This window comes from Papio anubis, chromosome 17 (assembly GCF_008728515.1).
Source record: "Papio anubis isolate 15944 chromosome 17, Panubis1.0, whole genome shotgun sequence".
Classification (NCBI taxonomy): domain Eukaryota; kingdom Metazoa; phylum Chordata; class Mammalia; order Primates; family Cercopithecidae; genus Papio; species Papio anubis.
Window position 1 is genome coordinate 56,970,545 of NC_044992.1, and position 128,189 is coordinate 57,098,733.

The 128,189-nt window shown below is 44.1% G+C and overlaps 2 protein-coding genes, 1 long non-coding RNA gene and 1 pseudogene across 5 annotated transcripts in view; 2 read left to right on the forward strand and 2 right to left on the reverse strand.

Annotated features, from left to right (window-relative positions):
- Nucleotides 1-1,010, reverse strand: part of LOC101008832 (archaemetzincin-2-like) — an 8,559-nt gene extending 7,549 nt beyond the window's left edge. Inside the window, 1 exon segment of the mRNA XM_009191036.4 lies at nucleotides 798-1,010. The gene's annotated coding sequence lies outside the window, so the exon portion shown is untranslated.
- Nucleotides 1,011-39,928: 38,918 nt separating this feature from the next.
- Nucleotides 39,929-87,509, reverse strand: GNA13 (G protein subunit alpha 13). Of its 2 annotated transcripts, none has more exons than XM_003913310.4 (4): nucleotides 86,527-87,509; nucleotides 83,743-83,969; nucleotides 47,739-47,789; nucleotides 39,929-44,030 (listed from the first exon to the last, which is right to left on the reverse strand). In XM_003913310.4, the coding sequence occupies exons 1-4, from the start codon at nucleotides 86,807-86,809 to the stop codon at nucleotides 43,458-43,460; spliced, it is 1,134 nt and encodes a 377-aa protein (XP_003913359.2). In that variant the 5' UTR covers nucleotides 86,810-87,509; the 3' UTR covers nucleotides 39,929-43,457. The 2 variants fall into 2 exon arrangements, with proteins under 2 accessions (XP_003913359.2, XP_017806371.1); XM_017950882.3 differs by lacking the exon at nucleotides 86,527-87,509 and adding an exon at nucleotides 85,810-86,386 and having other exon boundaries at nucleotides 43,347-44,030.
- On the forward strand, nucleotides 86,569-89,229 carry LOC103878919. The gene is made up of 3 exons (XR_002518176.2): nucleotides 86,569-86,677; nucleotides 87,652-87,786; nucleotides 87,878-89,229. It is a non-coding gene; the product is annotated as an uncharacterized LOC103878919 (long non-coding RNA).
- Nucleotides 89,230-97,215: 7,986 nt separating this feature from the next.
- LOC108582690 lies at nucleotides 97,216-103,629 on the forward strand (annotated as a pseudogene). Its single transcript, XR_001896461.3, has 2 exons — nucleotides 97,216-97,691; nucleotides 101,518-103,629. The product of XR_001896461.3 is annotated as a tropomyosin alpha-3 chain pseudogene (transcript).
- The last annotated feature ends 24,560 nt before the right edge of the window (nucleotides 103,630-128,189 follow it).

The following is a 128,189-nucleotide window of genomic DNA, read 5'->3' on the forward strand; positions in this document are numbered from 1 at the left end:
GGCAAAATCCCATATCTACAAAAAAATTAGCCGGGCATGGTGGTGTGCACTTGTAGTCCCAACTGCTTGGAAGGCTAAGGTTGGAGGATCATCTGCGCCCAGGAGGTCGAGGCTGCAGTGGGCCGTGATCGTGCCACTGCACTCCAGCCTGGGCAACAGAGACTTTGTCTCAAAAAATAATATTATGAATTGACTCATTAGTGCCACATGAAAAATACTCATCGTTTCTAATGTGACTCAAAGATCTTCAACATCAAATAAAAACAAAACTAATGTAAGCCCTATCATTTCTGCAATTTAACTGCAGGCTGAGAAGCTACAGCTTAGCCACTGAAGTTTACGGCCTCAAAGTCATGTCACATTAGGGAAGACATCAGATGACTAATCAAAAGCCAGACTCACAATGACAGGTTTCTTCCATTCACATTGTGTTCCTATGTAGAGCTTTCATCCTTCCTCTTGAATGGGTCAGATGTTCCGCCACGAGGCTTTTTGAATTAGACAAGGAAAAAATTGAACATCTCTGTCTGGATCATCTCTGTCATATTTCCTAATTATCTAGATTTTGCCAGTTTAATGATAGACAGCTGATGGGAAAACTTAAGCTAATGTCTGTTCTGATTGAACCTCTGAATTCTGGGGTTGAAGAGGCTGGTTGAAATTCCAGATCAAATGTCTCTGTACTCAAAGCTCTGATATGAGCATAGGCTCATCCTCACTCCCACACAACTGGGCTGAAATCTGACTTCTACAGGACAACATATAAAACAAGATGTACCTTCCTGTAGTCTACCTACCTTGATTAGGAAGGAAGGCTCCCACGGAAGCTTTTATCTTACAAGGACGGACACGTCTGGGCCTGGCCGGAAGTAAGTTGTGGAGTGTGCCTTCATCTTAATATTAAAAAGGTAGCCGGGCGCGGTGGCTCAAGCCTGTAATCCCAGCACTTTGGGAGGCCGAGGCGGGTGGATCACGAGGTCAGGAGATCGAGACCATCCTGGCTAACATGGTGAAACCCCGTCTCTACTAAAAAATACAAAAAACTAGCCGGGCGAGGTGGCGGGCGCCTGTAGTCCCAGCTACTCGGAGGCTGAGGCGGGAGAATGGCGTGAACCCGGGAGGCGGAGCTTGCAGTGAGCCGAATTGCGCCACCGCACTCCAGCCTGGGCGACACAGCGAGACTCCGTCTCAAAAAAAAAAAAAAAAAAAAAAATATTAAAAAGGCAGTGTGAAAGGTCAGGAGGCCTCCTCTTGCCTCCCAAGCCTAATCTAGGGAAGCTGCGGGAGAAGATAGGCAGGGGGCGCATAATATGGTCACTGCAGTGGGCTGGAGGCCTGGGATGCTTTGGTCCCAAAACCAGAACATCCCGGGCAAACCGGGAGGAGTTGGCCACCCTGGCTGGTGGGGCCTATAGCAACTCGCACTGTGGGCTCTGGTCTGTGCAGGCACAACCCAGTCTCCGGCTGGGGGTGGAGTGGGGGTTCCCCGGGTACTCTCGCTTCGCCTCTTCTTCCCCCAGGAGCCTCTGGAAAGGCCTCCCTGGCTCCCCAGAGGCACTCCGCCCCCGCAGTCCCCGCGGCTTCCGCCACGTCCGCCCCTCCTACATCCTCATCCCTCTCCACCGACCGCGACTGGCCCCCGCCTCTACGACCCGGCTGCCCCGCCTAGGGTTCCCCGCCCAGCTCTGACAGCACCCGCGAACCGCCCTGACTCAACAGTCCTCAACACCACCCACCCGCGACTGCTCTCACGCGCGTGCGCACCACGTCTCTTCGCACTACGCCGCGTCACGCCCACTGGCGCCACGCCCCTTCGCGCCACCCGCCGCTCCGCTCCGTCGCTCCCGCCCTGTGAGCCCCGCCCCACTCGCGACCCGCTCGCGCCACGCCCCTGAGCGCTAGGCCGCCTGGGCAGGCGCAGAGCTGGAGTTCGGCGGCTGCGGCCGGCCTCTTCCAGAGTCGCAAGGGGGCTATAACCCCCAGCCGTCCGCCCCGTCAGTCGCCAGTTCCCTGCCTGCCCTCGCGGGGGCTCCGCGGCCTGGTTTTCGAGAGCCACAGACGCGCTCGCGTCTTCGGGGTTGCCCGTGTGGGACTGCTTGGCAGGCCGCGGGTTTGAGAGGCGTCCAGGCGTGACGAATGCAACCAGCGTGGCCCCAAATGAGTCGGCGGCCGCCACAGGTTGATGTAGAGCCGCGGCGCTCCCCGGGACCGTCACCCGCAGGACTTTCCCTTCTTTATTTGTTGGGGGCGGTGGAGGCTGGAACCCAGACGCTCAAGTGTGGGGCGCGTCCTCGTGGCGTCCCTGGCGAAAACCCGGATGCCAGGAGGGGCAGTGAGGTCGGAAAGGCACCGCGGGGCCTGCATTAGGGCTGTGCTAGCTCTGTGGCATCGGGTGAGACGTTCAGTCTCTCTGGGCCTCGCCATTCTCTTTTTCTTTTTTTTTTCTTTTTTGTTTTGTTTTTGAGACGGAGGCTCTCTCTGTTGCCCAGGCTGGAGTGCAGTGGTGCGATCTCAGCTCACTGCAACCTTTGCCTCCTGGGTTCAAGCGATTCTCCTGCCTCAGCCTCTCCAGTAGGTGGGACTAGAGGTGCCCACTATCACCTCCGGCTAATTTTTGTATTTTTAGTAGAGATGGGGTTTCACCATGTTGGCCAGGCTGGTCTCGAACTCCTGACCTCAGGTGATCCGCCAGCCTTGCCCTCCCAAAGTGCTGGGATTACAGGCGTGGGCCACCACGCCCAGCCTAGGGCCTCGCCATTGTCATCAGTAAGATGAGAGGACCCCCTTCGGTCTTGGGAATGTGGGAGCTCAAAGCACGTGGTCCCAGGACACTCCCCTATACAGCCCCTGATGCATCCCAGCGCCCATCAGGCCTTAGGACACGGCGGATTGCCAGACTTGGTAATGCCACTGAGTGATCCCAGTTACAAATCGCCACCTCACCAGCGTCCCCTCTCCCTTTGAAGTTGGCCTTTAAACAGGCCTCTACTCCCACACCCGCCTTCCTATCCGACTCAGTTCCTTCTTTACCAGTTTATGCCATGATCCGTTGGTCCTAGCAGCTTCCTAAAAGCAGCCCTGGGGAAGCCCAATTCCATTACAAACCTGTTTCCCCAAACCTCCCACTGGTTCACTTCCAAGACCTCACCTTAAGGGACACCCAGCTTCCTTCCCTGGACACTTACTTCCCTCCCACACTTCCCTCAAAAATACTAAGCCCTTGTTTTTATTTTCCAGCTATTGTCCTATCGCTACAAAAGTAACCTCTTATTTATTTAGAGACGGAGTTTCACTCTTGTTGCCCATGCTGGAGTGCAATGGCCCGATCGCAATCTCGGCTGGCCGCAACCTCTGCCCCCTGGGTTTAAGCGATTCTCCTGCCTCAGCCTCCCTAGTAGCAGGGACTACAGGCGCCCACCACCACGCCTGGCTAATTTTTTGTATTTTTAGTAGAGACGGGGTTCCACCATGTTAGCCAGGATGGTCTCGATCTCCTGACCTCGTGATCCACCTGCCTCGGCCTCCCAAAGTGTTGGGATTACAGGCGTGAGCCACCGTGCCCAGCCTTTTTTTTTTTTTTTTTTTAAATAAAGACAGGTTTTCACCCTGTTGCCCAGGCTAGTCTGGGACTCCTGAGCTCCGGTGATACACCTGCCTCGGTCTCCCACAGTGCTGGAATTGCAGGTGGGAGCCACCACGCCCGGTCTCAGTTCTTTTCAAGTCAAGCCATTTTACCATCTTCTGGATTTTCCTCATCCTCATTCTCCTTCCCAGTCTCCGGGAAAGACAAGCACATTTTCTTGATGACTTCAGCACTTCTAACCCCTTGTTGGCTCTCCTTAGAGGACATTAACTCTGTGTGTTTGAACCTTTCAACTTCGAGGATCTCCTCAGCCCTTCCTTATTTGTTCACCCTTCTGGATCATGAAATCTCCAAATTTGTCTTTTGAACCCAGTGCCCATATCCACCCTCACCTGAACCCATTCTTTAATAAAATGGATTCTCACCATGACTGTTCTCAAAGTTTGAAACCGAGAATACTGATGCGCCACTCCTGCTTCAATGCTTGAGAAGTCGTGGGCTTTCTTCCAAGGGCCTTTTGACTGGGCGTCTATCTCCCGACAGCCTGAGGTGGTGTAGTGCTTGAATCCTAAAACCCTCACTTACTAGCGTGGGACCTGTGCCAGTTACTTGACCTCTTTTTCATCTCTTCACTAGTTTGTAAAACGGAGACAATTACAGCACATCTTTTTTCATTATTATTATTATTGACACGAAGTCTCACTCTGTCACCCACGCTAGAGTGCAGTGGCGAGATCTTGGCTCACTACAACCTCTGCTTCCTGGGTTCAAGCGATTCTCGTGCCTCAGTCTTCCGAGTAGCTGGGATTACAGGCATGCACCACCACGCCCGGCTAATTTTTGTATTTTTAGTGGAGATGGGGTTTCACCATGCTGGCCAGCCTGGTCTTGAACTCCTGACCTCAGGTGATCCACCTACCTTGGCCTCCCAAAGTGCAGGGGTTACAGGTGTGAGCCATCGTGCCCCACCTACAGCATATCTTAGCAGAATTTTAGGGATAAAATGAGTCCCTTTGGATATTGTGCCTGTTTTTGACTGAACGGCTGGCTGCCTTCTGACATCCTGAGTGGCTTCTTTAGCTTAGTTGTCACCTCTTCTATAGCCTCATCCCGCCTCATGACAAGACTTCTCTTCTGCCTGTTCATTGCCTTGTGTGTACATAATAATACTGCAGTCGTCCTTGTCACAGTGATTGTAACCTATTTCTTACATGTCACCCTTACTCAACTGCGAGATGCTGGAGGGTAAAGACTCTCATACGAGGTGTCTGAAGCAGAAAAGGTATTCACTAGATTTTCATTCAGTGTTTTTTTTTTAGATGGAGTCTCACTCTGTCACCCAGGCTGGAGAGCAGTGGCGTATCTCAGCTCACTGCAAGCTCCGCCTCCTGGGTTCATGCCATTTTGCTGCCTCAGCCTCCCGAGTATCTGGGACTACAGGCATCCGCCACAACGCCTGGCTAATTTTTTGTGTGTGTTTTTAGTAGAGGCGGGGTTTCACCATGTTAGCCAGGATGATCTCTATCTCCTGACAGTTTTTTGGTATTCATTAAAAAGAACTTCATTTTGCATTTAAACTGTTTAAATTTCTGAATCATGAACTTTGTACTTGCTCAAAAATTTTAGGATAGCATATTTCTGCATAGTCTAATATTTATTTTTTTAAAAAAACTGACCAGGCATAGTGGCTCATGCCTATGATCCCAGCACTTTGGGAGGCTAAGACAGGAGGATCACTTGAGCCTAGGAGTTCCAGACCAGCCTGGTCAACATAGGGAGACCCCATCTCTAAAAAAAAAAAAACCCCAAAAAAACCTGGTGTAGTGACACATGCCTGTAGTCTCAGCTACTTGGGAGGCTGAGGTGAGAGGATGGATTGAGCCTGGGAGGTCAAGGCTGCAGTGAGCCGTGATTCACAGCACTTCAGCCTGGGCAACAGAGTGAGACCCTGTTCAAAAAAATAAACAAATAAACACCTTAGCGCTTGGGGGAGTTAGGTTTTGTTGTGTATTTTTTCATTAGAAGAGAAAGACAGTCTCCCTTACTAAGATATTTTTGCCTGTTAACTAATATGCAGTTGCAGAATGCACCATAGACTGGCTACATTTCGAAGAGCACTACAAGTTCTGATATTTAGAAATGAGTGAATATGCCAGTGGTCCAAAGGTGGAAAAGAAAGTTGGTAACAACATTAGAAGGTGGCAGAAAGCAGGAAAGAAATGTAACATATATGGCAGATGAAGGGTTTTAAAATAACTTTTATGTATCAACACGGAAAAGATAAACACCATGACATAAAAATGAGCAAAAAATATGAACCATATAATCCGAATAGTCCATTAACATTCATGTGTTCAGTAAAGTTGAATGAACTCAAATGAAAACCACCCTTATAATTTTATCTTACCTGCTAATTTGGCCAAACTGTTTATTTTGAAATAATTTCAAGCTAACAGAAAAGTGGCAAAAATAGTATAAAGAATCCTTACCTTCAGGGCCGGGCGCGGTGGCTCATGGCTCACGCCTATAATCCCAGCACTATGGGAGGCCGAGGTGGGTGGATCATGAGGTCAGGAGATCCAGACCATCTTCGCTAACACAGCGAAACCCCATCTCTACTAAAAATATAAAAAATTAGCCGGGCGTGGTGGCAGGCGCCTGTAGTCCCAGCTACTCGGGAGGCTGAGGCAGGAGAATGGCGGGAACCCAGGAGGCGGAGCTTGCAATGAGCCGAGATCTCGCCACCGCCTGGGCGACAGAGTGAGACTCCATCTCCAAAAAAAAAAAAAAAAAAAAAAAAAATCCGCAGTACTTAACATTTTACCTCATTTCTTTATCATTCTCATTCTTTCTGTGTCTTTATCTCTGTCTCTCTCTATATGCAAATGTACATTGTTTCCCTGAACTATTTGACAGTAAATTGCAGGCCAGGCCCGGTGGCTCACGCCTGTAATCCCAGCACTCTGGGAGGCTGTGGTGGGTTGATCACTTGAGGTCAGGAGTTTGAGACCAGCCTGGTCAACATGCTGAAACCTGTCTCTACTAAAATTTAGTGGGATGTGGCGTTGCATGCCTGTAATCCCAGCTACTTGGGAGGCTGAGGCAGGAGAATCGCTTGAACCCAGGAGGTGGAGATTGCAGTGAGCTGAGATCATGTCACTGCACTCCAGCCTGGGCAGCAGAGCAAGACTGTGTCTCCAAAAAAAAGTAAATTACAGACATGATGCCCTGCACTCCTAAATACCTCAGAGTATATTCCCAAAAATCAAGCACATTTTCTTAAGTAGTCACAGTACAACTAAAACATGAGTCCATACTGACATTTCCAATTCCAGTCCAGCCTGACTCCACAGAGTTCATTCATTCTAGCCTTCCATTTTTTCCATATGTATGATGTCCTTCGTCAGTAGAGAGAAACCTGACTCCTGTTATTCACAATTTATTTATTTATTTGCTCTGTACTAGAATATGTACTAAAAATAATTTCAGAATTCCTAATCCATAGCACTGCAGGAAAACAATTTTACCAATTAGTATGTGTTTAAAGTTCTTTACAGCCAGAGGATATATATTAAAATACTGTGTTCAAGTTACCTACATGAGTTAGTTCTTCCCCCTCCCAATTCTGCCCTTCAGTGTAGTATCGTTATTAACATGAAATATAGTTCGGTTCATTTATTTTTGTTTGCATTCCATTTTACAAATTTGCCCCCAACTTTGATCTTTTTTTGATTGTGTGATACATTAACATGGTTACTAAAAAGTTGTATTTGATGATAATGTTCAATGATGGTAGACTGTCCTGGTGGAACTGTGTATAAACAGGTCGAATCTTTCTGGTGAACAACCTGACGTGGAATATTAATAGCTTTTAAAATGTTCATACCTATTGACCCAATAAGAGATCTCACAGACTTAAGGTTAAGGACAGTCACCAAAATATTATTTATAATTATAAAAATTAGAAACAATCAAAATATCCAGCTATTGGAGACTGGAAAAGCACAAATTATTAATCAAAGACCATAAATTACATGTACATTCATATGTTATAATACTAAGCATCTATTTAAAATCATTTCTCAGCTGGGCACAGTGGCTCATGCTTGTAATCCCAGCACTTTGGGAGGCTGAGGCAGGCTGATCACCTGAGGTCAGGAGTTTGAGACCAGCCTGGCCAACATGGCGAAACCCAGTCTCTACTAAAAATACAACAATTAGCCAGGCATGGTGGCGCATGCTTGTAGTTCCAGCTACTCAGGAGGCTGAGGCAGGAGAATCACTTAAACCCAGAAGACGGAGGTTGCAGTGAGCCGTGGTCACACCACTGTACTCCAGCCTGGGTGACAGAGCGAGACTGTCTCAAAAAAAAAAAAAAAAAATTGTTTCTCAAAGACAATAGTGACCTAGAGAAATGCTAAGGGAAAATAAAGTGTGACACAGAAATGTTTACACGTTGTAATTTTTTTTTTTGGAGACAGGACCTCACTCTGTCACTCAGGCTGGAGTACAGTAGTGTGATTACGGCTCACTGCAGCCTGGACCTCTCAGGATCAGGTAATTCTCCCACCTCCGCCTCCCAAGTAGCTGGGATTACAGGTATGCACCATCACACCTGGCTAATGTTTTGTATTTTTTGTAGAGAGGGATTTCACCATGTTGCCCAGGCTTGTTTTGGTGTTGAACTTCTGGGTTCAAGCCATCTGCATGCCTCCATCTTCCAAAGTGCTGGAATTACAGGCATGAGCCACCTTGCCTGGCCTATACATTGTAAACCTTATTTTTGTTTTAAAAAGATGTGCTTGGCCGGGCGTGGTGGCTCATGACTGTAACCCCAGAACTTTGGGAAGCTGAGGCGGGCAGATCATCTGAGGTCAGGGGTTCGAGACCTGCCTGGCCAACAAGGCAAAACCCCATCTCTACTGAAAAATACAAAAATTAGCTGGGCATGGTAGCACATGCCTGTAATCCTAGCTACTCAGGAGGCTGAGCCATGAGAATCACTTGAACCTGGGAGGCGGAGGTTGCAGTGAGCCAAGATTGCGCCACTGCACTCACTTTGTGTCCAAAAAAAAAAAAAAAAAAGTGCTGATAAGTAATAATCTGTGAATAATGAGATATTTGGTGGTTTTGATTTCTCTTTCTCTCTCCCACTTTACTTATTAATTTGCCTTTTCCAAACTTTCTATAATAAGTATTATTAATTTTAGTCAGAAAACAATTTAACAAGTTAGTAGTGTATTAATATTTAGGCATTCCTAAATATACAAATGACCCTTGGGCATAACAGCTTCTACATGCTTTCTAGGTGGTTCCCTGCCTCTGTCTTTCTGCCTAGGCTTTCAACTGCTCCTCAATCTATTTTTTCTGTGGTCTCTGAATTTTACTTACACCAACACACCACTAACTAGAGATTCATTTAGATTAACAACCAAGCCATCCTTTGTCTTCCTAATTTGTTGACTTTATTTTAAAATTACTATATGGACCGGGTGCCGTGGCTCATGCCTATAATCTCAGCACTTTGGGAAGCCAAGGCAGGCGTTCGAGATCACTTAGGTCAGGAGTTTGAGACCAGCCTGGCATATGTGGCGAACCCCCGTCTCTGCTAAAAAAACAAAATGAAACAAACAAAAAAAACAGAAAATTAGCCAAGTGTGCCAAGTGTGGTGGCACACACCTGTAGTCCCACACTTGGGAGGCTGAGGCAGGAGAATCACTCGAACCTGGGAGGCAGAGGTTGCAGTGACCCAAGATCACACCACTGCACTTTCATGAAGCCTGGATTATAGAGCAACACTCAGTCTCAAAAAATAAACAAATAATAAAATTACTATATGTATGAAAATATTCCAAGTACACATTTTTAAAAGCTAAGAAGTGCTAAAAGCATTGTAATGAAAAGTAATAGTCCCCGCCCCATAGGCCAACTTCCTAGAGGCTACTGTTCTCAACTCCTTGGCTGTTTTTTCTGGTATTTATCTCAGTGTTTCTCAACAATGTGTGTATAGTGAGATTTCTTGATCTTTTAATTTTAGGTAGCATCTGTTAATTTATTGCCATGAGAGATGAGGACTTAACTTTCATACATCATACTTTCCACCTCTCATTCCTCTTGTGATTATATCACACATTTTGGTTGAATCTGGTGGTCAGTGTGTACATTATGATGATTATGCAAACATTGTGCACTACAGAGCCAAGTAGTGTACTATGACCATGCTTTCTTTCTTGTAGAACCTCTTTATTTTTGCCTGGAGTTAATCATCACTTGATTTCTATTATTTATTTTCTTTAAAAAAACTATATAATATGCATGTGCCTCATTTTTTATGTTCTCTGATTCTTTACTTTGTTTTTTAATGCTTCTCTACATGGCCCATGCACACTGGTTACATTTTTTTTCTGGGTACTTTCACCTCCCCATTCCTATCTGTACTGGTCGTCCATGGGCCTACTGCATAGTTGTTCCTAGGGCTGCAACTACACTTTGCTCTGTTGGATCCCCTGTTTCTTAAATTATTAAATTCTGTGTCTTCCTCTTTCCTGGCTTATTTCTTTGGTTTCAGTAGCACATCCCCAGAACCTTCTGGAATAAAGGTACATAAATACTTTGAGATCTTTGACATCTGAAAATGTTTTTATTCTGCCCTCATACTTGACTGAGAATTTATTGAGTTGGTGTGGAATTCTAGACTGCAAATCATTTCCCCTCAGAATTACAAATAGTTTGCTCCAGTTTCTTCTGACTTCCAGTGTTGCTACTGAGATGTTCAATGCCATTTTGATTCCTAGTCCTTTGTATGTTATCTGTTATTTTTAGGAAGATTTTAGGATCTCTTTTTTATCCTTAGAGTTCTGAAGGGTTATAAAGATGTGCCTTAGCCTGAGCCTTTTTTCCCATTCATTTTGTGGCTCACTTAGCAGGCCCTTCGATACTGAGACTCTTATGCTTTCATTCTGAGAAATTTCCTGGTATTTTAAAAATAATTTCCTACCCTCCATTCTTGCTGGATGTTGGACTTTCAGAATAGATCCTCAAATGTTCTTATCTCTCACATTTTTCCATCTTTTTGTACTATGTTCTGAAGTTATTATCAAGTATTTTCTTTTTCTTTTTCTTTTTTTTTTTTTTTTTTGAGACAGAGTTTTGCTCTGTCGCCCAGACTGGAGTGCAGTGATGTGATATCAGCTCACTGCAACCTCCACCTCCTGGGTTCAACCAATTCTCTGCCTCAGCCTCCCTAGTAGCTGGGATTACAGACCTCCACCACCACGCCTGGCTAATTTGAGACGGGGTTTCACCATCTTGGCCAGGCTGATCTTGAACTCCTGACCTCGTGATCCACCCGTCTCGGCCTCCCAAAGTGCTGGGATTACAGGTGTGAGCCATGGCACCCAGACTTTATCAATTATTTTCTATCTTTTCTTTTGAATACTTACTTTAAACTATTCTGCTTTTTCATAGCCAAAATCCCTTTCTTATTATGATTATTTTATTTTGCACCCTGCTATGGTTTGAAAGTCTGTGTCTCCCCAAAATTTATATATTGAGACCTAACCCCCAAAGTGATAGTATTTGTAGATGGGAACCTTTGGGAGGTAATCAGGTCATGAGAATGGAACCCTTATGAATAGTATTAGTGCCTTTATAAAAGAGACCTGGGCCGGGCGCAGTGGCTCAAGCCTGTAATCCTAGCACTTTGGGAGGCTGAGACGGGCGGATCACGAGGTCAGGAGATTGAGATCATCCTGGCTAACACGGTGAAACTCTGTCTCTACTAAAAAATACAAAACTAGCAGGCTGAGGTGCGGGTGCCTGTAGTCCCAGCTACTGGGGAGGCTGAGGCAGGAGAATGGCATGAACCCGGGGTGAGCTTGCAGTGAGCAGTGCACCACTGCACTCCAGCCTGGGCGACAGAAGCCGAGACTCTGTCTTAAAAAAGGGAGACCCTAGGGAGAGACCCTAGGGAGCCAGTTCACCCTTCTGCCACGTGAGGCCACTGCAAGAAGACACTATCTCTGAACCAGAAAGCAGGCCCTCTCCAGACACCAAATCAGTGCCTTGATCTTTGATTCCAGTCCCTAGAACCGTTAGAAATAAATTTCTGTTGTTTATAAACCACCCAGTGTATCGTATTTTGTTATAGCATCCCAAACAGTCTAAAATACATCCTCTCATGGATAAAATGTCTCATGGATAAAATGTCTTTTCTTATTTCTCTATAGATAGTAACTATGCCACTTTTAAAGATTTGTTCTGTTGTTTCCTCTCTTTTGGTCTCTTTGTTTCATGTTAGGACTTTCCATAAACATCTGGTAATCTTTGGCTATCTGTTAAGATTTCATTATGAGGCACAGAGAACTGGTGGAGGGTTCTGTGTGCATGAAGGTGGCTTATTCTCAGAGGCGATCTGGCACAGAACCAGCTTATTCACTGAGGGGAGTCTCCCCAGTGTCTGAACCTGAAAGTTTCTTCTCTGTGACCATCCCGGTTTTTTCCAGAGTAGGATCGTTTCCTGACTGACTGCCAGTGTTCTGGAAGCAGGTGCAGTAAAGAGGCTAAGAGTCCCACTAATGTGTGTGTAAAAATGAATCCTTAGTCAGCTTGTTCATCCCTGACCCATACTGCCCGACAAGGACTCTCAAGTCCCACAACTAATTCTTTTTAACACGAGAAGGTATTAAGGGGGTTAAGAGGTTCTCCATGATTCACCTACTAGTGTGAATTCATATCTGTTCCTTTTGCTTTCCCCCCTGGCCCTTAGCTGATATCAACTGCCCTGAGGAAATGGAAGTCTGATTGGTCAGGAAGCAGGAATAAATGGGTAATGTGGGGTCCCAGACCCCCCTCAGCAGGCAAGCAGCCCAGAGGTGGGTAAAGTACATTAGGAGAGGGTGCTGCAATCCCGGGACTAGGGCCCTGGACCTGGACACCAAAAGGGAGTTGAGAACGTAGAAAAGAAAACTTATGCTTAAATTGTGCTCAGAGCCGGGGCCGTATGCAAAGAAGCAGCAGGTGACCTGATTTCTCCCTCCTGCACTGCAGAGAACCTGCCCTCAAAGACCCAGAGCTCAGCTTCAGTAGAAGTTGAACAGCACTGTGCAAGCGACCCTGAGAACCCAGTCACCCTGAGAAAAATGGTTTCTAGGGGAAAACACATTCTTTGGTCCACACAACCAACTTACAAATGATCTTTTGGACCACGTCCTGCCTGCAAACTGAGGCTCGATTCACCTTTAATGGGCCAGCTCTGGCGGTGCCAAGGGAGAGAGGCCATTAGCAGAAATGAAAAAAGCAAGAAATCTTTTAGTCCATTAGACTAAAAGAAGATTTTTCATGCTTTATTATTTATGATTTGCGACTTCAGTTACTGTTTCCTGGAACAAATGTTATGATTCAGCTTCTATTTACTGAAGCAAATAGATGCTTATCAGTTGTCATGCTACAAATCACAAAGCAGTCAGTAAGGCCTTTGGGGCTGTGGCCTCTTTTGCAATTCTTTGATGTCTTGTCAGGCAACTTATTTTCTGTGCCTCAGAGAGTTTCCAAAAGCTACCACAATCTGATGTGTGTGTGTGTGTGTACATATGTGCATGTATATCTATATGTACTTTTTTTTTTCTCTCTCTCTCTCTCTATATGGCATATAAATACAGTAAATTCAAAGAATCGAGCAAAAGCAGATTTTGGTTTTTACTTTAAGAATATCATTTCACTTCCTGAAAAATTAGGAATTAGGAGTTCCAAGGATACCACGTAGCATTTAGACTTGAGTGGGAGCTAAGAAAGTTCAAATGAGGGGAGGAAGAAAGCTCCTGGTCAGGCCCGGTATAGTGACTCAAGCCTGTAATTCCAGCACTTTAGGAGGCTGAGGTGGGAGGATTGTTTGAGCTCAGGAGTTTGAGATCAGCCTGGGCAACCTAGCAAGATTCTGATCTCTATTTAAAATAAAATAAAATAAAATAAAATAAAGAAAAGAAAACCTGGGTCAGTGGCGTCAGTGAACCCTGGAGGATGCTGTGATCCTCTTGGTGGTGTCCCCAGCCTCTGCTTCAGGATGACAGCATGGTCTCCTGCGCTGTAGCTCAGTCTGAAATTTTCAGTTTTTCTTTCAAGTTCCCCTTTTTCAGTCTTCAAGGGGGATGGAGGAGGTGGCCTGAATAAGATGTAAATGAAAGAGGAAGTGTCTCAGCACCAACCAAACATAAAACAGCGACCCGCTTCACTTGTGACCTCTACGGAAATACTGAAGACGTCCTCTGTGTCCTTTTCTACTTTCTGGGGGAGGGGATAGCTGCTGCCCAGAAATAAGCAGCTTCCTTTTGGCCAGGTCAGTGCAGGGAACCAACAAAGACAGGGACCTGTGGCCAGAAGCATCACAGCCACAGCGGGTATCTCACTGGACTGAGCTGGGAAAGGCCTTCTTGCCCTTAAGGACCCCTCGAGGCTTCTTTCCCACAAGCTGGAAACAGCTTGGCTCACTGCTGTGCTAAATGCAGGTGCCAGCTGAGGGGGTTACCCTAGGACCATGAGTCATTAACAGATTGTCTCAAATTCACTTCTCCAAGGCAGTCAGCAGCTCCCCCCTGAACACCTGTGGGTTCCTGCTGGTGCTAACTTAGGCACAGGGCTAGCAGGTCCCTCCCCTGTAGCAGGTGATGAGAGCAAGTGTGGTGCAGGAGGAACTGGAAAGAGAGTGTCGTCAGAGGCGACACTTGCGTGGATTACAACCATATATTCTTGTGCAATGTAAAAATGCTAACTTGCATCAGCATAACGAAGGACGCACTTAGAATAGAAAAGCTGAGGAGGACAGAAGAATAGGAAGAAAAACAAAATCATGTCCGGTCCTTTTGCCCAGAAATGACCCAAATGAAACTTGGCTGAACTTTTAGACTTTTTCGGGGTGCACATTTTTCAACGTAATTTGACAACGTGGGACCTCTGGAATTGTACATTCTAATTTTCCAGTCCATTTATTTCTTATTCCAGAAAGATTCCATATATAAAGATGGCTCATCACAGTGTTGTTTTTAATTCTGAAAAGCTGGAAAACGGATTCTCGCCACTAGTGTTTATAAATAAATTCAATAAATTTATGCTCTCACAATAAAATATTATGTGGTCATTAAAAAGAACAATCTCATGCTATGCGTATTATCATGGGAGGATGTCCACAAGATCTTGCTGAAATTTTTTTAAAAGTCCCAAAACTGTGTATATGTAATTTGAGACTATTGATGTAAAAATATGGGTGTGTATGTGTGTAAAAAAGAATGTTTGGGCCAGGCATGGTGGCTCACGCCTGTAATCCCAGCACTTTGGGGGGCCGAGGCGGGCAGATCACTTGAGGTCAGGAGTTCAAGACTAGCCTGGCCAAGATGGTGAAACCCCGTCTCTACTAAAATATATATATATATATATATATATAAATAGCTGGATGTGTTCGTGTGCGCCTGTAATCCCAGCTATTCCAGAGGCTGAGGCAGGAGAATTGCTTGAGCCAAGGAGGCGGAGGTTGCAGTGGGTGACAGAGCGAGTCTCCATCTCAAAAAAAAAAGGATGTTTGCCAAAATGTTAATAATGGTTGTCTTCAGAAGGAGGGATTTTTGTGCTGTTTACTTTCTTCTTGATTTTTTTTTTTTTTTTTTGAGATGGAGTCTCGCTCTGTCGCCCAGGCTGGAGTGCAGTGGCCGGATCTCAGCTCACTGCAAGCTCCGCCTCCCGGGTTCACGCCATTCTCCTACCTCAGCCTCCCAAGTAGCTGGGACTACAGGTGCCCACCACCTCGCCCGGCTAGGTTTTTGTATTTTTTAGTAGAGATGGGGTTTCACCGTGTTAGCCAGGATGGTCTCGATCTTCTGACCTCGTGAGCCACCCGTCTCGGCCTCCCAAAGTGCTGGGATTACAGGCTTGAGCCACCGCACCCAGCCTCTTCTTGATATTTTTTAACAATTTTTTTTTTTTTTTGCAATGAGCATTTACTAGTTTTATATTTTTTAAACTATTTACCTGGAAAAAATTATGCAAAGCTAACTTACCATATAAAATACATTTATTTTGTAGTGAGTGAAAATAAGGGTTACAAAATATGTACATAGTATAATATGTTCATATTTTATAGTTTTATACATAAATTTACATATTTTAGTTTAAGTGTATACAAATACAAAAATACATTCACACATTTGAACATATATATAATATGCATATAAATTTTACGTGTATATATAAAAAGTTTTAAAATTTATATATTTTTATTTTTTAAGATTACTCTTTTTTTCTTTTCTTTTCTTTTTTTTTTTTTTTTGAGACAATCTCACACTATTGCCAGGCTGGAGTGCAGTGGCACGATCTCAGCTCACTGAAACCTCCGCCTCCCAGCTTCAAGCGATTCTCCTGCCTCAGCCTCCCAAGTAGCTGGGATTACAGGTGCCCGCCACCGTGCCCAGCTAATTTTTTGTATATTTAGTAGAGACGGGGTTTCACTATGTTGGCCAACCTGGTCTCAAACTCCTGACCTCGTGATCTGTCCACCTCGACCTCCCAAAGTACTGGGATTACAGGTGTGAGCCACCGCGCCCGGCCAAGATTATTCTTATATTTTGAATAATAATTGTATTTCCATTCTGGGGAAAAGAGTGATATTTTGGAAACCAGGCGCAGTGGCTCATGCCTATAATCCCAGCACTTTAGGAGGCCGAGGCAGATGGATCACCTGATGTCAGGAGTTCAAGACCACCCTGGCCAACATAGCAAAACCCTGTCTCTACTAAAAATATAAAAATCAGCCGCGCATGGTGGCGGGCGCACCTAGAATCCCAGCTACTCGGGAGCCTGAGGTAGGAGAATCGCTTGAGCCTGGGAGGTGGAGGTTGCAGTGAGCCAAGATTGTGCCACTACACTCCAGCCCGGTGGACTGAGAGAGACCCTATCTCCAAAAAAAAAAAAAAAAAAGTAAGATTTTGGGCTAAGTCTTGGAGGGGTAGGGACGGCCAGTCCAGGGCAGCCCAGGGTGAGGGCATAGCACATATCAAAGACACAAAGCCACAGCAGAGGAGGGCTGCATGTGGCACACGCTGCTCCTGGCACCTGATAGCACCAGTGTTCTGTCCTCCTGGAAACTCTCCTCTTGCTTTCCTGGGTCACTGTTCTCTCCGGGCTGCCCAGTCAGCCAAGCAGGCACCTAGAGGGGCCCTGAGGGATTGCGGCTGTCTCGGGTAGGGGCTCCGTGAGGGGGAAGCCGACCTACTTTCCAGTGTTCCTGAGGCTCAGGCCCATGTACCACAGTGAGAGTGTGTGAACTCCACGGTCCGTGGCCTTGGGTTCAACTGAGGCACCACCAGCTCCTGGGTGGCTCCGGCCAAGGCACTTTACCTCCCTGGGACTCAGTGTGTTTATCCGGGGGTATGGACAGTAAGAACCTCTGGCCCCCAGGGTTAATGAGAGAATTAAAGCAGACATGGGAACAGCTCCTTTCAACCAACTGGTTATGACCAGAAGGTGCCCAATAACCAGGCATGGCAAAAGCCCAAAGGCAAAAACACAAAGCCCTGACATTTAACAGGTTCTTTTTGTGCTAAGAAACTAGCGCTGGAGACAAGTACTTGTGATATATCCTCGTGGTTGGACATGTTGGTCACAAGTTCTAATTATGGAAATGCCCGCTGACAAAAGGGCCTGTTGATGTGAGTCACTATGGGTGGTTTAACTCTCTAGGCCTGGGCTGCTCCTAGGAATGATTTGCAGATACCTCTATCTATCTACCTAGCTATCTTTTTTTCTTTTTTTAAGATTGGAGTTTTGCTCTGTTGCCCAGGCTGGAGTGCAATGGCACAATCTCGGCTCACCGCAACCTCCTTCTCCCAGGTCCAAGTGATTCTCCTGCCTCAGCCTCTGGAGTAGCTGGGATTACAGGCACCCGCCACCACGCCCGGCTAATTTTTGTATTTTTCTAGAGACAGGGTTTCACCATGTTGTTGGCCAGGCTGCTCTGCTAGCTATCTTTTTTTTTTTTTTTAAGACCGGGTCTCACTCTGTCACCCAGGGTGAAGTACAGTGGCACAATGAGGGCTCACTTTAGCCTTGACCTCCTGGGCTCAAGCAATCCTTCTGCCTCAGCCCTCCGAGTAGCTAAGACTATAGGTGTGTGCCACCATGCCCAGCTAATTTTTTTATTGTTGTTTTGAATTGTAATATCGATGTCTCACTGTATTACCCAGGCTGGTCTTGAATTCCTGAGCTCAAGCAATCCTCCCACTTCGGCCTCCCAAAGTGCTGGGATTAGAGGCATAAGCCACTGCATCCGGCCCATAAGATACATATGTTTTTATTAAAATAATGCAGTGATTTGTTTCGTTTTGGTTTTGGTTTCTTTTTTTTTTTAGAGACAAGGTCACGTTCTGTTGCCCAGGTTGTGCACTCACAGCTCACTGCAGCCTTGACCTCCCGGGCTCAGGCAATCCTTTCACCCCAGCCTCCCACGTAGCTGAGACTACAGGCATGTGCCACCACACCTGTTTAATCTTAACTTTTTTAGAGTTGGAGTCTTGCTATGTTGCCCAGGCTGGTTGTGAGCTCCTGGACTCCAGTGATCCACCCGTCTTAGCCTCCCAAAGTGCGTCACCACACCCAGCTAATTTTGTAGAGATGGGGTTTCTCCATGTTGGTCAGGCTGGTCTCGAACTCCTGACCTCAGGTGATGTGCTGCCTCGGCCTCCCAAAGCGCTGGGATTACAGGTGTGAGCCACTGAGCCTGGTTGCTACCTGTTCTTATTGTGAATTTATACCCTGAAGAAATGGAGTCTGCCATTTGCTGTAGTAGCAATCCAGAAAAACGAAGAGTGCTTGTTGGTATAAAGCACGACTAACTGATATTGAGTGTCAACTGGGGGTGACTCATCACAGCAAGAATTGATCAGCTTAACCAGGTGTGGTGGCGTGCAGCTGTGGTCCCAGCTACTCAGGAGGCTGAGGTGGGAGGATCGCCTGGGCCCAGGAGATTGAGGCTGCCATAAGCCAAGATCATGCCACCGCACTCCAACCTGGGCAACAGAGCAAGACCCTGTCTCAAAAAAAAAAAAAGAATCAAAGAATGGATCAGTCTCATATCGTCCACGCTCACGGAGATAATGTTGTAGAAAAATCCCAGTGACTTTGTATTGAATCGTCACCCTTAGTGGGTTGGGGACATAGGTTCATAGATCAGCACCTTCACTCCCGGCAAGCACAGGAAGACAATTTCTTTTCTTTTTCTTTTTTTTTTTTTTTGAGACAGACTTTCACTTTTGTCACCCAGGCTGGAGTGCAGTGGTGCGGTCTCGGCTGACCGCAACCTCCCCATCCCGGGTTCCAGTGCTTCCCAAACAGCTAGGATTACAAGTGCCCACCACCATGCCCAGCTAATTTTTGTATTTTTAGTAGAGACGGGGTTTCTCCATGTTGGCCGGGCTGGTTTCCAAATCCTGACCTCAGATGATCCACCCGCCTTAGCCTCCCAAAGTGCTGGGATTACAGGCGTGAGCCACCACGCCCGGCCGGGAAGCCAATTTATAACAAGTTTTCTTGGTAAGCATGGGTAATTAGTTGATGACCCTAATGGTTCCTACTCCTCTAAGTTTGGTGCATCCTCTTTCTCTCTCGCAGTCATGTGAGGATACAACACGAAATTGGCCATCTAAGGACCAGGAAGAGAGCTCTCCCCAGAACCCAACCATGCTCGTGCTTGACTTTGGACTTCCTAGCCTCTGCTGTGAGTGATAAATGCTTGTTGTATAATCTGCCCAGCCTCTGGTACTCTGTGACAGCAGCCCAAGCTGACTAAGACACTTGGCAAGTGCATCTCCACAGTAAGATCTGAGCCGTCTCAGCCTGGAAGTTGGTGCTTCCAGATGGCGTTGAGGAAAATGACCAAAGTTTGCCTCTCTCTTTTTTTTTTTTTTTGAGACAGAGTCTTGCTCTGGCTGGAGTGCAGTGGTGCGATCTCAGCTCTCTGCAACATCTGCCCCCTGGGCTCAAGCAATTTCTCGTGCCTCAGCCTCCCGAGTAGCTGGGATTACAGGCATGCACCACCACACGCAGCTAATTTTTGTGTTTTTGGTAGTGATGGGGTTTCGCCATGTTGGCCAGGCTGGTTTCAAACTCCTGACTTCAAGCGATCCACCCATGGGGCCTCCCAAAGTGCTGGGATTATAGGCATGAACCACCATACCTGGCCCAAAGTTTTTCTCTTTGACCTTTCATTTTCTATTACTGATCCATCTCCTCACTGTTTTTTTTTTTTTTTTTGAGATAGGGTCTTGTTCTGTCACCCAGGCTCAAGTGCAGCGGCATGATCATAGCTTATTGTAGCCTCAAACTCCCAGACTCGAGCAATTCTCCTCCTTTAGCCTCCTGAGTAGCTGGGACTACAGATGCAGCCCACCACACCCAGATAGTTTTTATTTTTTTGTAGAGATGGGGTCTCATTATGTTGCCCAGGCTGCTCTCATACTCCCAGGCTCAAGTGATCCTCCAACCTTGGCCTTTCAAAGCACTGGGATTATAGGCGTGAGACATAACGCCCGGCCCTAACCCCCTTTCTGATTGGCGTGTTCTTGACGTAACTTACAAGAGGTTAGAAGTGTTTTTGTAAATATACCTTTTTTTTACAAACTTCAGTTGTAACCAACTATTGCTAAAGAACCCATTCTGATCTCTTAAGGTAACTTTACATTTCTTTACATTAGAAGTTTATATTTGTTCGAATCCATATGCATTGGTTTTACAGTTTTACAGTTTTCTAATTGCCAAAACAATGCAGGATTCTCAGTCACATCGGAATTTCAGATGAACAATGAGTAATTTTTTAGTATAAGCATGTCCCATAAATTTCATGGGATATACTTAACATTAAAAGTTATTTGTTGTTCATTTGAAATTCTAGTTAACTAAGCACCCTGTATTTTCATTTGTAAAACCTGGCCACCCTCTCTCCAAGGGAAATCCTAGTTCCCTATTTCCAAATTGGTGGAGGTGGTGGTGACCTCATGATAACTCATATAACCTATCCACAGTTTCAAGAAGGAAAGAAATGTAATTCTGTATGCTAAAAAGACACATACCACACAAATAACAAATCTGTCCCCATGCAAGGCACAGTGGTGGATGACTCATGGAGAGTGATATCTGGTCAAACACAAGCCCTCGGGTGTGGCGGCTCAGGCTTGTTATCCCAGCACTTTGGGAGGCTGGGGAGGTGGATCACATGATCAACCTGGACAACATTGGAGAAACCCCTCTCTACTAAAAAAAATACAAGAAAATTAGCTGGGCGTGGTGGCACATTCCTCAGGGCGGGAGGCTGAGGTGGGAGGATCACTTGAGCCCAGGAGCCAAGAGGTCCAGGCTGCAGTGAGTCATGGTCACGCCACTGCACTCCAGACCGGACAACAAAGTGAGACTCAGTTTCAAAAAAAAAAAAATTAATTAATTAATTAAAATTAAAATTAAAGTAATAAAAATGTAAAAAAATACATATATGTCTTGCTAATACAGATGCATTCAGATAAATTTACCTGAAAATCAATTTCTGAAAAGTAAATTTATTTCCCTAGTTTTCAACCAAAATGAGCACACTAGGCTTTCAGCCCCAATCTGCCAATTTATCATTTGGTCCTTAGCAAGTGTATAAACTAAAAACTTCACTGAGACTCAGCTTTCTCCTCTATCAAATATAGCCCAAATGGCTACCTTTCCTTCCAGCCAATGCCAGGGGAAGTGCTTGGTGAGGAAGGAGTAAGCAGCATGACAGACCCTCCAAGATGGCCCCCTGGCATCTGTGATCTCCCTGTTTCCTTCTCAATAACATGAATGTAGATCAAGCAACTCCTAGGAGTGAGCGTTCTGAAAGGGGCTGTGGGATAGAACACATCCCTGCATCCCCTGAAGAGTTAGACTCCAGCTGGAAAGACAGGACATATGTAGTCATCGGTTACAGTGGTAGCCCCCAGTGAAATGCACCTCCTGGTATTCATGCCCTCTATCCATTACTTCACTGAATCTGGGCTGCCTAAAACAACAAAATGTGACAGAGGTGACACTGTGCCAGCTGTGCCAAGGGGCACACGTGGAGGGGCTCACTTCAGGGTGCTGGATGAAGAACAGGGCAGGAGGCTGGGCGGGGTGGCTCATGCCTATAATCCCAGCATTGTGAGAGGCTGAGGCGGGTGGATCACCTGGGATCAGGAGTTCGAGATCAGCCTGGCCAACATGGTGAAACCCCCATCTCTACTAAAAATACAAAAATAAGCCAGGCATGATGGTGGGTGCCTGTAATCCCAGCTACTTGGGAGGCTGAGGCAGGAGAACCGCTTGAACCCAGGAGGTGGAGGTTGCAGTGAGCTGAGATCGCACCACTGCACTCCAGCCTGGACGACAAGATTGAGACTCCATCCCAAAAAACAAAACAAAACAAAACAAAATAATAGGACAGGGACAGATGCTGGGCTTTGAAGACTGTGCAAGCTCTAGGGCTATGCCTTAGGAAATCTTAGTGGATTCCACATTTGTAGTCCTGGGAACCCTGAGCCACCATGCAACCAGCTTGCTTTCCTGTTGGAAAGGCCACGTGGAGAGTGAGAGGACCCTGAGACTATATGGAGGAGAACGAGGAGCTCAGCCAGACATGTGCCCATGTTCAAGCTGACCCAGCCACCCTCCGGACTCTGGAGCTACACCGGCCGGGACCCCTTTACATGGGATTGGTGAAGCCACATCTTCAACTCATTCTTGGGTGTGCAAGATGCAAGTTAACATGGATCATTCTTGGGTATGCAAAAGATCAGGAATGTTTAAGCAAAGCAACCCATGTCTAGGTGAAGGCGATGTTTCCCCTAGACAGGGAACAGCACCCAGTATGCCCTGTTTAAATTCCAGACCCACAGATTTGTGGGCAAATAGCATTTTGGTTGTTTTTAGTCTGTTACGTAGCAATAGGTAGTAAAATCTCAAATTGTCAGGAAAAGTCAAATGTCCCTCAAAATGTTAGGAATCTGTGCCTTCCAGCCAGCCAGGTTTCTCCGGGTCGAAAGCAAGGACATGTCCAGTTCTAACACAGGCAGGAACACTTCCTGTTGGGGAGTGAGCAGGAATTTCCTGGGAGGACCCCAGGTTTCTGGATCCTGGGTGGGTATGGGGACAGGCACCCAGGCTGAAGGGCTCGCCTGTGTCTGTTCAGCCACGGCTGTGCTTCCCCAGAGAGGAAACATCATGGGAAGCTGCGTTTGAGGTGGGGGTGTCAGTGCCATGGAATCAGGGCTACCTCTACTGCACAGAGCACCGTGGCGTCGCCCACCTTCCAGGCAATAGCAAAAACCAGAAGAGTCAGGCGGTAGCGAAAAGGGAGAGTGGAGCGGAGGGAGAGAGGGATAGAGGCCAAAAAACACCCCATGAGGCAGCAAGGGCAGCTGCCAAGGCTTCAGTTAACCCGAGACAGAAGCAGGACTCGCCACCTGGCCACAGAGGCTGGAGGGCTGCAGAAGGGCGCACATGAGAAGGGACTGACTTCAGGGCATTGGATGGAGTACAGGGCAGGGACAGATGCTGGGCACTGAAGACAGCACAAGCTCTGATGGGGCCGGGAGGGGCCAGGATACTACACACACAGGGCCAGCAGGCCAGAACACGCGGAAGCAGCAGTGCAGGCGTCCCGCTGCGGATGTAGGCTGCTTGGGGCAATGGTAGGTCAGTGTAGCGGGCAAGAAGAGCAGGTGGAAATGTGAATGCCAGGCCAAGGCAGCATATGGGCCAGGCTGATTGAAGGCTGGGCCTATGCCTGGTTCATCTTGGGCTCCCCGGCCCCTAGGACATAATAATAGATGCTCAATAAATGTTTGCAAACAGATGGACTTTGCCTCTAGGTCACTGGGAAACACTGACGCTACCTCCACAGGGGTGACCCAAATGAAAGCAGTGAAAGGAATGCTGGAGTGGCCAGAGAGGCTGGCTGGAGAAGGCCCATGAGGCTTCCGCAGCCTCCCGAGGAGGGGAGGCGAGGGCAGGGCTGAGGAGGGGACAGAGGATGGAGAGAGCCTTGTCCCTAGGAAGCATTTTGCCGATGGGCAGTCAGGGTAGGAGTGGATTCCAGGGGCCTGGGCTGTGGCCCAGCCTCGCCGTGAATTCACCATGTGACCCCAGCAAGTCACCCCCATTCTCTAGGGCTCAGCTCCATCTCTGTGCGTCTGAGAAGTCAGATGAGAAGTTTCCCTTTCAGTCGGACTGTGATGCTGAGATTTGGTGACTGATGTAAAGTGTGGGTGGGGTGGCGTCAGGAAAGGGAAGGAGCATTAAGGGTCAAAGATAGTTCTGGGGAAGATGGTAGAGAAAATGATGTGGCTGTGGGCAGAAATAGGAAGTCTCAGGACAGGGAGCTGAGCTTGGGCAGGAAAGATGACGCGTGGGCGGCTAGGGGAGGCTGGGGAGCTTGGAGGAGACGAGGGCCCAACTCCACAGCAAACGGACAGTGGAGGCAAAAAGGACAGCCAACTGGAACATGCCCCCCGCAGCTGGGTGTGATAGGCTGAAATGTCTCCCTCCCCAAAATATATCCACACCCTGATCCCCAGAACCTGTGAATACAAGGGTCTTTGCAGATGTGATGGGTCTTGACATGGAAGGAGATTATCTTGGACTACATGGGTGGACCCTAAATATAGTTCTTTTATTTTCATTTTGTAGAGACGGGGTCTTACCATGTTGCCCAGCATGATCTTGAATTCCTGGCCCCAAGTGATCCTCCCGCCTCAGCCTCCCAAGGCACTGGGATTACAGGTGTGAGCCACTGCATCTGGCCAATGCAGGTGTCTCTGTAAGAGGGAGACAGAGGGACATTAGACACACCGAGGAGAAGGCCGTGTGAAGATGGAGCAGAGAGAGATTTGAAGATGCTGGCCTTGAAGACTGGAGTGACGCAGCCACGAGCCAAGGAATGCTGCTGGCCACCAGAAGCTGGAAGAGACCAGAAACGGATTCTCCCCTGAAGCCCGCAGCCAGTGCACAGCTGAGCAGTATGGAGTTTAGACTTCTGGCCTCCAGAACTGTGAGAGAGTAATTTCTGTTGTGTAAGCTACCGAGGGTTTGTGGTAATGCCAGCAGTCATTGGAAGTGCATACACTGGCCATCCCACAAATCCCGGGCTCTGAACTCACAGCCAGGTCCCTACCCGGGCTCCAGGTTAAGTGCTTTGCATGTGTTGCCTCTTACTCCTCCAATGAGCCAGAGGGGAGGACCCATTAGTATCCCCACTTCCCAGAGGAGGAAAACGAGGTGTCGAGAAGTCAGATCACCTTCCGAAGGTCACGGAGCAGGTCTGTGACAGAGGCTGATTCTCACTGAGACGGGTGTGACGCCAGGGGGAACACTTCACCATTCTGCCACTCTGTCCCCCAGCTATGAACATAGATTCCTAAAAACGTTATGTACACAAGGATTCGAGTTCTGGTAAAGGAATTAGGGCCTCCCTCTCTTGGTACCTGAAGTCATAAGAGTTATTATGTATAACAACAGCATTTCAAAATCCCAACTCAGCCACGCGGTGATGGCAGGTTAGTTTGCGCTCCTCCCTCCTAACCCTGCTGTGCCACAGGACAGCAAACTGGGACCCTAAGAAGTGGCGGCTTGCTCCAAGTCTTAAGGCTGGTCCCCTGATGTTAGAGCCAGAATCAGTAGCCAGTTCAGAATCTCCCCAACCAGCACACACAGTACATTTTCGGAGTAAATCAGGCAGCTGAAATGTGGAAAGAAATGGGGGCTTGGTCACATGATCCTTGCTATTAACAACAGTCCCAAGACCATAGTTCAGAATTAAACTATAAAATCAAATGTACTTTCCAAACACATGCATGATGCCTGCCCCCCACCAGAGGTGGAAGGTGGTTAGGCAAGCCAGACTGGGTGCCACCTAGGTCGCTGGAGATCAGGGGAGGACACTTGACCAGAACAGGTCCATTGCCTAACGGGTGGCCCATGAGGACTCCCTCCAATGGGGCAAAGTATTGAATCCACCAGACTGGCTCCCTGCAGTGGGCTGGACAATTTGTAGAGGACCGGACAACAGAGAAAGAGACACAGGGGTGAAGGGGCAGGAGAAAACACCCTGTCGCCAGAGCAGCCTCGCATCCTGGCAGCTTTCCCTCCTCACTCTTCATCCTGAAGAAAGCCTCCCTGGGTTCTCCATTCTAACCACGGAAGAGTCGGCCTCTCACGTAGCTCTTAAGGCACAAAACAGAGTCAAATGTACACAGTAGGCATGTTTTCTCCCAGTCCTTTTGCTTGGCATCTTTGCAATCAGATTCCTGCATTTTTGATTCCTTTGTGAAGTGATACACTTACGAATGTCTTACTGGATTAATTTTGCTGCCTGTCACTCTAGCAAATCCACTTTGGACCAGTCGGATTTGCCAGGGTTTGTTCTCCTTATGGGTCCAGGAGGGCTCCCGGGCGAGCCAGCTTCAGGCGGAGACCACAGCACGTCCCCTTTTTCATACTCCAAAAGCCAAAAGAAGATGGGGTTGGGGCAAGGCAATCTGGGACCCCATTTTCTTTCTATTAATCTTGCCTGAATTACATGTTGAAAAATTAATGTTAAGACCGGGCGCAGTGGCTCATGCTGTAATCCCAGCACTTTGGGAGGCCAAGGTGGGCAGACCACTTGAGGCCAGGAGTTCGACCAGCCTGGCCAACATGGCGAACTTTCATCTCTACTAAAAAAATACAAAAATGAGCTGGGCATGGTGGCGGGCACCTGTAAGCCCAGCTAGTTGGAGGCTGCGGCTAGGACCCGGGAGGCGGAGATTGCAGTGAGCCGAGGTCACACCAGTGCATTCCAGCGTGGGCAACAGAGTGAGACTCTGTCTCAAAAAAAAAAAAAAAAAAGAGACAAAAGTAAAGAATGTTAAAACCCTTGCCCATTGAGGAATGTTTAATATCTGCCTGAACACAACGCTAACTTTAAAAAATAGCTATTGCTCTTTGGCTTGAGTCACAGAGGGAAAAAGAAAAAAAATTAAAATTAAACAGCTATTGTGTGTTTTCCTGTAGTAAAAATAGAGGAGAGCTGAATTCTGTTGGGCATGGAGTTAATAATAATTTACACCTGTGGTGCTCAGCCAACCACACGGTTGGGGTGCTGGCGAATTTCACCTACAGATCCTATTAATATAAGGCTGAACTTCTCCATTTCCACCCTCCCACTTCAACCACTATCAACTCGACTCTTCTCTCAGGGGACTTTTAGCTCCACTATCACCGCAGGGTGGCAAAGGTGATGCCACAGCCCGAGAATTTCACACACTGGTTTCCAGATTTTTGGTTTGTGTGTGTGTGTGTGTGTGTTTTGTTTGTTTGTTTGACCAAGACAGAGTGTCACCCTTCACCCAGGTTGGAGTGCACTGGCTCCATCCTGGCTCACTGCAACCTCTGCCTCCTGAGTTCAAGTGATTTTCCTGCCTTAGCCTCCTGAGGAGCCAGGATTACAGGTGCACGCCACCATGCCCAGCTAATTTTTCTATTTTTGTTTGTTTGTTTTTGTTTTGTTTTGTTTTGTTTTCAGTAGAAACGGGGTTTCACCATATTAGCCAGGCTGGTCTTGAACTCCCGACATCAGGTGATCCATCCACCTCGGCCTCCCAAAGTGTCAGGCATGAGCCACCACACCCAGCCTGGTTTCCAGTTTCTTGGGGGGGGAAATTGCCAAAGCAAAACCCAAATGAAATGAAGAGGATGATAGAGAAAGAGGAAAGAAGGAAGGCAAAGCAAAGGGAGTGAAAAAGAAGTAGATAAAAATAGCCGCCCCTCAGCCTGGGCGACATAGGAAGACCCCAACTCTAAGTAAATTTTTAAAAATTCACCAGATGTTGTCGCACGCACCTGTCGCCCTAACTCCTCGGGAGGCTGAGACTGGAAGATCACTTGAGCCCAGGAGGCTGCAGTGAGCTATGATTGCACCACTGTACACCAGCCTGGGCAATCGAGTGAGACCCTGTCTCTAGGGGAAAAAAAAAAAAAAAAGCTACCGCCAATTCCTATCCCATGCCTGGCACTGTAGTGGTTTCTGCATTTGATGTTTAACAACAAACTGAAACTGCCTCATAGGTGTTACAGGTAAGGCAAGCAACACCCAGCGAGGCTGGATTTGCCTAAGGCCACACAGCTTAGTAAACACAGAAGCCTGGATCTGAATCCAAGTCCCTCTTAGGCTAAAGCCCATGCTCTTGTTTACTGGTCACAGAAGCACCCTACTCTCATTCCTTAAAGAATCTCACAAAATAAAAGAAAAAAGCAGCACAGCAAGTCTCTAGAAAATCCATTAGCAGGCGCGGTGGCTCATGCCTGTAATCCCAGCACTTTGGGAGGCTGAGGCTGGCGGATCACCTGAGGTCAGCAGTTTGAGACCAGCCTGGCCAACATGGCAAAACCCCATCTCTACTGAAAATAGAGAAATTACCACCCTGGCCAACATGGTCCACCCTGGCCAACATAGTGAAACTTTATTAAAAATACAAAAATTAGTTGGGCGTAGTGGCACACGCCTGTAATCCCAGCTACTCGGGAGGCCAAGGCAGGAGAATCACTTGAACCCGGGAGGTGGAAGTTGCAGTGAGCAGAGATTGCGCCACTGCACTCCAGCCTGGGCCACAGAGTGAGACTCCGTCCTGCCGTGCTCTGCACAAACAAAAAATTTAGCTGGGCTGCAGCCTGCAACCCAGCTACTCGGGGAGGTCGCATTCAGAGAATTACTTGAACTGAGAGGCAGAGAGGCTGCAGTGGAGCTGAGATCGCCACTGCACTCCAGCCTGGGCAACAAGATGAAACCCATCTCAAAAAAAAAAAAAAAAAAAAAAAAAAAAGAAAGAAAGAAAAAAGAAAAAAGAAGAAAAAAGGAAAGAAAATCCATTAGTCAGAGTTGAAAGCTTGAGTGAAAAAATGTAGTGAGTTACGTCCTATGCTGGAATCAGCAGTTTGGATCTCTTGTATTGTTGAGCAAAAAGGCCATTAAAGAAATGGAGCCTAGTAAGGCTGGCAAGAAAGCGCTGCCCTGCGGGGCTTCATTATAATGAGGCCACGAGGGGCTTCTGGCTGAGATGAAAGATCTTGATGGTCATGGATCCAGCATAACTCAGTCCTTCACGCCTTCTGGTGTGGCCCCTACTCAAGCCCAGGCTTTGAAACGGACTATGTTTACAACCTTTCCCCAATGAGGGCACGATCTCTTTATTCTTTCTCACTTTTTATGATGAAAAGTTTCAAGCATACACAAAATTTGAAAGAAGAGAATCATGAACACCTAAGAATAGAATAATGGACAATTAATATCCTGCCACTTGCTTTATTTCTCTCTCTCTGTCTCTCTCTCTTCCTCGACTTCCTCCTTGGCTTCCTTGATACCCCTCCCTCTGAGAGCACCCGCCTCTCTGCTGCTCCTACTCGGACAGTTCTCTGTCCTTCTCTTGAAGTTAAGGTTTCCTGCTAGCCCACTTCTCTCCTGACTCAAGGCAGTCAGTCCCCTAGGACAGGGGTCCCCAACCTCTGGGCCAGAGACCAGTATTGGTCCATGGTTTGTTAGGAACTGGGCCATGTCACAGCAGGAGGTGAGCAGTGGGTGAATGAGGGAAGTTTCTTCTGAATTTAGAGCCGCTCTCCATTGCTTGCATTACCATGAGCTCCACCTCCTGTCAGATCAGAGGTGCCATTAGATTCTCATAGGAGCGCAAATCCTACTGTGAACTGTGCATTCGAGGGATCTAGATTGAGCGCTCCTTATTAGAATCTAATGCTCGATGATCTGTCACTCCCATCAACCCCAGATCGAAACAAGCTCACTGCTCCCACTAATTCTACATTATGGTGAGTTGTATAATTATTTCATTATATATTACAATGTAATAATAATAGAAATAAAGTGCACAATAAATGTAACATGCTTTAATCATCCCAAATCCACTATCCCACCTGGTCCGTGGAAAAATTGTCTTCCACAAAACCGGTCCCTGGTGTCAAAAAGGTTGGGGACCACTGCCCTAGAACAAGCTCCCTACAACCCATGGCTTCAGCCACTGTGCGTGCAGCTTACATTCTGTGCTTTTATTTATCAGACCTCTCCACTGAGCTTGAGACCTGTAGATCCAGCTGCCGTTAGATACCCCAAAAGGGGCCGGGCGCGGTGGCTCAAGCCTGTAATCCCAGCACTTTGGGAGGCCGAGATGGGCGGATCACGAGGTCAGGAGATCGAGACCATCCTGGCTAACCCGGTGAAACCCCGTCTCTACTAAAAAAAAGAAAATACAAAAAACTAGCCGGGCGAGGTGGTGGGCGCCTGTAGTCCCAGCTACTCGGGAGGCTGAGGCAGGAGAATGGCGTAAACGCGGGAGGCGGAGCTTGCAGTGAGCTGAGATCCGGCCACTGCACTCCAGCCTGGGCGACAGAGCGAGACTCCGTCTCAAAAAAAAAAAAAAAAAAAAGATACCCCAAAAGGACCTCAGACGCAGCATGTCCCTTAGAGCCTACCTGGCCCACCCAAGTCTGTTTCTCCCCCTAGATTTTCCATTTCAGGAATGGCTCCATCCAGTTGCTCCACCAGAAACCTGGGGAGCCTGCTAGGTTTCACCCTCTTCCCTCCACCTGCTGCTTCCAGGTGCTCCGTCCAGTTTTCTGCCTGAAGTATCCTTTTCATTCACCTCCTTCTAATTCCATTGCTAATGTATAAGCTCAGGTATCTTGCTTTTCCTGTACATCAGCAGCCCTCACTTTAGTTCTTGCCTCCGGCCAGTTGTCACCCTCACAGGGATTACTGTAATACCACTGAGGTCATGTCATTCTGCTTCTTGTTTTTCTTTTCTTTTCTTTTCTTTTTTTTTTTTTTTTTTTTTGAGATGAAGTCTCACTCTGTCACCCAGTCTGGAGTGCAGTGGGACAAACTTAGCTCACTGCAACCACCTCCCGAGTTCAAACGATTCTCCTGCCTCAGCTTCCTGAGTAGTTGGGATTACAGGAGTGTGTCACGCCCGGCTAATCTTTTTTTTTTTTTGACAGAGTCTTGCTCTGTCGCCCAGGATGGAGTTCAGTGGTGTGATCTCGGCTCACTGCCACCTCCGCCTCCCAAATTCAAGTGATTCTCTTCACCTCAGCCTCCCGAGTAGCTGGGATTACAGGCATGCCCTACCATGCTTGGCTGCTTTTCGTATTTTTAGTAGAGACGGGGTTTCACTGTGTTGGCCAGGCTGGTCTCGAACTTGTGACCTGAAGTGATCTGCCCGCCTTGGTCTCTCAAAAAAGTGCTGGGATTACAGGCGTGAGCCACTGCACCCGGCCCCATTCTGCTTCTTGTAATGCTTACTGGTTTTTCATGCCCATGGGATAAAAGCCAAGGGTGTTAATGCGGCACGTGAGGACCTCCATGACGTTCCCTACTCATTTCCTTAGCTTTACCTCTTGCTACTCATCCGCCACCTTTCTGTCTTCCAATTGGCTGGGGTTCTTGCTGCCACCCAACTTGTAAGCCCCACATGCCTCAGTGCCTTTGCACGTGTGGTACCCTCTGTCTAGGACTCCCTTCCATGCCTCTGTCTGACTCATCTTTTATGATAGTCTTTCTTATTTTTGTTTCCCTTACTAAACAGTGAACCTTTGAGGGGTGGGGATCAGGGAATTGTTTCTCCTCCTTACCCTCATCACTTTCCAGAAGGCTATTCAATGAAAAGTGCTTGATCAAAGCTAGATAATGAAAGAACTCCCAGCTTTCTTACTGACACAATGTTCCACCATCTGGCATGCAGCCTTTCCTGCATCTTAGGTCTAGGTAAAGTTAAGACATCTTTAAAGCCCGAGCCCAAACACCTTCTCTTCCACAAAAGTATCCCTGCCAGCCTGGGCAACACAGTGAGACCCTGACTCTACAGTAAATAAATAGTTGGGCACGGTGGCACGCACCCGTGGTCCTAGCTACTTGGGAGGCTGAGGCAGGAAGATCACTTGAGCCCAGGAGGTCAAGGCTGCAGTGAACTGTGATCCTGCTTCTGTACTCCACCCTGGGTGACAGAGCGAGACTCTGTCTCAAAAAAGGAAAGAAAAAAAAAAAAAAAAAAAAAAAGACTGGGCACAGTGGCTCGCGTCTGTAATCCTAGCACTTTGTGGGGCCGAGATGGGTGGATATCCTGAGGTCAGGAGTTTGAGATCAGCCTGGCCAACATGGTGAAACCCCGTCTCTACTAAAAAGACAAAAAATTAGCCGAGTGTGGTGGCGGGCACCTGTAGTCCCAGCTACTCGGGAGGCTGAGGCAGGAGAATTGTTTGAACCCAGGAGGTGGAGGTTGCAGTGAGCCGAGATCGCGCCACTGCACTCCAGCCTGGGTGACAGAGTGAAACTCCATCTCAAAAAAAAAAAAGAGAGAGAAAAAAAGTGTCCCTGATTCCACCTAGATGAAAGGAATTGCCTTTCTCTGAAGGCTTGGAGCATTTTATCTAGTCCCCTCGAATTATCTTGGCTTAAGTATTTATGCACCTATATTTTCTCCCCTGCTGGACTGTAAGCATCTTAAATTCAACTCCATCTGTGGATCATTTTCTTATCACCCAAAGTGTCCAGCCCATGGGTGATGTGGTAGATATTTAACAAATTCAGTCAAATTCTACAAACATTTTTTGAGCACTTATATATACCCATCAAGTTACTAGACTGAGGATTCAGAGGTAAATGAGACAAATACAGTGATCTCTGACTTCAGGGAGCTTACAGTCTAATCTAGAAGTCAGACTAGAAGACAAATAGTTACACATGTGATGACTGAAATCCGTGCAGTAGGTGAACTCTTGTAAAGCAAGCAAGGAGAGGCATGCTCTTTGCAGGTCAAATGCAGGGCTGATCTTTTGCCTCTAAATGTTTATTAAGTGTTTTCTTCATATAAAAGTAACCAATCCTCTTGGTAGAAAATTTAGAAAACAGAAAAGTGTAAAGAGGACAAAATACTTTGTGATTCCTATCACTCAGAAAAGCTAACATTTTACCATATTTACTTTTAGTCTCTTTGCTAACTTTGTGGAGTGACTGAAGTCTCAAATTCTTTGAACGGTCTTATTGAGATATAATTCATATACTATAAAATAGTATAATTCATATACTATAAAACTGGAGAACCAGTCTCCATACTGGTAATCTTCACAGATTGTAGGTAATCTTCACAGTCAGATTCTCATCACAGTGTGATTCAGATTTGAATTAGGTGAGTCCGATGGGCACTCAAAGAGCTTAACAGGAGCATCTGTGTAGCAATACTGAGTTCACAGCACAGTGGAGTGGAGGAGCTAAGCATCTGTGAACAATAATAGCTTCAAAATAACGTAGAGAGGTCAGGCGAGGTGGCTCATGCCTACAATGCCAGGACTTCGGGAGGCTGAGGTGGGCAGATTATAAGCTCAGGAGTTAGAGAAGCAGCCTGGGCAATATAGTGAGACCTCATCTCTACAAAAAAAAAAAAAAAAAATTAGCCAGGTGTGGTGGTGCATACCTGTGGCCCCAGCTACTTCAGAGGCTGAGGTGGGAGGATCAGTCAAACCTGGGAGGTCAAGGTGGAAGTGAGCTATGATTGTGCCACTGCACTCCAGCCTGGGTGGCAGAGTGAGACCCTATCTCAATAAATAATAGTAGTAATAATAATAATATTAATGTAGAATGATTTAAGTGCCCTGAAAAAGCAATAACATGGGATAAGTACTCAGAGAAAGAACTGCTTCTAGCCCAGGATGCATAGCAATTGGGAAATCCTCCTTTGAACTAGTCTTGAAGGATGAGTAGGGTTTGCCACGTGGCAAACAGAACCAGAGAGGTGTGGGGCAAAGGAGCCATCTAGTTTAGCTGGAGTGGAGGAAGCTGGAAGGGAAGGCCGGTTAGAAAAAGGTTGATGCAGCTGGGCACAGTGGCGCACACCTATAATCTCAGCACTTTGGGAGGCCGAGGCGGGCGGATCACAAGGTCAGGAATTTGAGACCAGCCTGACCAACATGGTGAAACCCTGTCTTTACTAAAAATACAAAAATTAGCCGGGCATGGTGGCGCATGCCTGTAATCCCAGCTACTGGGGAGGCTGAGGTGACAGAATCGCCTGAACCCAGGAGGCAGAGATTGCAGTGAGCCAAGACCGAGCCACTGCACTCCAGCCTAATGACAGAGTAAGACTCCGTCTCAAAAAAAAAAAAAGAAAAGAAAAAGAAAGAAAGAAAAAGGTTGATGCTGGGTCCTGAATGCTGTGGATGCCATGCAGGGAGTTTGAACACTCTTCTGTCTCATGCACTACAGAAAAGAATAATGTCCGGTATTCCCGTGTTGGATTAACGCTTCTTATTTCCCTTAAGTTGGGCATCCGGCTCTTCATCTAGAATGTATTTCCTTTTTATATCGATGTGTGGCATCTTCCCCCAGACTATAACCTGCTACAAATGCAAGGATTGCCTGCAGAAAATTAGCCTTCATCTATAATTTCATTAATAGAGCCAATCTGTGGGTGCTATGAGGTTCATTTTTTCTTTCTTTCTTTCAAGATGGAGTCTTGCTCCATCGCCCAGGCTGGAGTGCAGTGGCGATCTCGGCTCACTGCAGCCTCCACCTCCCAGGCTCAAGCGATTCTCCTGCCTCAGCTTCCTGAGTAGCTGGGACTACAGGCACATGCCACCACACCTAGCTAATTTTTGTATTTTTAGTAGAGATGGTGTTTCACCATGTTGGCCAGGCTCGTCTCAAACCCTTGACTTCAGGTGATCCACCCGCCACGGCCTTCCAAAGTGCTGGGATTACAGGTGTGAGCTACCAGCGCCCAGGGAGGTTGATTTTTTCAGAATAAAATTTCAACTAAGTCTGACGGTAAAATCAGCTAGTTAATCCCACAAAACTTACAAGAACTGGGGATTTTCCACGTAGAATAACAGGAAAGTAAAACGAAAGAGCGACTTTTTCTCCCCTCAAGGTCAGCAGTGCTTGGCCTTCAGTTCATCTTATGTTCCTTCTCCCTTTCACGAGTTGGCAGGGGCAGAAAATCAAGCGTGTCTAAAGCTGCAGTGTAGGTCATTACGGCTAAAGCTGCTGTGTAGGTCATTACGGAAGAATCATCAACTTGATAGCTTCTGTTTTCCTACTACGAACCTTCATGGGGAAAAGAAAAATCAACATACTCCTCCACTCAGTATAAATGTTAATTCTGGAACACAACTTCCCTCAGTATTCTTGTGGCAAACAGAGAAGCTGAACACAGCTTCCTTGAATGGCTAATTTGTATCACATACTTGTTTGAGCCTTTTGTTTTCTTGGTGTACTTCAAAGAAAAAGGAACACTGTGAAACATTCTGGCACAGCATTTGCATGGATACCCCTTACTCCAACCACAATACCGTATTTCAGAGGCCCCACTAATTGCTGAGGAAAAATTACAGCGTGTACTTTTATTTAATTAATTTATTTATTTAGAGCTGGAGTCTTGCTCTGTTGCCCAGGCTGGAGTGCAGTGGCACAATCTTGGCTCAATGCAACCTCCCCATCCCGGGTTAAAGTGATTCTCCTGCTTCAGCCTCCCGAGTTGCTGGGACTATAGGCGCGTGCCACCACACCCAGCTAATTTCTGTAGTTTTAGTAGAGATGGGGTTTCACTGTTAGCCAGGCTGGTCTCGAATTCCTGACATCAGGTGACCGCCTAGGCCTCCCAAAGTGCTGGGATTACAGGCGTGAGCCACCGCTCCTGGCCTTTAGTTTTAATTTTTTTTGAGATGGAGTTTTGCTTTGTCCCCAGGCTGGAGTGCAGTAGCACGATCTTGGCTCATTGAAACCTCTGCTTCCCAGATACAAGCAATTCTCCTGCCTCAGCCTCCCAAGTAGCTGGCATTACAGGCACCCGCCACAGGTCCGGCTAATTTTTGTATTTTTAGTAGAGACATTGTTTTACCATGTTGGCTAGGCTGGTCTCAAACTCCTGACCTCAAGCGATCTGCCCACCTTAGCCTCCCAAAGTGCTGGGATTACAGGCATGAACCACCACGCCTGGCCTATAGCGTGTATTTTAAAACACTGCCCTAGGCCATCTGTTTTTTGAGAATTTGCCAAATTTCCCAAGTCACCAAAACAGACCTCTGGTTTAACCTGTAAACCTTCAGTTTCCTACGTTCTCAGGACCGAAAAGTCTCCCTTTTCTTTTCTAACAACCCACTCTGTGGGCAATGAAGCAGGTCATTCTGGGAGAGCATCCTGTACTGACACGACATCCCACGGTGCCAGTTAACCGGGATTGTGCCCACTTTGCTACACGAGTTTGTATTCTTTCTTTTTACAGATAAATATCCCCTTGTTCCAACAATAGCATAAAAAAGGGTGTTTTTGTTTTTTAAATGACCTCTTGGTTTGTTTGGGGATTCAAATGCTCAAGTGAGTCTAGTTTCAATTTTTAAAGATCTTAAATCTCTCCCAGAAAGACTTCAATGACCTGTTTCCAAAGTCACAGATTTTTAGATATTAATAGTTAGACTCAAAGTCCAAATTTTCTATTCCAGTTTCTCTTGAGATCAACATAAATTTCATGTTAGAGGTGGGAACCTGGAAAATAATTTTTATTTGCCGGAGAGGTTGGAGCCAGAGCAGCCAGGAGTACAGTCATTAATTTCCTCACACCTGCTTTGCAACACCAAGAGAAAGCCCTTCATTCTGTTTAGGGGAAGAAAAGTACAAGCACAGCTTTATCTATCTGTCTGTCTATTTACTTAGAGACAAGGTCTGGATCTATCACCCGGGCTGGAGTGCAGTGGCCCGATGTTGGGTCACTGCAACCTCCACGGCCTCCCGAGTAGCTGGGGGACTACAAGCTCATGCCACCATGCCCACCTAATTTTTGTAAAGACGGGATTTCACCATGTTGCCCAGGCTGGTCTCAAACTCGTGAGCTCAAGTGATCTACCAGCCTCGGCCTCCCAAAGTGCTGGGATTACAGGCGTGAGCCACCGAGCCCAGCCATAGCTTTCAATACACGCCAGTTAAGAAAAGGTGTAAACATGCCAAAAGTGATTTGACAACTGCTAACTTAGCAGAAAGTGTAGAGGGAAAAGATGAGTAGCAACCACAGAAGGTGCACTTGATATGATTTGATGAGAATACTTTTATCTCTGTGGCTCCCAAACCCACAACCCAGTCTTTTTTTTTTTTTTTTTGATACGGAGTCTTGCTCTGTCGCCCAGGCTGGAGTGCAGTGGCCGGATCTCAGCTCACTGCAAGCTCCGCCTCCTGGGTTTACGCCATTCTCCTGCCTCAGCCTCCCGAGTAGCTGGGACTACAGGCGCCCGCCACCGCGCCCAGCTAGTTTTTTGTATTTTTTAGTAGAGACGGGATTTCACCATGTCAGTCAGGATGGTCTCGATCTCCTGACTTCGTGATCCGCCCGTCTCGGCCTCCCAAAGTGCCGGGATTACAGGCTTGAGCCACCACGCCTGGCCCAACCCAGTCTAATCAAGTGAAAAACGCCAAATTTCAACAGAGGGAGATTCTACAAAACACCTGACCAGTACTCCTAAAAACTGCCAAAGTCCTCACGCCTGTCATCTCAGCAATTTGGGAGACCGAGGCAGGCAAATCGCTTGAGCTCAGGAGTTCGAGACCAGCCTGGGCAACACGGCGAAACTCTGTCTCTACTAAAAACACAAAAAGTAGCTGGGTGTCGTGGCGTGCACCTGTAATCCCAGCTACTTGGGTGGCTGAGGCAAGAGAATCACTTGAACCTGGGAGGCAGAGGCGGCAGTGAGCTGAGATCGGGCCACTGCACTCCAGCCTGGGTGACAGAGGAGTGAGACCCTGTATCAAAAAGCAAAAACAAAAATAAAAAACACCTGCCAAAGTAATCAAAAACAGAAAGTCTGAGAAACAGGAGTCTGTTAATTACCAAGAAGAGCTGAAGGAGACATGACAAGTAAATGTAACGTCGTGTGCTGGATGGATCCTGGAATACAAGTAAGACATTAGGGGAAAACTAAGGAAATAAGAACAAAGTATGGGCTTCAGTTAATAACGTTATCAGTATTGGTTCATTAATTATGACAAATGTACCAAAGTAATGCAAGACGGTAACCATGGGAACTATTATAAGGGGTGTGGAGTATAGGGGAACTCTGCACTGTCTTCAAATTGTTCTGTAAATAATAATCTAATGTAAAGTTTATTTTTTTAAAAAAAGATGAGTGGTCAATGTTGGTTTGTCTCCAAACGTTAATTACAACAGACGTAACAGAATTATTAATACTGTCGCAGCTGGATGAACTGAGCTCAGGTACACCCTAATACAGTTTCAGCGGCCGTAAGAGCAGAGAAAACAAGTGGTTTCTCTTCCCCTATTCCCTTGTCAAAATATATTAAGTGGCTGAGAACTTCCTTGGAAGAAGTCCACATCTCCATTTCTAGTAAGAAGTTTCTAGACTAATACTCAAGCCAAGTGGTGCTGGGATTCTGCTGAAGTAGATTTCTGTGCCGTAACTCGGTCTCTAGATGAAACTTTTGCTTTCAAACTTTTAGCATCTGCTTTACGCTTTACAATTACCAAACTGTTAAATAACATCATAGTATTGAATCATTTACAAATGTTTATTAAATGTAATTTTTACAAAGCAAATATTAATAGCAAGAGGCAAATGTTTTGCAAAATATGTACAAAAGTAAAAAGCTGTCATGAACTAGCAACTCATTTTATAAAATCAAACCATTCTTTCCACTTTTAGACCTCCTTTAGAAATAATTTATTGCCCATCCTGAACTAAAGCACTGACAAAAAAATTTACAATTATCAGATAATGTGCTTAGTTCCTGGAAAGTTATAAAAAGACATATGTTTAAAAAAAAAAAAACAAAACAAACCCCTAAGCCACAAGTATTTTATAGAGCTAATACAAATCATGTTTAGTTAGGTACAGTATCTATGGGGTTATTACAAAATATACTTTCTAAGGCTTCTTGTGGTCAATGAGCTCTCAGCAGAGTAGAGTAGTTTAGAAAAGCCATTTCAAACATTTTGCGGTTCTGCCTTCAAGTAAGAGGTAAAAGGTAAATGGCACAGTTCGTTGCACTGTTGCATATACTTTGCAAGGATTAATCTCTACCCCTTTCTTTCCTAGTACCATCAAATAGGCATGATTAAGGACAAATTTATCATTTACTATGGTAAGAAATATTATAAACAAGCTTTCTTAATACAAACCAAAGTCACATACCAAGTAAGTAGTATATGACTTTCAGTAATATTCACTGACTGAAAATTCATGCACAGTGAGTCCCAGCACACGCTGATCCATCTGTAAACTTCCATCATCAACAGCAGATTTGAATAAGTCACAAAACTCTCCTTATCAAGCCACAAAATACTGCCGTATCATTCATGCTTTCAAAACAATGTTCCATATAAGCTCTCGCATTTGAAACCAGATGGTTAGACCTGAACGCTGCAAGAGTGAACATAACTTAAATGCTAACTATACATTCAAGTACAGACATAAGAATGCTAGTGGTACAAACACTGTACTCCAAATAATGCTGTTAATCACCTACCAGCCTAAGGCTAGTATCTACTTGATGGAACCTGAAAAAGCCATAAAGTCCAACTTGTTTAAAATGTTCAGACTTAGACTTACACTTCAAACTCTAGTATACATTTACTAAGCCCTAACCTCGTACCATAAAAAAATGGGCATGTGCTGTATTTGAGACATGCAGACACACCCGCACCCACCCAATCTCTCCCCTCCTCATGTTTACTAGACTGAAAAGCCACCCTGTATCCTATCCTCAAAAACAAACAAACAAACAAAATCAGTGCTTTTAGTCAAGCAGCACAACACAAGGATGGATCATCTGTGATTAACAGAAGTGAACACCTTGAAATGATGGCAGAGAGACAAACTAAGATTTCTTTTTTTTTTTTTTTTTGAGATGGAGTCTCGCTCTGTCGCCCAGGCTGGAGTGCAGTGGCCGGATCTCAGCTCACTGCAAGCTCCGCCTCCCGGGTTTACGCCATTCTCCTGCCTCAGCCTCCCGAGTAGCTGGGACTACAGGCGCCCGCCACCTCGCCCGGCTAGTTTTTTTGTATTTTTTAGTAGAGACGGGGTTTCACCGCATTAGCCAGGATGGTCTCGATCTCCTGACCTCGTGATCCGCCCGTCTCGGCCTCCCAAAGTGCTGGGATTACAGGCTTGAGCCACCGCGCCCGGCCGACAAACTAAGATTTCTAAGTGAAAAAGACATGAGCAAAACTTCTGGTCTTAATTCCTCAAATAAAACTAAAATAAATGAAATGGTAACAGAGTGACTTTCTCTAAATTTATTAGGGAGTTTGTTACAAACGTTTGGGCTTTACAGGCACGATTTCATGGATTCAAACAAGAAATTAACACTGATATTTAGCCTTCTCATGATATACACAGAAATAACATTGCTACAAACTGCAATGGAGAGAATCTTGTTTCAAATGGCTTGGTTTGGGGTTTTGTCTAAATGTATCATTATATAATGAAAGCACCAATTTGAGGGTTTCTCAAATAGTGATTTGAATTTTAGGACATAACAGTATAACATGGTAACTTTACTCTTCATATATAAATAAGGCATAATCGGATGTGTAATAATGCTGAAAATACATTTTATCAAAAGCATAAATACAAGTATTTGGGTACACATTGAAAGTTAGGACTTACCCATTTCTTCTCACAAAAAACGATAAGGGCATATGGTATCTGTTGAATCTAAATCAGCACTTCTAATCATTTCTGGTATTAAGGTGATCTTATTTCCTTCTACTTTAAACCAACCACTGCCACCAACTGAATAAGGATTTCCCTAAACAGCCTCAATTTGAGAGACTAACCAGAAGACCTTCTCTATGCAAATTACATGCCAATACACCTTAAAATAAGACAAAGTGAATGATTTGTTTCATTCTACATTTGCTTTCTTTGGTTGCAGAGCAATCCAGTGCCCTTTCCAGATAATAAAACTGCAATGAAGATTTCAGTTTAGTATTTGGCAGACAGCAACTATGGAGGTTACTAAAAATATTAAAGGGGCAGAGGCATGCTTTAAATTACTCACATTTTCAGAAAACATTTGACAAAACCCTTTATAAAAGTTATGGTCTAAATTTGTTTTATAAGGCAACTGTGTACACATTTCTTCAAGGTCAATGAAGACACTTGTGTGGTATTTCTTCAGAATTAAATGAGAAGGCATTCAGATTTAAGAACAGAATGTAATACAGGATTAGGCACATTTTATTCCAAATCATAACCATAAAGATTTAGAAAATCAAATACATCAAAGAACTTTATATCCAAATTACTTTTTTAGAGACTGGGGTAAGTTGGCATAGTGAAAATTATGAGCACCTTTTCAATTCTGTTCACTAAATTTCATCTCTCTCTCCCTATAGTGGTATTTCAAAAGGATTCTATTTTCATGATATAGGTGTAAGACTCCTTTCAAATGGTTTGAAAATAAAACATATAAAAAAAATGTGGACTAAAGCCTTTAGATTGAACTTAAAGTTCTACTGACTGTCAAAACAAGCCCAAGTTGAATATAAGTAATTCACTGCCTCAAAATATAGTCTAGATTTTAAAAGAATGTTGATTCTGAGACATTACATGCAGCAGGGAAGAAAACTGCAAATGCCCAAAATAACACGCTATCTATTTGGTGTTTTAACACTTCTTGGTGGTAAGTCAAAAGGGGGAAACTTGGTGATTTCTGCTTTGTCTGGCAATATCTATGGTTCATATCACAGATCTTAATTATGACTTCAGTAAGATGAAGTGTCCTCTTTCTATAGGGATCTAACTTGAGCCCTCACCGGAGTCAAATGTTTTGGCCATTCAATTTGCTAAATGTATGGGTAAACTCTCCACTGAACAGTCCAAATGTTACTGTGCACACATTCCGATATTCATCAGCACTGCCGTTATGTTAACTTTGTGAATTTCAACAATGTATTCTTTTTGGCAAGAAGCACTAGATGTAGAACTATTCAAACATGCATGAATGATACCATGAACACCTGCATCACGGTGCCAGGCTACGTATGTGTAGCTCATGTATTACCATGGCATGAAAACACTGGAAGTTATATGGATACAATGATAGTGGAAGTTCAAATGTGAGAAAAGTCAGGTATGTCAAGAACAATCCCTGGTTAGTTTACTGAAGAGCCCCACTCTCGTATCAGACATCAAGACAGAACAGCCACTGACTTAGAAAGGCTGGGTGATCCATAACGACCAATCTTTCAAGGACCAATAAAATACCTGAGTACACAGTCAGCTATACAGTAAAACGACAGATATCACAGTCTTAAAATTTTCAGGAAAAGTAGAAAAGCTGTCAGACTTTTGAAGCTGTTGCCAGCCTTGGACTTCTGTTTCTCTGATCTAACTGTAACACTACATACAGCCTACAAGATAGTATTTCAGTACTGCAAAGCAGCCATTCTGATGAGTTCACTATGAATGTATCTACAATCACAAAGCTACTTCATCGACACATTTTAATTTGGGAAGGGGGGGGGGGGGGGGGGGGGGGGGGGGTGTCAATGTAATCATCTTCAGGTGCGAACTAAAAAAATTCCTACTTATCCTTAGAAGCATCCTTAAAACATTTAAAATATACCTCAAAAAAGCTGGACTTTCATAAACAACAATTATACAAATGTATACATACTGTATCTTTTAGAGACACACCAAGAATGAACAGGAATCTCAAATAATGCCTTCTTGAATAGTTTGACAGAAAAATACTGCCCTTGGCAAGCTCCAAATAAACAAAACAATCCCACAAATGCCACAGTGTGGAGCTGATGGGACTGGACAGGACAGCAAAAGATAGATGTTTGTGATGATACACAATGATTTCCTACAGTAAGGACTGGTCTTTACTGACCAACTGAGATAGGGCTTAAAAGTCAACTATATGACATTCTGGAACAGGTTAAGTTTATTTAGAAAGTTCTGTTACCAAGTTGCTTGCAGTTTTTAGTTGCTGCTATGGCCAGAATGTTTCACATATGGTACATTAAACTACATGATAATTAAATATGAGAAAGGCAAATTCTATTTCACTCATTACGTTTGACCAAAACACGGTAAATAGCATTTGCTTGCCTTTTGCTCTCCCGTACCACCTGTGAATTCTTCATCAGCATCAGACCAAAGACCTTATGTAAACTTGAAAACACGAAGAACATTACCTTCAGAAACACAGAAATCTAAAAGCAAAACAGCTGTTGTGTACACAAGCAATTAAAACATGAAGGCTAAACCTTCTATGAATCTACAGAATGCCATTTCTTAGACCAAACTTTTTTCTAATAGCCCTTGCAAAATGGGAGGTCACCACAGAGTTAGGCAACAAGTGGCACTGCTGTGTGTAAGGCGGACAGAAGATACCTTACTTGCTTTGGAACTGAATATTCCTAACCTCATCCCTACAAGTATTTAAGGACACCTTTGATACTTGGCACTGCAGGAGAATTCAGTTTGAAAAGTAGAATAATTTAAAGCCTGAAATATGCCTAGTCTGAGGTCAGCTGGGAAGTTTTAACCGGACTTGAATAGAAGCCATGGTGAAACAGATCAAAGCCTGCATTACAGCAAATCTTGGCGATGTGTCACTCAACAGCTTTCAGCCACAAACCAAAGGCCGCAGAAAAAGTACTAAGATTTTCAAGAAGTTAAACATAGAATTAAGATTGTTCTAATTCTGGTTGTAAACTGCTATTTTAAAAAAACAAAACAAACAGAAAACATCAAAAACACAAAAAGATATTAAAACAGCAAGTCTTTTGTACATCACTGTAGCATAAGCTGCTTGAGGTTGTCATGCAGAATAGTATCCTTCACATCACGGAAAACAAGGCGGATGTTCTCCGTATTGATAGCAGTGGTGAAGTGGTGGTATAAGGGCTTCTGCTGCTGGTCCCGGCGTTTGTTCCGGAAACATTCCACCAGGAATTTTTGGACGTCTCTTAAGCAGTGGGGATCCCCTTCAAATTCTAGGAAATAGTCTTTGATGCTCACAATTTGCACCTTCTCCTCAAGCAAGTCTGTCTTGTTTAAGAACAGAATTATGGAGACATTGCTGAAAACCCGGTTATTGACGATTGTTTCAAAAATGTTCAGAGACTCTGTAAGGCGATTGGTCAGTCGATCTTCCATAAGCACCTGGTCAAATTCACTTGAGGAAACAAGGAAAAGTATTGATGTGACACTGTCGAAACACTCAAACCAACGTTTCCTTTCTGATCTCTGACCACCTACGTCAACCATTTTGAAAGGAACATTTTTAATTTCAAAGTCATATTCATGAATGCCTTTGGTGGGTCTTCTGGCAAGCAGAATATCTTGTTGTGATGGAATATAATCCTGGAAAAGGAAAAATTGTTTTATACTCAGCAATCCAGAAGTAATTCGAATTTTTAATGGACTACTAACTGGACTAGTGAATAGATATGCAACAAAATGACCTTTTAAATGACATTTTCAGATAGATTATGCTTACTATAAAATGTTAAGACTAGTCAGACATGGTGGCTCACGCCTATAATCCCAGCACTTTGGGAGGCTGAGGCAGGAGGACCACTTGAAGCCAGGAGTTTGAGAGTACACTGAGCAATAGAGCAAGACCCCATTTGTGCTCCCCGTAAAAAAGCCAAGATACATTAAAATGTTAGCAGGATGGGTTCAAAATTTACTACAAATGGCCAGAATCTACTTGTTTTCATCCTTGCAATACTACTCCAAATTTAAGCTGAAGTCTTATCAATTGTTCTCACTCGCCCTCACTGCTATACATCTACCTGCAATTTTACTCCCCACTATTAGCCACTCTTGGTTCTAGCCAGAGTGATCTTCCTGTCTGTATATCCACCTTCTCCACGCTGCTCGTTGCTCATCTATTAAAAGCCATGGGGGTTGGGTTCGGTGGCTCACACCTGTAATCCCAGCACTTTGGGAGGCTGAGACAGGCGGATCACGAGGTCAGGAGATCGAGACTATCCTGGCTAACACAGTGAAACCCCGTCTCGACCAAAAATACAAAAAAAATTAACCAGGTGTGGTGGCGGGCACCTGTAGTCCCAGCTACTTGGGAGGCTGCAGCAGGAGAGTGGCGTGAACCCGGGAGGTGGAGCTTGCAGTGAGCCTGAGCTGAGATCACGCCACTGCACTCCAGCCTGAGTGACAGAGTGAGACTTCGTCTAAAAAAAAAAAAAAAAAAAAAAAGCCATAGGATCTGATTCCAGTGCCAATTCACAAGGATCACTCCCTAGTTCCAAGTTCTGCCCACCTCTCTCTAACCTATTCTAAAAGTTCCTTTACTGTGCAACCCCACTCACGACTTAGAACTTCTATGTTTTCACTGCTGCTGTATTACGTGTGAAAAACCCTTTCTCTCCTATAATTAACTATGTTCCAGCTTTCTTACTTATTGACCCAAGAACTCAAACTAGTCACTTACTCTGAGTGCCAGCACCTCTGTCTGTGAAATGGAGGTGATCACACTTGGCCTGTCTACCTCCTGGGAGGGAGGGCTGTTGCAAGGATCAAATGAGCTCTTCTCTGCACTCTTGGTCAGTGAACTGTAAGACCCCGAACAAACAGAAGCTGCTGGTCACACAAGTCACCGGCTACTCTGTGATGGCACACTTCCTTATGCAATGTAACTGGTTCTTCCTTCTTAGTCTAGCAGTTTTCCAAAACTACAACACAGCTTTCTGGTAATACATGAGCAGGACAGCTAATATTTATCATCAAGGTCAAAATATTTTAAAAATCAAGGCAGGATTTAAAACAATGCTGACCGTTATTCACAATGCTGCATTTTATGCCTTTCTGAATAGTGTAATATGATTTTGAAATTTCATTACAACAAGAATACTCACTGTCTCAAAATACTGCAATGGAATTAAGAACATATATATACATACTTTTTTGAGATGGAGACTTGCTCTGTTGCCCAGGCTGGAGTGCAGCTCACTGCAACCTCCACCTCTTGGGTTCAAGCGATTCTCCTGCCTCAGCCTCCCGAGTAGCTGGGACTATAGGCGTGCACCACCACGGCCGGCTAATTTTTTGTATTTTTAGTAAAGATGGGGTTTTACCATTTTGGCCAGGCTGGTCTCGAACTCCTGACCTCAAGTGATTTGGGACGCCTTGGCCTCCCAAAGTGCTGGGATTACAGGCGTGAGCCACTGCGCCCAGCCAGAATCAAGAATTTTTAAAAAGTAGGCGGGTTCTTAGCTACTGGCAACCAACAGCCATTCATTAAATAACCCTTGGACTCAAGTGTTAGCTTTTCCATGTTTTCTTCTAGCTTTTGTTCACATACACGCCTACTTTACTTATAATCAGCATATGCACACAATGTTCAGCCTGCCTCTACGTTTTTGCTTAATATTTTGTGAACTGCTCCATATGCTGATACAGTCATACCTCATTTTACAAGACAATCACATAGACCAAATGCATTCATGTGTTGTACTTCACATGAACATTCCCCTACTAGTGGTCATTAAGGTTGTTTCCAATTTTTAGCCATAATGAACAGAAATACTGCAATTAAAATTCTCAAGCACATTATTTTTTCTTTTTTTCTTTTTTTTTTTTTTTGAGACGGAGCCTCGCTCTGTCGCCCAGGCTGGAGCGCAGTGGTGATCTCGGCTCACTGCAAGCTCCGCCTCCAGGGTTCACACCATTCTCCTGCCTCAGCCTCCCGAATAGCCAGGACTACAGGCGCCTGCCACCACGCCCGGCTAATTTTTTGTATTTTTAGTAGAGATGGGGTTTCACCGTGTTAGCCAGGATAGTCTCGATCTCCTGACCTCATGATCCACCCGTCTCGGCCTCCCAAAGTGCTGGGATTACAGGCGTGAGCCACCGCGCCCGGCCTATTTTTAATTTTGGACTATTTCCTAAGATTAAAATAATCAGGGATACGATTATAAGATTAAAGGTTACAAACATTTTAATGACTCTGGATACTTAACACCCAACTGCTTTCTAGAAGGCAATACCAACTTACAGCATACACCTACACCAGCTCCTTCAGAAACATGCTGGCGGCCCTGAGCTTTGATAAAAATGTAATTCCATAAAAATAAAAAGTTCTCTATTATTATCTCTATTAAAGCTAACAATCTAGTTGGCAATCTAAAGGCTGCTTCACATGAAGCACAGAACTTCATGTAATCAAGTGCTAAATAGTCTGGCAGAGCAGAGTATGTTGATGAGGACACACTCATACCAGCTGTGTGAAGAAGAAGACATTTGCCTTATGAGGAGGCAAATGAAGCTGCACTACATTTAGAGAGTAACAGATGACTCTAAGGCAATGATCTTCAAAATTTTCCTAAACAGCAGAAACCTTTCTCCCAGTGAACTCTTCTGTGTACGTCCAATACGGAGGTCAAACAAGCGGCGCTGCTCTGCCTGCAGTGGGCCCCGCTGGCCACAGCGCCAGCTTAGAGCTGCCGGCTCCAAGGAATATCTACAGGAAAATGACAAACTCTCTTTCCAAGGGCGACTCCTCCTACCTCGTGGAGTCTCTTCAGCAGGCCTTCAGAATCTAGCCCTCCTGCTCCCTAACTCAACACAAAGGGGGCATGAATTCGAAAATGTCATTTGTCAAAAGATTTGGAAATCAGTCAGCCCACTGTGTTCTATTTCTGTTTACAAACAAAACACCCAAAGACACTAAAGTATAATAGACAATGCACAATATCATTTTCAAACATAAACTTCTTTCTCTAAACAGTTTTAGTTCCAAGAAATAGCAGATAAAGCATTCCTCAAGAAAATGGTAGAGACCTGGACAGTTAGAGGGAGAAAAAAGTGTCATGATTAAACAATATAAATATTTTCATTTTGAAAAAATAAAAATCATTCAATTTTCTGAGCTACCAATCACTCTAAATAAAGCAGGGAAGAATGAGAATGCCATCACTTAAAAAAAAAAAAAAGAGAGAGAGAGAGAGAAATAGTTTAATACATAATTTTTCTAAATTTCCTAACATCGATATCCTGACTTCTGCTTTCAAACGGCACTAAACATAAACATTCAGTTTAAACACTTACTGGTTCTCCAAGTTTATCCAAGTTATCCAGGAAATATTTTACAGATTCACCCTAAAAACAAGAAGAAAACAAATAGTTATTAGGGCTTAGAAATGGAAGATCTTGTTACAACAGTTTATATTATACTGTCTGGTTGTATACTTAACCCAAACAGACTTTGTTTAGTCACCAATTTCAGACAGCTAACCTTCCTAAAAACATATAAAACGTCTGTTCTGTCACAGAATGCTAAATCTGCAAAGGCAGGCTGATTTCACAAATGCTTTATAGCATCAATATCCCAAGCGATCATCTATTTGGACAGAATTACACGCATGCTTTTTGCTATAACTATGTATCCACAGCGAAGACATATAATTAGAAAACTGCTTTTGAGATAAAACATAAATTTAAAACTGAAATTTAAGTGACAGTCTTTTTGTCTACATTTTCTAGCTAAAGTGAGTAAGTTAGTAGTGATGGTAGTTATCTTCAGAGACAAACCAAATCAGAGATGAGGTGAGAATACTATACAAAATCCCCCAGTCACAGGCAGGGACAGAAGTGCCTTGCTCAGGAAGGTCCTGGATAGTGCTGCTGGCTTCACATCTCCAATACATCTTCTACCAAGTGGCCTATCCTCTCTGAGCCCAGTTTTCTCTACGAAACCTCCAAGCAATTTCAAACATCTAAACTATATGAGAATACATTCCTAACATGAAAACGCTTGACCAGAGGACACAGAAAACAGGGGAACTATTTTGGGAAAGAAGGGCTCTGTGTCCGAGTCTCCTAGTCCTCACCCGCTGCGTTTCCTTTCTCGCGGGATTCTACAGCTGCAGCATCGCCCCTGCCTGAAGCTACTTCCAAGTGTTCCTGAAAGCAGCACCTCATTTAGTATGCCTGGGAATCATAAGATCTCCTCACACTGCAGGCTCTGGTTTAGTAGGTCTAGGTGGGACCCCAGTTTCTGCGATTCAAGGAGTACTTTGGACCATACTTTGAGTAACAAGACTTGAAAGTAGCAGTTATGTAATTTTTTGGTCTCAAGATCCCACAACATGATTCGGCAGTGTTCGGCAATGGCACTGCTAGGTATATACCCAAATGAAAGGAAATGAGGATATGGAGGAGAGAAATATCTGTACTCCCATGTTTACTGCGGCACTCTTCACAACAGCCACGATTTGGAAGCAGCCTAAGTGTCCATCAAAAGATGAATGGATAAAGAAAATGTGATACATATACACAATGGAGTACTACTCAGCCATAAAAAAGAATGAGATTCAGTCATTTGCAACAACATGCATGGAACTGTAGGTCATTACGTTAAGTGAAGTAAGACAGGCACGGAAAGACAAACATTGCATGTTCTCACTTATTTGCGGGAGCTAAAAATCAAAGCAATTGAACCCATGGAGATAGAGAGAAGGACGGTTACCAAAGGCTGGGAAGGGCAGCAGGGGTTGGGGTGGCAGGAGGTGGGGACGGCTAATAGGTACAAAAGATAGTTAAAGTGAGTGAACATGGCCCAGTATTTGATAGTACAACAGGGTGACTATAGTCACTAATAATTTAAGTGTACATTTAGAAATAACTAAAAGAGTATAATTGGATTGTTGGTAACATAAAGAGTAAGTGCCTGAAGGGATAGATACCCTGTACTTCCATGATGTGATTATTATGCATTGCATGCCTGTATCAAAACAGCTCATGTACGCCAGAAATACATGAATCTATTATGTGCCCACCAAAATTAAAAACAGAAAAATTTAAAAAATAAAAATGGAGGCCATGGAAACATGATGATGTCTCTGAATTCAGTGAGCTCAACAGCTTCTTATCACTTCTTTTTGTCTGTTTTGTGTCCTCATTCAAATTTTATACGAAGCTCAGTACTAGGCAACTAGTTTCCTCTCCTCCTACCTTCCTAAAGTGTCTGGCAGATAAAATATGAATTACTGGGAGAAAGTTACCCTTCAATAATTTTTTCCTAACAATTTCAGAAGTGATCAAAGTCTTCTTGTTGTCTAATATTAATGTTAAGGAAAAGATGTGAATTTCAGTCCTTTCTCTAACAAAGAGTGATCTGGCCAAGTCTCTAAACTTCTTCAGGCCTCCATTTCCCCCAGAGTTACATGAAGAAGTTCAGTGGTTCAATGGATAACCAACCACTTAAGTTCCGCCCTGTGCAACAATTTCAGTTAGTTCCACTGATTTAAAGTTAAGTTCTCCTTTCCTCATATGCCATGTGGCTGCTAATCCTAAATCTGCTTTTGTTGTGACTCATTCAAGTGGTGTTGCTTCCACATTCTTTGCTAATAAGTAAACGATTTAAGGTAGTGGGCAAGAATATTATGGGTTTAAGACTCACTTTTCGCTGGTTATAACTTGAGACTTGAGACTTTTCCCAGTTCATTTTATGTTACTGAAGGGAATTTTTGTTTTTGTTTTTTATTTTGAGACAAGGTCTCAATCTGTTGCCCAGGCTGGGGTGCAATGGTGCGATCTTGGCTCACTACAACCTCCGCCTCCCCGGTTCAAACCCTTCTCCTGCTTTAGCCTCTGGGGTAGCTGGGATTACAGGTGTGTGCCTCCACACCCAGCTAATTTGTTGGCCAGGTTGGTCTTGAACTCCTAACCTCAGGTGATCCACCCGTTTCGGCCTCCCAAAGTGCTGGGATTATAGGCATAAGCTACCATGAGTGGCCTGGGAATTTTAAAAATAAACTTTCAAAGAAATTTCATTTCACAGTTAACACTTTAAAAACTTAAGATGTTTTATTTTGCCTTTAGTTCTTTTTTCTCTGTTCAGCACACTACAGGTAACTTTCTAGGTTACTGCAGTAAGGCTGAAAAGTATAAAGTAGCATGGCACTCTGAAAAGTGTTCCAATATTTCTTTAGCCTTATGGATATTTCAGCTCCATTTAAATGGCATAGCAGCCAGTGGACCTGGGTTCTAGCCACAAGATAGACTTTATTATTGACAAAGTCAACGAACAATATTAGGTGAGCTTCAGTTACCCTTTGAGTATTAGAAGTCTATGAGGTTCCATGAACCATATTTCACGTAAGTTTTACAAAGTAGTGTCTAAGCTGGAATGGCCTCAATGTTGCCCCCACTTCACAAGAATAATTTGTTATAAACATTCTTTGCTTGTAAAGACAAAATGGGTCAGGAGTCCTAAGCCTGAAGGTAACAGAAAAGCTAAGAAAAAAAGTTAGAAAATAATTTCTATTAAACAAATTCATAGTCATAGAGAGGCTTAGCAGCTTATCGACCCAGTTACGGAACAGGTGACATTTGTATTCAACGCTGTCTTCTGCACAGCTAAAATATATAAAGGAAAGGATTCAGAATGCACTTCTTTAAAAGGATATGGAATTTAAGCTGGATAGCCAAAAAACACACAAGAAGAACTGATCTCCTGTTTCAGAACATACTCTAAAACACCACTGGTTTTATGTCAATAAGAAAACAGCAACTCTGCTTATAGAAAATAGGTAAAGAGGAGAGTCTTAGCAAAGTCTGATCCATGCCTGAAGAATATAACAGAAAGTTTATAGAGACGGGTATCAAATATAGATTTTCTAATAAAAAGAAGGTAAACATACTCTAGAAAGCCATTTGGCAATATGTATTAAGATCTTTCAAATGATCCTCAACACAGCACCACTGAAAAAGTATACACAACTACAGCAGTGCTAGTGAAGTACTATTACGGCAGAAGGAAGAGCTGGTTGAGAGCAAATGGATTGCTCCTTGTATTTCTCTAGATTCTGGACCAGGGGTCTGTCCACAAACTATATAGCTGAAGGCCAAATCCAGCCCAATGCCTGTTTTTGTATGGCTCATTTTTAAATGGTTGGGGAAAAAAATTAAAAGACTATTTCATGACATGTAAAACTGATATGAAATTCAAACTTCAATATCCATAAATAAAAATGTATTGGAACACAGCCACGCTCACCTGTTGGTATATTGTCTATGGGAACTTCCAGGTTCCAACAGCAGAGGTGAGGGGTGGAGACTGAGGCAGTGTGGCGCTCTCATCACTTTGCACCACTGCTTGGTGCACCACAAACTGCACTGACAGTTAGAACTTGAAAATGTTGCAAGTGTCACCAGTATTGCCACACCATGACATTAAAAAAAAAATAGTAGTAAATACACATCCATCCAAATAAAAGGAAGGCCCTGAACACCACACTTTTAAGGCACACCGGGATGTAAATAATTTTGCTATCAAATTCCAAGGTAAAGCATTATTTATTATGCAATGACACCATAGCTATGCTAGAAGAATACAACGTATGCCAACATTTACAGACTAAGCTTTCTTCAATCCTCCTAATCCACAGAAAAGCAACGGTCATAAAACAAAAACAAAACACACACAAAATTTGAAAATAGAACAGCTTATTGTTGCAGAATTTCTTCACCAAAACAAAAAATGAAATGAGACTGCAACCAAAGTGTTTTCAAAGTTTTTGTTAGACAAGCAAGGAATGCCATTTTGCCAAGTGAGTTAGTAACTCATGTTTGATTGTAACAGCTGAAGAAATATGGCCAGAGAAAATAATCTTGTTTAAGACTATTGGCCTTTCAGTGATATCAGCTGCTCAGAGTTGAGGACACTGGGAACAACCATCAATTGTCAATTAAGAAACATGGCAAATTAGTTCAGTGGTTTTCCTTGGCTTTTGCTGAGTTTATTACCACAATGCTCAGTTGTTGTTTACTTGGGGAAGCAATGCCAAGTTTGAAGTGACTGAAGAACCAGCCTGTATGAATAGACCATGCGGAAGAGCTACGTGTGAGAATATTTTCAGAGAAGCTGAGAAAACACTAAATGAGTACAACCTAAACTGGAATATGCTAGGCTGTGTTACAACTGACGGTGGTAAAAATGCGTGGAACAGAAAAGGGGTCAAACATACAAAGTGTGTGTAAGGGTTATTCACTGCATTACTCATGAGCATGGACCCTGTGGGAAACACAGGAATCTATCATGTGTTCCTGAACGAGTAGTGTCAATGATGAATTTAACACGCTCCTGTGTACTTGACCATCATCAAGTCAGGAGTTTTTGTCAGAAACAAAAAGTGAAAATTCTGACAGTTTGATGTCTTAGCAGTGCTAAAGTTTTACTGACATTTTTCCGAGCACAGGGATGGAACTCATTTCTTTTCCTGAACAAGAACTACCCGTAACCACTACTGTTGAACACTGAATGGTTTCGGAAATTAGCCTGAGGGCAGACTTGATTTGATTTCTGAATGAATTCAGTCTAAAATTACAAAGCAAAACGGCATTGTTGGTGAAACTTACACTCTGGTAGTCATTTCGACAGCTAGCATAGTTTTAATCAAAGCAATGTCAAACTGCTTTATATACTTCCTTTGCTGTCAAAAGTTAAAAACAAGAATTGAGACTTCCATTCCCATACAAATTCCCAGTGGACATAGTATTTCTAAACTCTAACTACAGTTCCAACAGCATCTTTCAGACCCCTATGTAAGTGCAAAGAAAATTTCCATATTTCAAAATCCATTTATGCAAATGAAGAGCTTCTACCTAACCTTCAAGTGGTTAATCTGCAATGTAATGACACGCTAAGAGGCAAACACCGAGAAGAATCTAACAGAATTCTGTAAGTATCTCTCAAGCAATGATTATGCTCAATAAAAATCATATGCTATGGCTGGCACGGTGGCTCACACCTGTAATCCCAGCACTTTGGAAGGCGGCCAAAGTGGGAGGATTGCTTGAGCCCAGGAGTTTAAAACTTGCCTAGGCAACATACTGAGACCTCATCTCTACAAAAAGTTAAAAAATTAGCTTGGTGTGGTGGCATGTGCCTGTAGTCCCAACTACTAGGGAGGCTGAGGTAGGAGGATCACCTGATCCCGGGGGTTGGAGCTGCAATGAGCTGTGATCCTGCCACTGCACTCCAGCCTGGGTGACAGAGCAAGACCTTCTCCAAAAAATTAAAAAAAAAAAAAAATCATATGCTCATTTCGCAGTATCTGTGTGAAAATATATTTTTGAGGATGAAATGTGTAAAATCTCATTACAGATCAGAATTGAGGAACATCTGCAACTGATTTTGACAAAAAAAAAAGCTAAAATGTTGAATCCCAATAAGCAAAATGTTATCCCTGCAAAAGAATCCAATTTTTTTTCACATTCCTAGCCACAAAAACTCACACACAAGTTTATATTTTTAATCTCATTGATAAAAATTGTTATATAAATACATACATAACGCCCTTGACTTCTTCCCTTGGCATGCAGTGCCTAAAATATTATACTATCTGACCCTTTATGCATTTCTAGACCAATGATTCTTAATCCTGGTAGTAGTCTATCAGAATTACCTAATGTGCTTATTAAAAATAGATTACCAGGTCTCCAAACAAATCCACCCAATCAAAATCTTAGCAAGTTTCAAGAGAATTGATTGTGACGCAGTCAGACCTAGCATTACTTCAAATCTGGATATATATTTTACTCAAAACTGGATTCCATATTAATTTCATCTTTTAGGATCAATTATACAAAATCTGTTTTTAAAGTCTTCTAAAAATGCCAAGGTAAGAAATTTAGCGTAGTTTTATCTTATTGTAAAAATAGGTTTGTTTTTTGTTTTCTTGAGACAGGGTCTCAACTTTGGTTATCCAGGTTGGAGTAGTGGCACAAATGTCAGCACAGCACACTATAGCCTTGACCCCTGGGCTCAGGTGATTCTCCCACCTCAGCCTCCAGCATAGCTGGGATTACAGGCACTCGCTACCATGCCTGGCTAATGGTTTGTATTTTTAGTTGAGATGGGGTTTCAGTATGTTGCCCAGGGTGGTCTCAAACTCCTGGACTCAAGCAACCCACCCACCTCAGCCTCCGAGAGTGCTAGGATTACAAGCAGGAGCCACCGCACCCAGCCGTAAGAGTGAATTTCAAGCAGCATTTGCATTCTTCATAATTCACCATGTCTCACAAGAAAACATCAGGCCTTCTTTTGGGATATCTGAATCATAAACAATAAAATTAAGTCTACATATAGCTTCCTCTTTTAAAAAAACTTAGACAATTCTGACAAATTTTACTTCCTACTGTACTATAGCTCTAGCTGCCTACCTGTCTATACCCCTAGAGCCTATTTTCAAATGTTCACCATAGTCCACAGCTTTCAAGCTAACTCAGACTTTGTGGTTAAAAATTAATGGACCTGATACTCCAGATTAACATTACTGAACGTGCTAAGAAGTGCAAATGGGAAAAGTTATCGTTAAGTGCTACTTATATTTTAGCAATAGGACCCTAAGGAACCTGAAACCTCACTTAAACTTACAAAATTAATTTGCTTCTATAATAGACACTTACACATTGCAAGATAGGTAAATAAGCAATTAAAAATGCTTAATAAGCAGCACTCCCTGGCCAGGTTCCGTGGCTCAATGCCTGTAATCCCAGCACTTTGGGAGGCTAAGGTGGGAGGATGGCCTGAGCCCAGGAGTTCGAGACCCAGCCTAGGAAACAGAGAGAGATCTCATCTCTAAAAAAAAATAAAATTAGCCAGGTGTGGTGGTGCACGGCTGTGGTCCCAGCTATTTGGGAGGCTGAGGTGGGAGGATTACTTGAGCCTAGGAGTTCAAGACTACAGTGAGCCATAACTAAAAAGCAGCACTCTCCATCTTTTTATGTGGTAAACAGGTAAAAAACTGCACTATGATGAAAACAGCAGATAAGACACAACAAATAAAAATTATAAGTAATGTGTAAGGTTTTAATTTTCAGAGTTAAAATGAGAGGCCTACCCTGCCAAACATAATTATCATTTTATATATTTGTTAATCGTCACTAAAAACCCCAAAACTATACGATTTTCTATATTTTATACTCCCAAAATAAGACCAAATCACTACTCTCCGCCAAAATAAAAAAAAACCCGTACGATAAAACAAAAATCACATCCAACCCTTAAACCTCAAATCCTTCAAATCAAGACTACACTATCCCTGAGTCAAGTCAGAGTTCCAATACCAACATAATTGACAAATACAATCTATCACTTTACCATCTGATCCCCAAAGGGAGTGATGATCTATAAATACTTATCAGTATCAGGAAGCCATGACTAGAAAATACTCTATGGCTTAGACGTAAGACTTTCCATTAAAAACAAAAACAAAACAGTACTCATTTTCACAAATCATAAGCCAAGTTTATATGGACTATAAAACAAAGCCACTTCCAAAGTAAGTATAATTTAAAAAATACGAAGCAGAGGAGGTTCATTAAAACACAGAACTTCTAGATTATACAAGATCTAACATAGTATGAACCCCCTTTTAAGAAAACTGCACAGAAAATGAGATTATAAGGAAACTCATCAAAATGTAACAGTGGTTATAAAGACATACACATGAACCTTTTCCTAGCATATTCTTTTTTTTTTTTTTTTTTTAAAAGAGATGGGTTTTCGCTTTGTATCCCAGGCTGGTCTCAAATTCCTGGGTTCAAGCAGTCCTCCCGCCTCAGCCTTCCGAGTAGCTGGGACTACAGGCGGACCACCACATCCAGCCACTGGGGACCCTTTAAAAAACTAAGAAAATCTTTTGCTTAAATTTCCATGGCGGTTTTATCAGTACCTCCTATGGCATGAGTCAGTTTCTACCTCATCGCGATCATCTGTGTACTTGTTTTATTTCCTTTTCTACGAAGGATTGTTCCTGGGGATGGTTTTTGCCTTATTAGTCATTGTATCCCTCGTATTATTTGCATATAGCGTTAAATAATATATACGTTTGAAAAAAATGAGTATCACAGAATTGGACTCTTCTTGAAACTAGGAACACTGACATGCTAATTTCTCCTTTACAACAAAAGGCTTTCCTAAGAATGATGGGAGAGGCAAAAACAAAACCAAATATTCAAAATTTCTATCATTTAAGAAAACAATGCTGGGCGTGGTGGTTCATGCCCATAATCCCAGCACTTTGAGAGGCCAAGGTGGGCAGATCACTTGAGGCCAGGAGTTTGAGACCACGCTGGCCAGCATGGTAAAATCCCATCTACTAAAAGTACAAACATTAGGCGGGCATGGTGATGGGCACCTGGAGTCTCAGATACTTGGGAGGCTGAGGTAGGATAATTGCTTGACCCAGGAGGCAGAGGTTGCAGTGAGTTGAGATCACGCCACTGCACTCTAGCCTGATAGAGTGAGACTGTCTCAAAAAAGACAAAGAAAAAGAAAAAAGAATACCGCCTACCACATAAGGAAGAAAGTGGGGGGGGGGGGGAATAACACTTCACAGGTGATTCTTTTTTTTTTTGAAACGGAGTCTCGCTCTGTCGCCCAGGCTGGAGTGCAGTGGCCGGATCTCAGCTCACTGCAAGCTCCGCCTCCCGGGTTCATGCCATTCTCCTGCCTCAGCCTCCTGAGTAGCTGGGACTACAGGCGCCCGCCACCTCGCCCGGCTAGTTTTTTGTATTTCTTAATAGAGACGGGGTTTCACCGTGTTAGCCAGGATGGTCTCGATCTCCTGACCTCGTGATCCGCCCGTCTCGGCCTCCCAAAGTGCTGGGATTACAGGCTTGAGCCACTGCGCCCGGCCCACAGGTGATTCTTAAGGTTGCTCATCATCTACTTGCAAGAACCACTGTAATTAGAATTTTCCTAAATGGTAGCAGTTGCCTCTTGAAGTAATTAGCTCACTGGTACTTAGGGCATTTCATGAAATACTTGAGCCTAAAAAGAAGACTATTTCATATATCATGAAAGGTATGACTCTAGATCACTTGCCTTGCTTCAACACTAGGATGATAGTGCCACAACCTTAAGCAACTTTCAGGTCACCAAGAAAGATGAAAGTCAAGGAAAACAGATCAAACTATCTCTAATTCCTGCCTCCCTACTTCACTCTTCAGTTCCACAACACCTTCTTCTTCCAATCTGCAGCCCCCTTTTCCCCTACATACACACTTTCCAGAGAGCTACAGCCTCTGCATGCAGTCTCTAGAATCTAGCCTTCCCCAACTAGGTGACAGTTTCCTTAAAGAGGAATACTACAGATTTTGTTTCTTAAAAAGGAGGTAAAAACAAAAAGAAAGAAAGAAAGAAAAAAAAAAAAAAAAGAGGCAGTTACTGATATAATACTGAGAAGTTCACCTGAATGAGAAACGTTAAAGATGTTGGGAGAAACTTGGTGAACACTGAAGGATCAAGGATACTGTTGGGTTGTGCTGCTGAGTCAAAAAGTATTTACCAAGAACTACCTAAAATAGGAGAAAGATAATAGTGTCTGATAAAATGCTGAATTAGTTATGCAGTTAGCATGTCGTGTTTGAATTCTCCAGCTAGTCCCAACTGACTATCTCCAACATTATCTCCTACTTTTCCCTATGAAACAAGCTCCATGCTCATCTCCTCATGCTTCTGGAAAATTCTGTGCATATTCCTACCTCCTCTACCTAACACCATTTCCCCCATACGCCTCTGCCTCCACCTCCCCTTCTCCTTTTCTGGGGTTCTTACTATTATACAGGGAACAAAGACAAATTTTAAGTTGAAAGACAGCTTGGAGAACAAGTAACCTTATGCTCCATTTTACAGATGAGAAGCCTAAAGGTCAGGGAAGTTAGGTGGCTTAGCCAACAAAACTGTTTTAGTGGCAGAACCAAGAATTTAATATATCCTGATTCTTATTTTTCCCCTACCTCCACTGCAACTTCCCAACTCTCGGTAATCAGACACTTCACTCAGTATCTTTTTCACTTATAGTTTATACCACTTATGGCACTTCTTTATTTGTATATGTAGTCCTATATGTCAAATTTAGACTCCAAATCTCTTTGCTACACCTCCCTGTATCCTAGGATAGCAATTTTACCCTGTACATAGCAATAGCTACATAAACATCTGCTTAATTTTTTGTATTATAACTTCCCCTTTATGACATCCTGTTTCCATCTTACTATTTCTACAAATGTCAGAGTTGTTACAAGCATAATACATTGAACGGGAAGGTTTTTTTTTTTTAAAGGCAACCTTCTGCCACTAAATTCCACTTGTTTATAAATGTAAATGCTAAAGACAGAAAAAGAGATCAACTCAAATGTACATCGCAAAGATCTTCAGTGGCATAAAGTGCATGACTCTTTTCAAAGAAAGTCTGAATGCTTTGAAGACCACCGTAGGCAGAGGTTCAGGAAGATGCTAAGACAAAATGGGAAGCTCCTACTCCATGTAAGTAACCATTCAATGTTAACATCAATCAAAAAGACATCCTATAAAAGAGAAATAAAGTATCCTGGTAGTTCAAAGAAAATAATATAAAGATAGAATTTGGAAGGGGCAAAGACGATGACAAATCTTCCTAACTGCTTTTTCTCTGAGCAGATTTAGAAACTTTCAGAATATTTTTAAACCTGAAGTTTTAGCAGATCCAAATTCAAAGTAATGACCAAGCAGGGCTATTAACTACTCCAAGATTATATCTCCAGATGCTAGTGAAGAATCACAGATTATGCAGAATTCGAAAGGTTTTGTTTTTGTCATAGACAGTATATATTCTAATGATTAATACTGGGAATTTGACAAAGGTCAAATTCTGACAATGAGAATGTTAGGTAATAATATGCAACACACATGTAATTAACTTCATTTTACTGGATTTTATAGACTATAATGAAGGTCACATTATAATGAAGGTCACACTGAAGTAGGCTATTCAAAAGTTTGTTTGCTACTAAAATAAAACATCATTGCTTAGTCTTGTAAAATGTCCAGAATTTAATTGCAGGCCAATTACGTATGTACGTAAATGGCAGAAATTTCACTTTGAAAAAAACACAGCAATTATAAAGAACTAAATAAAGTGAACTAAAAAGTATCCAATTTTGGCTGGGTGTGGTGGCTCATGCCTGTAATCTCAGCACTTTGGGAGGCCGAGGTGGGAGGACTGTTTGAGCCCAGGAGTTCAAGACCATCCTGGGCAACATAGCGAGACCCCATCTCAATTTTTTAAAAAAGTATCCAATTTTTATGTGTTGAGATCTCTTTAGTTATGAGGCTAACATCACCTATATGCGTCTTTTAAAAGCAAACAGCTCAAAAAATATTGAAAGTAAAACAATCTTTCCAAGAAGAAACAATCTTATTACCAAGATAACTAAGTAGAGTTTCTTCTGAAACCGAAGTATACAAGTGATTCCAAAAATGAAGGTATAATTCAAAGTTAATATCCAGTTTTTCTTTATAGAGAACCAACCAAGTGCCATAAAGAGCAGGACAGCTAAATTAAGTACTAGTACACACAGCCTACTACAGACCTAGGCTATATGATATGGCCTATTGCTTCTAGGCACAAACCTGTATAGCATGTTACTGTACTGAATAGGGCTGGCAACGGTATCACAATGGTAAATATTAGTGTATCTAAACATAGAAAAGTTTCAGTAAAGATATAGTATGAAAGATTTTTAAATGCTACACCTGTATAGGGCAGCGCCCTTATAATCTTATGGGGCCACCATCTTATATGCAGTCAGTCATTGACCAAAACATCTTCCTGGCACACGACTGTAAATGTCTGTGTTCTAAAATAGCTAAGCCCAATGGTTTAAAATGGTTTACACACTTCCCATGCATATGTTAAGTCCTTTGTTTTGCAAGTTTGGAACATTTCAAAGAGGAAAAAGAATCAAATGATATGAGAGAAAACTGGAAATCTAAGTGTATTCATACTTAATCACAACTGTGAGGACCTTTATTAGCATAAGGTTTTTATAGACCTATAATATGCCTTTAATTTCCATCAGAGTTATAATCCCAAAACAAATCCAGGTCAAAATGTTTTCTAAATATTCATTAGGCAGGACTCATTAAGCATATGCTTGGGGAAAGCTATCCAATAGCAAAGTTATTGCCTTGGTTTTAAAAAAGACCTAAGAGTTGGGCATGGCCGTGCATGCCTGTAATTCCAGCTACTCAGTAAGCTGAGGCAGAGGGATCTATTGAGCCCAGGAGTTCTACACCAACCTGGGCAACATAGACCGTGTGTGTGTGTGTGTGTGTGCGTGTGCGCGTGTATAAGAGAGACCTAGATATAGGCTTTTATCAATAATTCACATACGTATACAGTAATAACTTCAGTCCAGGTTCAATACAAGAGTAAGCTTATAATGGAGTCTATTTAGAAGACTTTCCATCTAGCATGTACTTACATAAAGTTTTCAGCAAGAATTAAATGTCAAACATAAATAGATACAAAATGGAAAACTCTGGGGTTAAGGCTGGTTAATCAACCAAGACTTTTCGATTCAATCCAAGGATATAGCTAGTAAAAAGACAGAAGGTAATATTTGTTACTACTTACACTCAATTTCCCATCCTATCTGTCCTTTCTCTACTGTCTCTCCACATATTAACATAAAAATATGAAATATACCATGATATTGTTCTGTCTAGACTATTTATCTGAAGTCTATTACATGCAATTCCTTAAAGACAGTAAATACAAAACCAGGCCTGGTTATATTTTAAGTTTATTCACAGCTTTGAAAATGATTTTAAAGTTAAAAAATCTTGGAACCATCTTATTTCAAACATTTGAAATATACTACCTCGAAGGCCTTCCCAGTCCAGAGGCTGGCTTACATACAGCGTACAAAACTCTCCTCCTGGTTCTCAGAGCTTACCATGGACCAGTTTCACTTCTTTTACTTAATGCCTTTCCAACATTCTCATTCTGCCTGGTTGTCACAAGGGACCTACCTATTCTATTGGTCTTTATGTTGATATTGCCTTTTTTGCCCCATGGCTTTTTCTACGACTTCATTTTTCTCTGGGAAAAAAACACAGTACTAGGCTGGGCACAGCAGTTCATGTCTGTAATCCCAGCATTTTGGGAGGCTGAGGCGGGTGGATCACCTGAGGTCAGGAGTTCCACACTAGCCTGGCCAACTTGGTGAAACCCCATCTCTACTCAAAATGCAAAAATTAGCCGGGCGTGGTAGCTGGCGCCTGTAATCCCAGCTACTCAGGAGGCTGAGGCAGGAGAATTGCTTGAAACTAGGAGGCAGAGGTTGCAGTGAGCCAAGATCGTGCCACTGCACTCCAGCCTGGGCAACAGAGCGAGACTCCATCTTAAAAAACAAAACAAAACAAAACAAAATCCACAGTACTTGATGTGATGCATAGCGTATGTTTTCAACAAGGGTAATACTGTCATCGTTATCAGTAGAGCATAGTTAGGCTGGGCACACTGGCTGACATCCGTAATCCCAATGCTTTGGGAGGCCAAGGTGGGAGGATCACTTGAACGCAGGAGTTCGAGATCAGCCTGAGCAAAAGAGCAAGACACCATCTCTAAATAAAGAGAAGAAATCAGCTGGGTGTGGGTGTGTGGTAGACCTGTAATCCAGCTACTAGGAGGCTGAAGCAGAAGGATTACTTGAGCCCAGATGTGCAAGGCCATAGTGAGCTATGATTGCACCACTGCACTCCAGCCTAGGTGACAAAATGAGACCCTGCCTTTAAAAATAATTTTAAAAAATTACAGCATACTTAAAGTACCACCCGTCATGCCTTTCTGTTTAGTTCAGGAGGAGTAAAATGTTTAGTTCATGAGGAACAAAACTTATAGCCAACAAGCCATTTTCCTTTGCTGTGTAGATATATAAAAATTAAGCAGACTCCAAGTGAATACACAGTTCCAAATTTCTTGCCAGCAATTTCTATGTTTATCAGTTAAAATTTCCAAAAGAGGCTGGGCTTGGTGGCTCATGCCTGTAATCCCAACACTTTGGGAGGCCAGGGTAGGTGGGTCACAAGGTCAGGAGTTTGAGACCAGCCTGGGCCATATGGTGAAACCCTGTCTCTACTAAAAATACAAAAATTAGCTGGGCGTGGTGGCGAGTGCATGTAGTCCCAGCTACTTGGGAGACTGAGGCAGGAGAATCACTTGAACCCCAGAAGTGGAGGTTGCAGTGAGCCAGATCGCCCCGCTGCACACTAGCCTGGGCCACAGAGCAGGACTCCGTCTCAAAAAAAAAAAAAAAAATTCCAAAAGAACTAAAATTAGTTACATCATAAACCATCCCAATATTTGAAAATTTCTTTTTCAAATTAAGTATCTTTTCAGACCAATGTAAGACAGTCTACAATAGCATGAGTAGAACACTACCTTTATCTCATTATTTCAATGTTTTCTAGCATATAAGCTACAAAAATAAATTACTGCACATGAAATAAGTGGTTTTTTTTGAAAGAACTTATTACTTTATTCTAGAAATTGCCTTTTTCTTGTTGCTGCTCACAAATTAATAATTTCCTCTTTATATCAAGTTGCTGTGTTGGCTTTATCACCAAAATAATTTAAGGCTAATAATCTTTTTTTTTTTTTTTCTTTTTCTTTTGCGATGGAGTCTCGCTGTGTTGCCCAGGCTGGAGTGCAGTGATGCTATCTCGGCTCATCACAAGCTCCGCCTCCCAGGTTCATGCCATTCTCCTGCCTCAGCCTGTGGAGTAGCTGGGACTACAGACGCCTGCCACCACGCCCGGCTGATTTTTTGTATTTTTAGTAGAGATGGGGTTTCACTGTGTTAGCCAGGATGGTCTCGATCTCCTGACCTTGTGGTCCTCCCATCTCAGGCTCCCAAAGTGCTGGAATTACAGGTGTGAGCCACCGCACCCGGCCCAAGGCTAATAATCTTAATGATCCAAGTGTTCTAGGAGTATTTCCACACTCCTATCAAATGTTAACACAAAATGTACAATGCAGTTTAGTAATTCTCCTACTATAGAAGTCACAAAAAAAGGACCTTACTAAAATGCTTCATCGTGGAGAAACAGAGAAAAAGGTTTTAGTTGTATGTTTAGTATTTGTTTTATTTTTTTGAGACGGAGTTTTGCTCTTGTTGCCCAGGCTGGAGTACAATGACACGATCTTGGCTCACTGCAACCTCCACCTCCCTGGTTCTAGTGATTCTCCTGCCTCAGCCTCCTGAGCACCTGGGATTACAGGCATGCACCACCACGCCCACCTAATTTTATATTTTTAGTAGAGATGGGGTTTCCCCATGTTTGTCAGGCTGGTCTCCAACTCCCGACCTCAGACGATCAGCCCGCCTTGGCCTCCCAAAGTGCTGGGATTACAGGCATGAGCCATGGTACTTAACAAAATTAAGTACAAATTGTAAATGTGAGAAAGGAGTTTAATACTGCACAAATGGGTCAGCTCTGACATTATATATATTGCTGATCAATCAGGTAGCAACATGGTCATATTAAAACCATATTTGCTCCATGTTACCATTTAGCACCACTATCTTCTGTTGGCTAAAAAAATACATATATACAGGGAAGAATTTTCCATTTAAATAAGAAATCCACATCTATTTCTAAAAAATGCCTTGCTGTTCCTCTGAGAAAATCACCTCCTCCAGGAAATGCTAATGTTGCAACATTAAATTAACAGGATATAAAGTTGTACAGAAAGTACAAACAAGCTTATCTCAACAACCAATATTGTATTCAAATACTGGAAGGAAATACACCAAAATGTCAGCGGAGATGTCCTGAGGTGGTAGGATAGTGGCTAACTGGATATTTTACAAGAAACCATGTAGTTTTAAAATTTTAAACTTAAAAAAAAAAAAAAAGCTAATTTAGGTTCTGGAGCCTGTAAGTCATTCCCTCAGAACAGACAAACCACTTTCCTACTCTTGAGTTTTCACATAATGATAACAAAGCTTCAGAGTTCTGAGCCTTGAAAAATCCCTCAAGGTTAAAATACTTTTTTGAAAAGGGCCAATCACATATAATCCCATCAGCATAGCAAGAAATATTTAGCTCTGTCAGAACTAGAACCCTTCACTGTAAAAAAAAATTTTTTTTGATTCCCAAAAAGAAATGACTTCAATTATTAAAAAGAAAAAAAGAATATGCTGCTTTCCAACACAGGACATACTTCCCAAATGCAGTTTCAATTCCCCTAGTATCTAAACAGAAGGGCCTATAAGAGTGCTTCATAATACCCCAAGTCCTCGTGAATGTACTCCAGATGGAAAATTCTGCTCTGTGATGGTGTGCTAAAAAATACCCTACAAGTCAAACATTACACAATAATCAACATTAATTAAGTAATTCTACGCACATGATCACAAAACAGGTGAAAGGAAAACCCAAATGACTTTATTCCCAGTTTAGAGTTCAATCATTATCCCAACCAAACTCTCCAGTAGAAAATTTCCACACAGCCTATAAGGAGCACTAAATACCTTCCCATCTTTATCCTTCAACCAGTCAGGGAAAGCAGGCCAACCTCTAAATATTTTCAAAAGCTGATGAATGTGAAAATTAGCCCAACATGTATAATGGCACATCAGCTCCTGTTTCTAAGTCCCATCTGGTTAATTTTGTTACTAAGGAAGCAATAAAGCAAGGCAGCGGAGTACCAGGCTTGACCTTTGGAATCCTACAACCCGGAGTCTGATTCTTGGCTCTATCACTAAAACTAGCTGGGCCAGGCACGGTGGCTCATGCCTGTAATCCCAGCACTTTGGGAGACCAAGGCAGGTGGACTGTTGGAGGCCAGGAGTTCGAGACCAGCCTGGCCAACATGGCAAAACCCCGTCTCTATTAAAACTACAAAAATTAGGTGGGTGTTGTGGTGCATGCCTGTAGTCCCAGCTACTCAGGAAGCTGAGGCATAAGAATCACTTAAATCTGGCAGACAGAGGTTGGAGTGAGCGTACATCATGCCACTGCACTCCAGCCTGGGTGAAAGAGTGGGACTCTGTCCCAAATAAATAAATAAATATATAAATAAATAAAACTAGCTGTGACCTTAACCTCTATGTGTCCTTCACCTCTGTGGCCCTATGCTCTATATATAACATGAACAGAACTCGACTACATGCTCTCTTAGGTCTTTTTTAGGTTAATAAAGAGTAATTCTGCACACTCTTGGCAAAACAGCTGCAAAAGTGCAGTATATGATCGCACTGATCATTTCATTTGCTCCCCACTAGATTGGGAGCCCCCATTAAGGCAGCCAGATAGGCAGTTCACTTGGGTTGCTAGGGCCTAGTCTGGGCCAAGAACATACCAGGGGCAGGTATTCAGCACGTTTGCTGAAGAATGAATGAGTGCCATGTATATAACTGATCAGGTTATTACCCTAACTAAATTGGAAATGATCATAAATAAAATAATCAAGTAAAAAGTGAAAAACTCTTCTGTATTCGCCTGACCTAACAGATTAACAATCTTATGAATATTTAATACTTCTGAGATTGTAATTCAAATAAACTGGTTAATATAAATACAATGTCCTCTCAAACTTTAAAAAGATCAGAAGTAGTACCATAAAAACCCTAGAAGAAAACCTAGGTAATACCATTCAGGACATAGGCATGGGCAAGGACTTCGTGTCTAAAACACCAAAAGCAACAGCAACAAAAGCCAAAATTGACAAATGGGATCTAACTAAATTAAAGAGCTTCTGCACAGCAAAAGAAACTACCATCAGAGTGAACAGGCAACCTACAGAATGGGAGAAAATTTTTGCAATCTACTCATCTGACAAAGGACTAATACCCAGAACCTACAAAGAACTCAAACAAATTTACAAGAAAAAAACAAACAACCCCATCAAAAAGTGGGCAAAGGATATGAACAGACAGTTCTCAAAAGAAGACATTCATACAGCCAACAGACACATGAAAAAATGCTCATCATCACTGGCCATCAGAGAAATGCAAATCAAAACCACAATGAGATACCATCTCACGCCAGTTAGAATGGCAATCATTAAAAAGTCAGGAAACAACAGATGCTGGAGAGGATGTGGAGAAATAGGAACACTTTTACACTGTTGGTGGGATTGTAAACTAGTTCAACCATTATGGAAACAGTATGGCGATTCCTCAAGGATCTAGAACTAGAAGTACCATATGACCCAGCCATCCCATTACTGGGTATATACCCAAAGGATATAAATCATGCTGCTATAAAGACACATGCACACGTATGTTTACTGCGGCACTATTCACAATAGCAAAGACTTGGAATCAACCCAAATGTCCATCAGTGACAGACTGGATTAAGAAAATGTGGCACATATACACCATGGAATACTATGCAGCCATAAAAAAGGATGAGTTTGTGTCCTTTGTAGGGACATGGATGCAGCTGGAAACCATCATTCTCAGCAAACTATCGCAAGAACAGAAAACCAAACACCGCATGTTCTCACTCATAGGTGGGAACTGAACAATGAGATCACTTGGACTTGGGAAGGGGAACATCACACACCAGGGCCTATCATGGGGAGGGGGGAGGGGGTGGGATTGCATTGGGAGTTATACCTGATGTAAATGACGAGTTGATGGGTGCTGATGAGTTGATGGGTGCAGCACGCCAACATGGCACAAGTATACATATGTAACAAACCTGCACGTTATGCACATGTACCCTAGAACTTAAAGTATAATAATAAAAAATAAAAAATAAAAAATAAAAAAATCAGAAAAACTACAACTTACTAAGCCAGAGGGTTGAAAGTACCGTAAAAGGGACAAGAGAACAGTCGGCTTGACTTCAATTGAATCTTCTCCACTTCCTTGCCTCTCTCTCCTTTTAAGTCCTTCTAGGCTGGCATCTCCCTCAGCAGGGCACCTGCTGCCAGTCAGCATATGCAACTTTCCTGTGCCAAACATCAATGCACATGTCATTCTTCCTAGACCTCTCACCAGCACAGGACACTGCTGACTACTTTTTTCTTCTTGAAACACTTTCCTGGCTTCCATGACATGACATGTTCCTAAATTTCTCCTACCTTTCTGGCCATTTCTGCTAGGATCTCCCCCTCTGAACATTCTCAAAAGATGTGGAGGTTTCTCAAGATTCTACTGTCAGACTGAGTACAGTGGCTCAAGCTTGTAATCCCAACACATTGAGAGGCCAAGACAGGCAGACTGCTTGAGCCCAGGAGTTCAAGATCAGCCTAGGCAACATGGCGAGACCCAGCCTCTACAAAAATGAAAAAAAGACTCTACCATGAGCCCTCATCTCTTTTTACACCCTTTCCCTGAGTAATCATATCAGAAACATTATACTCAGTAATTGTTTCACAGACTTTAAATATCTCCTATATACAAACACCTCCTGAATTTCTATCTCGTTCTGGATTCAAGACTCATGTATCAAGCTGTCTACCTGGTATCTCCACCCAGACATCTCACAGAGATCTCAACCTAGTACTTAAGCTCATTGACTTCTGATGGGGTTATGCCCCAACAAACCCAGCACTTAAGATGAAAATATCGTAAGTCAAAAACACATTTATGGCTGGGTGCAGTGGCTCATGCCTGTAATCACTTTGGGAGGCTGAGGCGGACAGATCACAAGGTCAGGAGTTCGAGACCAGCCTGGCCAATATGGGAAAACCCCGTCTCTACCAAAAATACAAAAATTCACTGGGCCTGGTGGCATGCACCTGTAATCTCAGCTACTTAGGAGGCTGAGGTAGGAGAATCGTTTGAAGCAGGTAGGCAGAGGTTGCAGTGAGCCGAGATTGCGCCACTGCACTCCAGCCTGGGTGACAGAGCGAGACACCATCTCAAAAAAAAGAAAAAGAAAAAGAAAAAAAACCATTTATTTTTAGAGACAGGGTCTCGCTTTGTCACCCAGGCTTCAGTCACAGTGGCGTAATTATGGCTCACTGCAGCCTCAACCTCCTGGGCTCAAGGGATCCTCCCACCTCAGCTCTGAGTAGCTGGGGCCACAGGCATACACCACCATATACCCAACTATTTTTTTGTATTTTTAGTAGAGATGGGGTCGGGCGGGGGCGGTTCTCACCATGTTGGTGAGGCTGGTCTTGAGTTCTTGGGTTCAAGCAATCTGCCTACCTCGGCCTCCCAATGTGTTGGGATTACAGGTGTGAGTCACCGTGCCTGGCCCAAAAATACATTTAATACATCTAACCCACCAAGCATCACAGCTTAGCCTAGCCTCCCTTAAACATGCTCGGAACACTCATATCAGCTGATGGCTAGGCAAAATCATCTAGCACAAAGCTTATTTTATACTAAAGTGTTGAATATCTCACAACGTTTACTGAATACTATACTGAAAGTGAAAAACAGAATGGTTGTATGGGTACCTGAAGTACAGTTTATACTAAATGTGTGTTGCATTTGCACCACCATAAAGTAAAAAAAAATCATAAGTCAAACCACAGTAAATCAGGGACTGCCTGTAGCCCAAACTAAACTCTTAATCATCCCCCTCAGATATCATTCTCCCATGAATCTGTGATTTGAGTAAACAGCACCAATATCCACCTAGTTGATAAAGCCAGAAACTTGAGTCACTCTTAATATATGCCTTTCTCCCCTACCCCACATTCAATCTATCAGATTCCAATGATTTTCCCTACAAAGTATATCCTGAATCCATTTTCTTCTCTTATCTCTATGGCCACCACCTGACAACAAGCTGCTTGCTCTGCAATAGTCTCCTAACTCTGGAACTGGTTAGGACCAAAAACAGTACCTGGTGCAAAGGCTCTCCCTCACTCCCCTCTAATTTCCACACAGCAGCCTGAGTGATCCTGCTTAAAATCCTTTGGTGGCTTCCTAAGGCAGAGAAACCTCAAACTCCTCAACATGGGCTACAAGGCCTGGCAGTCACAGGCTGCTGCCTGCCTCCTCCACCTCAGTTCTCCCTCACTTGCTCCTCCCTCCTGGCCTGGATCACGTTTTCTGACCGGCAGTAAGTTTTTTTCCAACTGTGCAGACGGTGCTCATTCTGCCTGGAGCATTCTTCCCCCTCCTTTCCTGGAGGACTTTCTCATCCATGGGATCTTAACCTAAATGTTGCCTCCTCAGACCATCCTCCTGGTCTCTCATTGTTTCTTTTCCTTCAGAGCATTTACCACGTGTGTCATTACATATTTGTGTGCATATTTCATTACTCTGACTAGCATCTAAGATCAACGCAGAGATTACTTTCATTTGGTTCATTACCAAACACCTAGCCCACAAAAAGGTAACTGACTCATTTATAGGTGTTCAGTAACATGTGACTGCATGGCTGCTGAAAGCTACCAGTGAACTGTTACCAGACCTGTTTCAGAATAACACATTTCCTGTAATTCACTACCTAGGGCTTTCTTGTCCTCATCACTTTTTACATTCGCTATTTACTTTCCACATAGAATAAAATATAATTACATACAAAAATATCACATGAACGTATTCTTATCAGAAAAGGTATTTTTACAAAGTGAAGCTTTTTAATAAAATACTCTTTTTCAAAAAAAAAAAAAAAGATACAGTTAAGGCCAACTGTGCAAAATACTATACAACAAGGGGAACCTTGGTTCTCTTACTAAACGATTAAACTATAGCACCAACTTTAAAATCGGTTGCAACATTTAATCATAACATACCATAATTGGAGTCAAGACAAAATGAAAGCAAGTATAATTCTCCTTGTTCTAGTCTAGAGTTGAAATGTATATTATCTTTATGGCAACAGTTTAAAGTCCCTACCATGTTTGAAACTGTGGCAAATAGTTTAACAGTAAATGTGGCAAGCTGGTAACAGTTAAAAATAGCAAATTATTTGTATTACAATATTTTTAACTGAATTGGAGAAATCATATTTTCTTTTTAAAATCTGCAATTAGGATAAACAGTATTTGCAACTTTGTGAACATACAGTATCGTTCAGGGTTTGTTTGTTTTTTTTGAGAAGGAGTCTCGCTCTGTCACCAGGCTAGAGTGCCGTGGCGCGGCGCGACCTCCGCTCACTGCAACCTCCGACTCCCTGGTTCAAGCCTCAGCCTCCCTGAGCTGGGATTACAAGGCACATGCCACCATGCCCAGCTAATTTTTGTATTTTTAGTACAGACAGGTTTCACCCTGTTGGCCAGGATGGTCTCGCTCTCCTGACATTGTGATCTGCCTGCCTTGGCCTCCCAAAGTGCTGGGATTACAGGCATGAGCCACCCCACCCAGCCAATAATTTAGGTTTTTAAAAACCCATTAAAAATTTAGAGACCATCTTATAGTTGAATAGCAACTTTATCTTTCTAAAGTATACTCCTGTACATTCTCTCATGTGTTAGGCTTACTGTAGCAGAGCTGGCCAGGCAATAACTTGTGAGCAACTCTCTGGCAACATGGAAATTCTGTGGCAGCTGCTCATTGCTAGTAGCTTCCATATATGTTTATTTAATATCAATGAAAAGACACAACAACATTTCACATCATGATGCTTAAATAAAAATCACAAGATGATATATCTGATTTTCTATATAATTTCTGAGCCAATTCATCCTATTTAGCAGAAAATTTTTTTTTTTTTTTTTTTTTGAGACGGAGTCTTGCTCTGTCGCCCAGGCTGGAGTGCAGTGGCGCAATCTCGGCTCACTGCAAGCTCCGCCTCCTGGGTTTACGCCATTCTCCTGCCTCAGCCTCCCGAGTAGCTGGGACTACAGGCGCCTGCCACCTCGCCCGGCTAGTTTTTTTTTTGTATTTTTAGTAGAGACGGGGTTTCACCGTGTTAGCCAGGATGGTCTCGATCTCCTGACCTTGTGATCCGCCCACCTCAGCCTCCCAAAGTGCTGGGATTACAGGCTTGAGCCACCGCGCCCGGCAGAAAAAATTTTTTAAAGTTACCCAGAGACTAAGAAAACAGTAACCAAGATGTTGAAAAAGAAAGTGAAAGTCTCTCACTCCAATTATTCATTATTCCAGCTCTTTTTCTTTAACCTTTCCAGAAGAGTTTAAAGGGAAAAGAAATGGCCTATTTACAAGCTAAATATAGCTGCCTTGGCTCAAATAACTCAATGGCATTGTTTTATGATTTTTGGGGAGACGGAGGTAGTATAGAAGAGTTTTGTTTTTACATTTTTTTCTTTGAGGAGCAAATTTGAAATTTGCTAATTTTGTTCTCTGAGAAAAAGTAGATATCCTCCAGATTAACTTTTTAGTTGGTTTTTACACAAAACAGAAGTGCTGAGATCTCACAAAAAACATGGAATCTAAAAAAAAAAAAAAAAAAAAATTCTGTATTTTGTGAACATATGAATTTTTTTACCTTGGAAATGAAGCTCTAACACCCTCTTTAACTAAGTACTCTCAACGCCTCTGCCAAGTCACAGGGCAGAGAAATGACAGAAAGGGAAAGAGTATGTCCGTGTGTGCATGTGGAAGGGGTGTGGGGAGCACCTCAGAGACAACGGTGAAGGAAGAGGGGACGAAAACAGCACATTCAGTGGGAGTGGTGAACACTCTGCACCTGAGCCACTGCTTATCTCCCCATGCCTCCAGCAGGAAGATAAATGACTTGTCTCACTCTGGTACGTCTGAGGCATTTCAGGAACACATTCTCCAAACAATCAAATAACTCTGGCTACAAATCTCATCGTGATAATGAGAAGGACCAATACTGGTTAGTTTCACCAACCATCTATACAACAGTCTATGATTTTCAAATGACATTTGATTCTTTAGAGTTTTATGTTTTTACATTTACAAAGACACACTAGGACTAGCCATAAAAATATAGACCTATTGTTTGTAAAACGTTTTCACTTGTTTAAAAAGGCACTGTGAAAAAATGAAGAACCAGCCAGCCGTGGTGGCTCACGCCTGTAATCCCCTCACTTAGGGAGGCCAAAGCGGGTAGGTAACCTGAGGTCAGGAATTCAAGACCAGCATGACCAAAATGGAGAAACCCTGTCTCTACTAAAAATACAAAATTAGCCAGGCATGGTGGCACATGCCGTAATCCCAGCTACTCGGAAGCCTGAGGCAGGAGAATTGCTTGAACCCGGGAGGCAGAGGTTGCCGTGAGCCAAGATCTCGCCACTACACTCCAGCCTGGGTAACAAGAGTGAAACTCCACCTCAAAAAAAAAAAAAAAAAAATGAAGAACCACATCATAAGTTTTTGATCTAAAAATCAAGCACAGCGGTATCACTAGGCAACAAGAACTAACATAACAAGGTGGCCGGGCGTAGTAAAGCCTATAATCCTAACACTGGGAGGCCGAGGTGGGCAGATCAATTGAGGTCAGGAGTTCCAGACCAGCATGGCCAACACAGTGAAACCCCATCTCTACTAAAAATACAAAAATTAGCCAGGCATGGTGGCGCGGGCCTGTAGTCCTAGCTACTTGGGAGGCCAAGGCAGGAGAATCAGTTGAACCTGGGAGAGGGAGGTTGCAGTGAGCCAAGACTGCACCACTGCACTCCAGCCTGGGCAACAGAGCGAGACTCCATCTCAAAAAAAAGAACAAATATAACAAGGAAAACCTCAAATCTCTCTTCAACTTGTGGTCCTACAGACAACATACAATCTAATAAGAAAACACAAGTAATATATTCTACATTATTCAGAATTTTTTATATTGGTAATCAGGTTTAGAGAGTAAATCAAATCAAAGTTTACAGTGCTTTATTTTTCTATGACGCTATTTAAGTGCATAAAGACCATTAGGAATATTAATAATGTTAATAATATGGTTAATACAAGTCAGGTCTGGGGCTTTACATGGGTGATCTCATGTCCTCGTCACAATAATAATAGTAGGCCCCTAATAATAGATCATCCTCATTTTACAGTTGCAGAATTAGAAATTCAGAGAGGCCAAGGGACTTGCCTGAGCTCACACAGTGAGTGGCAGGCAGAACAGGAACTCTGGCCGCTGCCTTACTCCACGTTATCCCACAGCACGGCACAAAACCAAATCCAATCTTAAGGCCATCACATGAAACCAAATGTAAAAATGTTTTGCAATATACAAAATAATTAAGTTTGAACATGTTTATTAATTTTTTTTTTTTTTTTTTGAGACAAGGTCTTGCTGTGTCTCCCAGGCTGGAGTGCAGCGGTGCAAATCTTAGGCCACTGCAACTCTGCCTCCCAGGCTCAAGCGGTCCTCTTGTTTCAGACCCCCGGGTAGCTGGGACCACAGGTGTGCGCCACTATGCTGGATTAATTTTTGCGTATTTTGTAGAGACAGGGTTTTGGCATGTTGCCCAGGCTGGTCTCAAACTTCTGGACTCAAGCAATCTGCTACCTCAGCCTCCCAAAGTGCTGAGATTACAGATGTGAGTCACTACACTTCGACAAAATATGGTTATTTTTTAATTTGTATGGAAGATAAAAGCTTTTAAAAAGTCACAGCACAACCAAGCACACAGATTTTACTACTTAGATTAAAAAAACAAAAATATCTGTAGGCCAGGATTGATAAAAAATGAAAACAAGAACAAAAAACAAACAAACAAAAATCAACAAAGACTTCCACTGAAGTATTTTGGATCTACTGCAGAGTAGATGGGGATGAAAAAGTTTACCCACTGAATGGATTTAAAAATCCTTCTGAGGCTGGGCACAGTGGCTCACGCCTGAAATCCCCCCACTTTAGGAGGCCAAGATGGGAGGATCATTTGAGGCCAGGGGAAAGGCCACCCTGGTCAACATAGTGACCTTGTTTCTGAAAATAACAAAAAAACTAGCCGGGTGTGGTAGTATGTGCTGGTAATCTCAACTACTCAGGAGACTGAGGTGGGAAGATTGCTTGAGCTGGGGAGGTCAAGGCTACATACAGTAAGCCATGGCTGTGCCACTGCACACAGCCCTGGGGAACACAGCAAGACCCTGTGTCAAAAAGTAGAAAAAGAAAAACTACTTTCAACTCATTTTGCCAAAAGAAGAGTGATTACATTTGGAAGATTAAGATAAACAGCTACCATCAACGCAACAGATCAGTACTTTGGCCAAGTGCACTAAAGTTCAGTTTTCAAAACAAAACTATTTTCTTGATCCATATCAGCTCATTCTATGCTCTGCTAATGTGGCTATAACAAGTTCTTTTGAATAAAAGGCATCTTGCAAACAAGATAGGTTCACAATATAGACAAAGGTGAATAGTATATAGCTAAGGAAAAACGAAATACTTTCAAGCAGGGAAATAAAAATCACTTCTAATTTCCAGAAATACACACTTAAAAAAAAATTAGGTCACTTTTAACTGGAACAAAAATTTGTGACAAGCCAGGCATGGTGGTGACTCACGCCTATAGTCCAGCACTTTGGGAGGCCGAGGTGGGAGAATTAATTGAACCCAGGAATTCAAGACCAGCCTGGGCAACCTGGCAAAACCCCATCTCTTAAAAAAACGAAAAAGAAGAAAAAACTGTGACAAATTGCAGTCTCAAGTGCTCATAGGCAGTATGAAAACTGTGACATGATTACACGGGAAGCATTTCAAAGGAGTTCACAAAAAGTTAACAATAGGCTGGGCGTAGTGGCTCACGCCTGTAATCCCAACACTTTGGGAGGCTAAGGCGGGCAGATCACTTGAGGTCAGGAGTTCGAGACCAGCCTGGCCAACATGGTGAAACCCTATCTCTACTAAAAATACAAAAAATAGCCAGGTATGGTGGCCCACACCTGTAATCCCAGCTACTCGGGAGGCTGAGGCAGGTGAATTGCTTGAGCCTGGTAGGTGGAGGTTTCAGTGAGTCAAGTTCACGCCACTGCACTCCAATGCGGGCAACAGAGTGAGACTCCATCTCAAAAAAAAAAAAAAAAAAAATGTTCTGGTGTCCTCTTTTCTAAAACAAACTCAAATCTGACCAACTATATATAAGACAGGCACTAATTTCCAAATGGCACTATCCTAGAAAAATGCTGGCAATCTCTTTCAGCTAACTGGTTGCCACTAAACTTCTATTTTTCAGAATACATTAAAAACTGTGTTCAGACAGGCACGGTGGCTCACGCCTGTAATCCCAGCACTTTGGGAGGCTGAGACATGCAGATCACCTGAGGTCAGGAATTCGAGACCAACCTGGCCAACATGGTGAAACCCCATCTCTACTAAAAATACAAAAATTAGCTGGGTGTGGTGGTACACACCTGTAGTCCCAATTAATCGGGAGGCTGGGTCAGGGCTTAAACCTGGGAATTGGAAGATGCAATGAGCTGGGATCATGCCACTGCACTCTAGCCTGGGCAACACAGCAAGGCTCTGTCTGAAAAAAAAACAAAAACAAAAACAAAAACAAAAAAACCTGGGTCCACTGATGAAACATCAGTTGAGAATCACTATTACAGTTAGTTTTCAAGGAGGTAAAGATTCAAACTGAACCTTTACCAAGCTGAATAGTGATTAGGATAAAATGTACCATTCAGAGTTAGTAAATTTACTATTAAACATTGCTTAAGATTACTTATATCATTACTATAATAAAGAAGAAATGATACAAAGATATTAGGAAAGTTCAGGATATAAAAATAACTATGTCACTATGAGCGTAACACAAAACACTCTTAAATAAAACCTTACATGCACTTAAAATAATGTGCTAGAACTTAATAGCGAAGTGTTAATTATTTGTATGTATGGGTGGTGGTCAGAAGTTGGGAATGAAAGACAAGAAGAATGCTCCACAGACGCCATGTCTGAGTGCCAGTAAAATGGTTTGGTGGCCGGAGCTGTGGACTAGGAGTCAGCAGACTGGGACTGCATTGTCTAATCTATTATTATTTACTAGGTCTGTGAATTGAAGCATCTCAAGGAATCTTTCTGAGTCTCCATTTTTTAATCTGTGAAATGGGCATAACAGTATATCTTGTTTTGCTCTTTTTTTGGGGGACCTGACACTTCAGGATTCTGTCTCCTTTTTAAATATAGGACTATATGATCATGAATGTGATAGGGCTTTGAAAAGTACGAAGCAAATGTTATAAAACATAAAGCATTAAACAGTTATTATATTAAACAATTATTATAATTATCAGTACTATGAATTTTATTTTTATTTATTTTTGAGACAGGATCTCACTGTCGGCCAGGCTGGAGTGCAGTGGTGCAATCATAGCTCACTGCAACCTCAAATTCCTGGGCTCAAGCGATCTCCTTCTCTCAACCTCCTAAGTAGGTGGGACTACAGGCACGTGCCACTGCGCCTGCCTAATTTTTAAAATTATTTGTAGAGACAGGATCCTGCTATGTTGGCCAGGCCGTTCTGGCATTCTTGGCCTCAAGCAATTCTCAGCCTGAATTAATTTTCTGAAGAAAGAAACTGGCACCTGTTTTGGGCTAACAGGACTGGATACCCCAACTTGGTTGGCTGCTGCATATCTGTGAAAGATGATAGGGAACATTCAATCCAAGGAGTCCTTTGGCCATTATGCTTTTCTTTAAAGTAAGCTCACAAACCTTTTTCCTGGGTTAGGTTCATACTCTAGGCAGAGAGTTCTGAAACTAAAGTCTACTTTTCATAACAAAACTATTTACTTGTTCCACCTCTTAGTTGTTTAATAACCATTTTCAGAGAATCATAAATTATTGTGCCACTAGCTTTGTTTAGCAATAAAAGGTAATATAGAGAGCAGCAAGTATTTTCCAATTCCCCTTTACAAGAACCCAGACATCCTACAGCCTGACAAGTTTTCACCCAAAAAAATGCAAACATGAAAATTTCAACATAATAGAATATATCAAATGATATCACCTATGTATGCATGCACACACACCTCACAAAGTTGTATTAAAACTATAAGTGTAAACTTAAAGGAACTGACGGAAATTTTAAAAAAGAAATTAAAAAGAAAAAACCTTTGTGTTTAATGTAAATAAACATAAAGCTCTGGGTTTACAAGATTTGGATAAAATGTAACCACTCTGACATCTGATCAATTTCATCACAAGGAAATTAAACTCAATTTTAAAATCTCTACTATCTCTGGCTGGGTGAGGTGGCTCACTACTGTAATCCCAGCACTTTAGGAGGCTGAGACAGGAGGAACACCTGAGTTCCAAGGTTACAGGGAACTATGATCACACCACTTGCACTTCAGCCTGTTTAACAGAGTGAGACTCTGTCTGTAAAAACTATTAATAAAGTAAGATAAAAACCTCTACTACCTCTAATGTTATATATAATCTTTATTTTATATGGGATGAAGTATTTAACACTAACCCTAGAACCAAAAGATACCCAATAGGTTTTTAGCAACTCAAAGTCCTTGCTTGACTATACTTATAGAGAAAATGGACCAGTCATCCAAAAGAAACATAGTATTTTACAACTGAAAGTAGCAAATCTTTACTATTTAAAGCAAATCCAAATTTGCGTTAATTTATAAATAAATGACTCTGATTCTTTTTTTTTTAAGCGGGGGCTGTCCTCACTATGTTGCCCACATTGGACTTGAATTCTTGAGCTCAAGCAATCCTCCTGCCTCCCCAGTAGCTGGGACTACAGGAGCTTCAAATGACTCTTGATTGTATTATATTTCAAATACGTGCTGCAGTGCAAATAAATTTTTTAAAAAATTAGCTGAAACTGAAGTTTCTAGAATACTTAGTTGGACCTCAGCTTTTTACACGCCAGTCATGGAGCTAAATGGTTACCTTGTTACACAGATTGAGGGAGTAAATCTCTGTGTTAATGAATACACTACCTTATGGGCTTCAAGAAGAATAACATCAGGCACAAAAAGAAGAGAATTAAGTCTAACTGAAGGTACCATGATTAGCAAAAAACAGTTTGGTTTCAGGAATTGCAAAGACAGACTGGCCATTACAGGAAGCTGTATTAATGCTGACAATGTTAAACTGTTTACAGAAAGTAGGAAGCTGTGGGATGTTCCTCCCACTGTCACACACGCTGTCCTGTCCTACGTAACCAGTGTTGCTTATACTTCTCAATAAGCGAATACAAATTAAACAAAAAAATTAGTTGGAAATGACTCCTAGCCATTTTGTTAGCTTTCATCCATATCTCCAATTGTATCATCCAGCCAACCCCTGATCCCATCTCTTTATTCATCTGAGTTACCAAATTATCTAGTTATTGTCACATGAGAAGGTTTTCTAAAACAGGGTAACTCAGAAGTGCAGTGGCAGGCATACTGAACGTACAGCCAAAGTAGAGTATTTTAAATATTTAATTCAGTACTAAAAGAGGCCACTTCTTATAATATATTATCCTCAATGTGCTGATTTATAATAACTAGAAAGGTACCTTAAGTTATAACAAGAATGTGAATCTTGTATTTTTCTTTTCCACAGTAAGCTATTTAGCTGACCCATAATGGAACCAACCAAAAAAGGAAATGTTTGCCTTTGGGAACTTAGAAAGAAAAACATTCATGTTTACACCCGAAGTTATTACTAACAAATGAGTAGCCTGCTAAAAACCTAAGCTGTGTTATCAATACCCTATCCCTTGTCCCGAAAATTGATTAAAGAGCAGTTGTTCATCTTAAGCAAAATGTTAAGTCATGTAGAGCCTTAAAACCTGTCAGTTTTTAATTTTCATTAATAAGTTTAATAATCAAATCATTAGTTGAAATGAAAAGGTTAATTTTAATTTTAGTTACTTTATCTGCTAACCTCTCCTATTTCTTCTGATGTTTACTTTTCCTAACCAAAATTAAAAAATATGTTGCTAAACATAACAAAAACACATTCCAAACCCCCCCAAATAAAAATTATAATTATACAAGAACTTTCCACTTCCTAGAAAATTAGGAAATGGTTACAGAAATAATCTATATTTCTCAGAAGGGCAGAATTAAATTATATTATCTTTACATTTTTATTTTTTTGAGACAGGGTCTCACTCTGACGCTCAAGTTGGAGTGCTTAACATGATCCCCAACACTGCAACCTCCACCTCCTGAGTTCAAGCAATTCTTGCGCCTCAGCCTCCTGAGTAGCTAGGACTACAGGTACATGCCACCATGCCTGGCTAATTTTTGTTTTTGTTTTCTTTTTTTTTTTTTTTTTTTTGGTAGAAATGGAGTTTTAACATGTCAGTCAGGCTGGTTTCCAACTCCTGACCTCAAGTGATCTGCCTGCCTCAGCCTCCCAAAGAGCTGGGATTACAGATATTTTACTTTTTTAGAAGACCTCTGTAATTAAGAATGTCTGAAAAATGAGGAAACAAAAGTGTCAGGCACTATGCTAGTGGGAGAGAAAAAGACAAACAAGGCATACCAAAGGACGTCTACATGACTGACAGCTACACATGAAAGTTGTAACTCTAACACACATAATGGGTACCGTGAGGAGTGACAGAAGTAAGCATGCTAGGGAAAGCAAAGGACACAGAGATCTCCATTCTAGCCAGGAAGCCTGGAGATGTTTCAAAGAAGGAGACATAGCCCCTAATGCACTGGTCCTGGGGAAAGGGAGGCATGGGGCAAATTCATCCAAATCACCTATGGCTATTTGCTAAAAATACACATCACTGGGTCCCATCCCAGAATCCAGAATCAGATCCTCAGGTATGAAGTCTGAGCATCTACTTGTTTGTTTTAACAAGCATTCCAGTCCATGGGGTCCGTGGGCCACAATGAGTGTGATTATCACTGCATTAAGTGAAGGGCAAGACCTAATAACAGACAGGGTAAAGAATAATTCTGGCAGAGGGACTACGCATGACGACAGCTATAGAAGCAAAAAATTAGGGTATGTGGGAATCAAGAGATTACAGAGTATGTCCAGTGGCCTAATGAAATATATTGGAATCACAGGTAAGCTAGCTAGAGTCTTGACTCACACAAAGAAGCTGAACTCTGTTCTGGAGGCAACGGCAAGCCACCAAAGCTTTCTGAGCAAAGCAATGCTGTGTTTGAACAAGACTGCCTTGGAGTCCAAGCAAGAGGAAGCAGGACAATAACATGAAGGGAATGAATACAAGACATGTTACAGAGGTAGAAAAATCAGAACGTGGGGAGCTGCTGCATGTAGATGAGTAGATGGAATTGACGACTTTGAGGAAAATTTTAAGTAAGCCAGTGCCTTCTCAGTGCCTGACACTATGCCAAGCACCACAGCACATCCAAGAGTTTAAGAGCCATTAAGTCAACATAATAATGGAGCATCTATATGTGTCAGGTACTATTAACAATGCTGAAGCCATGCATAGTGGCTCACGCCTGTAATCGCAACATTTTGGGAAGCCAAGGCAGGAGGACTGCTTGAGGTCAGGAGTTCAAGACCAGCACAGGCAACATAGCAAGACCCTACCTCTACAAAAAGTTTTTAAAAAATTAGCTGGGTGTGGTGGCACACACCTGTAGTCCGAGCTACTTGGGAGACTGAAGCTGGAGAACCACTTGAGCCCAGGAGTTGAGTCTACAGCGAGCTATGATCACAACGGTGCATTCCAGCCTAGGCAACAGTGAGACCTTGTCTCTTAAAAAACAAAAGCAAAGAAACAAAAAACAATGCTGAGCATAGACTCAGGAAAAAAGAATCTCTGTCCTCCAGAAGTTTAAAATTAGATCTTGCTCTGTTCCTCTTTTCTTGTCTCTACTTTTCATCATGGAAAAAAGTATTTCTGGAACTTATCTCTCCTCATCTTTGAGGACTTCTTTACTCCTTAAGCATCAAGTGGCTCAAGTCAACAACAAGCAGGTCCTCATCCTGAGTGGTTTTACCTATTCGTTCTTAATCACAAAGATATACTTAGGGATGCTTTCTCAACGATGATGACATGACAGTCCTGATGTGAGACAGTTAGACCTAAGCTTCCAAATTAAAAAACTGTCCATGAAACCCAATTTTAATTAAACGGACTTAGGGCAAATATGGAACTTGCCCACAGAGAACTTTCAGGTATGCAGTTCTTCATTTATTCATTTAACCCATATGCACTGTATGCTTATTACAGATGAATGTTTCTTCTCTGACCTGGAAGGATGAATAGAGCCTGAGAAAATTGAGTTGAAAGCGTGTGGTTTGTTGAGAAAATGAACTAAGAAGAAAGGAGAATAAGCAGCACTTAAAAACAGGAGGTAGATGGCCAGGCGCAGTGGCTCACACCTGTAATCTCAACACTTTGGGAGGGCGAGGCAGGCGGATCACCTAAGGTCAGGAGATTGAGACCAGCTTGACCAACATGGAGAAACACTATCTCTACCAAAAATATAAAATTAGCGAGGTGTGGTGGCGCATGCTTGTAATCTCAGCTACTCAGGAGGCTGAAGCAGGAGAATCGCTTGAACCTGGGAGGCGGAGATGAGCCAAGATTGCGCCACTGCACTCCAGCCTGGGCAACAAAAGCAAAACTCTGTCTCAAAAAAACACAAAAGAACAAAAAAATGAAAAACAGGAGGTAGGGTGATGGGCGATGGAAAGGGGTATATGGAAGAACTCATGCAAGCAAGTCTACCAAAAATAAAGTAAGAAACATTCATCAAAGGACAAAACTAACCAGAAATCTGGGAATTGGATGGAGGTCATTTGTCAAGTTAAATTCATCATTTTCAACATGCAATACTGGCAGCTATTCATTTTAACAACAATGTGAGACAGAAATAAACGCATTACTTGAAAAGACAAGATACAAACATGATAGAAGAGAACTATACAAGACGGTAAATAATCCAATGCTAGTTGAATGACAGATATAAAAGCTATAATTCAGATATAGTCAAAATTGAGGTGTCAGTTTTATAAAAAGCTATCAGGAACACTTTCCTAGAACTTTTAAAAGGCAAGACTGCTTCTAAGTACAAATAATAACAGCAAGGATGGCTGGTTGTACATCACCTTGTAGCCACACCCATTAATGTGGATTAATGTTGGTGACATCATCAAACAACTTCCTAAGCAGTTTATTTATTTACTTTTTTGGAGACGGAGTTTTGCTCTTGTTGCCCAGGCTGGAGTGCAGTGGAGCAAACTCGGCTTACCGCAACCTCCGCTTCCTGGGTTCAAGCGAGTCTCCTGCCTCAGCCTCCTGAGTAGCTGGGATTACAGGTGCCTGCCACCACGCCTGGCTAATTTTTGTATTTTTTAGTAGAGATGATGTTTCCCCATGTTGGCCAGGCTGGTCTCCAACTTCTGACATCAGGCAGGTGATCCACCCGCCTCAGACTCCCAAAGTGCTGGGATTACAGGCATGAGCCACCGCACCCACCCAGCAGTTTTACTTTTAACTGTGACTCCATTTTAATCATATTAGAGTAAAACACTTCAGATCTGAATTACTTCCAAATGGCATACAGTCTAGATTTCTATCACTGCTGGAATCTTTCTGGCCTTTGGCAAATAAAACCCAATCACAGCATTCACAGTTAAAGTACCAAACACTTGATTAAAAATCTGTTTCAACTGTATTCTGTATTTTTAACCTGGACTGGATACTTTTTTCCCAAACCTGTCTTCAATGTTGTGTAACAGCTACAAAGTATTTTACGGGTAGTCTCCTTTAAGGAAAAAGGGGAAAAATGCCTGGCGCAATGCCAGCAATTTAGGAGGTCAAAGTGGGTGGATCACTTGAGGTCAGGAGTTCCAGATCAGCCTGGCTAACATGGTGAAACTGCCTCTACTAAAAAGACAAAAATTAGCCAGGTGTGGTGGCACGTGCCTGTAGACCCAGCTACACAGGAGGCTGAGGCACGAGAGTTGCTTGAACCCTGGAGGCAGAGGTTGCAGTGGGCCAAGATTACGCCACTGCACTGTAGCCTGGGCAACACAGTGAGACTCCATGTCAAAATAAACCCCAAAAAAACAAATTTCTGAGGCTACAATTTTGGATAGATACATTATATTATGGAAGTCAGTGAAAAAGGTGTGCTAAAATCAGATACCGGTTGAGCATCCCTTATCTGAATGCCTGGGACCAGAAGTGTTTTGGATTTGTAATTTTTTCAGATTTTTGAAATATCTGCATACACATGAGATATGTTGGGAGTGGGACTCAAGTCTAAACTAGAAATTCATTTATGTTTCATATATACCTTAAGACATGTAGCCTAAAGGTAATTTTATGCACTATTTTTACAAGTAGTCATTACAGACTAGGACACATTAGGTCTACCCCTTAGCCTCTCAGTCTGTTCCTCCAACTCAAATACTTTGAGATTTGAGAGCATTTCGAATTTTTGCATTAGGGATGTGCAACCTGTATTACTAAACGTCGTTAAAATAAAACCACACGTTTTAAAAGAGCAAATCTCTTACCAGCTGAAATTCTCGACGCCGGTCATAGGCATTCTGTATGCCGCTGTCTGCCCATAATGCTCTTATAGCAGGAAGATATTGTAAGAAAACCCTTGTTTCCACCATTCCTTGGGCTGCCATGGGGGCCCGGGTATCAAACGACATCATCTTATCTCCATGTTGTTGGTTTGAATTATCTCCCCAGGGAATATGAAGCTTCTCTCGAGCATCAACCAGCACCCTCATACCTTTGTTCAAAAAGAAAAAAAAATGTATGGAGAGGAGTCATTACATATTATCATAAGCTTTTATTTCAGTATTATTTCCTTACATTTCTGAATTATCCCAGACAAATCTTCAAAAATGAAGACCAACATTAAAAACAAATGTAACTTCTCAGAGGTTAAAAAAAAATAACAGTTGCTCACTGTCTTAAAATTAGAGCCTTGAAAAGCAAATACTATTAGCACAATTCCTCTTTCTGAAGGATTTTTAACATGTTCCAATTTATAAAATAACTTCTGGGGTAGAAGGTAGTCAAAAAAGAACCCAACTCAAGAAGGAAAAAGAACTTATGTTGCACAGACCAATGTCCAAGCTCACAAGAAAACGGACACAACCAAGATTTTACGAGCCTAAAAGATGTTCATTTATGACACACTAAGAACCAACTATTACATTATAGCTCCATGTTCTGTTTGTTCCTTCGGCACCGTAACCCAACATTGAGTCTTCTAGGAACACATTCAAAATTTAAAAACTTCTTCCAGCCTAAGTTTCAACCCAGTTTAAGTCACAGGACGGCCTTCAATCTCCCTAAAAGGGAGGAAGAGCAACTGCAAAATAATACAAAATCGGACTCCAGCTCACAGAGGTTAGTTCAAACTCATTTTTCATATCACTGATTCACTACTTGCATTACCTTTGATCAATCTGAACAGTCACTTGGCTATTAGGAAGTCATCTGTTTGAATAACTGAAAAACTGGTGTTTTTTGGGTTTTTTGTTTTTTTTTTTAATAGAGACGAGGTCTGGCTATGTTGCCCAGCTGGTCTGGAACTCCTGGGCTCAAGCCATCCTCCCACTGTGGCCTCCCAAAGTGCTGGGACTGCAGGAGTGAGCCACCACGCCCAGCCTGAAAAACTGTTCTACTGTCAAATTTCATGTCAACTCGGAAAAACTAGATTCCTGACGACTTACATCATCTCGCAATCAATGCTCAAGTAGATCACACTTACAACTCAGTGTACATTAAGAAGAGGTGTTTACCTGGCTCACAATCAGTTAACATACTGATGCTATTCATTAACATAATTCCTTAAGTTCAGCTGCATCAGGTTACAAAGGTTCCTTCAATTAAGGACTGTCAAGGCAGAGTCTGCAGCCTTGAAAGAGACCTTAATTAGTTTTGTGCTAAACATTACAGCAGGATAAATACAACTGTTCTTTATAGTTTAACTGCAGAGGCACTAGGGCTACAGCGGGCTGTGGTCTAGTGATTCTCTCTAGTTCATTACTCCACAATGCCTGGCTCTTCAGGCAGTTTTTCCTTTACCCAAACGCTGGAAGGTGGGGGAGCAGGGGTGACATTAAGAAGTCCCTTATGTACTTCCTGACCAAAAAATCCCACTTAAAAGGACCTGCAATCTGTAGCAAACTCCTAAACTGCTCCCCAGATAAAATAAAATCCAGATGCACCTGAGGTACCAGGCTCTGCACCTAAATTCTGCCAAAATGTCTTTTCTATAGAACACACCTGACACACAGAAACACGAGTGTTAATTATCTTTCAAATGACAAAAACCGTCTTTATTTCTTTGAATGCCCAGAAATAAACAACTTGTTTTTAACTTAAGAACAAAGTTTAATTTTAAAACTACTGTCAATAAAGGGCAGAACCAATTATCTAACTCAACACTCATTCATTGTTTCCATCTGTACAGCATCCACAAGAGTTTTAGGCCCGTCTTCTTACCACTACATTTCATCTAAACAGAAGTAGTGGTACTCCCTTCCCGCCAGCTCCCAATTACTTAGCGAAAAGGAGAGTGGAATGTGTTGCACAGAAATTACACGTAAACATCCTACCTGACCGTGACACTGGGGCGAAAAAGCACAGAGGCTACTTTTTCAGACTAACTGTACGGGTCCATTCTCTTCTGATTCCAGTACGGTCAACCTGACACTCTCTCAAGTTTCATATCCTTGCTTAAAAGGAGGCTGTCACCCTACGCCCTTGACAAGAAGTATCGGGGAAAAAGTTCCCTTATTGCGACGGTTCCAGAACTCGCTTGCTTAGGAGACTGCCAAGGAAACAGGGAGTTGGGAGCGCATGCGACCCCATGTGACTGGGGTCACCCAGCGGGGTAACGAGGTTCGGCCCACATCGCTCGAGCAGGGGATGGGGGTGAAGCGGCTGGGGCTGCTGTTGGGTCTTCCTGCCTCATCCGCAGCGGGGAGGACAGAAGAGGTCTCCCCACACCCCGAGGCAGCACCCAGCTCGCCCCACTTCCCTCTCGTAGGGGGCGAGACCAGGACGCGGTGGGGGGTGGGGGAATGGCCGTGACGCCCACCGGGGAGACAAGGGGGAGAGCAGGGCGACCGCGAGCATCCTCTTGCCTGGGGGGCGAGGGCACCCCGGGCGGGCAGGGTCGGTTCCCGGGGCGCGCCCCCTTCCCGCCAGCCCGCCCACCGGGCCCGGTCCTCCGCCAGCGACAGAGCGGACGAGGGCGGTGCCCGGCCCCGCGCCCGCCGCCGCCCCAGCCCCCGGCCCCTAACCCCTGGACCCCGTTCCCGGCCCGGCACCTTTGATCACGTTGCTGTAGATGGTGGGGCGGAACTCCTCGCGCGCGCGCTGGTCGAAATCCTGCCCGTGGATGATCCGCATCTGCTTCAGGAAGGTGGACTTGCCGCTCTCGCCTGCGCCCAGCAGCAGGATCTTCACCAGCCGCTTCACGTAAGTCTTTTCCCGAGACAGACATTTGTCGATCTCCTTGGACTTGCGTTGCTGCTCGGCCTCGCCGCTCGTCAGCAAGCAGCCGGGAAAGCACACGGACAGCACGGACCGCGACGGCAGGAAGTCCGCCATCTTGCCGCCGCCGCCGCCGCCTCGGCGGGCCCCTCCGGCTCCCTCCACCTCCTCCTCCGGCGGCGGGCGGCTCCGGCACCGCGGCTCGAGGGCGGGGTGCGCGGTGGCGGCCCGAGCGCGCCCAGGGAGGGAGGGAACCAGCGAACTGACTCGCAGGGCGGGCCGAGCAGGGCGGGCCAGGAGAGCGGGGGAGGGAGGGAAGGAGGGCGGGCCCGGCCCGGGAGGGGCGGTGGCCCCGGAGCGTGCGCGTTCCCGCTGCCTCCCGGGGGCGCGCGCGCACGCCGTGGCAGCTCCCCCGCCTCCCGCCTTGGGCGGCGAGTCACGCGCTCGATGTGTCGCTCGGGTGCCCACGGGGAGGGATGAGGAACCGCGGTCACGTGGGCCGGGCTAGGGAGCACAACTTTCTGTTTCCCTTTCATGGTCTGAACCTACTTGTGGGCAGAAGGGCTTGCCCGAGGCCTGGAGGCCGGAGACCAGGTCCCGGACGCGGCTCTTTGGGCTCCCACTTAGCCGCCCTTTCTCCCGCGTTGCGCGCCCGCTGCCCGCTGTTACCGCCCACCCGACCCATTTCGAGGCCACGAACTCGAAAGTTATTTGAACAGAACAGCAGGCGTGAGCCTGGCAGGCCTTTGGTGCATTTTCTTTATTTTATTTTATTTTATTTTTTATTTTTTGAGACGGAATCTCACCCTGTCGCCCAGGCTGGAGTGCAGTGGCGCGATCTCGGCTCACGCAACCTCCGCCCCCCAGGTTCAAGCCATCCTCCCGTCTCAGCCTCCCGAGTAGCTGGGATTACAGGCGTGTGCCATCACACCCGGCTAATTTTTTGTATTTATTTTTAGATACAGGGGTCTTCCTCTATGTTGTCCAGGCTGGTCTCGAACTCCTGAGCTCAAGCAATCCTCTAGCCTTGGCCTCCCACAGTGCGGGGATTCCAGACAGAGCCAGCGGGCCCTGGCCTGATGTGTTTTCTTAAGGTGATTCCCTTGACCTTCTCTAGTCTTCAAATCCCAGAACGGTAACCAGACGTCATCCACCCCCACTTCCAGCTCTTTCTGGCATTTTCAGACCCCTACCAGGGCCATCTATGAGGGAAAAGAACTGAAGTTGATGTTCACCTGAGACGTGCTACGAGGGACTGTTAATGGCTCACTCGTGCATTCCACCTGGGCTGTGATGTGACTTCGGGGACGCTTGGCCGAGCTGGAATTAGTGAGTGGCAGCAGGAGGGTGAGGTCATGGTGAAAATCCCCTACACCGGACACTGTGATGCAGGCTCTTCCCAACAAGGAAGCAAATACACAAACACAACGAGGAATGGGAGCACGCACATTTTAGCTTTCCTGCCAGATTACAGAGGATATGACCCGTCAGGGGACTTTTTTTCTTTCCTAATGGCAGATTCAGGCCAGGACATCTGAAAGGAGGCCAGGAGACAAGCCTCAAGGGACTGCTGTGGGTTGGCAGAGAAACTGCTTAACCGGGACCCCCTAAAACCGACCTCTTCATTCTTAGTATTTAGTTTCAAGTGGAAAAAGCCACTTTGGTCTGTCCTTGTTTTTGGCAATGCAACATAGCTTTGGGCTTCTGTGGCTCAGAAACTTCCTATGTGTGAGGGAGCTGAGGTAAGAGGTCAGCATGCCAAGAAACTCCTGAACAGATTTAAATTTTAAAATCGGTACTAGTCAGTTACTGTCTGGGGTTGGGTTAATGACTGAGAAGCCTCAACTCAGTAGATTGGCTGCAGTGAACAATGCCTGTAGTAGGATTATCTCCTGTGGCTCTGGCAAGCCTGGAGGTTGGACAACATACGGTATATAAGTACAGTAGGCTCACCTCCGATATCTGTGGCTTGATAGAGTCAGAATCACTGAGCAGTGTTGTCAGGCAAAATATATGGTAAAAGCCTGCCCTGGATGGAGAATTTCTCCATCATCCCATCTAGTGTTTGGGAGGCCCTGTTCTCAGCATGCAAGGACTCGCCTCTCCTAGGATTGGGGCATAGAACCTGTCCCCAAGCACTGTTTTTGCATTGACCCCAGGTGCTAATCTGAACTCCAACAAAGACGGGAGAGAAACTTGTAAGTTGGTAGTTAACATCTTTTTTCAGAAGTGTGTGTAACATAATGGAAAACCAAGAATGCCTAGGAGGCAGGAAGGTATTCCTGCCCAGCCAGTTCATGTTGTGACATGCAGAGCAGCAGAGAAAGCTATTCAAAGTCCTGCGTGTAAGCTTGCCTTGGAACAAACTTGGCTCACATCGAGTCTGGCTCTTCTACTCAGTGTAGTTTTTTAAAAGAGACCTCTTTGACCTGAAAGTCAAATGAAGGAAGAAGAAGAAGGAGGAAGGAAGAAAGAAAGAAAAAGAGGGCCAGGCACAGTAGCTCATGCCTGTAATCCCAGCACTTTGGGAGGCTGAGGCGGACAGGTCACTTGAGGCCAGGAGTTTGAGACCAGCCTGGCCAACATGGTGAAACCTCATCTCTACTAAAAATACAAAAATTAGTGGGGCTTGGTGGTGGGTGCCTGTAGTCCCAGCTACTCGGGAGGCTGAGGCAGGAGAATTGCTTGAACCCAAGAGGTGGAGGTTGCAGTAAGCTGAGATCACACCACTGTACTCCAGCATGGGTGACAGAGTGAGACTCTCTGTCTCAAAAAAAAAAAAAGAGGAATGAATGAATGAAAGAAAGAAAAAGAGACCTCTTTGGGTCCAACCTGGGGTTTGGCTGCAGCTGTCCAGCTTCTCCTAACTGGTGATCAAGACACCTTGTAAATTGTAAACATAGAAATGAGTTAGAGACTTGGTGGTTTCTCAGAGTTGAACATAGAATTGCCATGTGACCCAGTAATTTTGTCCTGGGTATGTCCCCCAAAATACTAAAAAGAATTGAAAACAATGTTCAAACAATAACTTGTATACCCACATTCATGGCAGCACCATTTATAGTAGCCAAAAGATTAGCTGGCCGCAGTGGTTCACGCCTATAATCCAAACACTTAAGCCAGGAGTTCAAGAGCAGCCTGGGCGACATGGTGGAACCCTGTCTCTACAAAAAAAAATATAAAAATTAGCTGAAAGTGATGTGTGCCTGTGGTCCTAGCTACTCAGAAGGCTGAGGTGGGAAAATCACTTGAGCCCAGAAGGCGGAGGCTGCAGTGAGCCGAGATTGCACCACTGCACTTCAGCCTAGGGAACAGAGCCAGACCCTGTCTCAAAAAAAAAAAAAAAAAAAAAAGCCAGATGTGGTGACACACACCTGTAGTCCCAGCTACTCAGGAGGCTGAGGCAGGAAGATTGCTTGAATCCAGGAGCTCAAGGCTACAGTGAGCTATGATCATGCCACTGAACTCTAGTCTGTGTGACAGAGCGAGATCCTGTCTCTAAAAAACAAGACACAAAGAGGGGAACAACAGACACTGGGACCTACTTGAGGGCGGAAGGTAGGAGGAGGGAGAGGATTAAAAAAAAATACCTGGCCGGGCCCGGTGGTTCACACCTGTAATCCCAGCACTTTGGGAGGCCAAGGCGGGCGGATCACCTGAGGTCAGGAGTTCGAGACCAGCCTGGCCAATATGGCGAAACCCTGTGTCTACTAAAAATACCAAAAATTAGCTGAGCATGGTGGCGCATGCCTGTAATCCCAGCTACTCAGGAGGATGAGACAGGAGAATTGCTTGAACCTGGAAGGCTGAGGTTGCAGCGAGCCCAGATCACGCCTTTGCACTCCACCCTGGGCAACAAGAGTGAAACTCTGTCTCAAAAAACAAAACAAAACAAAACCTATCGCATACTATACTTATTACCTGAGTGACTAAATAATCTGTACACCAAACTTGAGATGAGCAGTTTACCTACATAACAAACTTGCATGTGTACTCCTAAACCTAAAATAAGAGTTTAAAAAACCCCACAACAACAAAAAGGGAATAACCAAAAGATGTCCACATGTCCATCAATGAATGAATGGATAAACAAAAGGTCATATATCTGCATTGCAATTATTCTGCCATAAAAAGGAATGAGGTGCTGACACATGCTACCATATGAATGAACTTTGAAAATAGTAGGCTAAGTGAAACAAAAGGCCACATATTATAAGGTTCCACTTACGTGAAATGTCCAGAATAGGCAAATCCATAAAACAGACAGCAGATGAGGTGAGGGAAGATGTGGGGAGACTGCTTAATGGTGCCGAGTTTCGTTTTGGGATGATGAAACTGTTTTTGGAAATAGATAGTGATAATGGTTGTAGAACATTGTGAATGTACTAAATGCCACTGAATTCTACACGGTAAAATCGTCACATGATGAATTTTATGTTATGTGAATTTTGCCACAATAAAACAAATGAATTGGGGAAAAAATAAATATATATTATATATTTATAATATATATACTATAAATATTTATTTTATTTTATTTTTCCAAGACAGAGTCTTGCTCTGTCACCTAGAGCTAGGGTGCAGTGGCATGATCTCGGCTCACTGCAACCTCTGCCTTCCGGGTTCAAGCAATTCTCTTGCCTCAGCCTCCTGAGTAGCTGGGATTACAGGCGCTGCCACCATGCCCTGCTAATTTTTGTATTTTTAGTCTGCCTTCCAGGTTCAAGCAATTATCCTGCCTCAGCTTCCTGAGTAGCTGGGATTACAGGCGCCGCCACCATGGCCGGCTAATTTTTGTACTTTTAGTAGAGACAGGGTTTTACCATGTTGGCCGGACTGGTCTCGAACTCCTGACCTCGTTATTCGCCCAAAGTGCTGGGATCACAGGCATGAGCCACCGTGCCCAGCCAGAAAAATATTTTCTGTAAAAAGTCATTGGCATTTAAGGTTGAAGTGCTCACAGTGTGCAACATTCAAAGAATGAAAGTGCCATTGTGTTTATTTCAAAATAATACAACTGAAATTCTTTGCAACAGAAGGAAATCTAGCAGTTGCTTCAAGTTACATTGTAATCATAATAATGATATTTTAATTTTCAGGTATATTGTTTTGTAACTTTAAAAAAATCCAAACTTTTTAAGAGAGTATAAAGTCTGCTAGTTAGAATTGAATCTGCTGGATGCTGTATTTCCAACGGACCCAGATGTGAACTCATTGGAAGCATCTGTTTTGTTGCTAGCCCGTTAATCCATATGCAAATGGATTCAGATGCCCTGTGGAGCTGTGATAAAATAGTGGCAGCAGTTGATTAGTTGCAATGTTCGTTTCTTTCTGGAAACTCAGTTTAGTGTCAGTCTTGCAAGATAAATAATTAAAGGTGTGACTGAAAAGGAAATACATTTCCAAATAGCTTTTCTCCTCTTGTCACCCTAGAAAGAAACAAGCTCTTTCCAACAATACTGCCAGTCTTGAAATCTATTTCTAACTCTTCTGGAAAGATAGGCTTCTTATAGTTACAGTTTATTTTCAATTAAAAAAAAAAAAAGGTCTTACTTTGTGCCAAATAACTTTGGGCTGTTTACAAAAATCAGAATCATCCACAAAGGACAAAAAATGTGTCACCCTCAGACATATTCAGAAGAATGTGCCAAAGGCTGTAGGAACAGTTTCAAAAGAGGAGTTAAAAAAAATTTTTTTGATGGGAAATATAATTTAAATAAGTGTTTCCCCTGCCAAGGTGACTACTCACTACTCAGGATGGGACAACGACCATTTACATATGTTTATTTAAAAATCCGTCACATTACTTGATGGTTAAACCTTGTGTTAATCCAACCTTCTTATTATGAAACTCTCTTTTGTTTCACCATCAGTACAAAATAGGTGGATTCTAACCCTTCCTTACAGATAAAACAGGCGTAGACTTTTCTTACTTTCCATAGGGAAAGGAAGGGAATTCCCAAGCCCTCCCAAAATACAAATCCCTTGCATTTGTGTCATGTTTTAAATGCCTCAAAGCACTTTGACCTACTTTATCTCATTCTCTACTCACAGTAACCTGACTAGGAACACCCAACATTAACCTCGCTCCCATTGAGCAAATGACTCTCTGAAAGCCTCATTCGCTGTGGCCAGTTGCAGAGCTGGAACTGGAAGCTGCTTAGTCCAGTGGTTTTTTTTTTTTTTTTTTTGGTAAGAGATAAGATCTTACTCTGTTACCCAGGCTGCAGTGCAGTGGCACTATCATAGCTCACTGTAGCCTCAATCCTCCCACCTCAGCCTTCTAAGTAGCTAGGACTACAGCTGTGCCCTACCAGGCCTGGCAAATTTTTTAAGTTTTAGTATGTTGCCCTGGTTGATTTTGAACTCCTAGGCTCAAGTGATCCTCTTGCCTTGGCCTCCCGCAGTGCTGAGATTATAGACATGAATGACTGTACTCTGCCCCAATGTTCTTGACTTTCTCTGTTGTTTTTTAAGAGACAGGCTTTCACTATGTTGTTCAGGCTGGTCTTGAACTCCTGACCACAAGCGATCCCCCCACCTTGGCCTCCCAAAGTGCTGAGATTACAGGCATGAGCCACTATGCCTGGCCCTCCGTGCTCTTTTTGATGTACCAAAATTGCCGTAGTGCCCTGAATGCTCAACTGTATGAATTTCAAACCTGAGACAAGTAGCTAACTGGACTTAACCTCCAGGCACCATAGAGTTCAGTACTTTCTTTATTATTTTTCCAGCCTCTTTCAGGCTGACTGCCATCTTGAAGTTCCCCAGCTCAGATGGATCCTGGTAAGATGTTCTGTACTTTTAACTCAGGCTCTGGTTTGTAAAATATTCCAGGTGGCTGATGGAGAAATAAGAAAAGAAGAGCCAAACTTGTTTGTTTGTTTATTTGTATGATGCACAAGCCCCACACATTGTTCACTTACCATGAGGTAGATTTAAAAAGAAAACCGTGTGTGTGTGTGTGTGTGTGTGTAATGAAATTTGGTGTTGCCTTTACCAGAATAAGCCTCTCATGTGGAAAATTTTGTATGAAACTACACATGTGGAATCAAATTGTTGGTGGTTTTGTTTGTTGTTGTTAATAACGGAAAACATGACTTTCATTATTGGTTTTATTTTTCTCAGCCTCCAAAAGAGACCTATGGGCTGCTGTTGACCAGCTGAGACCTCAGCTCCCCCAAGGTCAGAAGCTGGTACTGTCTTAAAGGCACACTGGCACTCACAAAATCCTTCCACCTTGCTCACTGCGTGAGATAGGTTTAAGGGCAATCTCTTTATGTAACACTAATCACAAGGCTTTGCCCGTAAATCTGAGATTCGGAAAAACTCAAAACATCATGCTTACCCCCTCTCCTTTATTTTTACTTACAGCTTTTAAAGCAGAGGGATACGTTTTTAGTATTTTATTGCCTGTCAGTGCGCTGCCCCTTGCCAGAAACGGGTAACGATACTTTTAAATTATTTACGTATTTATTTTTATGAGACAGAGTCTCACTCTGTCACCCAGACTAGAGTGCAGTGGCATGATCATAGCTACTGCAGCCTCCAACTCCTAGGCTCAAGGGGCCCTCCTACCTCAGCCTCCCAAGTTGCTGGGACCACAGGCCACCACATCCAACTAATTATTTTATTTTTTGTAGAGACAGGTTCTCACTTTGTTGTCCAGGCTGGTCTTGAGCTCCCGGCCTCAAATGATTCTCCCACCTCGGCCTCAAAAAGTGCTACGACTACAGAGGAGAGCCACTGTGCCTGGCCTAAGGACGCTTGAACGTAAATTCTGTTTCTCCAGTGAAGTTCAAGTTGGCAGTCTCAATTCATTCCTCCACGTGAAGATCTTCTGCTCGCAACCCGGCAGTAGGCACCAGTTTTCTTTCCCTTGGAACACTGGATTAGCAAGCTTGGACCTGCCCCTTCCCGCAACCACACTTCTGGCTAGCTTGCTCTGCCTACAGGTAGCATCACATGTCATGGCCTGTAGACCTGGCCTTTGCCTCAGTGCAGAATGCCAGGGCATGTCCGCTGGTTGAGTTTATCATTGAGCACAAAGGGCTCACAGAGTGCTGAGATATAGTCCATGCAGCCTTTGTCAGACCATAACATGTGGCCTCCCAGTGCAAACAATATCATAAGTTTTCTTTAAACTCCTGTGTCAGCTGCTACAGAAAGGAAAGGCCTGCTCATGATAGGAGTCAGGGAAAGGTAGCAACTGCTGAGTCAGAATGACAGACTTAAAGGGCTTAGCAGATGAGGCACTGTAGCTGAGGTCCCTCATTTACTTTATTTATTTAGAAACAGGGTCTTGCTCTGTCACCAGGCTGGAATGTAGTGGTGCGGTCACTGCTCACTGCAGCCTTGACCTCCTGGGCTCAAACGATCCTCCTTCCTCAGCCTCCCAAGTAGCTGTGACCACAGTCACGTGCCACCATGCTCTGCTAATTTTTAATTTTTTTGTAGGGATGGGGTCTCACTATGTTGCCCAGGCTGGTCTTGAACTCCTTGGCTCGAGCAGTTTGCCCACCTCAGTCTCCCAAAGTGCTGGGATTACAGGCGTGAACCACTGCAGCTGGCCCTCATATACTTTAGTTATTAGCTTTCTCCTGGTTGTGGAAAAGTTATGCCAGGCCCAAGGAGGAGAAGAGGAGAAAATAAAAACAAAGGAAGGTGCTGGGTGTGTGGCAAGCAATTGTGTATTTGTGATTGTTTCCCCTTTCTTTGCTAATAAGCAGAACTATAGTAGGAAAAACTCCCTTAAGATAGTGAGATACTGGGTGTGGTGGCTTATGCCTGTAATTCCAGCGTTTTGGGAGGACAGGGTGGGAGGATTGCTAGAACCCAGGAGTTTGAGACCAGCCTGGGCAACATGGCAAGGTCCCATCTCTGTATCAAATATATATATATGTGTGTGTGTGTATATATATGTATAAACACACACACATATGTACATATATACACATACACACACACACACACACATATATATATACACTTTTAAGATAGCGAGGGAGTTGACTTCTGTGGAAACCAGTATGGATCATATCAGATTTTTTTTTTTTTTTTTGAGGTGGAATCTGACTCTGTCACCCAGACTGGAGTGCAATGGTGCGATCTCGGTTCACTGCAACCTCCGCCTCCCGAGTTCAAGTGATTCTCCTGCCTCAGCTTCCTGAGTAGCTAAGATTATAGGCGCGCGCCACCATGCCTGGCTAATCTTTGTATTTTTAGTAGAGACGGGGTTTCACCATGTTGGTCAGGCTGGTCTCTCAAACTCCTGACCTCGTGATCCGCCCGCCTCGGCCTCCCAAAGTGCTGGGATTACAGGTTTAAGCCACCGCACCCGGCCCATATCAGATTGTTTGCTATTCTTTTGGTTTTCCAGAGAAGAATGCAGTACAGTGGGGAGAACCCCAGGGAGAACTCAGTTAATAGAAGAGAGCTTTGCCTTTCTTATCTGTAAACTGGGAGTTATACACACAGATTTATTGTAGGATTAGATTACAGAACCCCCAGACTCAGTGTTTGTCCATAAATGGGAGGTTTAGTTTTAGATTTTTTGAGGAAGGAACAACAAAATTTCTTTAAAAGCCCTTTGAAGGTTTAGCAATGTTGTTATTGTCAGAATGCTCTTGCTGTATCTTTACAAAGCTCTTCCTTCTGTGGTTTAAACATAGTTGCTCCCTTTCTCATGCTCAGGCTCACTCACAGCCACAGGTGTGTCCCCAAACAGGATCCGTTTCTGGTGGAAAGGGCCTGATGCAGCAATAAGAAAAAAAAAAACATGACCGGGCACGGTGGCTCAAGCCTGTAATCCCAGCACTTTGGGAGGCCGAGATGGGCGGATCACGAGGTCAGGAGATCGAGACCATCCTGGCTAACACGTTGAAACCCCGTCTCTACTAAAAAAAGAAAACAAACAAAAAAAAAACTAGCCAGGTGACGTGGCAGGCGCCTATAGTCCCAGCTACTCGGGAGGCTGAGGCAGGAGAATGGCGTGAACCTGGGAGGCGGAGCTTGCAGTGAGCTGAGATCCGGCCACTGCACTCCAGCCTGGGCGAGAGAGCCAGACTCCGTCTCAAAAAAAAAGAAAAAAAAAACATGCCTATTTAGGGTTATATCCAGAATCTCAACTCTGAAGAGAGGAAGGATTTATTAATTCCTACGAGCCTAAGGAATTACTTCTTCAGCCAGAAAGCAGAGGTTCGAGTAGGGATGCTGGCACTGTACAGTAAGAGCAAGAGCTTTTATCTGAAGGGGTGGGGGGCTTGTGCAAAAGGGGGAAAAAAAAGGAGCGCATTTTATATTCTTTTTTTTTTTTTTTTTTGAGACGGAGTCTCACTCTGTTGCCCAGCCTGGAGTGTAATGGCATGACCTCGGCTCACTGCAATCTCTGCCTCCCAGGTTCAAGCAATTCTCCTGCCTCGGCCTCCCTAGTAGCTAGGATCACAGGTGTGTGCCACCATGCCTGGCTAATTTTTTTGTATTTTTAGTAGAGACAGGGTTTCACCATGTTAGCCAGGCTGGTCTCGAACTTCTGACCTCAAATGATCTGCCCGCCTCAGCCTCCTGAAGTGTTGGGATTACAGACATGAGCCACTGCACCCGGTCTGGGCTTAGTATTCTAATCTGGAAACTGGACATTATAATTTCAGAGGGTTTCGTAGGGGTTATATAAAAGAGCAGGCTATCCATGTTACCACATTTTCTTCTATCAAAGTGCTCATTGTCCAGTTGATGGACTGGTATCTATGCCATCAAGGTCAGGGGCAATGGGGGGTGCCTCATGGGCATGAATGTGGATGAGTCAGCCCGCACGCCCATGCTCTGTGCACTCCTTCACCCCCAGCAGCTGCCACTGGACAGCCCTCAGGCCTAGGATGGGCACATCAGTGTTGCAGTCCTCCCTCAGCACAGCCCTACACCCAGACCTTGGCCTGCTTGAATGAAGAGCCTTGGAGTTCCCCGTACCCAGGGTTTGGTCTGAGGGGAAGTACAGGATCTGGTAAGTCCCTTGGCCTTGCTTCATGCGTAGGGGTAGCACCAGGTGAGGGCCAGAGCAGGATCCTCTAAAGCACAGGCGGGCAGGGGCCTTTGTTGCCTGGAGCTAAGAGTGGTACTGGCTGGGAAGACATAATGCAATAGCATCTAAATTGCCCCTGTTTGACAGGGGCTGAACTAGACCTCCAAGTTCCTAGACTCTGAAAGTGGATCCCAATGGGGACACTGAATGTTCAGCTGAAACACTGCCTTGAATTTATGCAGTAGCCAGAGTTTGGCAGGGGACTGTCTGTGCCCTTCCCGTGGGAGCCTGCTGAGGCTCCTGTGGTCACTCCCCTTCCCAAGGCTACCCAGGGCAAGAACCCAAAGGGCACTTTATAGAACAGCAGATATAAAATGCATTTTGGACTGTCCCTCAGTTATTCTGTGACCCTGGATTTCTGCTAAGGGAAGAGAGTTATCCTCAAGGAGTTAAACACACTTCAAGAGGAGGTGAGAGTTCTGCCCTGAGGCAGGGTGTGAAGCCCCTAAGCCCCTTCCTCCATGATTAATGAGCTAAGCGTAGGCATTCAGAAGAGTGGAAGGTGCAAGGTGCTCAGATTTATAAAGATTAACACCTACAGGCCGGGCGTGGGCGCGGTGGTTCATGCCTGTAATCCCAGCACTTTGGGAGGCTGAGGAGGGTGGATCATCCAAAGTCAGGAGTTCAAAACCAGCCTGGTCAACATGGTAAAACCCCATCTCTGCTAAAAATACAAAAATTAGCCGGGCGTGGTGGTGCGTGCTTGTAGTCCCAGCTACTTGGGAGGCTGAGGCAGGAGAATCGCTTGAACCTGGGAGGGGAGGTTGCAGAGAGCAGCCTGGGGAACAGAGCAAAGCTCCGTCTCAAAAAAAAAAAAAAGAAAAAGAAAAAGAAAAGAAAAAATTAACACCTACTGTCTTAGATGGTTTTCTAAGGATCACAGATCCACAGAGACTGGAGGCAAATTTGTTACAACAATTAAGGAATTGGGAAAAGGAATGCTATTTAATTCCTCTTGGGACAAACAGTCTTCACCCAATAGACTCACCAAGGACAGCAACATGAGTTCTGATGGAAAATCTAAACAAACTACATACTTAACAATTTTATGTCTTGTTTCCTGATAGATTTGACCCTCAATGGTCCTATTCTTAATTACTTAATCCTTGACATAAAAGAGGGAACAAATAATGGTAGTGATCACTTTATCAATAGGCAGAAACTATGAAGTATTTCTACAACACCTTTCCTTCCATCCCTCAACCTAGTCTTCTCTTAAAATAACATTTTCCCTTTCCTTCCTCCTTCCCACCCTCCCTTCCTCTCTCTCTTCTCTCTCTCTCTCTTTCTCCCTTCCCTCCCTCCCTCCCTCCCTCCCTTCCTTCCTTCCTTCCTTCCTTCCTTCCTTCCTTCCTTCCTTCCTTCTGCAGTGGCATGATCTTGGCTCACTGCAACCTCCACCTCCCAGGTTCAAGTGATTCTTATGCCTCAGCCTCAGGGATTACAGGCACCCACCACCACGCCTGGCTAATTTTTATATTTTTAGTAGAGATGGGGTTTCACCATGTTGGCCAGGATGGTCAGAATAACAACATTTTCTTAGGAAGTTTTTTTTTTTTTTTTGACAAATTCCTGTCTTGGTTAATTTTATGTCCATTTAGTGCCAGCCATTTTTCGAGTTTCACCAGCAGTGGTAGAAAACACACAAAGCTCTCCTTGTTTTTGGTTTCCAGTCCATCTTGCCCCCTTTCCCATCCTTTCCTTCCCGCCGCACCCCCTCCCCCCAGCTCTTCCTTCGCTAGTCTCCTTTCCCAGGCTGCTCAAAGTACCTTGCCTCTGAGGTTCTATGGCATCCTCGCTTCTTTCCATCACAGCTCTTGTCACCCTAGATTGTAATTATCCCCTTCCTTGCCTACCACACCGGAATAGGGGTTCAAGTAAGGGACACAGCTAACTTATTCTGTATCTTCAGCACCTAGCATGACATATAATAAAGGCCCAATAGTGTTTTTTAAAATTTTTTACTTTTTTAGAGACGGCATTTCGTTCTGTCACCCAGGCTGGAGTGCAGCAGCACAATCACAGTTCACTGTAGCCTTGAACTCCTGGGCTCAAGTGATCCTCCTGCCTCAGCCTCTCAAGTAGCTGGAATTACAGTTGTGCACTACCATACCTGGCTAAGTTTTAAATTTTTTGTAGCAATGAGGTCTTGCTGTGTTGCCTAAGCTTGAGTGCAGTGGTATGATCACAGCCAACTACTTAAAAATTTTTTTTTTTAGATGGAGTCTCGCTCTGTTGCCCAGGCTGGAGTGCAGTGGCATGATCTGCAAGCTCCGCCTCCTGGGTTCACACCATTCTCCTGCCTCGGCCTCCCTAGTAGCTGGGGTTGCAGGCACCTGCCACCACGCCTGGCTAATTTTTTTTGTATGTTTAGTAGAGACTGGGTTTCACCATCTCGTCCTAGCCAGGATGGTCTCGATTTCCTGACCTTGTGATCCGCCCGCCTCAGCCTTCCAAAGTGCTGGGATTACAGGCATGAGCCACCGCACCTGGCTAAAACATTTTTTTTTAGAGATGGGGTCTTACTGTGTTGCCCAGGCTCAGCTTGAACTCCTGGCCTCAAACGACTTACCTACCTCAGTCTTCCAAAGCACTGGGATTACAGACATGAGCCACTACACCTGGCCAAGATGCAATAACTGAACATAATTTAAATGAGTATGCACCATCTCCAGGCAGCCACCCTTCTTCCTACATTTCTGAGGGTTGGGAGCTGGATTCTCTGTCCACCAGAACTATAGGGAACTATGCAATGACTAGAAAAGAGACTTTTGGCTCATCTCTACTGGTTAGAACCAGAGTCCTGGGTCTTACTGCACACTATGCTACCTAAAAATGGGTAAATAGGCCGGGTGCGGTGGCTCACTCCTGTAATCCTAGCACTTTGGAGGCCAAGGAGGGCAGATCACGAGATCAAGAGATCGAGACCATCCTGGCCAACATGGTGAAACCCTGTCTACTAAAAATACAAAAATTAGCTGGGCGTGGTAGCGCATGCCTGTAGTCCCAGCTACTTGGGAGACTGAGGCAGGAGAATTGCTTGAACCCAGGAGGCGGAGGTTGCAGTGAGCTGAGATCCTCTGAGATCTCACTGCACTCCAGCCTGGTGACAGAGCGAGACTCCATCTCAAAAAAAAAAAAGGGTCGGGGGGTAAATAATACCACATTGTGGGCTATGAAGTGGATCTATTTAAGGATGTGTGTATGTTGGGGTGGGGGTGGAAGATTGGGGCGCAACAGCATACAACAGACATCAGTCTCGTAGCCCGCTCACAGACGGGCGAGCGGGACAGTCACGTTTCCCTGTGTGGGCCAGGGTAAACCAGAACTTCAGCCATCAATATCAACAGCAGATACTTCATGGATGCCCTCCTGTCAGATGTGAGCTGGGGTCAGAAAGAAGTCAGCAGGCATTTTTAAATCCCAGCTCTGGCACCTCATGCATCTATCGGTTCCCGGTCATGACCCACCTAAGTTCTTTGAGCATCATTTACCTTATCTGAAAAATGGAGCTAATTATGCCCACACCTCAGGGTTGCTGAAAGGGGTAAGTATGATAACATATGTAAAGCACCTGGCGAAGTGCCTGTCCCATAACAGGAGTCCAGAAATAGTAGCCTTTGCTGCTAGGTAATGGAGATAAAAAATGGTAACAATGAGTTCATAATATACATACGAAGATTTAAAAAACCAACACAAAGTTTGCATATGCCGAGTTTTAAAGAAGGTGTGCTGATCATTGCTTCAGGAATGCAGCGACCGGAGCACGGTTAATATAAATACAATGCGAGTCACTGTGTGGGCACCATGGCTGGGATCACCACCATCCAGGCGGTGAAGCGCAAGATTCAGGTTCTGCAGCAGCAGGCAGATGATGCAGAGGAGCGAGCTGAGCGCCTCCAGCGAGAAGTTGAGGGAGAAAGGCGTGCCCGGGATCAGGGAGAGGCTGAGGTGGTCTCCTTGAACCGTAGGATCCAGCTGGTTGAAGAGGAGCTGGACCATGCTCAGGAGCGCCTGGCCACTGCCTTGCAAAAGCTGGAAGAATTGGAAAAAGCTGCTGATGAGAGTGAGTGAGGTATGAAGGTTATTGAAAACCGGGCCTTAAAAGATGAAGAAAAGATGGAACTCCAGGAAATCCAACTCAAAGAAGCTAAGCACATTGCAGAAGAGGCAGATAGGAAGTATGAAGAGGTGGCCTATAAGTTACTGATCATTGAAGGAGACTTGGAATGCACAGAGGAATGAGCTGAGCTGGCAGAGTCCCGTTGCCGAGAGATGGATGAGCAAATTAGACTGATGGACCAGAACCTGAAGTGTCTGAGTGCTGCTGAAGAAAAATACTCTCAAAAAGAAGACAAATATAAGGAAGAGATCAAGATTCTTAGTGATAAACTCAAGGAGGCAGAGACCTGTGCTGAGTTTGCAGAGAGATCGGTAGCCAAGCTATAAAAGACAATTGATGACTTGGAAGATAAACTGAAATGCACCAAAGAGGAACACCTCTGTACACAAAGGATGCTGGACCAGACTCTGCTTGACCTGAATGAGATGTAGAACACCCCGGTCCCACCCTGCTGCTGCTCCTCCCTCTGACCCAGACTCTGCCTGAGGCCAGCCTGCCCGAAGCTGCCCTTTAACTGAGGCCTGATCTTTAACTGGAAGGCTGCTTTCTCCTTTTGCCTCCCCCTCCTTCCCTGTGTCTTTTTCGCCAAACTGTCTCTGCCTCTTCCCGGAGATTCCAGCTGGGCTAGAGGCTGAGCACCTTTGGAAACAACATTTAAGGGAATGTGAGCACAATGCATAATGTCTTTAAAAAGCAGGTGGTGATGTACACATTTTGTCATTACTTTTTTTGTGGTTTTGTAGCAACATTTGTAAAACATTCCAAATAATTCCACAGCCCTGCAGCAGCAATCGAATCCCTTTCTCACTTTTGGAAGGTGACTTTTCACCTTAGTGCATGCATATTCCCCTCTCCATAGAGGAGAGGAAAAGGTATAGGCCTGCCTTACTGAGAGCCAAGCAGAGCCCGGGGAGACTCCCCTGTGGGAAGCCTCATTGCTCTGTACAAAGTACTAGCCAAACCAGAAAGGTGATTCCAGGAGGAGTTAGTCAAACAACAACAAGAACAAAAAATGTGCTGTTCACGTTTTCAGCTTTAAGATATCGTTGGATAATGTTATTTCTATTTTTTATTTTTTTCATTAGAAGTGAGCAAATTAAGGTGGTAAGACCTCTGAGACCAAAATTTTGTCCCATCTTTACCCCCTCTCAACTGCTTACAGAATGGATCTTGTCTCCCTTATGTTGAGGTGACCACGTAATTGCTTTCCTGCCTCCTTGAAAGAAAGAGATTGTGTTTTTGCCACTGATTTAAACCATGTGAAACTCATTACCCTTTTCTGGGTTTGAAGCTGCTGTCTCTAGAAGTGCCATCTCATTGTGCTTTGTGTCAGTCAGTGCTGGAGAAATCTTGAATAGCTTATGTACAAAACTTAAAATTTCATATTATTTTGAAACTTTGCTTCTTTGGGTTTGTGGCAGCCTGGCCACCCCATCTGGCTGTGACAGCCTTGGTAGTCCGTGGGCTGGCAGTTTGTTGATCTTTTAAAATTTCTTTCCCTACCCAGTCCCCATTTTCTAGTAAGGTTTCTAGGAGATCTGTTGGGTGTACATCCTGCAGCTTATTGGCTTAAAATGTACTCTCCTTTCATGTGGTCTCTTTGGGGTCGATTGGGAGAAAGAGAAATCAATAGTGCGACTGTTTTAATACTGAATATTGATAAGTGACTTTTTGAAATAAAGAACCAGTCCCTCCAAAATATACACACACACACACACACACACACACACACACACACACACAAAATGCAAGCCCACCTAGATAATTTTAAATATTCTGGTAGCCACATTAGAAAGGTTAAAAGTCCAGGTGAGGTTTCTTAAAAATTAAAATTGTATAAATAAAAATATTAAAAGAAAGTGAAATTGATTTTGATAATATTTTATCAAGTCCAATATCTCTAAGGTATTATTTCAACATGTAATCAATATAAAGATCATTTAAGAGATACAAGACTAAGTCTTCAAAATCCAGTGTGTCTGGCCAGGCGAGGTGGCTCGTGCCTGTAATCCCAGCACTTTGGGAGGCTGAGGCAGGCAGATCACCTGAGATCAGGAGTTCAAGAGCAGCCTGGCCAACATGGTGAAACCCCGTCCCTACTGAAAAATACAAAAATTGATTGGTGTGTTCCTGTGGTCCCAGCTACTCCGGAGGCTGACCCAGAAGAATCATTTGAACCTGGGAAGTGGAGATTGCAGTGAGCCAAGGTCGCACCACTGCACTCCAGCCTAGGTGACGGAGTGAGACTTCATTTCAAAAAATTGAAAAAACAACCACCACCACCACCAAAAAAAACCAGTGTGTCTGGAGAAAGAATTGTTTCTGAAAAAATGAAAGGGAAAGAAAGAAAAGAAAAGAAGAAAAGAAAATCCAGTGTGTTTGTTTTACATTTGCAGCAATCTGAGTTCAGATGTGAAATTTTCATCAGAGATACTTCATCTGTATTTGGATTTCATAAAATTTGCAGTAGAAAAAGTAGATTCACAAAACCAAGCTGCTCCAAATGTGGTCACACAATTTCTAGTCAGAGTTAAGGATCAGTCTTAAAGTTAATTAAAATTAAATTAAATAAATTCCAAATCGTGACACTAGCCACATTTCAAGTGTTCAGTAGTTACCTGGAACTAGCCGTTATTTCCTGGGCTAGTCCTTGGCAAGTGGGCAGGAGCCTTGAATGATTGGATATGAGGAAAGGAGTAGGGAAAGGCAGGTGGAATAGCCAGAGAGCTGGCATGCAGCTGGCGTGAGCCTGGGACAATGTGGAAGCCAGTTTGATTATCGGACCAACAAGCTGAGGCTGATGAGTCAGGGTAGAGTCAAATCGGGAAGGGTTTGGACCTCAGGTTATGAGGTTAGCATTTTATTCTGTCGTTAAACAGTAACCACTGGAGTATTTCTTTTCTCTCTCTCTCTTTTTTTTTCTTTTTCTTTCTTTCTTTCTTTTTTTTTTTTAAGATAGAGATCTGTCACCCAGGCTGGAGGGCAGTGGTGCCATCTTGGCTCACTGCAACCTCTGTCTCCTGGGTTCAAGCGATTCTCCTGCCTCAGCTTCCCGAGTAGCTGGGATACAGGCATGTGCCACCACGCCTGGCTAATTTTCGTATTTTTAGTAGAGACAGGGTTTCCCCATGTTGGCCAGGCTAGTCTCAAACTCCTGACCTCAAGTGATCTGCCTGCCTCAGCCTCCCAAAGTGCTGGGATTACAGGCATGAGCCGCCACGCCCAGCCAACTGGAATATTTCTGAGCAAGGGGCAGGCAATGTGAGCACTGTTTTAGGTTAAGTGTCTGGCACCAGTGCCTGTGAGGGCATGGAGAAAAAAGAGACACCATCCAGTGAGAGCAGGTTGGAGATGGCTGCAGTGGTTCAGGTATGTGGTGAAAGCACCTGACTAGCATGTGAGCCAATAGAACCATTCAGAGACTTTATAAAGCCATACTCCAAAGGACTTAGAAACCAGCCAGGCTGTTTAGAGATAGCTCTTTAGAGGAAAGAGCCAGAGAGGGCAGGAAGCTTGGGGCCTACATGTCTGGGAGACTGGGTGGACACTGAAAAGTTCAGCGAACCAGGGTGATTCTGTTGGTTAGGACATGACTCCCTAAGACAGATAACTGAACCCAGACCCTGGAATCTGTATTTTTTTTAAATGGGTTTTTAAAAAGTAAATGTAAAATGTGTAACACCCACCCCACCCTCTGAATCACAGTGACCCTGGACTTTGCCCTGAGTCTCTGAGTTTGTTGAGAAACGCTCCTTTGTTCTAGGGAACTCTTTGAGGTGCTGGGTCCAAATGGCATTCGAATTAAAGGCGCTTCATACTCAGCAGTGAGGGAAAAAGGCTAAAAGGCAACCCCTGGGCTCTCTGGCTTGCTATTTCTTACCCCGACACCTTCCCTGGAAAATGCATTACTTCTAATGTGAATTTAGGTTTTGCTGTGCCTCATGGAAGAGGTTCTGCTGGGGAAATTGCTCCTCCCCTTCCCCTCAGCTTCCCTAATCTTCCACTCCCCTGAGTCTCGCAATGTACAGTCACCGCGCGCAGACAGTCCGGGTCAAAAGCAAGCCTCTTGGGACTCAGGCTGCTGGCACTCAGCGACTGACCCATGGACTGCGCTTTCTGTTATGTGAACCTAACACTGCCTTGTTCAGACATGTGAGGAGTGCCCGCCCTGGGTCGGGCACTGGGCTAGCTGCTGGGAGTAAGAGTTTATGGGGTGATCACAGTCAACCTGGGCGAGGCAAATGTGTCACCCAGGTCCTACAGTGCTAAGTGCTCTGTGCCATGATGGGGTCAGGGACAGCTGCCCAGGACTCTGAGAGTAAGAACCAGCCTGGAGCTTGGCATGAGTTTCAAAAGAAGAGGAAGAGGCTGGGCATGGTGGCTTATGCCTGTAATCCCAGCACTTTGGGAGGCCGAGGCGGGTGGATCACCTGAGGTCAGGAGTTGGAGACCAGCCTGGCTAACACGGCAAAACCCCGTCTCTATTAAAAATACAAAAATTAGCTGGGCATGGTGGCATGCACCTGTAGTCCCAGCTACTTGGGAGGCCGAGGATCCCTCGAACCTGGGAGGCAGCCGAGATGGGGTCATTGCATTCCCGCCTAGGCAACAGAGGGGAAGGAGGTCATTCTGGGCTGGGGAACCACGTGGGGTAGAGACACAGAGATGTGGAATAATAATGCAAAGATAATAAGATGATGATGGCGCTTGTTGTCTGCTGAGCTCTTGCTGCATGCTGGGCACCGTTCAAGGGCTTCTCATCTATTAGCCTTCTCCTCATCGCTCAGATGGAAAAACTGAGCTCTGAGCAGTAAAATGCACTTGTCCAAGGTCATACTCAAAGAATGGTGCGCATTCAAACCCATAAAAGCCTGACTCATGTCCACTTCTTTAAGCAGCGCAGATCTGCAAACCACTGAGCGGCCTATTGGGAGCACCGGGGAACCCCACACCGGTCTACAAAACATTAGGTTTTATTACGGTTTTGATGAGTGGACCAAAGTCATGAAGTGGGGGGGTGTTATGAGGTACTCCCTATTTCTCATTGGAATAAACTGGAAGAACTGAACTTGTAATTCTGTGCAGGACATGAAGGGGATACTTAAGGTATTGTCATGGCTCTGCCCAGCCTGCAGTATGGAGCCAGCAGTGTGCGGGCAGCCCCCGCCCCTCTCCCCCAGCCCCCAGCATGTCCCAGCAGCTTAGAGCCCCCTGGCTGGGTGGTTCTGGGCAGACGCTTCCTCCCGGAGCTGGCTGGGCACCGCTCCCAGACCCAGGCTTTTCTAGGTCAGGCAGTTCTATCTTCAGGCTGGCCCGAGGATACGGTTTGTGTAAACTGCAGACATTGCAGGCGTGCTGTGTAAACACAGACTATCTCCCACTGCAGCTTTTCCTTTGGGGAGGCTTCCCCTCCAGTTGGGATACTGGATTCCAACTTCTTATCAACTTGTGCTTCCTATTCTGATATAAGGAAGCTATTAAAGTCCCTTTCCTGGTATTGCCTTGACCCCATCAGGACTTAACTTGTGTAGAAGCAAATGTCCTTTAGAGGAGAAGTTTTACACACACCACCCAGCAACCCCCCAACCCATCTCCACCCCCCACACACCCTCCCACAATCCCCCACACCCCCACCCCTCCACCCCCACACCCCCCACCATCCATTACCCAGCCTCAAATCCTCCACTTTAAACAAACCTGCAGGAATTTGTTTTCAAAGCCTTAGGCCCTGAACATTTACTTTCTTTTTTTTTTTTTTTTTTTTTTTTTGAGACGGAGTCTCGCTCTGTAGCCCAGGCTGGAGTGCAGTGGCCGGATCTCAGCTCACTGCAAGCTCCGCCTCCCGGGTTCACGCCATTCTCCTGCCTCAGCCTCCCGAGTAGCTGGGACTACAGGCGCCCGCCACCTCGCCTGGCTAGTTTTTTGTATTTCTTAGTAGAGACGGGGTTTCACCGTGTTAGCCAGGATGGTCTCGATCTCCTGACCTCGTGATCCGCCCGTCTCGGCCTCCCAAAGTGCTAGGATTACAGGCTTGAGCCACCGCGCCCGGCCTGAACATTTACTTTCTACTCCAGCTAGTTAAAATGTGTTTTCTTGGCTTTTTGGCCCCTCCTTGATGGGTCCACTACTTCTTTCAGCTTCTTTAATCTTATTATATCTTTTTTTTTTTTTTTTTTTGAGACAGAGTCTTGCTCTGTCCCCTAAGCTGGAGTGCAGTGGCGAGATCTCAGCGCACTTCAACCTCCGCCTCCCGGGTTCAAATGATTCTCTTGCCTCAGCCTCCCAAGTAGCTGAAATTATAGGAGTGTGCTGCCATGCCAGGCTAATTTTTTGTATTTTTTTTTTTTTTTTTAGTAGAGACGGGGTTTTACCACATTAGCCAGGCTCGTCTCGAGCTCCTGACCTCAAGTGATCCGCCCATCTCAGCCTCCCAAAGTGCTGGGATTACAGGTGTGAGCCAATGCACCTGGCCTCATCTTCATTATTTATAAACTTTTTAGTCTTTTCAATGTCAGTCTACTCTTCACCGCCCCTAAATCAGGCCCTGCTCGACTATTTTTAAACGTTTCCTCACATTTCCCTGCTTCCTTCTTGCCCTTCTGACTGTGAGTCCTGTCCTCCATCCTCCTTTCTTTCTGAGTTTTGCTGAAGGGAGGAATATGTAGAGAAAGAAATGAGGAAAGACATTCCCTCAAGATCTAGCTTATAGACCAGATAATAATCTGAACATGCCCTGACCCCTCTAACTTTCATTTCTCTCCCTTTCATCTGAACTCCTGTGGAGCTCATGGTCTCTAGACACAATTCACTACTAGCAGTAGCTGGCCTCCAGGGTGGCCCCAATGTGACTTTATGCCTGGTATTCATGCATACAGGTCTGGTAGCATGCACCTGTAGTCCCAGCTGCTTGGGAGGCTGAGGCAGGAGGATTACTTGAGTCCTGGAGCTCTGGGCTATAGTGCACTATACCAACTGGGCGTCTGCAGTAAGTTCGGTATCAATAAGATGACCTCGCAGAAAGAAGGGACCACCAGGTTTCCCAAAGGCTTAATAATAAGGGCCCTGGCCAGGCGTGGTGGCTCACACCTGTAATCCCAGCACTTTGGGAGATGGAGGCGGGCAGATTACTTGAGGTCAGGAGTTTGAGACCAGTTGGGACAACATGGTGAAATCCTGTCTCTACTAAAAATACAAAAATTAGCTGAGTGTGGTGGTGCACACCTGTGATCCCAGCTACTCGGGAGGCTGAGGCATGAGATTTGCTTGAACCCAGGAGGCAGAGGTTGCAGTGATCTGAGATCATGCCATTGCACTCCAGCCTGGGCAACGAGAGTGACACTCTGTCACAAAATAATAATAATAATAATAATAATAATAATAATAATGATGATGTTCCCAATAAGGGCTCAATAGATGCCTGATGATCAGGTGCATCCCCTAGCTCAGTACTGTCATTCAACAGGTTGAATGATAGTGCCATTGTGGCACTTTTCACATGGAAAAATCTTAAAAGCTTTTCCCTGGCACAAGCAGAACTGCTGCCACACAGAGGCCCAGATAATGATACTGCATGAATAAATGTATTTTCTTAGCTAGAGTCATGAGGAATCGTACCCCGATGGGTTTACCCAAACAGGCTGCTACCAAATGTGAGGCCGGGGTTGGGTCACGGGATTTGACTTGTGGTCACTCATGTTCCTTGATCCTCTATGCTCCTATCCTGCCCATTCTGGGGTGCTCAGCTCTCATCCTGGACCCAGGGATATTAAAAGTCCCATTCCCTTTATTAGTCAGACACTTGCAGAAACCTCTGGCATCTATTTCACTTAACAGCACAGTCAGTCATGTTCCACATAAACATCAGCTCATTTCAGCTCCTGTCTCCTACTCTGGGAGTTGGAGCTTTGAGAACCTCGGAAAAAAGAGGATGAGGAGACTGTAAAATTGTGGAGTCCTTGTTTAAGAGGATCACTAGCTGGGTGGTGCCAGGGGGACCCCGATGGGATGGGTGCCCAGCAAACCCCAGCGGAGTAGGCTTCTTCGTGTCATTTTGCTCCAGTATTGACCTGAAAACTCCACAATTGCTTTTTTATCTTTCTTTCTTTTTTTCTTAGAGATGGACTGTTGCTGTGTTGCCCAGGCTGGCCTTAAACTCCTGGGCTCTTGCTCTACATATTCTCAGTCCAATAAAAAAAGAAAAAAAATATGGCAGGGCACAGTGGCTCACGCCTATAATCCCAGCACTTTAGGAGGCCAAGGCAGGACGATCACTTGAGGGCAGGAGTTCAAGACCAGCCTGAGCAACATGGTGAAACCCTGTCTCTACAAAAAAAAAATACGAAAATTAGCTGGGGATGGTGGTACATGCCTGTAGTCCCAGCTATTTGGGAGGCTGAGGGAGGAGGATCACTTGTGCCCAGGGAGATCGAAGCTGGGCTCTAGTAAGCTACGATTGTGCCACTGCACTCCAGCTTGGGTGACAGAGTGAGACTCTGTTTCAGTTAAAAAACAAACAAATAAATAATAATAAAAGAAAAGAGAAAAAAAAATTCCAGGGCTCAAGCTATCCTCCCATCTCAGCCTCCCAAGTAGCTGAGACCACAGGAATGCACCACTATGCCTGACTCTCCCCAGTTTTTTTGTTTGTTTTTTATTTTTTTTGAGATAGAGTTTTGCTCTGTCGTCCAGACTGAAGTGCAATGGCACAATCTCGGTTCACTGCAACCTCTGCCTCCCGAGTTTAAGTGATTCTCTTGCCTCAGCCTCCCAAGTAGCTGGGACTACAGGTGCCGCCAATACGCCAGGCTAATTTTTCTATTTTTAGTAGAGACAGGGTTTCACCATGTTGCACAGGCTGGTCTCAAACTCCTGACCTCAGGTGATCCACCCGCCTCGGCCTCCCAAAGTGCTGGGATTACAGGCATGAGCCACCACGCCCGGCAACAAGTTGTTTTTAAAATTCATTTTACCCAACATTTGTTGCGTCTTAACTACAGGAGAACCCAAGGCCCTAAGGATTAATATATCAAGGTCCCTGCTTTCCAACATGTTGACATCTAGTGAGGAAGAAAAGTGTAATATATATTTCAGATCATCCTGAGGACCTGGAGAGGGGAGGGAGAGGGCTGAGAGCAAGGGATGAGTATGGAAGTTAGTGGAGTCCGGGTTTCAAATTGGAAATTCATGGCCACAGCCACTTAAATGTGATCCTGGTGGCCTGCTCAGCCTTCTGCATCTGGAAGCAGGATGTCAGGCTGGATGGAAAGTGCTGCTTTTACATCCTGTTCCAAGGGCTTCCTGGAAAGACAGAAGAAAGAAAAAGAAAGCACAGGCACTTGAGTCCCAGCCCGCTTCTCTCCCTGGAGCAGTGACTCACCCTGGGAAACAGTCAGTAGAACCCACTAGAGCATCCTGAAACTTGACTTGTTTGTTTTGACCATGGCATGAGACTGGAATATGTCCTGGGGGCTGGCCTTTGGGAAGGGAGACAATAGCTCTACCAGGCTCCTCAACACCCTTCGAGATCCCAAGCACTCCACGGACTCCTGGTGCCTTAGTTGAGCAGAATTTATTGACTCAGTGCCCAGCACTGGAAACCTGGGGGGTGTTAGGCCCTGTGCTGGGAGCTGAGAATTTGAGCATGCTGAGGATCACATCCTTGGGGCAGGAGACTCAGGTTTACAAATTACTGCATGTCACAGACTTATGGGGTCACCGGAGCCAGTTGGAAGCGTAATTTAAAATCAGTGACTGCATCCAGGCACAGTGGCTCACGCCTGTAATCCCAGCACTTGGGAGGTCGAGGTGGGCAGATCACCTGAGGTCAGGAGTTCGAGACTAGCTTGGCCAACATGGCGAAACGCTGTCTCTACTAAACATACAAAAATTAGACAAGTGTGGTGGTGCATGCCTGTAATCCTAGCTACTTGGGAGGCTGAGGCAGGAGAATCGCTTGAACCCAGGAGGCAGAGGTTGCAGTGAACTGAGATCATGCCACTGCATTCCAGCCTGGGTGACAGAGTGAGACTCCGTTTCCAACAAACAAACAAAACAAAACAAAAAAACACCAAAAAATAAAATTGTTGACTGCCACTTTATTTTTTCTTTTTTTATTGCACTGAGAATATGCAGAGCGAGAGCCCAGGAATTTAACACCAGCCTGGGCAACATAGCAAGAGTCTGTCTCTGAGAAAAAAAGAAAAAGAAAAATAATTGTTGAGTTGTCAGGTCAATGCTGCAGCAAAATGATGCGAAGAAGCCTACTCAGTGACTGCCAGGATCCACTTGGCACTCCCAGTAGAGCCCCAGGGGGACTCCACATCCAGTTAGGATCCCAACGCCCCCCCCCACCCCCGCTTCCCAGCGAGGAGGGGCTTGAGCCTCCCCAGATGTATGCGTTTCCTGGGGCTGCCATAACAAAGAACCAAAAGCTGAGAGGCTTAAAACAACAGACATTTATTATCTCCCAGTTCTGGAGCCTCAAAGTCTAAATGCAAGGCGTCAGCTGGGCCGGCCGTACTCTCTCCGATGGCTCTGGGTTAAGAACGCTTCCTTGTCTCTTCCAGCTTCAGTTGCTGGCCAGCATCCTTGGCATCTCTATTCATATGACTCTCTCTTCCCCACATCTTCACACCACCTCCCCTCTGTATTTCTGTGTCCAAATTTCCTGTTCACCAGGACACTAATCGTATTAGATTAGGGCCCCCTGACCTCATTTTATTATTTTTCATATATATAATGAAAAAATAAATATTATAAATCTAATATAAACTATATTCATATTAATATAATTAATATATTATAAACGTAATATATAGCTTATATAAATATTATTTTTATATTATATGATGTATAAATGTTAAATTATAAATCTAATATAAACTATATTCATATTAATATAATTAATATATTATAAACATAATATATAGCTTATATAAATATTATTTTTATATTCTATTATGTATAAATGTTAAATTATAAATCTAATATAAACTGTATTCATATTAATATAATTAATATATTATAAACATAATATATAGCTTATATAAATATTATTTTTATATTCTATTATGTATAAATGTTAAATTTATATATAATACATGAATATATAACATATTTATGTTTATATTTTATTATATATTATATAAATAGATATTAAATAAAATATATTTAAACTATAAATATATAGTAAATAAATATATAACAATATGTACATATATGTGTGTATATATATTTATAAATATAATTGAGATAGTGTCTCACAGTGTTGCCCTGGTTGGTCTCAAACTCCTAGGCTGAAGTGATCCTCCTGCCACAGTCTCCCAAAGTGCTGGGATTACAGGCGTAAGCTGCTGCCCCCAGCCCTGACCCTCATTTTAACCTGATTACTTCTGTAAAGACCTTCTTTCCAGATAAGGCCCATTCTGAAGCAGTGGGCGTCAGGACTTCAGTGGATCCTTTTGTGAGTATGGGAGGGGGTCACAATTCAACCTGTAACGCCAGTCTTAATAAAACTATTCTTGGCAAGACCCGCAGCAACATAAAACTGTTGCCAAAAGTATGAACTGTGCAGCTAGAAGGACTTGGTTTCACACCAAATCCAAACGTCTTGGCAGTTTTCTGAACCTGGCACATCACGGGAGCCTCGGCCTTCTGGGTGTCCTCTAAGATAGGGACAATCGTGCTTCTCTCATAGTGCTTGTAGAAAGGGGTCACTACTGATATCTCTAGCTATCTAGCGCCTAGAATGTCAGGATCAATAAATATTTTGTTAAATATATTTATTTATTTATTTATTTATTTATTTATATTTATAGCCTTACTTTTTTTTTTTTTTTTTTTTGTGGTAAGAGATAAGGTCCCACTCTCTTACCTGGGCTAGAGTGCAGTGGTGTGATTATGGCTTACTGTAGCCCTGTAGCCTCAAACTCTTGGGCTGAAGTGATCCTCCTGTCTCAGCTTCTCGAGTAGCTGGGGCTGCAGGTGTATGTCACCCTGCCCAGCTAATTTTTAAATTTTATTGTAGAGGTGGAATCTCACTACGTTGCTGAGCTTAGTCTTGAACTCCTGGCCTCAAGTGAACCTTCTGCCTCAGCCTCCCAAAGCACTAGAATTACAGGTGTCAGCCACCACATCTGGCCTAGTCCTTTCCTTAAGAGGCACTCTCTGGGCAGAAAAGACAATACAGACCTAAACAAGAAATTATAATATATCATGATGTCATAAATAATGGAAATATCTACAAAATACAGTAGAAGTAGAAAGGAAGGCCTGGGGGACTTCCCAGAGGAGGCAACATCTGGAGAATGGTTTTAAAGGTTAAGCAAGAGTTTGGCAGGCATAGGCATGGAGGTGGGAAACAATAGGGCCCCTTCTAGCCATATAAGCAACCTGGCATTATAGGACTATAAAGTGCAAGAGAAGGAGAGGTGGGAGATGAAGTGGAAAGAGCAGGCAGGAAACAGATCATAAGTGACTTCAGGTGCTCTTCAAGTAAGCACAGGCTTTATTTTTCTCCTGCGGATGACGAGGAGGCATTTCAAAGCTTAGAAATATCAATCAAGTCCCAGAAGAAACGGATAACACACTCAATCTGGACAACCAAGGAGAGTTTAATAAATGGACCATGAATAAAGGTTTGAGAAAGGCTGGGCAAAGTGGCTCGCGCCTGTAATTCTAACTTTGGAAGGCCAAGGTGGGAGGATTGCTTGAGCCCTGGAGTTCGAGACCAGCCTGGGAAACATAGTGAGACCCTCATCTCTAAAAATTAAAACGAGAACAAAAAAACTGACCTGGGTGTTGTGGTACACACCTGTTGTCCCAGCTACTTGGGAAGCTGAGTTGGAAGGATCACTTGAACCCAGGGGGTCGAGGCTACAGTGAGCCATGATTGGGCAACTGTACTCTAGCCTAGGCAAGAGTGAGATCCTGTGTCAAAAAAACAAACAAATAAACAAAAAACAAAACAGTTGGGGGGTGGTGTGCAGGGGGATGGAGAAGTGATTAGGGAAACAACAAAGGGCGGCTCAGTGCCCCAGCAGAACCACAGCAGGGAACTCTTACTGTATCTAGGCTGGAAGCAGCAAGTGAAAAGAGTGAGAACCAGAATCCAGTGGCCACCTCATGGACATGCGCTTCGGTAGAGCAAGGCAGCCACTGACAACCCTAGGAGCTCAGGGGTTATATACACCAACCTCTTCCCACCTTCCAATCTTCCTGAACTAGTTGGAAGTCCAAGAGCAAAGAAGTCCAGGTGACAGAGTCTGTAGAAGCCAGCTACTAGGGCATCAGGATGGAGAGGGTGGAGATGGAGAGGGCATCTGGAGAAGCAAAGGAAGGCTGTCCAGCTCAGAGGTCTGCTGGTGGCTTGGCAGAGGCTGGGTGCAGGGAATTGGTAATAGCCTGACAAGAGAAGCTTTGATTCTGAACTCAAGCCTTTGAGAAGGTTTGGAAAGGTAAGGATGGAGCTACAAGAAATTTAGGAGGGAGAATTGACCACATAAGGATAGAAGATGAGTAAAAAGGAAGAGCCTGGAAGTCTAGAAGTTTAGGCTTTGGGTAAAGGCATGAGTGTTGATGCTGTCAATTCAGGAAGGGAAATCAAGAGAAAGAGAAGGTTTTCATTTTGCTAATGGGCATGGAGGCGAAGCTAGGGGAGAGTGTGATGCTAATAAGCTCAGTTTGGGACTTGTTGAGGAGCCAGAGACATCCTAATCAAGATGTCCACAGGCAGTTGGCAATGTAGGTCTACAACTGTACTGTCCAATACAGTAGCCACTAGCCACTTGTAGCTATTGATTTTTTTAATTTTTAATTTTTTTGTTTTCTTTGAGACGGAGTCTTGTTCTGTCTCCCAGGCTGAAATGCAGTGGCGTGATCTCGGTTTACTGCAACCCCTGCCTCCCGGGTTCAAGCAATTCTCCTGCCTCAGTCTCCTGAGTAGCTGGGCTCACAGGCACCCACCACCGTGCCCAGCTAATTTTTGTATTTTTAGGACAGATGAGGTTTCACCATGTTGGCCAGGGTGGTCTCGAACTCCTGACTTCGTGATCCACCTGCCTCAGCCTCCCAAAGTGTTGGGATTACAGGCGTGAGCTGGCCCTGTAGCTATTAAAATTAAAATTAAATAACGTCTAAAACTCAGTTCCTTAAACACACTAGCCACATTTCTTTTTCTTTTTTTTTTTTTTAATATATAGAGATGAGGTCTCACTATGTTGCCCAGGCTGGTCTCTACTTCCGGGCTCTCACTTCAACCTCCCAAAGTGCTGGGATTATAGGTGTGAGTCACCATGCCTGGCCATTAGCCACATTTCAAGTGCTCAGTAACCACATGTGGCTAGTGGCTACGATATTGGACAGCTCAGTTTATAGAACATTTTCATCATTACAGTAAGTTCTATTGCACAGCAGTCATCTAGAAGATTGGAGAGTAAGTGGGGCTGGAAAGGAGAGACTTGGACATCATCAACATATAAGGGTGGTTCACCATGATGGGATGAGTGAGGTCAGCTTGAAGAGCATGAAGAATGAGAAGAGAGATGGACTAAGAGTGAATTCTTTCATGTCCTTTGCAGGGACATGGATGAAGCTGGAAACCATTCTCAGCAAACTATCACAAGGACAGAAAATCAAATACTGCATGTTCTCACTCACAGGTAGGAATTGAACACTGAGAACACATGGATACAGGGCGGGGAACATCACACACCAAGGCCTGTCATAGGGGGAGGGATAGCATTAGGAGAAATACCTGATGTAAATGACAAGCTGATGGATGCAGCAAACCAACTTGTATCAAACCTGCACATTGTGCACATGTACCCTAGAACTTAAAGTATTGAAAGAAAAAAAAAAAAGAGTGAACTCTTGCAGAACACACACGTTTACTGGGCAGCTTGAGGAGCCGGCAAAGAAGACCAAGAAATAGCTATCAGATGAAGAATAAGAACTAGAATAGAGTCATGTTCCAGAAACCCAGGAAGAGCCATCAAGAAGGGAGAGGTGAGCAGTGTGAAATGTTGCAGATATAACAAAAAAAGGGGAGCAGGCAGACTGGCCCTCTTTTATAGAGCTGCAAATCCCAACATTTTGGGAGGCTGAGGTGGCCAGATCGCTTGAGCCCAGGAGTTCCAGACCAGCCTGAGCAACAGCGTACAACCTCATCTCTACAATACATATATACATACATACAAACTAGCTGGGAGTGGATGGCACACACCTGTAGTCTCAGTTATCCAGGAGGTGGAGGGAGGATCACCTGAGCCCCGGAGGTTGAGGCTGCAGTGAGCCATGATCATGCCACTCCAGCCTGGGTGACAGAGTAAGACCCTGTCTGGAAAAACAAACAAACAAACAAACAAAATGAATGTGGGGTGTCTCTTGCAGTTGACATTTGGCAGGACATTTGTGGAGAGAGCAGTTTAAATGAAACAGGGATGGGGCCAATTCCAGATTGCCCCAGATTAGGGAGTAGATGGGAGGAGAGCAAGAGACAACCACTGCCCAGAAGGCACAGAGAAGGGCTGAAAACAGATAGCGTGGTAGCAAACAGATAAAAGTGGTAGCTGAGGGCAGGGAAGGGAGGACCATAATTTTTTAAAAGATAGAAAAGGTGGCCAGGCGCAGTGGCTCATACCTGTAATCCCAGCACTTTGGGAGGTTGAGGCAAGCAGATGACCTGAGGTCAGGAGTTCAAGAGCAGCCTGGTCAACTTGGTGAAACCCTGTCTCTACTAAAAACACAAAAATTAGCCAGGCATGGTGGCAGGCCCCTGTAGTTCCAGCTACTCGGGAGGCTGAGGCAGGAGAATCACTTGAATCCGGGAGGCAGAGGTTGCAGTGAGCCAAGATTGTGCCACTGCACTCCAGTCTGGGTGACAGAGCAAGACTCTGTCTCAAAAAAATAAATAAAAATAAAAATAAATAAATAAATAAATTAAAAAAAATAAAGGATAGAAATGACTTTAGCATATTTACAGACCAAGAGAATAGGGGTGGGCAAGGTCAAAAAGGAGATAGGAGGAGAGCACACACAGTTGGAGGGGGTGGCCTTGAAGAGGAAAGAGATACATCACCCTCTAACACTGCAGATGAAGATGCATTTGTGGTGGGGGAGGTAGCAGTCAAGGCTGCCAGCTGCTTAGCTTAGCAAATGCATTGTCACCTGCCAAGAATGAGAGGAGTGAAGCCTTGGTCAGGAGCTTGAGAAGATGGGCTAATGTGTAAGAGCCGCAAAAAGAGCTGCCAAGTTCAAGAGGGGGATGAACAGTTTACGGACCCTAGTCGGATGGTGAGCCTTGGGAGTGTCCTGATGTGATGTCACAGTTATGTTTTGTGAAACGTAACGCAAATGGTCCCACACCTGGGGGACTTGAGGGAGAGTCTTCACACCAGGGTGGGAGGACCCGAAGACTGAAGGAGATGGAATTTGAAACTCCCTGTCTAAAGAAAGAAAGTGGAACTTGTGGAATAGTAAACAAAATCCTTGCAGGTGCTCCCGTTTTCATTTCCTTTGCATATCCTGGCTCAGTCATCTTCCTGCACCCTTCCAGATGTTGCCATTCCCAGGCAGAGAGCAGCAGGGGTGGGAACCGGAAAGTCCCTGTTGTGAAGCGTCTTGGGTGGATACACCGGCTCCTGTTCCGCCATCTGCTGCTCACGGAAGGAGATGCCTGCCGGAAGCAGAAGGAGGGGCTGGGGGTCTGGAAGGCTGAGCTTGAGTAGCAGGAACATTAGGGATGCTAAGACCCCTAGGGAGGTCTTGGTGGCTGGTGTCTCTGAGGGCCATCAGCTGGTGTCTCTTTGGCCGAAGCAGCCCAGGCAGGGATTGGGAAGGGTTGGGAGTGTGGACTCCAGAACCAGCCTGCCGAGGGCGAAACTCCAGTGCTGCCACTTACCATTCAAAGCTACAGGACCCGGGCGAGTGATTTAAAGCCTCTGTGACTCAGTTTCCCCAAGTGATTTAAAGCCTCTGTGACTCAGTTTCCCGATCTATAAAATGTGGATCATAATTGCTGATTTCTCATAGGGATGTTTTTGTGAGAATTAAATGAATTGAGAGGTGGGGACCCCAAACACCCAGTAAAGGTGGGTTATGATCCTTTAACTCATGGCTGAGTGCCTGCTACTGGGAATTCAGCTTGGGGTGTCTGAGTCAGAGGGGCCTGGCACTGAACCCTAGCCCTCCACCCAGACCACTCAGTACTCCCTTAAGATCCTAATGGGTGTGGAGTGTGCCTGCCCTTCCTTCCTTACCTTCCCTTCCTTCTCTTTCTTTTTCTTTTCTTTTCTTTTCCTTCCTTTTCTTTCTTTCTTTCTTTCTTTCTTTCTTTCTTTCTTTCTTTCTTTCTTTCTTTCTTTCTTTCTTTCTTTCTTTCTTTCTTTCTTTCTTTCCTTCCTTCCTTCCTTCCTTCCCCTTCCCCTTCCCCTTCCCCCTTCCCCTTCCCCCCTTCCCCCTCCTTCCCTTCCCTTCCCTTCCTTTCCCTTCTCTTCCCTTCCCTTCCCATCCCTCTTTCTTTCTTTTCTTTCCTTCCTGAGGCAGGGGTCTCAGTATGTTGCCCTGGCTGGTCTCAAACTCTATCCATCCTCGCTCTGTGCTGGCCTGGCCTACGCTTTCATTTCTGATACAGGCTAAGTGAAGACCTTAGCTTAGTCTGAGAGCCAAACGGGCCTGCCTAAAGTCAGAGTGGGGTGGACTCTCCCACCTGGTCACAGTCACGCTGGCCCCAGGCAGGGGCTGGCCTAGGGTGGAGTAATGCAGAATAGATGCTGTCTACAGGAAGCTCAATGCCTAAGAGGAAAGGCATTAATATAAATATGTTATATATTCATGTTTTATGTATAAATTTAATGGCCGGGCTCAGTGACTCACGCCTGTAATCCCAGCACTTTGGGAGGCCGAGGCAGACAGATCACGAGGTCAAGAGAATGAGACCATCCTGGCCAACACGATGAAACCCCATTTCTACTAAAAATTACAAAAATTAGCTGGGCATGGTGGCGGGCACCTGTAATCACAGCTACTCGGGAGGCTGAGGCAGGAGAATTGCTTGAACCTGGGAGACGGGGGTTGCAGTGAGCTGAGATCATGCCACTGCACTCCAGCCTGGTGACAGAGCGAGACTACGTCTCAAAAAAATTAAATAAATAAATAAAATAAATAAATAAATTTAAGTTATATATATTTTTATAAGCTATATATTATATTTATAATATATTAAATATTTTATTAATATGAATATAGTTTATATTAGATTTATAATATTTATTTTTCATTATATAGTTCTTCCCAAATGTATTAATCCAGTGAGTCATTCCACCTCTCCTAGGGCCCAGCCAGCAAAGGGGCAGACTCAAGGAGGAAAAGGGGAATGGGGAGCAAGCCTTCCCCTAACATTTAGCTACTCCATGTCTCTTATGTCTATTCTACAAACACTTTTATGCCACACTTGGGGCAGGGCATTGCAATCAGTATAATGGTTCGGCAATGGACTTTGGAGCTGGACTACCCAGGTTTTGAATCTGACCTTCGCTACTTCGCAGTTCTGTGCTAAGTCCATACCTGCCTCCAGATTCTCATCTGAACAATGAGGAGGCTATCACCATATCCCCCTCAGGGGCTGGTCATGAAGATTAAATGAGTGGTCTTTATATGAATGTTTTACAGATAGACTCTATAAGTGTTGGTTATTACCCTTGCTATTAAATGAAAGGCCTTGAGGGCTTTCTTGTTTGTTTTGTTTTTTTGTTTTTTGAGATAGGGTCTCACTCTGTTGCTCAGGTTGGAATATAGTGGCGAGGTCTTGACTCACTGCAATCTTGACTTCCTGGGCTCAAGTGATCCTCCCACCTCAGTCTCCCAAGAAGCAGGGACCACAGGCGTGTACCACCACACCTGGCTAATTGTGTTTATTTATTTTTTGTAGAGATGGGGATGTCTCACTGTGTTGCCCAGGCTGGTCTCGAACTCCTGGGCTCAAGTGATCCTCCTGCTTTAGCCTCCCAAAGTGCTGGGATTACAGGCATGAGCCACCACACCTGGCCCATGAGGCTCGCATCAGCCTGTCTTTTGAAGAGGGAAAAAGCGAAGTTCCAGCTCTCCAGGAAGAAAAAGGACCTCATGCCACCTTAAGTAAAGGAATTTAAATGACATGTTTGTGCCTCCATGGACAGCGGACAGCTGAGCTTCTCCAGGGCTGGAACCCAGCAGGCAGAAACAGAGGCTCCTGGGGCTGTGTGGTTTCCCATCTCTGGTCTCTGCATCTCTCTCTGAATCTTCTTCTTTTGTGTATTGATGGAGGAACTGCTCTATGCTAGGTATGGAGCCAAGTGCTGGGTAGAGAGAGTGAATAATAAAATCTCTGCCCTGCAGGGACTGAACAAGCCAATGAGCAAGACAGACAATATGGAGAATCACATAAAACTCATCCGCGTTGCAGCGTGGATCAGGATTTTCTTCCTCGTCAAGGCTGAACGATGTTCCATGGCATGTATATAACATTTTATTTGTCGCGTCATCCGTTGATGGGTATTTGGGTGGCTTCCGCTTTCGGGCTATTGTGAATCACGGTGCTATGAACATGGGTGTACATTTAACGTTTTCCTTTTACAAGCGAAAAAAAAGTATGGTTAAGGAAAGTGGACTAAAAAGAGGCATAATAGAAGGATCTAACCTAGTAGGGGGAGAGAGGGAAGGTTTTCCCTTGAGGAAGTTCTATTTTGGCTGGAGCCCAAAGGATGAGAAGTTAGCTGGGTAAAAGGTAAGTGAAGAATAGTTTTGGCCACACGTAAGAGCCTCGAGGCAAAAAGAAGCTGAGATTGTTCCAGAAATGGAAAGGGAACAGTGTGACCGGGGCACAGAGATCCATAAAGAGAGGGGCATGGGGGGGATCCCTGGGGTGGGCAGCACCCAGATTGGGGGGCCATGCGGGACTCATTACAAATGGGCTGTTTTCTAAGAGCTGTGGTAGACAACTGAAGCCCTCTAAGCAGAAAAGTGGAATGTCTAAATACAGAGTTAAAAAAAAAAAAGTTGCTCCGGCCACAGTGGAGGAATGAATTGGAAGCTGGAAGGAGGTGTGGGGCAGGAGCAAATGCAGGAAGACCAGTGAGGCACCGTGGGAGTTGCCCAGGCAAGAGACACTGGTAGGGTGGGTGGCAGTGAAGATGACTGAAATTGATCCATCAAAGAAACATTAAGGAGACAGATTTAATTAATTTAATGATTGATTGGCTCTCAGGAGTAAGGGAGAAAGAGGTCTCTGGTTGACTCCCAGGTCTTTGAGCTGAGCAAGTGAGTAGGTGTTGGTATTACCTGCTGTGATAGGAAACAGTTAAGGAGACACGGACTGTAGGTGCATAGAAATTATTCACTCGGTTTTGGATATCACAAAGTTGAGATCCCAAAAGACACGTGAGGTTACGGTGTTGCTGGGTAGACAGCATTGGACATGTGGCTTTCAGAAAAGAGGTCTTGTGTGACATGAGATACAGCTGGAAAGGTAGACTGGGCCATGTTTAAGATAATAATAGCATGCCTGTAATTCCAGCACTTTAGGAGGCCAAGGTGGGCAGTTGCTTGAGCTCAGTAGTTCAAGACCAGCCTGGGGCAACATGGAAAATCCCCATCTCTACAAAAAATACCAAAATTAGCCAGGCATGGTGGTGTGTTCCTGTAGTCCCAGCTACCTGAGAGGCTGAGGTGGGAGGATTGCTTGAGCCCAGGAGTGGAGGTTGCAGTGGGCTGAGATAGCACCACTGCACTTTAGCCTGGGCAACAGAACAAGACCCTATGGCAAAAAGAAGGAAGGAAGGGCCGGGCGCGGTGGCTCACGCCTGTAATCCCAGCACTTTGGGAGGCCGAGGCGGGCGGATCACAAGGTCAGGAGATCGAGACCATGGTGAAACCCCGTCTCTACTAAAAATAGAAAAAATTAGCCGGGCGCAGTGGCGGGCGCCTGTAGTCCCAGCTACTCGGGAGGCTGAGGCAGGAGAATGGCGTGAACCCGGGAGGCGGAGCTTGCAGTGAGCCGAGATTGTGCCACTGCACTCCAGCCTGGGCGACAGAGCAAGACTCCGTCTCAAAAAAAAAAAGGGAGGGGGGAAAGGGGGGGGGGGGGAGGGGAGGGGAGGGGAGGGAAGGGAAGGGAAGGGAAGGGAGAGATAACAGTAGCTAACATTCACCAAATCATCAATATGTGAGAGATATTATCATTTTTCATTTATAGATGGGGATGTTGAAACATGGAGAGGCTGTGAAATTTACCCAAAGTCAAACAACTCATAAGTGGCAGTGCTGGGAATATAAACCCAGACAGACTGATTATTATGTCTCTTGTTGAACCATTCTGTGATCCTGGAATGCTAGAAGAGCAGGTCTGCCCAGCCTAACTTTTTCCTTTTACAAGTAAAAAAAAAAAAAAAATCATCAAGGATGAGTTACTTGCCCAAGATCACCCCAGCTATTAATAGTTATGGCAGACGTGAGGCTATAATCCAAGTCTTCTGACTCTCAGTACATTCCTTTCTACCATACATTTAATTTCACGTCTTTTAGACTTCTTTTCCCAGATTCATTGTTTTTAGGGATGGAGTCTTGCTCTGTTGTCCAGGTTGCAGTACAGTGACAAGGTCATAGCTCACGGCAGATGTGAACTCCTGAGCTTGAGTGATCCTCCTGCCTGCCTTCTGAGTACCTGGGACTACAGATGTGAGCCACCATGCCTCGTGCAGATATTATTACATCTGTAAAAATTTGCTTTTCTCTATTTTCTAAATTTTCAGTAGGGGACACGTATAATATTTATAGTGGGGAAAAAGAGACTTGCGAAAGCAGAGACATCAATATTAAGCAGAATTCATCTGACTTTGGTCTAAAGGAGGCATGTGGGGTGTCACGGGGAGGGGGGTCAGAAGACGGGATGGTATTGCCATATTTGTCTTTGATAATTCCTAGCAAGTGTTTCTGGGAAATTTCTACCATTGCAGGAACTCCATTCCTTAGGATGGAAAGGAGGAAACATCTCTTATTGTAGGGTAGCATATGGAGGAGGTGACCAGGAGGTCTGTCTTCGGTCAAATCATTCTCCATGAAATCCCTAAAACCCACTCTCCTCCCCACTCCTCCCTTCCTCACCTACTCACTGGCCCACCTTGCCTGGAAATGATGGAGGTGGAGGGAGAAGAACAGAGTTCCAGGCTTGGGGGAGCAAGACATCCTTTTACTGTCAAGCAAAGCCAGTTGATTTAGATGGAGAGAGGTGCTCTAAGCAGTGTTTACATTTTTAAACAAAGATGCAAAAGAACGTAAGGATAAGAAGGAGCAAGCTTATCAAACCTGAATACACTTCTTCAGACTGTTCTCCCTCTAGCAGATGTCTTGGACCAAAGTAAAACAATGTAGATTCAAAAAATCAGTTTGATATAGTTATTTATCTTGAAAACTATTGAGATTGCTCCTTTTTGCCCTTTTTTCACCTACCTTGTCCAATTCATCAAGCTGTCTTCCACTTGTTATTCAAATAGGATATATTTAGTTTATTTATATCCCAAGTCATTCTAAAAAAAAAAAAAAAGTTGTTGTGGCTTACCAATAGATAAAAGCCCAGATAGTAAAAGCCAATTGTATAGGAATCAAAATAGGAAAAGAGTGGAGAAAATATTAGAAATCAAATGTTTATTCCAAGGGAGCCTGATGGCAGGTCTGAAGGGATTTGATGGTCAAGATGAAGAAAGAAACATGATACACATCTCTCTTGAGCAGAGAAACATTCTGAGTTTTTTTAAGGAAAATTAAGTTTTTCTTGGTACTAAACTTTGAAAGAAATTTCTCCTATTGTACATGGTAGAGAGATAGAATGGATAATTCTTTGACAACAGTGTTTGGATCTCATTGGTATCGAATCACAATTTTTTTTTCAAAGAGAAATTCACACAACTGATTCTTGTTTCTTGCGATCTCGGCTCACTGCAACCTCCGCCTCCCAAGTTCAAGCGATTCTCCCACCTCAGCCTTCCCAGTAGTTGGGATTACGGCCACTATGCCCAGTTAATTTTTTTGTATTTTTAGTACAGACAGGGTTTCACCATGTTGACCAGGCTGGTCTCGAACTCCTGACCTCAAGTGATCTGCCTGCCTTGGCCTCCCTAAGGGCTGGGATTATAGGCGTGAGCTACAGCACCCAGTACAATTAATTCTTATAATGATTTTAGATAATAGTGGGAAACTGTAACACTGAACTTTAGCCCAGAGATGCTGATTCACAGTGGAGATATGATCAGTTCCTGAAAGCACACTGGCTTACGCTTAGATTGGCAAGAACTTTTGGAAGCAAATCCTATTTTCTAACGTGTTAGATCATTCTTTCCATTTGCATCTTTGTTTGAAAATGTAAACAGTGTGTCATCAATGTTGTTATCTAAATCATTTTAATTTTTAACAGGAGGCAGTTTTGGGTGAATCCTGTGACATGCTTCTATAGACCTATCTCTACGCCTGTGATGATGATTAATAGGAGGAATTGGGATTATGGTCATTCAGACACAAATCACTTCACTTAGCTCTCATCTGGTACATTTATTTATTGTTGTGTCTCTGTGTCTCTTTTGTTTTCTGTTTTTTTGTTTGTTTTTTGTTTTTTGTTTTTTTTTTGAGACAGAGTCTCGCTCTGTCGCCCAGGCTGGAGTGCAGTGGTGTGATCTCGGCTCACTGCAACCTCCACCTCCCGGGTTCACGCCATTCTCCTGCCTCAGCCTCCAGAGTAGCTGGGACTACAGGCACCCGCCACCACGCCCGGCTAATTTGGTTTTTGTATTTTTAGTAGAGACGGGTTTCACCGTGTGAGCCAGGATGGTCTCTATTTCCTGACCTCGTCATCCACCTGCCTCGGCCTCTTAAAAAGTGCTGGGATTACAGGCGTGAGCCACGGTGCCCGCCCATTGTGTCTCTTTTCACAAGTGAGTCCACAAAGCATTTAGGAGATGCATCAAATAAAATGATAAAGTATAAATTAAAAATCAGGACAAAAAAAAAAAAAAAAAACAACAAATTAAATATGGAGTCAAGACCAGGGTGGATATAGGGTGAGGTTGGAGAGAATGAAGATATAAAGGCAATAAACTTCTACTATTGCTTCAAGTTGGCTGCAAATTGACTCTGGGCTTTCTAGAGGGAAGGGGGCAAAGTTCACTTTTTCCGCTCTGGTCTGAAAATGGTGAAGCCCTGTCTCTACTAAAAATACAAAAATTAGCCGGGTGTGGTGGCATGCGTCTGTAATCCCAGCTACTCAGAGGCTGAGGGAGGAGAATCACTGGAACCTGGGAGGCAGAGGTTGCAGTGAGCCAAGATTGCGCCACTGCTCTCCAGTCTGAGCAACAGATTAAGACTCCATCCCCAAAACAAACAAACAAACAAACAAACAAGAAAAACAGAAAAGTCTCATTGAAACGTAACTGTATTATTCTTCTAGTCTGTAGCCTGTTACCATCATGAAAAACTAAGCTGCTCTTTTTGACCCAGCAATAGCTTCCAGCGTCTTTCCCTTCTGTGTTGGTTCCTGAAGAAGAGGGGTTTAATTGGCTCACGGTTCTGCAGGCTGTAATGGAAGCATGGTGCCAGAATCCCCTGCAATTCTGGAGAGACCTCAGGGAGCTTTCACTCATGGCTGAAGGCCAAGCAGGAGCAGATGTGTCACATGGTAAGAGAGGGAGCAAGAGAGAGAAAGGGGAGGTTCTAGACGCTTTTAAACAACCAGATCTCATGTGAAGTAACTGAAGGAGAACTCCCTTATCACCAAGGGGATGGTGCTAAGTCCTTCTTGAGAAATCTGCCCCCATGATCCAATATCTGCCACCATGTCTACCTCCAACGTTGGGGATCACGTTTCAGCATGAGATTTGGAGGGGACACACATCCACACCGTATCAACTTCCATTTCTAAGAGCTCTTGGGGGCATCTCTGCAGTGCTCTGTGCTTCTGTTCCATATTGGAACAGAACATTCTGCTTCTGTTTCTACTGTGGGCTTTCACTGCCCGCTCAGAGTTCACTTCCCTCATAACGTTGCTCTCTTGTGGCTTTGCCTCAGCATGGGCCTGATTCCACCCTTTTCAAATTTGTCCAACTCTACCAACTGGCTCAACTGGCTGTTTCCAAGAATGATCATGTCGTTGATTGGTCCAGGTCATCTTTTTTTTTTTTTTTTTTCTTTTGCAGGGTCTCTCTCCATTATCCAGGTTGGAATGCAGTGGTGCATTCACAGCCCATTGCAGCCTCGACCTGCTGAATTCAAGTGATCCTCCCACCTCATCCTCCTGAGTAGCTGAGATTACAGGCATGCATCACCACCACTGGCTAATTTTTAAAAATTTTTTGCAGAGACGGAGTCTAACTGCATTGCCCAGGCTCAGGTCATCCTTTTATACCTGGCCGTGTTACAGGTTGATTGCCAGTCTGTGAGTCAAGTCCCATGGTCCAAAATGGAAGCTAAGGGATTGGGTGGGAACGTGAAGGGAGCTGTGGATGAAACCAGTTTCTTTGCAATGAAGTTTAAGTATGGCAAGACATCATCTGTTCATCTGGGAGAGGGATTGAGCAGGAGTGTGGGAAAACCAGTTGCCCTCTTGCCTCTATTGCAAATAAACACTTTTGTCTTTCTGAAAAACTTGTTTTCTAAGTTGCTTAAGTCATTCTATTTGGAAGTATGTCAGAGGCTTTGGGGAGCTCTGCACTAAAAAATATCCCCCCTTTTATTTTGAGACAGAGTTTTGCTCTTGTTGCCCAGGCTAGAGTGCAATGGCGTGCTCTTGGCTCACTCCGCCTCCCGGGTTCAAGCGATTCTCCTGCCTCAGCCTCCCCAGTAGCTGGGATTACAGGCGCCTGCCACCATGTCCAGCTAATTTTTGTATTTTTAGTAGAGACAGGGTTTCACTATGTTGCCCAGGCTGGTCTCGAACTCCCAACCTCAGGTGATCCATCTGCCTCGGCCTCCCAAATTGTTGGGATTACAGGCGTGAGCCACCGTGTCCGGCAATAATCCTTTTTAAATGTATTGAACACATAGACTTCTGAATGTGTTTGGCTATAATACACCCCACCTGTACCCCCATTTCTTATATTTCTTTATATCAGCTGTTAGAAGCTAACATGCCATTGCTTTTACATCTTGCTACTCAGATTGAAGTTGGCTTGGGCATCACCTGGCAGCCTGTCAGAAGTGCAGAATCTCAGACTCACCCCAGAACTACTGCATCAGAAACTGTACTTTATTTGTTTATTAAAATTTTAAAAAGTTTTAATTAT

Bases quoted from the DNA above. Each gene is read 5' to 3' on its own strand.
- GNA13 (XM_003913310.4), bottom strand. From the start codon at position 86,809: ATGGCGGACTTCCTGCCGTCGCGGTCCGTGCTGTCCGTGTGCTTTCCC. The intron at 83,970-86,526 runs GTGCCGGGCCGG...TTTTGAACAAAG, and splicing joins CTACAGCAACGTGATCAAAG to GTATGAGGGTGCTGGTTGAT. The intron at 47,790-83,742 runs GTAAGAGATTTG...TCTTGTTTTTAG, and splicing joins GGCGTCGAGAATTTCAGCTG to GGTGAATCTGTAAAATATTT.